The following is a 144,179-nucleotide window of genomic DNA, read 5'->3' as shown; positions in this document are numbered from 1 at the left end:
TTAAAGACAACATAAGAGAATTAAATATCGGTGAAAGATCTAAAAATTACAGAGTCAGGGACACCTGGATGACTTGGTTGGGTGTCCAGCTCTTGGTCAGCTCTGGTGGTGGTCTCAGGGTCATGGAATCTAGCCCCATGTTTGCTTAGCACCCAGCGTGGAACCTTCTTGTCCCTCTCCCTCTGCTCCTCCCCACACTCTTTCTCAAATAAATAAATAATGAAAAATAAAAATTATAGAATCATAATATTTCAGAGTTGAGGAACTTTGGTGTATATCTGGCCCTATGCTTCTCAAAATGACATGCATATTTAGAGATACACTTAAATATGAGGGCATGACAGTATATTAGATCCTAACTACAGGATAAATATGTCATGCTATCCTGGAACATACAAGTTTTCCAGAGAGTAGGGAAACAGCAAATTTAAAAATTTTATTTATGGCCCCACTCAGAAAAGACTGCACCAAATACCTTTTGTATTTTTTTTAAAGATTTTATTAATGTACCTGATGGAGAGAGGGAGAGAACAAGAGCAGGAAGACAAGCAGGGGGAGTGGGAGAGGGAAAGCAGGCTTCCCACCAAGCAGGGAGCCTGATGTGGGGCTCAATGCGCGGCCCGGTTTGGGGCCGGATGCAGGGCTCGATCCCAGCACCCTGGGATCGTGACCTGAGCCAAAGGCAGATGCTTAACGACTGAGCCACCCAAGTGCCCCTGTATTTTTTAAGCAAATAGCAGAGACATAGATTATCAGCTTTACTTTTTTAAACCTAAGCTTAACATTACATATTTAAACAATTGTTAGAACTTACTAAGTTGCCAGCGGTCATAAACAACTAGAAAAAGATCCTCAATTTACGTTAAATGAGAAATGTATTACTATTAACGCATTAATATCTCTCACTACTAAATACCGAAAGAAAAATATTTTTGTGGGAGATTCTTCCTGGCAACGTTAACTTCACAGCGTATGAAAAAATCCTGGCCACCTTGGATTACGTTTAATAAAAGAAAAAAGCAAACATTATTTGAAGTAGAATATAATATGCACATTCATTTTCCTTACATGTATGGCTTTTCCCCAGTATCCTGTCCCACCCTCATGTAAAAAGTAAGGGTTCTCAAAACATGAAAGATTTAAAAAATGATCCTCCCTTGTATGCCAGGCTCACAAATGCAGTTGCTAATAGAGCATCATGTAAATGTTAAAAATGAACATTCCAGGGAAATTTCAGCCTCAAGTGGGTTGTTTGGGATTATATCCTCAAATCGTCAGTATTTATTATTATTCTTTTTTTTTTTTTACTTTGAGATTTTATTTATTTATTTGAAAGGGGGAGAGAGAGCACACTAGCACACAGAGGAAGAGGGAAAAGCAGACACCCTGCTGAGCAGGGAGCCCGACTTGGGACTCCATCCCAGGACCCCAAGACCATGACCTGAGCCAAAGGCAGGCGCTTAACTGACTGAGCCACCCAGGTGCCCCCATTTTACTCTTACAGGGGAAATTTGAGGAACAGTGGCTCTCTAGTTCTCCATAGAAAGCATGAATCCTGGGGTGCCTGGGTGGCTCAGTGGGTTAAAGCCTCTGCCTTCAGCTCAGGTCATGGTCTCAGGGTCCTGGGATCGAGCCCCACCGGGCTCTCTGCTCAGCGGGGAGCCTGCTTCCTCCTCTCTCTGCCTGTCTCTCTGCCTATTTGTGATCTCTCTCTCTCTCAAATAAATAAATAAAATCTTTATTAAAAAAAAAAAAAAGAAAGAAAGCATGAATCCTAAAGCATCCCAAACAGTTATCTACTAACCTCTTGTATAATTGCAATAACCTGACATGCGTCATCCACTGAATGCCATGAGCTCGGGTGGCTGCTGGTGTGAATGTGAAAGCATGGTACTTGGAGTATATGGAGTACTCCTGGTCAAAACTTCAATATCCTCTGTCCAGGTCACAGAAGTTCCATGAGCAAAGGCTGGGACTTCGTGGATGTGCTTCATTTGTTTTAGCAGCAGTGAGTAGCTTTGTTTGGTTTGAGTGATGGCTCATAACAAAACAAGAATGACAGATAAAATTGAGATGTTATTCGTATTTTATGTAAGCTTTTAAAAAAATTTTATTTATTTGCAAGAGAGGGAGGCAGAGAGAGAACACTTGTTGAGTGCCTGCACACAGGAGCAGAGGGAGGACAGAGGCAGAGGCAGAGGGAGAGGCAGAGGCAGAGGCAGAGGCAGACTGCTCATTGAGCAGGAGCCCTACGTGGGGCTCGATCCTTGGATCCTGGGATCATGACCCAAGCCGATGATAGAAACTAACCAACTAAGCCACCCAGGTGCCCCTCATGAAAGCTTCTTAAGAAAAGCTTTTTTTTTTTTTTTTTTTTTTTTAAAGATTTTATTTACTTATTTGACAGAGAGAGAGAGAGAGAGAGAGAGATATCACAAGTAGACAGACAGGCAGGCAGAGAGAGGGGGAAGGAGGCTCCCCGCTGAGCAAAGAGTCCATCACAGGGCTTGATCCCAGGATTCTGAGATCATGACCCGAGCAGAAGGTAGAGACTTAATCCAATGAGCCACCCAGGCGCCCCTAAGAAAAGCTTTTGAATAAAGTTCTATACCTTGCACAATGGTTATAAATAAAAAGCTACTGAACAGGCATGATTTGCCCAGCATAAGAAAAAAATGTTCCCCCCGAAGCTTCATTCCCTGTTTCCCTTTCTTTTAAAGGAAGGAAAATTCCATCTCTTATCATTACAATAACATTCTTCATTCCTGGGCATTTGGAGTTGGTGCAATTAAAAAGACCATTTTGTGAGGGGACATTTTGCTATTTTTCAAACTTATCTTCCTTACTAATTACCTTCTCCCTTCACCAACTTCTCTTGAAAAACCACAGGACAACCTGGTTAGTTTATTTTTAACAAAAACAACATGACTTGGAAATTATGCCTCTGGTGGCTGAGTGAAGTTTTGGACATCTGGACTTCACCACTGCTGATTTTCACCACGGGAAGCCCGAGGTGAGGTTTCACTCTGGCCAGCATGTGAGGCCAAAAGGCCCCCTGGGAATCCTTGAGGGCACACATTCCTGGGTCTGTGAGCCAAGATGCTCAGATAATGACTCCCCAGACCACTATTTTTGGACACCAGGTAGATTGTTCAATATGATACTTTCTTGTTTTTGAAAAAGCCCAAAATGGGATCCGTGTGGGTGAAATGTGGTTTTGGGAGTGCTCTAACTTCTGCATTTCCTGATTTTTGTTTTTCTCAGTTGGCTGCCAGACACATTACTGAATTTCTCTGGGGTATGAACAAGCTGAGGGACAGACCTTTAAACATATACAGGAATTACTCACTCAACTTCTGTGCAGCTGCCCAGGTCTCATTGAGGTTGCGAGAACAAACAAGTATTCATCAAAAGCCCAGGGATGGCCAAAGGGCTGAAGAAAAAGTTATTCTCGATGGGAAAAGTCACAAAAGAAGCTTCACTGATCATGCACATAATGAAAAACAGTCCAGAGCAGTGGGACGAGCTAGGTTTTGAAATGAAGCACGTTGAGTTCAGTTGTCGCTGCCACTTCCTAGCAGAGTGTTTGAGTGCGTCTGTTTCAGTTTCCCCACATGAAAAGTATGAAAAAAAATTAGTATTAACAGCTAATCTTTATTATGCACTTACCCTATGCCAGCTTCTGTGCCAAGCACGTTGCATATATTAAGTACAAGAGGTGGGGACTATCACCCCCATTTTCAGACATGAACACTGAAGCTTAGATATGAAACAACTATCTTGCAGGATTCTTAAACATAATGTAAGCAAGGGACTCTAGTACTGCCTAGTGCATGGCAGATATTCTATAAAGAACTGGTTTTATAAAATATTTTATAGAACTGATCTATTTAGAAGGCCAGATATTTTAAAAATATCAATGGTAAGCGTCACGTTATGGGAGCGCATCGTTTTCTGATGAGTAATAAAATGGGAGTGAGGAGTTTTGCGGTTATCACACTACAGTCTGAGTGAGTGTCTAAAATTGCAGATTCCAGGATTTAATCCCCAAAGAGTTTATTCAGCAAGTCTGGAATGTAGCCCAGGTTCTCTGCCTTTCTGACAAGTAGCCATTCATTCCAAAGCAGGTGGTTCATTTGGAACCTAATTTGAAAAATATTGGCCTAGTGGAGCTCAAGTCTCTCCAAGCTCTAAAAGTCTGTGTTTGTATGACTTCACTCTACAATTTTGTGTTTGTATGACTTCATATAGTTTTGAAAAATTGGCAAAGTGTTTGCTTCATGGCTCTTTAGCCAGTTGAAATGCCAGGGAAAATTAGAGACGCTCCAGATAGCATGGAGATCTTTTCTCTTTTTGTGGGAAGGTGCATTCCAAAGACCAAATCCCATGTTCTTTGTTTGCTCAGTGATGTAATACAAAGAATGATGATTCCAGTCTTGACAAAACAGCTCTGAACTGGATAAGGGACAGTTCCTGAAGAAAGTATACCATATTAAAAACAGTATGTTACCTATGGAATCGCCTTTCTCTCTCTTTCTCTCTAAATGGTCCTGAACAGTTGAAATCAAATCACCCTCTGCTCAAAGGAAGTCCTGGCACCATACTGGCAAATCCTTCCTCTGTTTTTATAGAGTCTGTGCTCATTATTGCTTTTCTTCTCAATAGTTGTTCTGTCACTAATCATTAAATCAAACCCTCTTGGTTTTATTATATTCAGTATTCTTTATTTTTTTTAAATTTTATTTATTTATTTAACAGAAAGAAAGACAGTGAGAGAGGGAACACAAGCAGGGGGAGTGGGAGAGGGAGAAGCAGGCTTCCTGCTAAGCAGGGAGCCCAATGCAGTACTGGATCCCAGGACCCTGGGATCATGACCTCAGCCGAAGTGAGCCATCCAGGCACCCCTATATTCAGTATTCTTGATGAGATTTGAGAAACAGCTACTTGATACCAGCAGTTCCAAATTGTGGTTGGCCTGGTTACCTCCTCCCCCCCAAACTCTCACATCTTTCCTGCTCCTCACCCGTACATTGGCTGAAAGTACCAACAAAGATTTCTTTCCTTTACCAGAGGGAGACTGGAAGAGCCAACTATATCAGGAACAGTAGGAGAAAAACACTAACTTATCCAGTACACTCCGTGTTTTGGTTAATTTACTAATAATTTATTTTGGTTAATTTACTCTGCAGGGTCCTGTCTCCCACATATCCCGAGTACTTTAGACCCCCCTCCACAGGTTCCATAGAGCAGGTGTGGTTACAGCATATGAAGAAGTGAAGTCAAAGTTCTCCCTAATGAGATAGTTGCTGTGGATAGGCTCTATAGCTAGTTGTTTATGCTCCAAAGAAAGAACCTATTTTTTAAAAAAATATTTTATTTATTCATTTATTTATTTGTTTATTTATTTATGTATTTAAGAGAGAGATAGAGTGAGAGAGAAAGAGAGTGCCTGCATGAAAGCAGGCAGAGGAGCCAAGGGGAGGGAGAGGGACAAGCTGATGGTGCTGAGCTCAGAGCCTGACGTGGGGCTTGAACTCTTGAACTCGGGACCCTAAGATCATGACCTGAGCCAAAACCAAGAGCTGGACACTTCATCAACTGAGCTACCCAGGTGCCCCTTCATATGTATCATTGTAACAAACATGGCTATGGCAGGCACAAAAGATCAGAGTATACAATTCCATTTATATTAAATATCCAGAAGAAGTGACTCCCGAGAGGCAGAAAGCAGATTGGTGGTTTCCTAGGGGCTGGAGGGAGGAGGAATAGGGAGTAACTGCATAATGGATGTGGAATTTTCTTTTGGGGTGATAAAGTTTTGGAAGTAGGGGGGAACCTGGTTGGCTGATTCAAAAGAACTTGAGAGTCTTGACCTTGGGTTCATGAGTTGGAGTCTCGTGTAGGGTGTAGAGATGATTTAGATGAGTAAACTTAAAAAAAAAAGTTTGGGAAGTAGTAAGTACAATGTACATACCGAACATCGTTGAACTGTACTTATTAAGATAGTTTTATGTTAAGTGAATCTCAAAAATTCTTGATTAATTCAGACTTCAAGGACTGAACAGCCAGAAAAAGGAGGAGAGTGACTAGTAATGGGAATGGGAAGGAAGAACTCAAGTTATAAATGGCGGGGCACCTGGGTGGCTCAGTGGGTTAAGCCTCTGCCTTCACCTCAGGTCATGATCTCAGGGTCCTGGGATCGAGCCCAGCATAGGGGCTCTCTGTTCAGCAGGGAGCCTGCTTCCCCCTCTACCTCTGCCTGCCTCTCTGCCTACCTGTGATTTCTTTCTCTGTCAAATAAACAAATAAAATCTTTTTTTTTTCTTAAGATTTGTTTTTAAAGATTTTTTTTTTTTTTTTTTTTTTTTTTTTTTTTTTTTTTTTTTTGGACAGAGATCACAAGCAGGCATAGAGGCAGGCAGAGAGAGGAGGAAGCAGGCTCCCCACTGAGCAGAGAGCCCGATGCGGGGCTCAATCCCAGGATTCTGGGATCATGACCTGAGCCGAAGGCAGGGGCTTTAACCCACTGAGCCACCCAGGCGTCTCAACAAATAAAATCTTACAACAACATATAAATGGCAACTTCGCTTGACCAGCACTTAGGAAGTAGGTGCTCATGGGAACTGAAGGCTGTGGGTACAGCTGTACAAAATTAATGGCCTCTTTATTTCTGACCAGGAGAAGCATAATGAATTTGTAGTATAAACTAAAGCACTGTTTTATCTCTAATCAAAAATAAAACCTGGAAAGAAAACAAGAAAATGTATGCCATTATAGGAAACCCAAGGTGTTATTCCCAGCAGAAAGAAAGAAGCTGAGTAACAAAGAAGTGATTCTAATTAATCTCCTTGAGGGAAGGCACCAAGTCCTCAACTTTGTATCCCCAGCACTGTCCCAAGCATAGATAGTCAAACATTGCTGGTGGTCTGTCAGCTCCTATTCTCACCATCTAACTCGGTTAATCTTACAAAGATCCTAAGCATTTGGTATCATTGAGTTCTGTGAGGCATGGAAAGATTAGGATCATAATGGCAGAGTTAAGATTTGTACCCAGGTAGTTTAGCTCCAGAGTTTGTGCTCTGAAACACTTGCTGTATTTCCTGAAGGAATCAAAGAAACAATAATTAAAAGACTAACTAGTCAGCAAACATATGGATTTTCTTTATCCTTCTGAGGAGAGGAAAATACATGAACCTCTTTGGCCTTTCCCATGTTCTTTCTTCCAGCCAGATCATAGCTCTCAACCACTGGGTGTCTGCAAAAAATTCTCGAGTGACCTAGTTCGTGGGTAGTCTACGGTGGCATGTGAAGGCAAGCAACACCTGCTTTCAGCTTTAACTTTGAATATGGGAGTGCACACACATCCCTCACCAGGCAAAAAAGTGTTGGGCGCCCTGGGATAAACAAGGAAGCAAATAAGTAGGATTGTACCAGCTAGCTCTGGTCTCAAAGCCAACCTTCAGTCTCTCCTGTGAAATTGCTGACCTTTAGCAAAAATGATTGTGCACCTCTCTTTGGCAGTGGTGATGTCTGAAGTTAGCCTTTGAGGGTATGCTAATCATGTGGAAAAAATTCCTGTTTTTCCACCAAGAACGGACTAATAAAATTTGGTTGTCTTAAGAATCTTTTTTTTTTTAAAGTATACTGGATTTTTGGTTCCAATTTTTGGAAAACTCTAGACTCCCTCAGAAACCTTTTGCAACTCATTTCTGACTTTTTTTTTTTAAATTCTATTTATTTATTTGACAGACACAGAGAGAGAGGAAATACAAGCAGGGGGAGTAGGAGAGGGAGAAATAGGCTTCCTGCTCAGCAGGGAGACTAATGCAGGGCTCCATCCCATAATCCCGCCCCACAATCATGACCTGAGCCAAAGGCAGACACTTAAGACTGAGCCACCCATACGCCCCACTCATTTCTGACTTTAAACACCTTTGTCTTTGAATCTTCTTTCTGCGATGGAACGAACATTAACCTAACTAGTGAGTTCAGCCGTGTTTCCATCACACTAAATTTTATGAAGTCATTAGCACCTCTCCACTTCTCAAAACCTTGCTCCCTGTCAGAAAAATAGGAGCCATAATCCCTTCAACCGCCCACCTCCTGGGGTTGCTCTCAGAATGAAATATGAGGCTCATAACAAACAAACAGCCTGATTAAAAAATTTGAAAGTTGGGGCGCCTGGGTGGCTCAATGGGTTAAGCCCCTGCCTTAGGCTCAGATCATGATCTCAGGGTCCTGGGACTGAGTCCCGCATCGGTCTCTCTGCTTAGCAGGGAGCCTGCTTCCCTCTCTCTCTCTCTGCCTGCCTCTCCATCTACTTGTGATCTCTCTCTGTCAAATAAATAAATAAAACCTTTTAAAAAAAATTTTCAAAGTTAAATTTAGTCTGGGCTAGTTGGAGTAGGAGGTGGTATCATGCAAATTGCCCTCCACCGCCACAAGGACCCCCAAAGCTAGGGCATCTGCCAAAGAATGGACAGGCTGACCGGGTTTCTGGGCAGATGAACCAATGACACCTTCCACTAAGTTGTGCCAAAAAAGTTTGCATTTCCCTAACCAGCCGCCTTGGTCCTTTCCCTGGACCGTTGGAAGATGAAGCTTCCTGGCAGAGAGGACAAAATAGCTCTGGTTGTAGGGACAGTAACAGGTGACCTTGCGTGTCCCCAAGGTGCCGAACAGTATCTGCGTGCATTGCGCAGGCACGGCCACGCCCAGAGAGGCATCCCCAAGGGCAGAGGCCAAATCTTGGCCTTAGACCAGCTGGCCATGGACTCTCCCAAGCACTGTGGCGCTGGCCTGACCTGCGCTCCAGTCCTCGCAAGGGCCGAGAGGTGTACAGGCGTTTGGACAAGGTCTCACGAAAAGGGCACACCCACACCAGACCCTAAGCGGGGTGACTGCGGGGGTGGGGGGCGCTACAAAATCTAACCCCAGATTCTGCTCACTCGCGCGTGCTCTCTTTCTCTCTCTCTTTTTTTAAAAGATTTATTTATTTATTCGATGGGGGGGGGGTGGGGACACAAGCGGGGAGTCCTAAAGGGATAAGCAGACTTCCCGCAGACCAGGAAGCCTGATGCGGGGCTTGTCCCAGGCCTCTGGGATCAAGACCTGAGCCAAAGGCAGCCACTTAACGACTGAGATAACCAGGCACCTCCAGATCCTGCTCTCTTATTAAGATTTTGAATGGTGGGGGAAAAAATTAAATTTAAATGAGAAACCTTAAATTAGAGAGAAACTAGTATTGGTGATATTGTACATCCTTCGCAGGTCTGCACACCTGTCTGCTGGGTGGCTAATCAGCAAGGGTCAGCTCATTTTGGTGCAAGGGAAGGAAGAGTAAACCTACTCCAGAACAGTTAGGGAGAAACCAATCCACTAAAGTAGAAAAAAATCTTTCTGTTATATTAAATATATACTGTTGCAGGTGCTAACCCTTTTGAATCTTCCTTGTTCTCAGAACAACTGAAATAGATGTGCTCCCATAAATTTACAGGTGAGCAGCTGTTTGCTTAGGAACACAATAGTGAGTGCTAGGTTAGGATTGGCCCTGAAAGAAACACGAATTCTTTTATATTAAAATGAACAGGATATGGGGCGCCTGGATGGCTCAGTGGCTCTGCCTTTGGCTCAGGTCATGATCTCAGGGTCTTGGGATTGAGCCCCGCATTGGGCTCTCTGCTCTGTGGGGAGAGCTCTCTGCTCTCTGCTCTCCCTCTGCCTGCCTCTCTGCCTACTTGTGATCTCTCTTTCTCTGTCAAATAAATAAATAAAGCCTTTAAAAAAAAATGAACAGGATGATGTAAATATGTATTTTTTATAAAGATTTTATTTATTTATTTGTCAGAGAGAGAGCGAGAACAGGCAGAGTGGCAGGCAGAGTCAGAGGGAGAGGCAGGCTCCCTGCGGGGCAAGGAGCCCAATGTGGGACTAGATCCCAGGACGCTGGGATCATGACCTAAGCCGAAGGCAGCTGCTTAACCAACTGAGCCACCCAGGCGTCCCTAAATATGTATTTTATTATACCTAGAGCCGTGTTGATTTGAGTGTAGGTGCCCCATGCACAGATGATCTATTTGGCTGCAAGGTAAAAGAAAAAATTATTACTCCCCTATGTCACTAAAACATACTGTGATTCTTAGGAATTGTACCTACACGTACAGTTTATAATTTATGAATTATTTTATTTTACCACTTATTATACTGTGCCTGATCTTTTCATCCTAGTTTCTGTGAGATAATGGTAACATAAGAGCGTAGTTTAACATTACCAAGTTATAGATTACCTTCCAGCAAAGTGGTTTCTCTGAATAACCAGTTGAGGAGCTCTCATTCATTTTATATGAACTTTTTCGAAGTACTTTTGTTTTCAAAGCTGTTGACTTTGAGGTTAACATTGCACATTTTCATAAGCTTTTTATATTAATACTTTGTTGGGGCGCCTGGCTGGCTCAGTCAATGGAGCATGCCACTGTTATTCTCAGGGTTGTGAGTTTGAGCCCCGGGTTGGGTATAGAGATTACTTAAATAAATCAACTCTTGAAAAAAAAAAAAAAAACCAACATTGTTTCCCTTTCTCCGAAAATCTCAGACCTTTTGGAAATGGATGGATAGGTATATGAATGTAACTTTACACAAATAGAGGAAAACTTTTTCTGGGCAGTCCTTATTATCCTTCAATGTAACTCCTGGTGTTTGACCCTTGGGGACAGAACAGCATGTTAAGAAATGATGTATAATGACACAGTTAATAACCTCAGTGCCCATCAATCCCTTAAGTATCACTTGGGTTATTTTCCACTTAACTGATAGCTTCTATTTGCTCAAATTCCATCTGTTCTTCTTTTTCTGGGTTAAGGGAAGAGGAGAATCTCACAAATATAAGAGATCATCCTGAATTCAGTCCTTACGGTTTTTCGTGTAAATTTAATCATGTACTCCATAAAGCTACACATATGGTAGGTAAACCCACAGAAGAAAGGAAAAGGGAGAGGAAGGAGAAAATTAGCAGAGATAAGAGAAAGGACCTATAGGTCTTTTTCCCTGCATTAGGAAAAAACCCAGAACCTTCCTGAAAGTGATTGGACAAATTGAAAGAAAGAAAGAAAAAAAACAAACAAACACCTTTATCGGCTGTGTAAAAAATAATTGAGGGTTTGAGGTGAAGTGAAGCTCATTTTGTCAACAGGAAACTATGGGCTCTGCACCTCTATTTATATAAACAGCATTTGCTTTTTCCATCTTGGGTTCTGCCCAGAAGTGGTTGTCTGACTGCTGTTTCTGGTTCTGCTTCATTGGTTTTTAGAAAAAAAAAAAAAAATGTGGCCACATGTTCCTTTCTCTACCACAGAGAACCTCAACAAGTCACTTTCCCTGATATTTGGTTAGTGAAAATGGTAAATGATACAGGATTTCAATGTTGATTGTTGTATTTTTCAACCACATCTTTGCTTCCCTGTGGACCATCCTGCCTCCCTTCTGCTGTGATCCTGAAGTTGTTCCATTCTACCCTGCAAAGTTACAGGTCTCTCGGTACCTCTTCCCCTCACTTTCCAAATTCCCTTTCCCCATCAGAGCTAAGAATTCCCATCTTCTAGCATCCTGGTCCCCTGCCCTGATGATGCCAACCTGCTATTACTCTCCCATCTGCTAACTCCCTTTGTCCAGCACTCTTCTGTCTTCTTTTCTGTTCATTCTCAAATTTCTTTCTTGCCTGGGTTACAGCTGCCTCAGTACTGGAGGAAAGGTAACCTTAGAGGTTGCAAGTTGTTTGCACCTCTGACCGGGTGTCAGGTAGTTGGTTTGACACAAACACCCTGGGGCAGAGGAGGGAGGAGCTTGTGGCTAGCAACATCTACTTCTCGATGTCATCAAAAGCAAGGCCCAAAAGTCGGGAGACCAGCTGGGGTTTGCACCATCTGCCTGAGAGTCAAATGAATACTAAGAGAAAGTATGCATAGAACTATATTTAGAGTAGAGTGCACACTTGAATTTCCCGTTCAAGGAGAAAGGAGAATTTTCATAAGCATGCAGTGTGGAAAAAGTTAGGCTCAGAGCAGAATTAGCTCAATTTTTAGAAGAGAAAACGGGAGTAAACCTCCCGGCTAGGCAGATGAAGCTGTCATCTTTCAAGGTACCAGGTAGGGATTCAATTCCAAAAATTGCCTAAAGATACATTCTTTTTTTTTTTTTTTTTTTTTTTGAGATTTTATTTATTTATTTGAAAGAGTGAGCGAGAGAGAGCATGAGCAGGGGGAGGGGCATGGAGAATGGGAGAAACAGACTCCCTGCTTCTGAATCCTACAACAATGAGATCTGTTTCTGGGCCAGGAGCCCAGAAACAAGGGGCTCTGATCCCAGGACTCTAGGATCATGGCCAGAGCCAAAGGCGAACCGAAGGTAGATGCTTACCAACTGAGCCACTGAGGCACTCCTTCCTAAAGACACTTTGACCAAATCCTTTAATTCCAAGATTAAAAATGCACTGTTTTGATTCAAGTAATTATTTTTCATCAAAATATAAATTCCTCACTGAAGAGGGTTATCATTGGTGTTCGCCAGAAAATGGATAATATTAATACCTAAAAGAGTAAAAGGTTTTCAAATCCTTTCATGGGAGGAACAAGGAATGAAAACTAGAACATCAGAAATGGGATGAAGGTAAAAAACAGTGGGTAAGAATACAGAGGGAAAGGGGGCACCGGGGTGGCTTCGTTGGTTAAGTATCTGCCTTCTGTTCAGGTCATGATCCAGGATCCTGAGATTGAGCCTCATGTAGGGCTCCCCGCTTAGCAGGGTGTCTGCTTTTCCCTCTGACCCTCGCATGTTCACACGTACTCTCTCGTGCTCTCTCTTAAACAAATAAAACCTTTTTTTTTTTTAAGATTTTTATTTATTTATTTGATAGACAGAGAGAGATCACAAGTAGGCAGAGAGGCAGGCAGAGAGAGAGGAGGAAGCAGGCTCCCCGCCGAGCAGAGAGCCTGATGCGGGGCTCGATCCCAGGACCCTGAGATCATGACCTGAGCTGAAGGCAGAGGCTTAACCCACTGAGCCACCCAGGTGCCCCAATAAAACCTTTTTTTTAGAAGAGGGAAAGGAGGCGCCTGGGTGGCTCAGTGGGTTAAGCCTCTGCCTTCAGCTCGGATCATGATCTCAGGGTCCTGGGATTGAGCTCTGCATTGGACTCTCTGCTCAGTGGGGAGCCTGCTTCCCCCTCTCTCTCTGCCAGCCTCTCTGCCTACTTGTGATCTCTCTCTCTCTCTGTGTCAAATAAATAAATAAATAAATAAATAAATAAATATCTTTAAAACAATAAAAAGATGGAAAGAACAGGAGTGGGACTCCTGGGTGGCTCAGTCTGTTGACTGACTTACTCTTGGTTTCCGCACAGGTTGTGAGATGTATGCTGCCCCTTCACCCCAGTCTAGCCCCCTATGGGGCTGCGTGCCCACCAGGGAGTTAGCTTGGGATTCTCTCCCTCTGCCCTTCCCTCCACTGCCTCGCCACCTTCTTTCTAAAATAAATAAAGCTGAAAAACAAAAACAAAAAAAACAGGACCAAATCAATCTCTTGAAACTGATCTGGAACTGTTCGCATGGGAAAGTTGTGGTGGAAAATAAGAATTTAGAAGCATAAGGAAAGAATGGGAAGCAAATTAGAAATGTTGGTTTACATATCAAGAATAAAAAAGGTAGAGAACCTAAGAACAACGAGAAATGGGAAAACACTGGAAAATGATCAAGTAGAAGAGAAGCGAGGGTAAATCAAGAAGCTTTACCTAGCTCGACTGTTGGGTCCAAAGGGGTTAAAAAAGGAAAATCATTTTCTGATGAATTGAGGAATTTCCTGGAGGAGAGTAAATGTGGTGTGTTGGAGAACTGATGGCAAAATGGTGGAGTGAGGAAGGTTACAATAGAGAATAGTGGGATAGAGCAATGCTGGTGCTCCTTTTGCAAAGTGGGATAAAAGCGTAAATTGGTGCAGGGGGCGGGGGAGTTGGCAGAGAAGCACCTGGGTGATGCAGTTGGTTAAGACTCCTACTCTGTTTTTGGCCCCAGTCATGATCTCTGGGTTGTGAGATGGAGCCCCTAGTTGGCCTCTTCACGCAGCACAGAGTCAGCTTGCGATTCTCTCTCCCTCTGCCCCTCCCTACTCTGCGTGCTCTCTCTCTAAAGTAAATAAATTTAAAAACAAAACAAAACAAAACAAAACTTGTGATCTCTCTCTCTGTTAAATAAAGAAATAAAATCTTTTAAAAAAAATTTTTAAAAATCACAAATTCGTGGAGCGCCTGGGTGGCTCAGTTGGTTAAGCATCTGCCTTCGGCTCAGGTCATGATCCTGGAAGCCCAGGATCAAGTCCAGCATTGGGCTCCCTGCTCAGTGGGGAGTCTGCTTCTCCCTCTGACCTCTCCCCTCTCATCCTCTTTCTCTCTCTCTCTCTCTCATTCTCTCTCTTTCAAATAAATAAACATATAAATAAATAAAATCTTTGAGACTGAAGCACTACCTATTGTGCTAACAAGGCACCTAAATAAATAAAATCTTTTAAAAAAGGCACAAATTCCTGTCATTTTAAACATATAAGAAAAAGAAACAAACAAATACAAAACCACTCATCCAGAAAAGGAATAAAGAAAAACTTATTTTAAAATGTTTAATTTGCAATATACTCAATACTGGGATTGAGGTGCTTTGTGGTGGGAATGCCACCCCATTCAATATATGGTAGGAGGGTCATGTTCATGGTGAGATTCTTAAATGATTCTTGGAAATTCTGTGCCTGTTGAGATTTCTCTACAGTGGGTATAATATCCACTTAATAAGTCTATTTATATATGAGGATATTTACTTTTAGAGGCTATAGAGCAGAGATTACATGCTTTGGGTCTTTTCCTAGCATTTCTCTTTAATCAGTTGTGCAAATCCCATTAAACTAAATTGTTTCTTAACAGCAAAATCTGATGCTCATTTACATAGTTTTCTTTCAAGAGGAAAAGAAGTCAACCCTACCAAGCAGAGAGGAATTCTGAGTGTGTAACTTGCCTCAAAGTGTCTTACTTCCATTGATTTTTGTGGGCTTCTTTGGAAGGTTATTAAGTTATTCAAATAGAAGCATCTATAGTGTGTAATCAGTAACCTGTAATAGGATTTTTTTTTTCTGTTGTGTTGTGGACTACTGTCTTAACATGAAATTTCTCCTCTTATAAGCAGACATGAAGGCTATGAATTAGACTGCATCTAGGCTTCAAGAAATACGAATAATCCACTTAAATCTTGAGAATTACAGAAGGAAAAGATACCTTGGAATCAACATAAATCTAACCTTGTAGTGTTAAAGATGGGAAATTAAACCTAGTTTACTGGTTTACCAGGTTACTGTTAGAGCCAACATAAAAATGTAGGTTGTGTAAATATTGTGTTTTATTACTCTTTCTTATAAACCATTTGGCAAACTTGGCCTGCCTATTAAAATTTAAGTCTGAATGCTCTTCTTAAGCACCAAATCAAGCTATTCTGAAGTCCATTTGCATGGTAATTTCTACAGATTTTGTCTAGTGATGATGATGAAAGAAGTAGCGACAAATCAGGAAAACCCTGACCAAACTCAGAAATTATTTCACATTAAATTGTCTAATTTGAGAGGATGGGCTAACCGCCATATGACCAAAAACAAGTAAATGAGACTTTGTACCCCTGCCTGCCAGTTGGACAACTACATGAAAAAGTGAACAGGGAACCATGAGTCCCAGTTCCATACATAGCCTACTCCTCTCTCTTTTTCCTTGGCCTCTGAACGCAGCAGACCTCATCTTGGGTCTTTATGTGTTGCCAGTAGGATTGTGTAGCTCTGCGTTCTGGAGAATTCTCTAGGACTACAAAAATTACCATGACTCTTCTGAAAAAATCCAAGCAGGCAAATCCAGCAAAATAGTTAAAATAAGAGTAAAAAAGTCTATGTAAATGAATGACATGTTAATCTAGGAAGCTCTTGAAAATGTTTAAAAAAAAAAAAATGGAGTTCTAAGGCCAGCCAAAATGGACAGCAACAGCTTCTTCCTCCCTAAGATCTAGTTCAGACAGATCCGATGGTCAATATTAACCTAAAGTTTATTTTCCTTTGAAATTGTGTGTAGGGTGTTTGTATATAAGCCACATGGTTATCATTAATCTACATCTATGATATTGAGAAACAGCAAAACCATGCAATAATACAGACTGTGTTATCAGTCAGAGAATGGAGGCAAAAGCTAGGCACTGCAAAGGGATTGGTTTAAGAAATACTAATGTCTATGGGTTAGCGGACAATGGTTGGACAAGAAGGAGTTCCCTCTTGTTAGGGCATTCTCTTCCTCCCACCCACACATTATTCTTTCCTCTTTCTTGGTGATCACAGACCGCTGGGTCTCTGCAAATTCACATTTTCACAGGGTGGAAGTCGGAAGTAGTGGGAGCGACGGAGTCGTCTTGGGGGTAAACCAGCCATTTGACGGCAAAGTTCATCTAGAAGAGAAGCAGAGCATAATGGGTTGGGAATGCAAAATAGGTAACAAGGGCTTCCATGTTAAGAGATAGAGGGCCATAGGGTTCTGTAGTGAAAGACTGAAGAGAACTAGATCTGGGCTACAACCCCAGATGTGCAGCTTACTGTTATTTATTACTTACTAGAAATTTCCTTAACTTTGTTGAATCACACTATCCCTTCCAGGATAATAAGCATGAAATACCAGCCTCCACAGTGTAGTTGTGAGTATTAAAATGAAATAATATGTGCAAAGTACCTAGCCCAGGTGGCAGGTAAATTTTAGGTTCCTCTGGACGCCTAGCTCCCAGTTCTTATAATCATGGATTTATTAATAGCAAAAACCATGAGATTCAGTCATTGACTATCTGTTTACTACGTGCAAATAGCTAATTTTAGTAAATCCCCTGAGACATTTGAAAGTGCCTAGAGTCCAAAGTACTCATCCCTCAGTCTCAAGGTGCTTCCCTTGCAGGTGCTTGCACAAGGCCAGTGGGGGCAAGTAATAAGTTTCCTTCTGCGAAGTTAACTACAGCTCTTACTCAGAAGCTCAGTGCAGGATGGGCTGCTGAGTCAGAAGGGGCTGTGTCTGTGGTGCCTTCACCAACCACACTTAGCGTTCGGGGCTGGCCATAGGGAAGGTGAGAAGTATCTTTATTCCCACAATGCATGGTTTATAACCACACACTTTGGACTCTTGTAATCTTGTTTTTCTTTTTTAAAGTTGTTCTACCCTCATTTATTTCTAAATTTTCACAATAAGTAATTTCAATGGTTCTTGGAATTGGCAGACTGTTTAAAATGTTGCCAACTTCAAAATGTCCAATCTGGTTTATTTTTATTATTTACTTATAGGCTCTATACAAACATCAGTGTCTCCAAATTAGTAGATTTTTTTTTTTTTTTACAAAGTTGTTCCTTTATGAACATGGCTGCCAATTCTTAATCTACTATTTGTAATGGCTGACTTGGCTTTTTTTTTTTTAAGTTTTCTTTCTTTCTTTTTTTTTTTTTTTTTTTTGTAATCTCTATACCTAATGAGTGACTCAAACTCATGACCCCAAGAACAAGAGTTGCATGCTTTCCAGACTGAGCCAGCCAGCTGGCCCTGACTTGTGCTTTTCACCTTGAACCCCAGTGAGCTTCATAGCAGCTAGGGCTTCAGAAAGCTCTATGTGTAGGAGAAGGTGGGGGTTACAACCTAGCTGGAAAGAGACCCAAGCACCGTTTTCTTACATATTAAGCATACTTCTTTACTTAGATTGCTTATTTAGCATAACTTGGCAAACCAGGGAGTTGATGGGGGTTAAGGAGGTGGCCTAAAGCCCTCCTCAGAAGCCAGACCTTGGAACCATTAGGACCATGTTTCTACTCCTCTCTCTCATAACTGCCCCTCCCACTGACACCCAGCCATCATCTTACCTTTCATAACTTCGTGTTCTTTACAGACAAGACGAGAGCAGATCTCATTGTTGATGATGTACATACGTCGTAAACTGCCAGAGTCCCAGTAACATGATTAGGAAAGTAGATAGAAAAGAGCATTGGGAGGGAGAACTAGCCTAGGCCAAGGTTGCCTGCTCAACTTCTGTATTCCCCACTCTCCCTAACTGTTCTCCTCCACTCTGGATTTCCTTAATTTTTCTGGACTGCTTTTTCTTCCCTCCCAGAGGAATGCAGGGGATGGAATGGCATTAATTATTCTTCTTAGTGATACTTTGCACACTCCCACCTAGAGTTAAGATGAATACTCCTCCCCGCTATTGAATCTTTCGCTTCAGCCTTTTTCCGTGAGGTACTAGATTTCACTGTACCAGTACTTCTCTCATGACTATCTTTTCCCCAGCTCTCATCTCACTAGCCTTCTAGCATCTAGTCATACTGGTCAATCTGTTCTCCATATACCTCAGTTCAGATTCCGGGTTCTATCTGGCACCAGCAGGAATAGCTAAGGATCATGTTAAAAACTCCTTCTAGCTTCCAAAAAGTGAAACCCCAGAGTGGGTGTTCATTAAGCAGTTACGGACATGAAACCACTACCATGGATGATGCTTTCTACCTGTCCTGGGACCCCTTACCTTGTGAAACATAACTGATGAATGCATTGTTTAACTGGCCGATGCACAGAGTAGAGTCTCGTGCAGGCAAATTTTTCATCCCGGCAGTCTGAAGAAGTCCAGCAGAGAAAACAGGGATCCACAAAGGATTCAAGAGACGGAAGAAGGTAGACAGAATGGGGGAAAAAAATACAAAGTGATCTCTACACAGGATTATTACAAGTTGGGGGAATGCCCTCCCTATTGGCCAAAAGAGAATGGTAGAAAATTGGCTGAAATAAAATTTAGGTGCTTTCCTACCTGGAAGCAAAAGTAGATAAAATAATCTCAGGGTTCTTCTAGGAAAGTCTTTCTAGGGTTATCCAGGTGGCCATATGAAATATAAACTGAGATGCTTTTAACCCCATTCTAAAGAATCAGAATTCTTAGGGGGGCCACAGTTTCTGTTTTAGTAGTTTCCAATCCTAGATGCACATCAGAATCATCAGTACAATAGAGAGAGCAACTTTGGGCATGGCAACCAGAGTAATACTGAGTCCTTGCTGTCACTTCCTAACTCATTAACCACCACAGAAAGTCCAAAGGCAGCTTAGGAAGAGGAATCTTTCAGGACCATCCAACAATGGTCCCATCTTTTTCCCATGAGCTTGAGGATAAGACTTTATTAAAAAAAAAAAAAAAAAGTAGAAATGAAGGGCACTAAAAATACTCCTTGAGAAAGAACTGGAAGCAAGCTAGAAGGTATATCAAGTATCCTCCAAAGAGCAAGGAGGTATGAATCCCTGAGAAGAAAGCTGAAGAAAAAGATGTGCAAAAGACATTCATACCTGTTGTGGTATTTTTATCAGCAGGAGAAGCTGGAAGAGAGAAATTTTACTCAGTTATTACCAGTTCTAGAAGTCACTACTTCTGCAACTGTCATGTTACCTCACTTATAAATAAAAAACCAAAGGAGTTGATAGTGCTTTTAGCAACTTCTAACAGAAAACCCACAGTGGGCTGTACTGTTCCACAAAACTGGAAAGATTTAGAAGTTAGGATGGGAAATCTGATTTTGCCTTTCTCCTCTTCTAGAATTGAAAATGTATCTTTGTTTTGTTGACCAAAAGCACATTTAGTGGAGACACCATGCAAGGATCCCTATGCCCAGAAGAGCTTTATCCTACAGCTAAGGAGAGAAAAGATTGTTACCCTGTAGAAGCTCTTACTCATAAAAGAAAATTTCTTCTCTGTAAATCAAATACATCATCGAGGGTTCTCTCAGATAAAAGTTATTCAGCAAAGAATAGCAAAGGTCACAGCCATAGCCAAACCTAATCTAAGGTCAAGTTAAATACAAGCCTAACTTGTAGAATGAATAATAGGAGTAAGATGAGTCTTGGGAAGACACTAACCATGGGATTTATGTGTCAAAATGCCATTGGAAGAGTTGCTGGTAGATAGAATACTATGGGAAGAATGCTACATGATCTCATCTATTCCTTGGTTTCAATGGCAGACTTACATGCTGAGAAATCTCAGAATTCTACTTCCAGCCCAGATCTCTTTCAAGCTCCCAACCTATAAAGCCACCTGCCATTTTATGGAAGAGTTTGTCGATTTTTCAAAGATCCTTCAAATCTAACATGTCTTGGGACGCCTGGGTGGCTCATTGGTTGGGCAGCTGCCTTCGGCTCAGGTCATGATCCCAGCACCCTGGGATCGAGTCCCACATCGGGCTACTTGCTCAGCAGGGAGCCTGCTTCTCCCTCTGCCTCTGCCTGCCTCTCTGTCTGCTTGTGCTCACTTGCACTCTCTCCCTCTATCTCTGACAAGTAAATAAATAAAATCTTAAAAAAAAAAAAATCTAACATGTCTTAAACTGTCCTACTTACCCTTCACCAATTCAACATGCTCTTCAGTGAATGGTCCCACCATCTACCCAACAGGACACTGGACATCATCTCAACAGTCCCCTATCATAGCTCAAACTTAATTCTCCCTGCCTCCACCTCAGTGAGTTCAGGCCATCATCTTTTATTGGGACTAGTGCAATAGCATCCTGGCTGGATTTCCAATTCACAAATCTGATGGGAACCTTTCTTTGTCTAAAACTATTCTGATGGGTTTTTAGTTCCGTCCTAAGCCTTTCTTGGATCGTGTTTCCTTCACCCCAGAGCTCTTCTCCCTAATTACTCGATTCACTTTCAGTTGTCATTCTAGAAGCCACTTAATCAGTGTGTCCTCCACAGAACCCTTTCCTAAGCACCAGCACTGACTATACTCAAGGACTCTCTTAGTCTTCTATTCCTTCTGTTGCTTATCCTGATTCTGGCCTTTTGTGAAATTAAATAAAGTTACACATTTGTTTATCTTGTGTAGTAGACAAAAAAAAAATACCAAGTAAAAGAAAATCAGTTTTGTTCATCTTTATATTCCTGATACTCAGTAGTAAGTTTGTAATAACTATTTCTTCAAAATCTAGTTTCTGTCTCCTTTTCCCACATCCTACCCCTTGTTTCTTGTAGGTTTTGCCCTAATTGTTTTAAAAAAATGTTTCTTCAATGTGCCAAGCTCTATTTTGTGTTCAAATCTTGGAACATACTGTTCCTTCTTTGACTGCCTGGCTGGCTCCAGTTCTTCTTTCAAGAATCGGTTCAACCGTTACTTTGAGGAAGTTTCCCTTTAGCTTCCCAAACATTGACTGTTTATATATTTGTCTTGCCTTTACCCACCCAGGCTCGGAAACTCTGAGGAAAAGATCACATATTGGTGTTTTGTACATCAAACAGCCAGCACAATCCCTGCATGTTACGGGATCAAAAATGCCATTCATCTAAATTGAACTGTTGGAAGAATGTGCTCATTGAACTGTAGTCGCGTCTATTTCGGATCCTTCACCAGCTGTACTGCCTTCCAGAATGGGCTCTGGGGAAAGCCCAGAATGGCCCCAGTGGCCCTGGGATCCCCATCTGAACTCACCCAGGTCATCTGTGGAAGGCTCGATATCAGCCAGAACTGAAAAGGCACAAAACAGCAGGTGTGAGGAGGGCTTTGAACTGGCAAGGGGGAAGGCAGAGGAGAAAAAGGAAGAATGGAGGGGTGCCTGGGCGGCTCAGTCGGTTGAGTGTCTGACTCTTGGTTTCAGCTCAGGTCATGATCTCAGGGTCTTGAGATCAAACTGCAGCTTGGGCTCTGCACTGGGCCTGGAACCTGCTTCGGATTTTCTCTCTGCCCCTCCCCCCATAAAAAAAAAAAAGATTGAGAAAAAGGGAGAATGGAGGTATTGGGGCAAAGTCAAGGCTGTGGCTGGGTTTGTGTGTTATATCCAAGGGATTAGGATTAGGGCTAATTGAAGTAATTGTGAAATTTTTTGAAGAATATTTGGCCTACTGACATTATAGTTTATAATACATGCCTTGTTTTAGGTATTCATCCACTTTGTTTCATCTTTTTAGAGGACTGGGGGACTCCTTCCCATTATCCCACTGTCACTGAACAAAACACCCCCAATCCCTCTATTCCTTTCTTAGACAAAAATACAGGACTAATTCAAAAGCTGGAATATATTGTGGATATTAACAAGACTCAAGCCATTTTAAAAGCAGTAGTAAGACTTACCTGTTTCATCTGTAGAGGGCTCATTCACCAGATCTGCAAAGACACAGCACAGGAAATAAAAACACACAGGCAGGGCATTTGGGTGGCTCAGTGGGTTAAGCCTCTGCCTTTAGCTCAGGTCATGATCTCAGGGTTCTGGGACTGAGTCCCGCATGGGGCTCTCCGCTCATCAGTGAGCCTGCTTCCCCTCTCTCTCTGCCTGTCTCTCTGCCTACTTGTGATCTCTCTCTCTGTCAAATAAACAAATCTTTAAAAAAATATATTAAAAAACACAGGCAGAAAAAGTGGGAAAGAGAAGCAGCAAAAAGGGTTGATCTAAAAGGAGGCAAGAAAGATTGAAATGAAAGGATGTGGGCTCCTGGGCCATATCCTCACAGCATCAGGGGTATCTAAGACAGACACTTGGGTCTGCATGAGCTCAGAGTGCCCACTGACCTCTTTTCTATGCCTCATTTATCATTGTACAGATATCATCCTCAATCCTTCTGTTCCCAGGATGAAAACAAAGAAAAAGGGTAGCTTACTAGGATCTTCTGTGAATGTCTCTAGAGTCACTGGAGTCACATCATCTGAATAAAGAAAAAAAGCAGGAAACATTTATTTTTAATTAAAGTAATTTTTGAAGATTTTATTTATTTGCGGGGCGCTTGGGTGGCTCAGTGGGTTAAGCCTCTGCCTTCAGCTCAGGTCATAATCTCAGGGTCCTGGAATGAGCCCCGCATCAGGCTCTGTGTTCAGCAGGGAGGCTGCTTCCCCCCTTTTCCTGCCTGCCTCTCTGCCAACTTGTGATCTCTCTCTGTCAAATAAATAAATAAAATATTTTAAAAAATGATTTCATTTATTTGAGATAGAGAGAGAAAAAAAAAACCCATGAGCAGTGGGGAGGGGCAGAGGGAGAGGGAGAAGCAGACTTCTCACTGAGCAGGGAGCCTCTACCTAGGACTTGATCCCAGCACCCCGGGACCATGACCTGAGCTGAAGGCACATGCTTAACCAACTGAGCCACCCAGGGGCCCCCAGAAAACACTTTCTGAGCATTCCCTGTCCCCCTCCCATTCTTGCACTCGCAGTAAGTGAAATCTGTCTAGCACAGTTGCCAATGCACAGTGAGTATCCCACAATTGTTTTTCGTTGTTTGTTTCTCCACCCAAGTCCTTTCCCCACAAACCAAACAAATGTCAGTTTCCCACTTCCATGAATATACACATACAGTCCTAGCCCAGAATATCCTTTTCCCTTTGTCTCCTTTACCTACATGCCCATCAGATAATCCTCCACAGGCATCCCCTAAGTTTAGGAATAGAAGAATAACATATTTCATTGTCCTATCAGATAATAATGTAATAGCTAATTTGGGTTTACTAGGTGCCAGGCACTATTTAAAAAATCTGTTTTTACAGAGGATAAAATTTGAGCACCCAACAAGTAAATAATTTACCCAAGGTTATACAGCTTGTTGCAAGTACAACGGATTGATGATCTCTTTGCAATACTTATTTTACGTGCAAATTGTCTTTACCAAAGACACTGATTCCGATAATTACAGGTTTGAAATAATTAGATATCAGTTTGCTGATATGTTTACATACAAGTATGCTCACCCAAGGCAATGTGGATGATTTTCTTTTATTTATTTATTTATTTATTTATTTGACAGACAGAGATCACAAGTAGGCAGAGAGGCAGTCAGGGAGAGGAGGAGGCAGGCTCCCTGCTGAGCAGAGAGCCCTATTCAGGGCTTGATCCCAGAACCCTGGGATGATGACCTGAGTCGAAGGCAGAGGCTTTAACCCATTGAGCCACCCAGGCACTCTGTGGATGATTTTCCGATGCTCAGAAGAAGTGAGGTGAGAGAAGAGAGGGTGTGTTTGTAGAGAATACCTTGCAGTTAATCATTGGAAAGTAAAGGCAGTAGGAAAAATAAAAAAATAAATGGTCCAGGTCTTAAGGTGGAATCTATTAGGATATGCTAAGAAAACTGTATCTGAAACTATAAATAACAGCACTACTTAAAACAAATTCTCTCAACTTTATTATTTTTTTAAAGGTTTTATTAATTTATTTGGCAGAGAAAAAGAGCACAAGTAGGCAGAGAGGCAGGCAGTGAGCCGAGGAGGGAAGCAGGCTCCCCGCTGAACAAAGAGCCCCACGACACAGGGCTCCATCCCAGGACCCTGAGATCATGACCTAAGCCAAAGGCAGAGGCCCAACCCCCTGAGCCACCCAGGCGCCCCAAATCGTCTCAACTTTAAAAAGCAAAATAACAACGCAATGTTAACACCTAATTATTTAAATATCCCATCTATAATTACTCTTTCTTGCAGATGACTTATCGTCATAATCTCGTTTGCCCACTAGGGGTCAGCAAATAGTTTGCTTTGACTTTTTCCTTACAACTTCAGCGTCTAAATGCTACGTTTTGTCTGGAGAAAATAGCGTTTTTATAAAGCATGCCAGAGCTATTGACCACTGTGGCAGAGGCAAAACGCAAATAATGCATTCTGAAGCAATTTCCCCCGCTGCTTACATAATCCTCTTTTTTAAAAAATTCCAGGTAGAAAGTCATCAGATCTGACAAAAGAGCCCTTTTATAGTTAACACTCAGCATTAGCTTTCGTATTTCAGATGAAATTTTGGTAAAAGAAATCGAAGTCTGTTCCAATCCCTAGGACGTTTGAAAAACCCCTAGCGCGAGTCCTTCCAAAAACCCTTAAGAGCGGAGTGGAGCCTTTCCAGGGTGTAGCTAAATGCCGCCAGTTCCTTTTCTATCTGCATTCCAGTCCAGTCGCTCACAGATATGCAAGTGAACCGGTGGGTGAGCAGAGGGGTTAAGAATGAGTCCTTGCCGTCACCTCAGAATTTCTGGATGGAGTACTGGTTTTTGGTGTATTCCTCAGATTATCCATCTTTCCCGTGAGCTACCACCGCATAAATGCTTATCTAGGATTCATGTTCTCTGAAAAGAAATCCTAAGTAGGCAATTTTTTAAAAGATTTTATTTATTTATTTGACAGAGAGAGATACAGGGAGAGCAGAAACACAAGCAGGGGGAGTGGGAGAGGGAGAAGCCGGCTTCCTGCCCCGCAGAGAGCCTGATGTGGGTCTCGATCCCAAGACCCTGGGATCATGACCTGAGCTGAAGGCAGACCCTTAACGACTGAGCCACCCAGGCACCCCTTAAGTAGGCAATTTTTACAAGACCAGTGCTCTAACCCCTGAGCTACCGAGCCTTCCCCTATGTAGGCAATTTTTTAAAAAGATTTTATTTATTAGGGACAGAAAGCATGGCTCAAGCAGCCGGGGGGGGGGGGGGGGGGCATGGGAAGGGATAGCAGCAGGCAGAGGGAGGAGGAGGCTCCCCTGTGAGGTAGAGAGTCCCATGCAGGCTCTATCCCAGGACCCCCGGATCATGACCTGAGCCAAAGGCAGACACTTAACTGACTGAGTCACCCAGGAGCCCCTTAAATAAACATTTTATTTTATATTTATTTTTAAATGCTTTACTTATTTGTTGGGGAGAGAGAGAGCACAAGCAGGGGGAACAGCAGCAGAAGGAGAGGGAGAAGCAGACTCCCCACTGAACAGAGAGCTCACACGGGGCTCAACCCCAGGACCCTGGGCTCATGACCCTAGCCGAAGGCAGATGCTTAACCTATTGAGCCACTCAGGTGCCCCTTAAGTAAGCATTTTTTTTTTTTAAGATTTAATTTATTTGACAGAAATCACAAGTAGGCAGAGAGATAGGCAGAGAGAAAGGAAGAAACAGGCTCCCCGCTGAGCAGAGAGCTCCATCCCAGGACCCAGGGATTATGACCCGAGTGGAAGGCAGAGGCTTTAACCTACCAAGCCACCCAGGTGCCCCTTAAGTAAGCATTTTAATCATATCATATTTCTTCTAGAAAAGCACCCCAAACTTGTAGACAAGGACTAGACTTTAACCAGCCCAGAGAATGAATGCAAAAGTTCTTTGCTAATGCTGAACTCTGAAGGCTCAGAAAATTTGGGATTCAGAATTCTTTACCTGAAACAGATTAAAAAAAAAAAAGTTGTGTTTCTTTATTTTTATCTTCTGTACCACGATGTACAGAAAGAAATTATATTGTGCCCCAATGCACACATAGAAAACTGAAATGAGTTTAAAAAGATAATGCTTTACTCTGGAAATGTTCTTGCAATGTACCCCGCTTTTATTTTAGTCTGTACTAATTCATTAAAAATTACCCATTGTGATCTGCTAATTTGATTTTATGGTCCATTAATGGGTTACATACTGCTGTGTTCTCAGGAGTTGGGAAAAGTAAGAGATAAATTGTAATAATGTTGAATGTCTAGAGGCAGAGTGGAGATGTTTGATTGGAGTTTCCATCATCAAGCTGTAGGAAGTGGCCACTTGGAAACCAAAACTTTTGGTTTCTGCCATTAGTGCCAGAATTTCGCTGTAGTACTGAGATGACTTTTTATTCTGTCTGCATGTTAGTTTCTCTGTTGCTACATGGATAGGAAAAAGCTGTTAAGATTAGTAGGGTTTTCTCAGTGAGATAAGAGCTACATATAGGAGAGAGGAAACAAGAGATGGGTATAGAGGAGGATTTAGGCAAGGTATTTCACTTGTTAAAAAGTAAGAAGGGGGGCGCCTGGGTGGCTCAGTGGGTTAAGCCGCTGCCTTCGGCTCAGGTCATGATCTCAGGGTCCTGGGATCAAGTCCCGCATCGGGCTCTCTGATCAGCAGGGAGCCTGCTTCCTTCTCTCTCTCTCTCTCTCTCTGCCTGCCTCTCAGTGTACTTGTAATTTCTCTCTGTCAAATAAATAAATAAAATCTTTAAAAAAAATAGTATATACAATGATATTTTTAATAAATAAATAAATAAATAAATAAAAAGTAAGAAGGTTTGTGGCTCCTGGGTGGCTCAGTTGTACAGCATCTCCCTTCAGCTCGGGTCATGATCCCGAATCCTGGGATCGAGTCCCATATCAGGCTTTCTGCTGGGTGGGAAGCCTGCTTCTTCTTCTCCCACTCCCCTTCCTTGTGTTTCCACTCTTGCTGTGTCTCTTTCTGTCAAATAAATAAATAAAATCTTAAAAAAAAAATAAAGGCAAGGAACTTTGATGAACAGGATAACAGGGTTGTGGAAACTGGTGAGCTGAATCCGATTTTCCATACTTAGGCAATGTGATTCTCTGTTATATCATAGATGCTTTAACTCTGACCATTCATCTGCATTATTCTTATATCCCCAGCAGATAGGGCACATGACTGACTCAGCTGGAAGAGCATATTACTCTTGAATCACGGGGTCTTGTGTTCAAACCCACACTGGGGGTAGAGATTCCGTAAATATATACTCAAAACACAGAAGAGTACAGTTCCAAAGGTTTACCTACCTCCTCGTTGACCACGGACTCCTAGTGGTGTCCAATCTGTACCAAAGGACAGAGAAGAGAGATAAATGACTCCAGCTCTACCCCCCATCAAGCTTTTATAGGATGAATCAAAAAATGATGGGAAATGGTTGTACTTTATTTTTCTGCATTCTATTTCTGTATAGTTCAGTACAAAATCACTCAGACCATTAGTGCTGACATGGAAACCCTCAAGAAAAATACATTCCTGAGAATAAAGCCCTGCTTTGCCAAGCCCTGACATGGGATGCCCTCTTGCCCTCATTCCCTAGCAGGAGTCAGATCCTGTTCAGCAGTCGGGGCTAACAGCCTTTCTGAAGTGTCCTGTCCTAACCCCACAGCCATAGTACGAACTACACTATGAACAAGGCACAAAGTAATTTTCTGACAGTGTGGACCTGGCAGCATGAGAAAATAGAGCAGGATTTCTTCAAGGTGCCAAGATTCCCTTTCCATGGCCAATCTTTCAGCTCTGTTCTGTGACATCTGTGATAGCTTTTCTTTAGCGCATAGCTTGGCACGTTTGTGTGCATGTGAATGCATGTGTGTGTGTGCCGGAGCTAGTGTGGGTAGGTGTGAGTGTATATATTCCCACTGTGCCCCTTCACGCACTGAATTTGGTCCCGTTTCTTATTAACTGTTTCTTATTAGCTGTCTCCGTATGTTTGCAAATACATTGGCGTGTCAGCTTCTCTTTCCTCTGTTGACCGGTACATTGATGTGTGTGTGTGACCGTCTTTTGGGGTTAATAAGCATTTGTGTGGATCTTATATTCATAACCCTCCACATACTTCCCAAGTCCGAGATCATCTCTGGTCTCATCCCAGCCCCTGCTTGTCAGACACAAATCTGCCCTTTTCTTGAATATTAGTTCTAGAACTCGGGAGCCAGAACGACTGCTGCCAGTCCCCATCACCATCCCACCCCATAATCTACAGCTCCACATTCCCCCCAGGAGCTGGAGAAAAGATTGAAGGGAGGGACTCACCAGAGGGGATGAGGAGGGCAGTGAGGAACAGCAGCACCTTGGGTCCCAAGAGCAGCATATCTGAGAGTGGTGTTGGGAGAGGAGAAGCTGTGATGTTCAGGACACATCAGCATCTGAGGCCCAGGCAGGGCTGCCTGGAGGGTCCCTGTCTCTTTGTCTGCCCAGGGCTTTCCCTGGTCCCCTGTGCAACTCCAACCTTTTCTCTTTTCTTTCACCCAACATTTCTCCCTCAAATTCTCTCTTTGATCACTTACCATTACTCTCATTCTCATGCCTTTTTTCTGCCAAGTCAGAGGAAACTATATACTCTCGATGGTGCATGGTTGCCCCCAGTGTGTGGCCACTTTCACCCCCGGTGTCTAGTTTTTTGGTATCCGTGACTTTTAAATATCTTCCACTTATCTTGGTGTCTCGTCTTGAATTCCAAGGATAAATGGGGTATTCACTCAATCCAAGTCAGTGACATTCCCCACGGCCCCCCTCCGGCCTTTCAGTTTCAACACACACACACACACACACACACACACTCTCACCCCGCACACCCTCTGTCTGTCTAGGGTTTTGTACAATCAAACAACTCACTGTGTATTTTTCCTCTGCTCTGTCCACCGAGTCCTTTGGCGGCCGAATGGGCCTCTCTCCTTCTCACGCTGTTTCTACTTTGGCTGGAGAATAAGATGAACAGGGCCACTCCCTGGGAAGGACTTCAAATTTGGCCTACTCTGAAACAATGAGATGAGGGAGAGCGAGGGGGAGAGAGAGAGAGAGAGAGAGAGAGAGAGAGAGAAAGCCAGGCTGGAGGAGTGTGATGAGGCGGGAATGAGAAGGGGGCTGGGGCTTTGCAGTCACTCACACCCTCATTCCAAAGGTTATGACCACACCAGTGAGGGATGCTGCTGTTCCCTGGGAGGCCGGGCTTCTGCTGGCAAAAGCCTTTCTTCCATGAGCTTCTTTTCCCTCTTGCAACCTGGCCCCAGTCCCTAGTCCCCAGCCCCTTTCTGCCTTGGGTTCCTTTTCATCTTTGGATGGTCGGCCATCCTTCTTCTTCTGCCCTTCTCTGTCCGTCCTCCATGTTTGAATCTTCTCCATCCTCCTGTCTCGCTGTCTTCTTCAGCATTCATCTCTTCACCACCAACAAATTCCTTTATGTTCCTATATTTCTCTCTTTCTCTTTTTTCTCTTTCTTGACCCACACACATTCAAGAATGTGGTTCCCCCACCCCCGGGAATCCTATTTATTCCATATTCAAACACACACAGACACCACATGAGTTTTGTCCAAGAGGAGGGTTGGCTGTTAGGAAAAGTTGAAAAATATAGTACTGTCTGAATCCTTTTGAAGTGGGGAGGAGCTCTGTGAGAAGACATGTTAGTCTTCTTCTGTCTTTTGACTTTGTTTAGATTTATGCTCAGAATCCTGGTTTCTGGAATCTTCAGGAGAAAAGGCCATTAGAAGCCCAAAGAAAACTGGGAGCCAAGCTCACTTTTCTGGCCTTATTTTCCAACAGTACTTTCCCCCACATCATGTCATAAGTAGATGACACTTTCTGTGATCCAGGAGTTTTAAAGACTTTGTATTTGTTCTTATTCATTGAGACTGAGGGGCTACGCTGGTAAAAATGTCTCCACTTTGGAGGGAATAAATTTGAATTACAGAAATGCAAATCTGAGGGATTGTTGAGCTGCTGTGCATTTACTAGGGTGTAAGTTTCATTCCGTGTGAGCTCCTTAAGTCTACATTGTCTGTCTCCCTGAGGAGCTACATTAGAGGAGAATACAGGTAGACAGAGCAGATCATGTTCGCAGAGTATAGATTAGAAAAGGAAAAAAAGTAACAAAGAGAAGGAAGGGAGGAAAAGAGAGGAAGGATGGAAGCTAGTTAGTTGGGAGGAAGGCAGAGCAATGGACATAATCAGAAATAAGGAAATAGCACCTTTGGTTCCTCCAAAGGACAGATACGTGCCCATCTCTGAGATATGTGGGTTCTGGCCAGCCTCTAGAACAGAGCTGAGTACCAGATTGAGCTCTTCCTCATCTGCCTGGCTGAGAACTTGCTCTTCGCCCATCTGCTCTGCAGTGAGAGTGCAGATCCTGGAAAAACAGATGTGATTCTAGTCTGATGAGAGGGAGAGAAAAGGCAGGGAGGTGGGGGTGGGGAAAGAAACAAAAAAAGCCAGATGTGAAGCAGAACTAAGGCTGGACATATAATAGCGAGCTTAGAGCAACAATCATGTTTTCCATGAAGCTCAGACAGATGGACAAACTGAACTCGGGCCAGTCATTTGGCAGGGACAGCAATGACCTCAACGTGTTGGCCCAACTTGACACCATAGCATAGGAAAACCTCCCCAGGCAATAGGAGGGGGTGCTCTCCTGGGGTCATAGGAGGGAGTCTGGAGTTGGGGCAGTGAAAATGGAACAGAATGTTCATAGTATAAGGCACAGGGAGAGGGCAGGCAGCAGCGGCTTAGAAGGAAAGTAGAGGAAATCCAGTAAACACGGAGTGGGGGAAAGTAGAGACCATCATCATCTGTTCATGCTGGGCTTATGGGCATTCAAGAACACAGTTCGTTTTAAAGTAGTCTGATGAATTTTTTTTTCTTCCTTGAGGTTGTGGTGGCCCCTTTCCTCTTGCATTGTTCCCCTTCTGTTTTCAGAGCCTAGGCTTAGAACCTCGGGTTTGGAGAACCTCAGAGTTCCTTTTCTCAAGGTGATTTGGTGAGCCTCTTTTCTATTCCGATATCAGTTTATCATTGAAGTACACGGCGTCGCGATCGTCACCAATAGTCAAAAATAAGCATCGGCCATTCAGAGCCCCGAGGCTATAATTTTCTGAGGTTCTCACTGACACTGGGGAAGGACTTCTGGGGTAGCAGTCTGTGCTGCTATCTAACACAGGCTGATCTCTGGGGGTGGAGAGCAGGTTCTCCAGCAGCAGGAAGGTGCACCAAGATACTGACCAGCAGGTGCAGAAGCCACTCCATGCTGGCAAGGAAACGTTTGGGTTACCTAGGAAAAGTGTTGTTTTCCAAAAGGGTGTCCAGTTCATGGGTAAAGTGCAAGGAAACAGAAGGGAGGAAGACATGCAAGACAGCACGGCACGCTGACTCTCTTCTTCTGTTTATTGGTCTGTAAAGAATGCACCCATTAACCGAAGGCCTCTGGGCAAATGTACAGAAACGTTATTACTACAGTCTGCTCTAGCTAAATTAAATCCAGGGCCTAATGCGGGGGGGAAAAATTTTTCCATAAAAGGAAGGCAAGAAGGGAGGAGAATTATAGGAGGTGGGAAAGGAGAAAAGGCAGAGAGCTGTGTGTGTAGAGAAATGAAGCAATAAACTAGTAACAGCCAAACTTGAAAAGATGGACTCAGTGTAGGAGTCAGATGCTAGCAAACATATGTCGTCAGACAACATCCCACTTCTCAGGAGCCCAGACTAACTGTAACTCACTTCGTGCCTCTGTGCTTTGGACTTTGTGTTCCATCCTTTCTGACACAAGTCTTCCTTTCTGACACCAGTAAATAAATGCTCATAGGTACTTCAAAACCCAGGTTAGATGCTCTCTCTTCCCACAAATCTTTCCTGGTCTCCTCTGCTTCTGAAGAGTTTTTGTTTTGTTTTGTTTTTATTTTTGTTTTTTGTTTGCTTTTTAAGGATGTTACTTATTTGAGAGAAAGAGAGAGGGAGAACATGAGTGGCGGGGCGGGGGTGAGGGGTAGCTGCAGAAGGAGAAGAAGAAGCAGGCTCCCCACTGAAGAGGGATCCCAGAGTGGGACTTGATCCCAGGACCCTGGGATCACAGACTGAGCCCATGGCAGATGCTCAACCAATTGAGTCACCCGGGTGCCCCGTTTTTTGTTTTAAAGTATGCTCTGCTCCCAGCATGGGCTTGAACTCCCCTCCCTGAGATTGAGAGTCACATGCTCTACTGACTGAGCCAGCCAGGTGCCCCTGCTTCCAAAGAGCTTATCATTCTCTCTATTGAGCTACCTCTTTATTTTTATAATCATGTCATCAACTCTGTTGTATTCTTTTTTTTTTTTTTAAGATTTTATTTATTTATTTGACACAGAGAGATCACAAGTAGGCAGAGAGAGAGGGGGAAGCAGACACCCTGCCGAGCAGAGAGCCCGATGCGGGACTCGATCCCAGGACCCTGGGATCACGACCCGAGCCGAAGGCGGCGGCTTAACCCACTGAGCCACTCAGGCGCCCCAACTCTGTTGTATTCTTTCATTTGCATGTTTCTATTCCCGATTAGACCATGTTCCTTGATTGCAGAGGCTAGGTCTTACTCATCTCTGGCTGATATTATGATTAGCACTGAAAAGTCAAAATTTGGCCATTTGAATTGAGTTGAGATGATGACTTAAAATTGTAACTTGCGATTTCCACGTAGAGACTTTCAAAAACTGGGGTGCCTGAGTGGCTCTGCAGTTAGGCATCTGTCTTCGGCTCAGGTCATGATCCCAGCATCCTGGGATGGAGCCCCTCATCGGGCTCCCTGCTCCCCTGGGAGTCTGTTTCTCCCTTTCCTTCTGCCCCGACCCCTGTTCATGCTCTCCCTTTCTCTCTCTCAAATAAACCTTTAACAAAAATTTCAAAAACTGAGTCAAGTGTAAAGAAGGAGAGGATAGAATTCTAGAGAAGAAAGTAGTTTGAGTATACACAAGGAGTAGAGCAAGTAAAACAAATAGTCAATGTAGTGAAGTGATCAGAGGGGAATTAGAGCAAAAGGAAATAGCCCCAGAAATTGGGCAACAGTTAGTCTAGAAACAAAGGAATCTTGGCAGGAAGGCTGTAAAGTCAGTGCGTGTGATACATGTGATTTATATCTACAGTGATTAGTACTTGGGTCCCATCACTTTGGTTTGGGTGAGTCTGTTGGCCCTGGTGGTCTTGCATCATACCCCCGCACTCTCTTGACGACACAAATGTAAAATGAGGAAAGATGCTCAATCCAGGTTCAGGATTCTAAGTTTCCTGAAACCCACAACAACAAAATTTATAAATAACTGTGTCTATAAACAAGCAAAATAGGACAAATACTAGATGTTCACACTGAGCAGGAAATCTCCATCTCCCTGTTCTACACATCAGAAAACAAGCAAAACAGAAAGTGTGTACTTTGCAGATACGGGGAAAGAAACGGGAACGTTCAGGGTATAAAATAACAATAGCTCATAAGTTTGATAGATTTATACGATACATATTTATGTTTTTAGAGATTATATGTGCTAGGCAGCCTGCAGGATCTACCCCCCACCCAGGCCCCCGCCTCGGGATCCCCACCTCCTGTGCTTTATGCCCTTGAGTGTGGGCTGGATTTTGGGACCACTAACAAATGCGATGCCGCAAAGGCATGGCGTGTACCTTCCCACATGATATTACAAAGACTGGCTTCTAGCGTTAGTGCTCTCTTTTGATCTCTTGCTTGCTGTTGCTCTGAACAAAGCCAGCTGCCGTGCTGTGAGCTGTTCTATAGTAATGCTCATGCAAGAGAAGGCATGTGTCTTAGTCAACAACAGTCATCCACCTCAGGACCACAAAAAGCCACGTGAATGACCTTGGAAGTAGATCTTCCCTCAGTTGGACCTTGAAGACTGCAGGTCCAGCCAATATCTCGGCGATAGCCTTGTGAGACCCTGAGCCAGAGGTACATGGCTAAGCTGCACTTGCATTCCTAATCAACATAAACTTGGGGAAAATAAATTTTTGGTGCTTTAAGCTGCTAAATAGATAAGGAATATGTCCTATCCTATAATCATAACCATTTCATTTATTATATAAATAAATAACAGATTTCTAACTGTATATAGTATATAATAATGTCTTATAATATTGATACACTTATATGGAAGGCAAAATTAGCTATTATTATGTGTTAGCTATTAATATAGACTAGTTAATAGTAATGACTAATTTTTATGGAACATTGACCATATGGAAGACACCATGTTAAAAATATGATTATGCTCCTTTTGAAATTAGCACATTTATAGGAAAGCATAGAGAAAAGAGAGATGAAAGGAAACAACAGGTAATGGAGAGGGGAGAGAAGAGAAGGGAAATACACACACAGTAAGACGCAAGAAAAGGAGAAAGAAACAAGATGGGAGAGATAGAACTCATGTGGAAATCACAGAACGATCCTTTAATATCCACTATGAATTTATATAATTTAGTGGTACAATTTACTTGAAATGTAGGCCATAAAAAAAGAACCAGGTTTGCCTGGGTGGCTCAGTGGGTTAAAGGCTCTGCCTTCGGCTCAGATCACGATCCCAGGGTCCTGGGACGGAGGCCTGCACTGCATCACTGCATTGGGCTTTCTGCTCAGCAGGAAGCCTGCTTCCCTTCGTCTCTCTCTGCCTGCCTCTCTGCCTACTTGTGATCTCTGTCTGTCAAATAAATAAAATCTTAAAAAAAAAGAATCAAACAATTTGAGGCACCTGCCTGCCTCAGTCTGATGCTTGATCTCTGGGTTGTGAGTTCAAGCCCTATGCTGAGTGTGTGTGTAGATTACTTTAAAATGTTAGGGGCTCCTGAGTGGCTCAGTCATTTAAGCCTCTGCCTTTGGATCAGGTCATGATCGCCTACTCCTGGGATCTAGCCTGTGTCAGGCTCCCTGCTCAGTGGGGAGTCTCTCTCTCCCTCTCTTTCTTTCAAATAAATAAAATCTTAAGAAAATTTTTAAAAAAGAATAAAATGTTAAAAAAAAATCCAAACAATTAGAAAATCTGTTTTGCAAGAAAGAACTAAAAGAATTTAAGTAATTTGCCTGGAGGAAAAAACCTGAAAAAGGAACTTAAATTTTTAAATGTGCTATTGAAGATTTTTGTAAATTTAAATGTACCGCTTCCACAAATAAAAGGACACTGTAAAAATGAATTTATTTTGGTGTTTAGTTTATATATTGGAGTGAGTTCCTGCATAAATGACTATGAGTAATTAAAATAAACCTACTCACTTTGCTTGGGTAGTTCAGTCAGTGGATTTGTATTGCTTTATTTATTTATTTACTTTTATTTTATTTATTAATTTATTTATTTGAGAGAGAGAGAGTGCTCGAGCCTGAGCAGATGTGAGCAGGGAAGGAGCAGAGGGAGAGAAGAGAATCCCAAGCCATCTCTGCCCTGAGCTTCACATAGGGCTCCATTTCACTGCCCTGAGATCATGACCTGAGCCCAACCAAGAGTTGGTGGCTTAACAGAGCCACCCAGGTGCTCCAAGTGTGAGACTCTTGATGTTGGGGTTGCAAGCTTGAGCCCCAATTTAGGTGTAGAGATTACTGAAACAAAACAAAAACTTTCATAAATAAATAATATAGAATATTTATTCAACAAACAGGTAAAACTTCCTACACTCCCGCCATTCTTTTATAGACATTTGAAATAGAGTAGAAATAAAGTGGGCAATATTTTGCCATTATTTTGCTTACATTCCTTAAGGCAAGCTATGGTAATTCTTTCTTTGCTGATAGACTTCTTTAGTGACTTAACCTTGATCTATTTCTAGAAACAATGATGGACTGGATGGTCATTAAAGTTGGAACTCCTCATAAGTAGGCTCCACACCCAATGTGGGGCTTGAACTCAACAACCCTGAGATCCAGAGCGGCAGGCGCTATGACTGAGCCAGCCAGCTGGCCTGTAATTCTTCTGGCAGAAGAGGGAAGGGGGCTCTTAGAGCTGTCTGGAAGATGGTGATAGGCAGGAGGGCAGTACCACACATTCGAACACTGCATTCCGATTGGTTATCATGAACAGTTGGTATCTTTCCACTTGAAGATTTTCTCCCCAGTTCCCTTAGTAGTGCTCTTTAACAAAACATGTATTCTTTTCCCGGAGTGGTGTGTGCTGCTTGCTGCCCACAGGAATCCACGACGCGGTCGCGGGCCATGGTTCTCCATGCCGTGTTGACTCATTTGGGTTTCGACAGCATAGCCATGGGTTGAGATAGAGCATTCCAAGACACAAAGGACGAGGCAGAGGTCTCTCAAGGTTCAGCCTCAGAGGTTACCCAGCATCCCTCTTCCACGTTCTATTGGTCGAAACAAGTCTCGAGCGTCAGTTCCAATTTTGGGGGAGGAGCAACAGACTCCCTCTTCGTGGGAGGAGTGGCAGAAAATGCGTAGCCATCTTCATTGCAGCGAATCTTTTCAACAGCCTAGGTAAGTGCCTTGGGGGCGACATTTGTATTTTGCGCTTTCCTGGAGACCTCCTTCACTTCTCTAAACAATGCAAAGGACAACTTCGCTCTCATTTTCTTGTTTTCTGCACTGTTGACCCGTCCTCCTGGTTGAAATATCCCCTTCCCTGGGCATCTCTGACCCTTCATCCCTTTTTCTCTCTTTGCCTTGGCCAGTGTCCTTTCACATTACTTTTTCTTCTGTTCACACTTAAATGCTGGTAGTTGTCAAGGTGCTTGCCCGGGTCCTTCCTCGTCATTATACTTGATCTCTCAGTCACATTCACTCCCGTGTCTGTGTTTTCCCTCTACAGACTTAGGCTCCCAGATCCACACCTTACTCTAACCCACATCTGTCCCCTGAGCTCCACATCTGTGAGTCCAACAGCACGTCTCTATTGGCATGATGGTCCCACAGGCACACTGAGTCAGTCAGACTTCCCCTGACAGGAGAGAAAGCTAAAGAGCAGAGCAGACTCTGGCTGAGCTTTCAGGAGTGACTACCAGGAGACTCTAGTGCCCCTCACAGCATCACAAGGGTACCTTCTAGACTGAGAGCTCACCACTCCGGCTCTAGAACCACCCTGGCTCTGCCTCACTTATGTTGGTTTTGACCCCAAGTCTCCTAGTGCACATGGTTGCTGGAACTAAGTAACATCCTAGCTTCAGCTGTAGGAGAGTCTAGAGTGTGTGGTTTTTAGTTTTCTGCCGTGGAATGCAGGGAGGTACCCAAGAAGGAGGTTGAAATAAATGTTGACTAAGTTAAATCCTGATGGCTTGGTGTCTAAAGTGAAGTCATCTTCTTCCCCTTGTGGTCTCATCTCCATCCGCCTTAGGACTGTGCTGCCGATATCTGGCCAGCTACTGAATTGAAGTATGGCAAGTCAAGCTCAGGCTCCCCATTGCTCTTTCCCCTCAACCCTGAGTCCTCCTCACACACCCTTGGTCATCAAAATTCTACGGATCTTACTTCCTTCATCTTTATGATCCGTCCATTCTGTCCATTCTTGCCATCACCACTTGAGTTCAGCCCAACCATTGTTCCCAGTTCCAACATTTCTCCACTCTCGTTCCTAATAACACAAAGCACAAAGAGCCCTATTTCTAGCGCTGGTCAAATGAAGTCACTTTCTGGCTTAAAGACATCAAAGGTTCCTCATCCTTAGAGTATGGATGGAATTCTTAGTGTGTATACAGGGCTATTTATATTTTTTATCTCTCAGGGTGCCTGGGTGTCTCAGCCTGTTAAGCATCTGCCTTCGGCTCAGGTCCTGATCTCTGGGGTCCTGGGACTGAGTCCCGAGCTCAGTGAAGATACTCCCTGGGCCTCTGCCCTTCCCCGCTCCCGGCCCCTCCCCCCACTTGTGCTCTCTCTCAAATAAATAAATAAAATGTTTTTATCTCTCATCACCAGTGCTCCAGCCCACCCACTCCTTCGAGAATGTTTGCACCTTGCTTACCGCCTATACTGAATTACTTGCACTTTTTTTTTTTTTAAGATTTTGTTTATTTATTTGACAGAGAGACACAGCAAGAGAGGAAACACAAGCAGAGTGAGTAGGAGTGGGAGAAGCCGGCTTCCCTTTGAGCAGGGAGCCCAGTGGGGGGGATCATGACCTGAGCAGGCAGACACTTAACAACTGAGCCACCCAGGCGCCCCTACTTGCACTTCTGAAAAGCTGCAGGTTCTCTCTTCTAAGCCATTGTATATGCTACATTCTCTTTGCCACACCTCCACCATAGGTAATTTCCCACAATTTTTATGTTCATCTGGCTAATTGCTACTCATCCTTTTCACCTCAGCTTAGGTAATATCTCCTTAAGATTGCTTTCAAGAGTGTCTCCACTACAATGAGTGGCTCAGTGTGGACAGATTGTTTACTGTTGTATACCCAAAACTGAGCGTAGAGACTCAATCTGTGCATCAGAAGTGGAGTGGAAAGGGGAGAAGCTGTAGTTCCTAAAACTGATCACAAGAGGGCAGCAAATAACTTCTTTAGGCCCGGCAGGCAGTTTTGCTGGTTTTTCTCGCAAAGCATTTGCTATTCCAACTGTCTATTGATATTCATGTATGATGACTCTTGAGCTATGCTTAATGAGATGGAAGATTTCTAATGACTCAGAACTGTACTTCATTTATATTCTGATTGGTATCTCAATGCCAGCCACTTCACTAAGTACTGGTAATTACAAAAAGATGAATCAGGGACACCTGGTTGGCTCAGTCCGTAGAGTATGTGACTCTTGATCTCAGGTTCATCAGTTGGAGCCCCATGTTGGGTGTATAAATTACTTAAAAAAAAAAAAAAAAAAAAAAGTTTTATCAGTCACAGTTCCTGCATTCAAGGAGTCAGTTTAGTGGGAAAGAGAAGTGATCCTGAACTTTAGTCCTTGACATACGAAGAACAAGTGACTTGATCCATTTTGATGATGGAGCAGTGAGAGGGCTTCCCTGGCTCGGTCCATTAAAGCATGTGACTCTTGATCACTACGTTTGTGGGTTCAAGTCTCCTTGGGCCTAGAACTTACTTTAAAAAAAAAAAAAAAGGAAATAGCAGAATGGTTAGTTATTGGGTGCAGATAAGGCAGAATCTCTTAAATGACTGAAATGTTTGAAGAGCAAGATCACCATGAACACAGCTAATTCTACCCAAAGTTATTCTCGGATGCCTGGAGAAGTTTAATCCATATTAAACCCACTGATTTTCTTTCTTTCTGTAACAGACTTAAGCAGTATTATGTTTGCAACAAAAATTAAGTAAAAAGTACAGAAAATTCCTCTATACGCTTTGCTCCCCACGCTCACATCCTCACCCACTGTTAGAGCCAAGCATTTGTTAACCACTGATTAAGGAAGCAGAGGGCAAAGCATAAATGGACACCCTGCAAACCGCTCCCCACCCAAGTCCGGGTGGGATCTATGTGACCTTCTTACAGGAATCTCCCAACTATTTTAATGTTAATACCTTGCTAGAGGTGAAAATAGCCTTACCTTGTCCTCTTTAGCATTATCCTATGGGTCATCTTTAGTTTATGGGCGCTCTTTTGGAACCACCCTTCTTACCTCCCCCAACTCCCAAGTATCTAATCAGTCCCCGCTAAACCCTGGGGCAGCAGCTCCTGCCCACCCAAGGGTCCTGTCCCCCTGCTTTAGTAAAACCATCATTTTGCACCAAAGTTGTCTCAAGAATTCTTTCTTGGTCATCAGCTCTGGACCTCACCCCGCCAAACCTCTCCTGTATTCTAAAGCCGGATCACTGACTCTTCATCAACACATCGCTATCACCCAAAGCCCAGAGTTTACCTTAAGGTTCATTTTTTCTGTTTTAAGTTCTGTGGTCATGACAACACCATTAGAGTATCATAGTGGTTCACTGCCCTAAAAGTGCTCTGCCTAGTTTTTTTAAAAGTAAGCTTTATGCTCAACACGGGACTTGAACTCATAACCCTGAGATCATGAGAAGCCTGTGAGTTCTGTTTCTAGATTAGTGGATTTTTGTTGTTGTTTTTGCATGTGGCGGTCCAGTTGTTCAGCATGATATGTTGGACTGTCTTTGATCCATTGTATAGCCTTTGCTCCTTTGCCAAAGATCAGCTGACTCTATGTGGGTCTATTTCTGAGTCCTCTGTTCTGTTACTTTGATGTATTTGTCTATTCCTTTGCCAATGCTACACTGTCTTGATTACCGTAGCTTTATACTAAGTTTTTTCAGATTTGTATATAAGTATTGGTTTTATTTGGTGCTGGGACATCGTAAGTAATATATATTCAGTCTTAACTCCTCACATACAGTTCTTAAAACTCTTGGCATCGATTCGTGTCTTTTTCTATGCTAATGAGGTGACTGGTGGTTGCCAGCTCAGGGCTCAAGGATGGAGAACCTTGGGATGGATTGCTGGTTGCCAGGAGAACAAACCACGTGGTTAGAGGGCTGGAACTTTGAGTCCTACCTCCAGGGAAGCAGTAACTCCTCCTGGCCTTTGATGTAATGAAATCCATTTACCCCTTTGTAATGAAATCTCCATCAGCCGGATTTGAAGAGCTGCTGTTTGGGTGAACACATTCTGGGATAACATGGAAGTTCTTGAGGTGGTTTTGGAATATAGGTGAGGTTCGGTGGGGTGAGGTCTGGAGCCCACAACCAAGAAGGAATTCTTGGGATGCCTTTGGTGAGGAATGGTGATTTATTAAAGCATGGGGACAGACCCATGGGTAGAAAAAGCTGCTGCACCGGGGTCTTGAGGAGTGGAGTTGGGGGCAGTAAGGAAAGGGGAGTGTTCAAAAGAAATTTCATATGCTAAAGAGGATATACGTGCAAAATACCAGAGCCCTCGCCATTATCAAATTAAGGTGGTTTTCCCCTCTAGGAAGGTATTAACAATAAGATCAAGATCGATGGGAGATTCCTGGGAAAATGTCACACATGTCCCACCCAGCGGGGTGGGGGTTGCAGGGTATCTGCTTGTGCTGTGTTCAGCCAGCCTTCCGCTCCCTCATCACTCTGTGCACTCATTCCTCATACCTTATCTTATGCGACCTCATCATTGAGCTGCTCCTGAGTTGTACTCATTGTAATAAGTGGGCAGTAAGGAAAGCACTTCCTTGATTTCTGTGAGCCATTCTAGCAAATTATTGAACTCCAGGATGGACTCCTGATTTCTAGTTGTTAGAAGTACTGGAGGCAGGACGTCAGTTGATAGATGGGAGTCATCGGTGGGACTGAGCCTCTGACTTGTGGAATCTGACCTTAACTCCAGGTAGCTGGTGTCGAATTTAACTGTGGGATACCCACTTGGAGTTTGACAATTGATTAATGAATTAAATAACCCTACACATTTGGCAGAACTTCTGTGAATAGAGAAGAAATGGCTTTTCCTTTCAGGTTATCATTAATGTTAAATTTTTTAGATTTATTTGTTTATTTGAGAGCCCAAGAGCAGGGTAAGGGGCAGAGGGAGAGAGAAAGGATCTCAAGCAGATTCCACATTGAGTGAAGAGCCCAGCTCAGGGTCCATCTCACGACCCTGAGTTCATGACCTGAGCCCAAAACAGAAGGTAGATTCCCAACCTGCTGGGCCACCCAGGCACCCCATAAATTGTATTTTTTAAATTTCAAATTCCAGTTGTTCATTACTGGTATATGAAAAAAAAGAGTATTTTATTATTTGTATTCTGCAACCTTGCTATGATCCCTATTAGTTCCAGGAGGGTTTTTTGTTCAATTCCTCGACATTTTCTACATAGATGATTGAGTCATATGCAAATAAAGACAATTTTATTTCTTCATTCTCAATGCATACACCTCTTTGCTGTTCTTGTTTTACTGCAATAGCTAGACTTCAATAATGTTGAAAGCAGTGATGAGAGGAGATAACCTTGCCTTGTTTATGATCCTAGTGGGAAACTGTCTCGTATCTCACTATTAAGCATGATGTTAGCTAACGGTTTCTACAGCTCTGGTTTGCCGCAGGACAATGGGATCCTCAGTGGAGACTGAGTAGTTCCCCATTACCTAGGGATGCAAAGTAACTCATCCATCCTGTGCAATGTCCCATTGCAAATTTTAGGAGATAATTCCTTTCTCAGGCATGATGAGGTTTGGTGTTCTCAGGGGCATAACCCCTTGATCCATGGTGAGTTTCTTGTACCTTCCATACCTTGACAGTATTGGGTGCCTTGATGGGGTCCCCAGTCTGGCATATGAGCATATGAGGCAACAGGCCTTGGGGCCCCTGGGTGGCTCAGTGGGTTAAGCCTCTGCCTTCGGCTCAGGTCATGATCCCAGGGTCCTGGGATCGAGTCCCGCTTCGGGCTCTCTGCTCAGCGGGAAGTCGGCTTCCTCCTCTCTCTCTCTCCTCTCTCTCTCTGCCTACCTCTCTGCCTACTTGTGATCTCTCTCTGTCAAATAAATAAATAAATTCTTTAAAAAAAATTATGGGTCAACAGGACTTACAGGTTGACCATTCAAATGTATTAATGTTTAGGACAGGGGTCCTTGACTGGTTCAGTTAATAGAGCATGATTTGGGGACTGGAGATCAAGCCCCATGTTGGGTATAGAGAGATGACTGTAAATAAAATAAAAATTACATAGTTGTGAAGACCCAGTTTTTCTGAGAGAAGACTCCTTTTTTTTTAAGTGATCAAAGACCTGATAAAGACAAAACACAGAATCTTTGTTTTTTTTGGCAGATTACATTGAAGTTTTATGTATTCAGATAAATAAAAACCTTTGTTTACAATTTAAGAGCAAACCAAAAATCTAAGAAAATGTATTTAACAGAAAGGAAGCAAAATTTTAATTATGCAGTAGTGTACTTTTGATATTAAAACTGTCCTTTTCTTTTTTAACTTTAAGTACGTTCTGATCTTAGCTTGACTACACGTAAAATTCTTTAATGTTCTTTTCCCACAAACTTTCTCAATTTTCTTTATCCATTCAAGGGTGCCTGGGTGGCCCAGTCAGTCAAGTGTCTGCATTCTGCTCAGGTCATGATCCCAGGGTTCTGGGATCAAGCCCCAAGTCAGGGTCCCTGCTCAGTTGGGAGTCTACTTCTCCCTCTGCTACTGTCTCATTCTGTCTCTCTCTTAAATAAAATAAATAAAAAGTTTTGTATCGGGGCACCTGCGTGGCTAGTGGGTTAAGTCTCTGCCTTCAGCTCAGGTCATGATCTCAGGGTCCTGGGATCAATCCCCACATCGGGCTCCCTGCTGGGCAGGGAGCCTGCTTCCCTTCTTCTCTCTGCCTGCCTCTCTCCTACTTGTGATCTCTGTCAAATAAACAAATAAAATCTTAAAAAAAAAAAAAGTTTTTGTATCCATTCAGCTTTATCCTATCTTATTATTTTTTTCATCTTGGAACAATAACTTTATTTTAGGACAAAATTACTTTCTTTCCGCCTTTACCCCCCCAACAACCGCTGCCCCGCCACCATGTCCTTCACATCTTTCTTTACCCTCTCAAAAAATTCTGTCACATTCTACTTCCCTTACCTTCTTTTCATGCAGTCATTTCCTTCCACCCTTATTATTTCTAGTAGTTTTGAAAAAAACAAAAACAAAAAACCCTTGCCTGTTTTATAAGTCAATTTTGGCAATGCCCTAGAGGGTAAAGAAAGATTATATACAGAACATACATCAGTACAGATAACTTTTATTTCACTCCCATGGCTAAAGCTTTTTATTGATATTTGTGATCTTTTGGAGGCTACGGTGTAGTACTTTAGGGTCAAGGGAACTTACAAAGGACTGTATCTGAAAAATTCTCTTTTTCTCCTTTTTTATCTTCAGCCTCCTCCTGCAAAGTTTTGGATAACCCCTAGGTCTTTACATTTCAAAGACATGATAAGATTTACAGTTTCAAGGCAGCAGCAAAAGAATGTTAAATTTTTGCCCTAGGCATTTTGGGATGATTGCTACTTAAAAATTGCTTTTGTTTTGGGCATTGACAGCACTGGGCATTTTATTCCTTTCCTTGTCAATCATCACAACACCCTCTTCATTCACATCCCTTTTCCAGGGAATTCTACCATTTAGCATCCTAATCAGGCTTTGTCACAAGCAGTCAGACCTTAATCTGCACCCCCCCCCTCGCTTTTGAAAATGACACACTGAGGTTTCCAGATTATTCCGCTATTCCACTTTGTCAGCTAGGCTAGCCCCAAAGCTAGCAGAAGAGTGGAAACCTTCATGCCCTTCTCTTAGCTCTTCCTCCAGCTCTAACGCCAGCTTCAGTGTCTTGTTGGATATTGGTGGCCGGCTAGGCTGTCCACGGGAGAAGCCAGCCCATCACAGCGGTCATGTGTCCCCCTTTTCTGCAAAATACTCTACAGTTCATCAAATAAACACATCAAACCAGCCTGCATTTTCAGGGTGTCCTTATTCTCATACAGTGATCTATAAGCATCAAACATAGAAGCCACCTCTCCCGATGACTTAGAAGGCAGTACCACTGTGGGATCTCCCTTGTATACACCTCTTTCCCAAGGCCCATTTTTTCGCCAGTTACCAGTTGTTGGGTTGCCCATTGGACCTATATGGAGTGGACAAGGAGAGACGGAAAGGCAGACTTTTCCAGATGAGTAAATGGCAGGATTCAGAAGCAAAAGATCTTACAAGGTTTGTCTTAGGGGGCCTCAGGATGAGTAGATCTGTGGACCTACCTGCCAAATCTTAAAAGTTGATACCTGGGTTTAGTCACATCTGTAGTTCAGATAGCCTCAACACTGATGAAGTTCTAGAACATAGGTGAGGTTCGGTGAGATAAAGTCCATAGCCGATGACAAAGAAAGAATTCTTGAGACATCTTTGGTGCAAAATGGTAGATTATTAAAGCATGGGATAGGACCCTTGGGCAGGAAGAGCTGCTGCCCTGGGGACATGAGGAGTGGTCTATTACATACTTGTAAATTGGGGGAGGGGATTAGGGATGCTATAAGTCTCTAAGGAATTTGGGAAGCAAGGTTTCTAGGGTCTTGAGGGGCTAGCTATTGTCTGGGGGAAAAGGTTATTCATTACCAGTAATAAAAACTTCTCTTTAGATGTTTATCAGTGGGCCTTATGCTTGGGAATGATTGTCGACACTATCTTGGAGGTTTAGAGATAAAGTTTCCTAAGGAATTGTTAAAGTGACTTACAGGATCCTGGTTGGGGGTAGGGGATCAGTCAGGCTAGGATTGTCCTTTGGCCTTAGCAAAGCCTCAAGGTGAGGGTAATTGAGTCCCTAGAGGAGAGTCACTCTGCCTGTTTCAAGGGCTTGTCATTAGGTAAGCAAATTTAATAATTTTCTTCTGCCTCTGCTTCCCACATCAACACCATGCTTCTGTCTGAAGGCTGTGTCCTTGGGGAAGCTTCTGGGAATAGGGAAGGCAAACAGAATGCACATTCCAAAGATGGGGTGAGGGAGAGGGCCCTCCAATTATCCAAGTCCACCTTGCAGTCAACTGGGCGAGGTCATGTTCTCTTGATGACCTCTGCCAACACCAAGCTGGGCCCACTTCATTTCTGGCTTATTCCTGAAGCCAGTCTGGAAAAAGAAATGCTCAAATCAAGCTCATAACACAAAAGTTACAGAGCTAAGGTCAGAGAGGCATGAACCCCTAACGTCCAGACATAGGGAAAAAGCAGTGAACTTATCGGGCTCACTGGGTATTTACCTGGCTCACTGGGTTGCTCTTTGCCTTGGGGGTTATGAGGGATCTCCTTGATAACCAGAACTATTAAAAATATAAATGGAGGCATATTAAAATTTTAAAATAATTTTTAAATAATTTTAATTATTTATATTTATTATGTTATTTTAATTTTTTAAATAATTTTTTTAAAGATTTTATTTATTTGAGAGAGAGAGAAAGAATATGAGGGGAAGAGCAGAGGGAGAGGGAGAAGCCGACTCACCGCGGAACCAGGAGCCCAACATGGTACTCGATCTCAGGACCCTGAGACCATGACCACAGCAGAAGTTAACCGACTGCTTAACCGACTGAACCTCCCTGGTGCCCCTGAGAGAGACTTTTAGAGAAAAAAGGCAAAAGCAGGGAGATTAATTGCTTCATCATTTAGTTGATTTGGCCATTTGTGACTGGCTGTCCTTAGCTTTAAATTTTGTAACCTTGAGATATTTATAGGTTGATTATGGTTTCTTATGTAGAGCCTCAGTTTAATGGTCCCCTTGTTTATTAGTTAATTTAACATATTTCATGTAGATTTAGGAAGGGCTCTGTGGAAGAATTGAGAAAATCAGGAGTTATCAAACTTAAGTATATCAAAATTATCCAGTGCATGTCAAAAACTCCTGAGCTCTTTTGGCGATTTCGTATGTTTGTGTTGAGGGTAGGAATCTACACTTTGCAACCACTTCCTCTTGGTCTTGCTAAATGCCTGCTTGCTTACTTTGTTCCAGTGTTTCTCAGCCTTGACCTGAGCTTGTGTCAAGATCCCCTGAGGATATGATTGGTAGATAAGATAAGCCAAATGAATTTGAATTTCAGATAAACAGCAGATAAATATTTAATATATCTCAAATACTGCAGTATTTGCAACAAATATCTGTTTTAATTGATATTTAAATGTACCTTCTCTCCAACTATCGTTAAATACTTTCACATTGGTTGTTTGAATCTTCCTTTTGTCAGATATGTGATGGGTGTCTTTTAAGGGAATTTCAAAATATATAATCTCATCAGTAGTCTTTCTTTATCACTGGTTTTTTTTTTTTTTTTTTTTTTAATTTAAAGAGGGAGAGCGGTGGGAGGGGTAAGGAGAGAGAGGGAATCTTGAGCCAAAATCCAGAGTCAAATGCTTAACCAGCTAAGTCACCCCGGCGCCCCTCACCAATTCTCTTTTAACTTTCTAATCTCTTCTACTTCTAGGGTTACCACAGTAACTTACTGGGTAACAGAAAGTTTGAGAAGCTATTTTAACTGATCTGTCATAATTCTATCTCGGTTCTTTGTTTCTCCTTTTACTTTCACATCAGCTCCATTTTCTCTCTTCCTCAGCTCTCTCCTCTGACCTTCCTAAGTCTGGTTTTTGTTGTTGTTGTTGTTGTTTTTTGCTTTTATTCCAGTTGTCCTTCTTGAAATTTCTACCAGGACTTTCTCTTTTCCACTTCTTAACCTCTTTTCTGTTTTTTTTCCTCCCTGCTTTCTCCATGTCGAAATGAGGCTCCGCTAGAATAAGTTAGGTCACTAGGACTCAGCCTACAGTGTTGTGTTCCAGAAGAAGATTCTGTTCCGATAGACCCTTTGGTGAAGCAAGTTCTCTGTCAGGAGAAAATCGAGCTTCAAGAAACAATTCCTTTGCCCGAGGACCTGTTGGGAGGGTGATGGATGGCACTGCAGTTTCCAGAACTGCAGGAAAAGGAGGGGAGCCTCTGCCAGCGAGCAGGGGGGAGGTGGCTGGGAGAAAGAGCCAGTGAGGAAGAGCTTAGAAGAGGGGAGGAGGTGAATGTACTGGCGGCGCCTGCTGCCTGCAAAGACCTTTCTGCAGATACTTTGTCTTTGTGAGCTGACTGCAGAGGCTCTGTGCATGCAGAATGTATGTGAATGCATGTGCTGCTGATTTCAGATCATGGGTCTGTGTGAACTGCTGAATGCAGGAAACGGGAATGTATTGTTGAAAGGATTTTGCAGTCAGAGTGCTTGTTTGTGGTTGTGTGGTATGTGTGACGGACTTTTTGCCAAATGCACTGTTCTGATTCCAGTTCTGAAAGTTTAGTGAAGTCTAGCCGACTAAGCCAAGTCACAACAAAGTCCGAAGGAAATATGGGGGCAACAGGAGCTGGAAATAAAGAGATCTGTTTCAACAAGAGAAAAAAAAGATTTGAAAAAGAGGGAATGAGAAAATAGAAGATCAAACAATAGACATTCCCTCCATAGGAATTTGAGAAGAGGAGGGAGAGAAAAGTAGCATTCTTCCTAATCTTGGCATTATATTTCCCTAGTTCTTCCTGCACCTTGGTGAGATGGTTCCTAGTTTTTCTTATTTCTCTCGAGACAGGGTCTGTGTAAACATGAATATTACAGGTATATTTTGGTTACTCTGGGGGATGTTTTAAAACTTAACAGTTATCCAAACAGGAGCATTGATGGTTTTTAAAAAGAAAAAAGAGGGTTCATGTTGTTGTTGCTGTTAAATAGGAAAGCAGATGGACATTATGGAATGTCATTCAGTTTTGAACAGAGACTTAATTGGGGGGTGCCTGGGTGGTTCAGTCCTTAAGGGTCTGCCTTCAGCTCAGGTCATGATCCCAGAGTCCTGGGATCGAGTCTGAATCAGGCTCCCTGCTCAATGGGAAGCCTGCTTCTCCCTCTCCCACTCCCCCTGCTTGTATTCCCTCTCTTGCTATGTCTCTCTCTGTCAAATAATAAATAAAATCTTTTAAAAAAGAGAGAGAGCGATTTAATTGAACAGGATTAAAGAATTACCTTTGTGGTGATTAAAATAATAACGTGCATGACATTTCAAAAGCAGGGGTTGTGGGAACATGCCCTATCCCCACCCTCCAAAGTAATACTACAATTATTGACAAAATTTAACAGGAACTAATGAAATATTTAACTTCAGCAAAAGAACTTGTAGACCTAGACAGATAAACACAGAGGCAGCATCACTTTGAACTTGGATGCAGGCTGGGGAGGAGGAGTTCCAGTTGGGAGCGTCCCAGTTTTGCTTTATTGCCGAAACACTAACTACATTTTTTTAGTTTCAAATCGTAATCATTACAGTGTCTTTCTCAGTTCTTTACTCACGTCATTTTTTTAAGGTTAGAAATTATTATAATTACATTTCCAATGCTACCTTTGCCCCATTAATTAATAAGGCTTTTGTTTCATTCAGCCATCTTTTCCTCCTTCCCTTCCTACTGTTTTTTTTTTTTTTTTTTAAATCTGCCTCTCTCCTTTGTTATTTCCTCCTCTCCATCATGGTTCCCTGGATTTGATTAAAACTCTCTTTCACTTCTTTCCTCACCTGTCTCTCCTTTATCAAACTAATTATTTTTCAGGCTTGTCTTTCTCCTTGTTCCTTTCTCTGCCGTCTTTGTCTCCAGCAGAGGGGGTGTGATGGTGATGGAGGCAGGGATGAGGCCTGGGCGAAGGCAGGCTGGGAGGGGGAGGAGGAAATGGTGTGTCTGCTGTTTTCTGCCATCGGCCTACGAAAGGCTGAAAGGCTGATTTAAGCTCTGCTCTGCAAAATTCCTCACCAGCCCGCTTAACAGCTCTCCCCCTCAAAGAGTCTCGCTACTTTTCCACCTTAAATTTTACCTCCCCTTCTCCCACCACATTTCTCAGATGACATCAGCTGTGACTCCCAGGGACACTGACCTACTTTTAACCTCTGTTAGGCACCAAACCCTGGTTTCTCTGCTAACCTCCGAGTTTCTGGTTTAACTACTTTTTGCCCTAGTGTGTCATTGGGTCCCTTTTTAAACCTCAGCACATTTCCTGGTCCCTCGTAAGGCAGTAATCCTTGACCATTGAGGAAAAGCTAATGATAAAGCTTTCATGACTTCAGCAAATTCATTTATAACTGAAATGGATTAGTACTTTTTTTTTTTTTTTTTTTTTTTAAGATTTGTTTGACAGAAAAAAACACAGCTAGAGAGGGAACACAAGCAGGGGCAGTGGGAGAGGGAGAAGCACGCTTCCGTCTGAGCAGGGAGCCTGATATGGGGCTTGATCCCAGGAATCAGGACCTGAGCCAGAGGCAGACACTTAAGGACTAAACCACCCAGGCAATAACAGGTATTAGTAATTTTTGTTCAGTCTTTATAGGTATGCTTGGCTAATGGACTCTTAGATCCTTTGTGACAAATTCTGATACATGTATTTGCAAACATTCTCTATATGATACTGAAGACATAAGCCCAAACCGCAGGCATTGATACCTGAATAAAACTTTATATACACTTATCCCCTACTTAGCCACCGGAGATATGTTCTAAGACCCCCAGTGGGGCCCCGAAACCACACATAGTATCGAGACTTATGTTTTTTTCTATACATACACACCTGTGATAAAGTTTAATTTATAAATTGTGTATAGTATGAGATTAGTGATAAAATAATTAAAGAGAACAATTAAAATAATTTACTGTAAAAAAGTTACATGAATGTGATTTCAAATATCTTGTGCCGAACTCCCCCTTCTTGTGATGCTGTGAGATGACACAATGCCTGTGTGATGAGATGAAGTGAGATGAATGACATTGTGACATTGAGTTAAGCTGCTGTTGAGGAGGATCATCTGCTTCCTGACCTTGGTTGACTGTGGGTAACGGAAACCACAGAATGCAAAACCACGGGTAAGGGGGGCTGCTGTACTAAGAAGGGGGGGACCGCAGAGAAAACCAGTTTTATAGCCTTTGGAGGGATTAGAAGAAATGGTTAAGAGTATGTAGTTTGATGCTTGGACTCTAGCTATGGTTATGTCACTTAAAGCTGTGTGAGTTTGTAAAAGTTATTTGGACTCTCTGTTCCTCAGTTTGCTCACTTGCAAAAGAAAACACTGAAATCCAGTAGGGTTATTACAAAGTTTAAAAGCTCTAAAAGCTTCCCTAAAAGCTCTGAGCATGTTCCATAATCTTTAGACATTTTAGGTTTATGAGTCTGGGTACAGATAATTATAAACTATACATGTTTCAAGTATTATTCTGGTAATTTTCTCATTCCTATGTTTTCATTCGTTTCTTTACTAAGCAAGTCACTATTATAGATCCTCTGTTTTAGTCTAGGTTGTCTATTCTGGCTGTCCAGAAAAGTTCTTGGAAACAAGCAAGAAGGATTAGAACCTGTGTATTAGAGATTTGTCTGGTAATTCCATTGTGCCACCCAACATGGATTTCTTTCTCTCTTTTTTGTCTCTTCTGACTTATATTGTGCTGTTAGGATAAAAATTCCAAAGCACTGAGAGAGAGAAGAGAAAAATCAAAGGGTTTGGGAATTCAGGTAGAGTTGATGGAAGTGAGGCTAACTAAAAAAGCAAGGAAGAGTTAGAACTAACTCAGGGGCACTTGGGTGGCTCATTTGGTTAAGAGGCCACCTTCAGCTCTGGTCTTGATCTCAGGGTTCTAGGATCAAGTCCCACATCAGGCCCCCTGCTCAGTGGGGAGCCTGCTTCTCCCTCTTCTACTCCCCATTCTTGTTCGCCTTCTGTCAAATAAATGAATCTTAAAATAATAATATGAAAATAACTCAAAAAATAAAAAGAATAAAAGTTTAAAAAAAATTAACTCAACAATCAATCTGGGGTTTGAAAGCCAAGAAAACAGAAGTGATCTAAGAACAAAATAAAAGGGGCACCTGGGTGATTTAGTTGGTTAGGCATCTGTTCAGCTCAGGTTCTGATCTGAGGGTCATCGGATTGAACCCTACCTGCATAGGAGCTCCGTGCCCAGCAGGGGGCAGTGTGAGTGTCAGCTTGGGATTCTCTCTTTCCCTCTCCTCTGCCCTTCTTCCCTCTCTGAATAAATCTGATTATAAAATAAAATGAATCTGGACAGAATAGATACTGCTGTTTCTTTTTATTTAAATTCAGTTAACATAAAGTAGTATTGGTTTCTGAGGTAGAGGGCAGGGATTCATCTGTCTTATATAATACCCATTGCTCATTACATCACCTGTCCTCCTTAATGTCTACCCAGTTACTTCATCCCCCCCGCCCAAATTGCTCTGTTTCTTTGCACTGAGGAGAACAAATGAATTTATACTCAGGAACAGGGCTTCACAGTTTAACTTTTTTAATGTGCAGAAGACAGCAAAGCTGACCGGAACAGTCATGGTGGTGCTAGATCATTAGAATGCTTCTAGAATTCTTTTTTTTTCCCCCCCTGGGGAGTCGTGAGGATGTTTTTGTTTGGTTTTGGTTGGGATGTTTTTAAAGAGCGTCATATAGATACTTATATATATAAATTATTAGTGTGGGGGAGGGGCAAGGGGCATACATCGCAGAAGGGGCGCGCACAGGGACTGAGGACGGGCAGGGGCAGCACACGATGCAATGCAAAATAGCCACATCAAGCAGATGAAATCATCACACCAACGGGGTGGGGGAGGGGCGGTGGCCACCGAGGGCTGGGCACGGGGGAGGAAGAAAGCACGGGGACAGCAAAAAGGGACCTGGTCCAAGATACTGTGCGCTGCTTCTAGAATTCTTATTTAATATGTAAATATTAATAATTTGTGGCACTGATAGTGAGATAAATTGTGAAAGGTCCGCATAGCCCTTGTGTGGTTTAAATATCAGTTTTTCAGGAGGCGCCTGGGTGGCTCGGTGGGTTAAAGCCTCTGCCTTTAGCTCGGGTCTCATGACCCATGACCCAGGAGGGTCCTGGGATTGAACCCTGCATCAGGCTCTCTGCTCAGCGGGGAGCCTGCTTCCTCCTCTCTCTGCCTGCTTCTCTGCCTACTTGTGATCTCTGCCTGTCAAATAAATAAATAAATAAAATCTTAAAAACAAACAAACAAAAAAATAGTCTTTCAGGATGCCTGGGTGGCTCAGTCAGTTAAGCTGCTGCCCGCTCAGGTCATGATCCCAGAGTCCTGGAATTGAGTCCCCTGTTGGGCTCCATGCTCAGCGGGGAGCCTGCTTCTCTCTCTGCCTCTGCCTGCCACTCTGCCTACTTGTGCTCTCTCTCTCTCTGTGTCAAATAAATAAAATCTTTTAAAATATACATTTTAAAATATAAAATACTGTTTTATATATAAAACCCAGGGGTCCCTGGGTAGCTCAGTTGGTTAGGCCTCCAACACTTGATTTCAGCTCAGGTCCTGATCTGAGGGTTGTGAGATGGAGACCCACATCAGACCCTGTGCTCAACACTAAAGTTGGCTTGAGATACTCTCTCTCCCTTTGCCCTCCCCCTGCTCCTGCTCACATTCTCTAAAATTAATAAATCTTTTTTGTTTTTTAATGCTATTAAGGAGCGCCTGGGTGGCTCAGTGGGTTAAGCCTCTGTCTTCGGTTCAGGTCATGATCTCAGGGTCCTGGGATGTAGCCCCACATGGGCATCTGCTCAGCAGGGAGCCTGCTTCTACCTCTCTCTCCGCCTGCCTCTCTGCTACTTGTGATCTCTCTATAAATAAATAAATAAAATGTTTTTTAAAAAATTCTATTTATTTGGGGCTCCTGGGTGGCTCAGTGTTTAAGGGTCTGCCTTTGGCTTGGGTCGTGATCCCAGGGTCCTGGGACTGAGCCCCACATCGGGTACTCTGCTTGGTGGGAAGCCTGCTTTCCCCTGTCCCACTCTTCCAGCTTTTGTTCCCTCTCTGTGTCTGTCTCTCTCTCTCTCTCTCTCTGTGAAATAAATAAATAAATAAATAATCTTGTTTTAAAAAAGAAGTTACTTATTTGAGAGAGAGAGAGCGAGAACAAGCAGGGGAGGTGCAGAGGAAGAAGCAAGTGTCCCCGCCGAGCAGCGAGCCCCACCTGGGACTTGATCCCAGGGCTCCAGAATGATGAACTGAGCTGAAGGCAGACATTCCACCTAATGAGCCACCTAGGTGCCCCAAATAAAACCTTTAAAAAAAAAAATCATCAGCATTTCTGTGGTTGAAGTGTCTACTAATTCATTTAAGGTTTCTGTTACTCTTCCAGATTGATAAACTTTTAAAAAAATTTTTTTAGATTAAAAAATTATTGGGGTGCCTGGGTGGCTCAGTGGGTTAAAGCCTCTGCCTTCAGCTCAGGTCATGATCTCAGGGTCCTGGGATCGAGCCCTACATCGGGCTTTTTGCTCAGCAGGGAACTTGCTTCCCGCTCTCTCTCTGCCTGCCTTGCTCTCTCTGCCTGCCTCTCTGCCTACTTGTGATCTTTCTCTGTTAAATAAATAAATACATAAATCTTTAAAAATTATTTAAATTCAATGTAGTTAACATATACTGTATTAGTTTCAAAGGTAGAATTTAGTGATTCATCAGTTGCATATAACACCCAGTACTCATTACATCATGTTCCTTCCTTAATGCCTACGACCCAGTTACCACCCACCCCCCCCACGCATGGACTACCCTGAACATGGGGCTTAAACTCAATCCCAAGATCAAGAGTCACATGTTCTACCAAATGAGACAGCCAGGCGCTCCCGGACTGATAAACTTTTAAGATACTCCAGTAAAGAGGGAACAAGAGACTAGGAAATTACCACCAATGATTTAATCTCCTTGCCTCACTTTTCTCTGTCAGACGGGACTCACAATCTAAGCTTAACCTTACCAAGTTGTCTGAAGCTAAAATGAGTTAATAAATGTTGATGGCTTTAAATAACATTTTACAAATGGTTATTTTTCTCTTTAAGACATTAATCTCAAACTTTCCTGTGTCTAAGAATTACTTAGGATGCGAATTAAAAATACAGTCATGGCTGATTCTGTAAGTTTTGAGTTTGTCTCAAAATGCAGATACACAGGGCACCTGGGTAGCTCAGTTGGTTAAGCGAACTGCTTAAGTGACTACCTTGGGCTCCGGTGGCGATCCTGGAGTCACGGGATCAAGTCCCGAATCTGGCTTCCCGCTCCTCGGGGAGTCTGCTTCTCCCTCTGTTTCTCCTCTCTTTCTGTCTCACCTCTCTTTCTCTCAAGTAAACAAAATCTTTAAAAAACAATGTGGAGGGGCGCCTGGGTGGCTCAGTGGGTTAAGCCGCTGCCTTCGGCTCAGGTCATGATCTCAGGGTCCTGGGATCGAGTCCCACATCGGGCTCTCTGCTCAGCAAGGAGCCTGCTTCCCTCTCTCTCTCTCTCTCTGTGCCAGCCTCTCTACCTACCTGTGATCTCTCTCTGACAAATAAATAAATAAAATCTTTAAAAAAAAAAAAAAAAAAAAAAAAAAAAAACAATGTGGATACACAGGCTGAGTCAGAAGGTCAGAGGTGAGGGCCAAGGAATCTGCATTTTAAACAAGCATTCCAGGTTATTCCTGTGTAATAGAGAAAAAGAAATATTCCTAACAACCAGATACAATTAAAAAAGGAGAGGGAAACCTACATTACTCTTTTTAAGTCTTGTCTTTCTTTACACCCTTTTCTTCTGATTCAGCAAACGTACGGTGTTCACTGCCTCCCCCGCCCCCATCCTCCTTTGTGTCTGGCACTGGCATTTTCTTAGCATAGTTAGACGCTCAGTTTAATGTGTAGAAATGGAGTGGCGGAAAAGGAGGAGGGATGTGGGTGGGGAAAGGCTAGATCAGTATTTAGCTAGGCTAACTGTGAAGACTGTCGTTGTCGAGCTGGTTCTAGCCGGCTGGTTCTGGGAGAGGAAGCAGTGGGGAGAGCTAGATCAATGCAGCTGCTGCCACCATTCCTTATTTGCGAGTGTAGGTTCTGATGTGACACCCACTTTTCTCCACCAATAAGAATTTTACAGTAATCACTTAGCTAACAGCCTAAAGAACACTATTTGAGGTACTGAATACAATCCTGGATTCATTCCTGTTTACAATTCTCCTTTTTACTACTTTGAGGACTTTAATTTTGGTCAAATCCCAGCTTGTTTTCTTGTCTAAAGCCGGGAGGGAAAGATTTGCACCAGATGGTGTCTATGGGGGTACTTAAAGAGTTTTTTTGTTTGATGTGCATTTTAGGTAATAATATATGAGTTCTGTTTTTCTGCCTGATGTAGAGATAACACCAGTGCAACACAATCTGATCAGAGAGAGGGAATTGGTTGGACCTGGACAACTTTGTTAGGGGAGATTTTTTAGTTTTCATGAACTCGTTGAATTTTCTTTTTGTTTTTTAAAAAGATTTATTTATTTATTTGACATGGAGAGAGGGAACACAAGGAAGGGGGAGTGGAAGAGGGAGAAGCAGGCTTCCTGCTGAGCAGGGAGCCCTATGCGGGGCTTGGTCCCAGAACTCTGAGATCATGACCTGAGCAGAAAGATGCTTTTCCCTGAGTCACCCGGGCGCCCACTCGTTGAATTTTATGTGCCTTCCACCCAGGAACTTTTAGAAGTGTTTCTTGGGGCACCAGGGTGGCTTAGTCAGTTCAGCATCTACCTTCTGCTGAGGTCATGATCTCAGGGTCCGGGAATCGAGCCCCAAGGTGGGCTTCCTGATCAGTGGGAGCCTGCTTCTTCTTTGGCTCCCCACTTGTGCTCTTTCTCTTGCACTCTCTCTAAATAGTCTTTATCTGCTTATTTTTTTTTTAAGATTTTATTTATTTATTTGACAGACAGAGATCACAAGCAGGCAGAGAGGCATGTGGGGAGAGAGAGGAAGCAGGCTCTCCGCTGAGCGGAGAGCCCCATACGGGGCTCGATCCCGGGACCCTGGGACCATGACCCGAGCCGAAGTCAGAGGCTTAACCCACTGAGCTACCCAGGCACCCCTATCTGCTTATTTGTAAAGATTTTATTTTTTTTGAGACAGAGTGGGCACGTGGAATAAGAGGGAAAATCAGACTCCCTGACAAGCAGGGAGCCCAGTATGAACGCCATCCCAGGACTGAAATCATGACCTGAGCTGAAAGCAGCCACTTAGCTGGCTGAGCCACCCAAGTTCCCCAAAGATTTTATTTTTAATCTCTACACCCAATGTGGGGCTCAAACTCAAAACCCCAAGATCAAGAATCATATGTTTTACCACTGAGCCAGCCAGCCATTCCAATAGCTAATATTTTGGAGCACTTACTATGTACTGCGTTATGTTTGAGTTACTTCATCTTTATTTTGTTGATGAGATAGCTGAGGCTTATAGATTTGAAACAGCAATCACATGCCACTAATAAAGCTGGGATTTCAAGTCAAATTTATCTGACTCTAGAGATGCTAGGCTAATTATGTCTTCTCAAGGGATTGAACTGGCTGAAGAATATTAATTTAATGGTTAAAAATGAGTGGTTAAGGGGCACCTGGGTGGCTCAGTGGGTTAAAGCCTCTGCCTTCAGGTCATGATCTCAGGGTCCTGGGGTCAGACTCTCTGCTCCACAGGGAGCCTGCTTCCTCCTCTCTCTCTCTGCCTGCCTCTCTGTCTACTGGTGATCTCTGTCTGTCAAATAAATGGGTAAAATCTTTAAAAAAAAATGAGTGGTTAAAAACCAAGATAAGCTACTTAAAATACTTTTTAAAGGAAGCTCTACCCCATCATGGCGCTCAGACTCAGAACCCCAAGATAAAGAGTTACATGCTCTACCCACTGAGCCAGCCAGGTGCCCCAGAAGTACTTTCGAGCATACATTGCTACTCAAAGGAGATGTGAGTCTAAACATATCAACCATAAAAGTACAAAGATTACAACTGAGTCTAGGAAATCAAGCTTTTCTGGGCCTTCCTTTTCATTATGGAAATACCAAAAATAATTGCTTTTCCCTCATTACTTCATACAAAAATATAAAGTATGAATTTGATTATCATTAATGTAAATATATAATAACAGTTGGCTTAAAATGAGCCATATCCTAGGCTTTTTTTCAGGGCATCTGGGTGGCTCAGTAGGTTAGGTGTCAGACTCTTGATTTTGTCTGGGGTCATGATCTCAGGGTCATGAGATTGAGCTCACATTGCTCTCCGTGGGGGAGTGGGCTTGAGGATTCTCTCTCTCCCAGCACCCCCACCGCCCCGCCCAGTGCCTGTGCACATACACTCTAAAATAGACAAAATCTTAAAAAAATAGAAAAACCCATTCTGTTTTTTGTTACTTTCTACTTTTAGTGGAGAGCAATGTTACATACATTATTAATTTCTTTGGATGTATTTGGCATCTAATGACAGTATGTTTATAGATAGCATTTTTTAAAAGGCAGATGGCGGGTGAATTAATAGTCTAATACTTCCTACCCACAGTTTCACCCTTCCTTTTCTGGGTGATGCATGGTTACCCCAAATTGGGTTTCTTAACGCTAAGAGTAATGGACAGGCTAGGTATTATTGATAATCTCCTGGGCCAGTCACGCAACCTTTTCCCTGTGTCAATTTCTTCCTTTATCTTTTGCCAGATTCTCATTGTGTTAATATCTCTGTGATCGAGGTTTCCTTGATCACAAAATGCTTCTCTTTTGTCTTCAGATTGAATATACTTTGTTTCAGGAGATGAATATCAGGGTGGAAATAAATAGAAACATTTTAGCTCTGTAAACTTTTCTTCCTTTCTTCTGAAGGTAGTGTGTCCTGTAGCACATTTGTTCCTCTAAATGTGTCCTTTGTGAAAACTGTTCATTATCCTAGGTTCACTATCAGTGGCAAAACATAACAGCAGTAATCACTTACAGTAGCACTGTAATTTGTAATTTGTTCCAGGCCTTAAGTCTTATACACTTATTAGCTCCTTTACTCCTTATACTAACTCAATGAAGTAACTACTTTTATAGTTTCTATAAATATTTTTTAAAGATTTTATTTATTTATTTGAGAGAGAGAGAGAGGGAGAGAGCATGAGAGGAGAGATGGTCAGAGGGAGGAGCAGACTCCCCATGGAGTTGGGAGCGGGAGGTGGGACTCGATCCTGGGACTCCCAGATCGTGACCTGAGCTGAAGACAGTTGCTTAACCAACTGAGCCACCCAGGCGCCCTCTATGAAATATTTTTATAGATAACTCGTGTAATCAGGTAGAGTAAGATACAGAGAAGTCAGGGTACTTTAGAAGATCACTTAAATCTAATCCAGTCCAGAAATTACCACTCTGGGTTATGTTGTATCTCTTAAAGGACTAAGTACTGAGTGAAATCAGCAAAAAACAGCAGACCATAAAGATTGGGAACCGAGTGGGGGGAAAGAATTTGTTGGCTGAGGCTATTCAGAATGGAATGTGACTTGGAAGAATGCAAACTGGTTAGGACATTATGGTATTTCATATCTGGGATCTTGGTGGTAATAAATGACTAAGGTTATTTAGAAATGCATTTGCCATATAGAGTCGCACAGTCATCTGTTGCCTTTGTTTTCATTCTTCATGATCTAGAAAAAATAACAGTAGTATCATAGCTGAACATACATTCCTAGCTTCCTTTGGACTATAATTTTTATAGACATCTTGAGGATTTTCAAAATGCTCCTAAATATACTTCATTCTCACAGGAACCTTGAAATATACTCCTAGCTTTTCATAACAAAGGCTCGGAGGAAGTTAAGGGAACTGATTAGCAGGGGGTGTGGGGAGGTTATATTGGTTTCCAAGTAGCAAAGCTGGTTGTACCACACTACCCCGTCTAGATATTTAAACCTGCTTAAAGTCCTGAGAATATATGGTGTATTGTAGTTTAAAATTTTGCCTCATAATGTACAGAGGCAATGTCTTTATTCCGTACACGGATAAGGACCTTATAGGTATTGATCTTTGTTCCCAGTCTTTGCCTCTGGGGGGGGGGGGGGAGACCACCGCTTGAGGGGACTCTAGGCGGGGGCACCGGAAAGGCTGCGCGGGTGGTGGGCTGGGCTGAGCTGGGCGTGGACACGCAGACAGCACACTGTCCCCAAGAGGCTTGGTGGGCTGGCGTCAGGGTTCGCAGTGTGGATGAATGGGGCCCTAGGAGGGACTGTGAGGGTGGGGAGGGTGTACAACGGAAGGAATCAATCTTGCGATTTGGAGTTGGGAACAAACCTCGCCCCCCCACCCGTTTTCCTTCCTTAGTGAGGACGGTTTGGGGGCGGGTGGGGAAAGCGCGTCCTCGAAGCGCTCTCGCGCCCCCATTTCCCTCTCAGCGCGCGCCCTCCATCGCCCCTTCACCACCCGAGAGGCCGGCGATGGCTGCGAGTGGGGACCCGGAGCCGGGAGGGCGGGTCCCGACGCAGGTGTTGGATCCGCTAAGCTCGGCTCGGCGCGCTGGCCCGGCCCCTTGCCCCGCCGGCCACCGCCCCCCCGCCCCCTGCCCTCCGCGCCGCCGCGCCTGGAGGGCGGGGCCGGGGCGCGCGAGGGTCCTCTGCTCGCGGGCGAGCGGCGCGCGGCGCCTCGGTCTGGGGGAGCGCGGGGCGGTCTCCGCTGGCGTCGCGCGCGCTGTGTGTGAGCGGGGTCGCGCGCGCGCGCACTACAGGCGAGTGAGGGAGTGAGGGAGCGAGGGGCGGCCGGGTGTGAGTGTGTGTGAGGGTGGGGGCGAGTGTGTGTGGGAGTGGGGGGTGAGGGAGAGCCACACCGACCGCGAGGCTGTGAGAAAGTGGGCGAGTGTGCGAGGGCGCCCGGCCTGGCTGCGGGAGCCGCGGTGGTGGAGGAGAAAGGAGGCGGCTCCCGGCATCCCGACCCCCTCCCCCCTCCTCTCGTTCTCGGACCTCCAGCCCGCCCGGCAGCCCGCGATTCCGTCGGAAGCCACCGCCCGGCTCCGCTGGCCGAGAGCGAGGGAGGAGCCGCCCGAGCCAGGTGAGCGGTGCGATCGCTTCTCTCCTCCGGTGTAGTGGCGTGAGGCGGAGGCGCGCCCGCCCCCGCCTCCCGCGCCCCTCCCCCCAGTGGGCGACTGCAGTCGGAGGGACTCGACGACGAGCCGGGGCTCGGCCGGGGCGGGGAGCGGGCCCGGGGCGCGCCGGGCGCGGGAGATAGTGAAGGCCGGGGGTCGCTCGCAGCAGGAGGCGGAGGGAGCCCGGGCCGGTGGTGGTGCTGGGCGGGGGCTGAGGGGAGCCGTGTGCGTGTGACGGGAGAACTGTTGTTGGAGAGAGGCAGCGGCCTCGGTCGTGAAGTGTGCTTCCTCGCTTGTTGAGGGGGTGTGGTAACCCTGGGAATGCTTGGTGGAGTAAAACACGTTGTGCCAACCTGTCCTCGAGAGTGTGGTAATCTCTCCTGTCGCTGCTTCCATCAGACATTCCTGTGGTGTGACCGAGGGAGGAGGATGTGTTCGTCCTGCACTTGAGCATGGTGGATTCCCTGTTCTTCTCCTGAGGCATCAGATTTTAGAAAGTGTGAGAGTCATTCTTTCTCTTTTGACAGTCCTCTGAATAAGAGTGGGGTGACAAATAATTGGACCTGATTTTTTTTTTTCCCTTAAGCATTTGACCATGGTGCAAAGCTTGCCTCCCCAGCCCCTCCCTGTAAAAACCTCGGAATGGTTGGAGATAATAACTTCAGATTTGCCTTACTAATGTATCCTTATCTCTGGTTGCAGATTTGTAATCCCGGTATTTTATCCCAATTGTGGGTATGAATAGAGATGGGGCGTTAATTGTATTCAATGAGTGGGTTATTATGCTAACCGTGTTGAATTTAACTTTGATGTAAATTCTTTCAGCGTGCTGTTATTTTCCCATTAATTACATAAATTGTTCTCACATCTTTGGGGAGTTGGGTTAAATTCGAAATCTGTATGGAAAATACGTGGGGCAGCCTAATATGGAAAATACTCCTTTTTTGTGGGCGCGATGTTTATTATATTTAACGAAGTTTGTAATTATTAACTGTAACCATTAGAATTTAAATGCTATGTAGATCTCATTTCTTTCACAGCATTGGGTAGTTTAAAAATTTATTTTTTGTTTCTTAAAAAATTCATTGTCAAAATACTTTAAGATATGCATTTGGAATAAAACACACAAATTCCAGTCATGGAGGTTGAGCATTTATTTTCTAACTTTTAGAGTGACAGCCTCTAATTTTAAAAATTAACAATCATAAATTTCCTTTCTAATACTTACTGTGTGATATTTGGTTAGTGTGTCAAAGGGGAGAAGGCCTATTTTGTTTAGAGGCCTTCTTTACCTACCTTTAGAGGTAATCTTTTATTACTTTCTATCTTGGTTAGTGCAGTTAATTTCCTTCTTTCCTATAATATATTCAGTTGTCAGTTTGGCAAGGTGGCTGTTGATGTTTCTATCTTTCTCTCCTTTTTTTCCTCTCTTGTTTTCTCTTACCCCACTAGGTGCCGGAGCACTATCTGTCAGGGAGGGGGCACTCTATGATTTTGAGAACAGAGTGTCCAGGAGGGGAAAGCAAATCCAGTCACATAGAATCCTCCACTCAGTGAAGATCCTTTCTTTCTATTTCCACCTATGCCCCTGCAGGGGGTAAAGAATTGTATGTATCTAACCTTTAGACTTGGGGCTACCAGCCAAATGCCACTTACCTTAGTTTCTGGTGGATATCTTCATTTTTTTTTTTTTTTTCTCCATTTTCTTAGATTCCATATTGAATACAAAAGAGTCTGAAGGTGAGGGGAGAGTGACAGCAAATTTCCCTTTTTTTCTTTTCCTTCTCATTCGGTCCCCTTTTCCTCTCCAAAGGGAAATTGCTAGAAGTGTTTTATAAATTGTCTACCCCTTCTTAGCCATGTTACGAAGAAACACTAAAGAGAACATTTTTTTTTTTTTTTTTTTTTACCTGAGACCAATGAATGCCAACCAAGCTTCAGGCATTAGTGTGTTGGGGTACAGCATAGAACATGGCTTTTAAAAAAACCTCTCCCAATTCTTGCTTTCCTCAGTATGTATCCATCTGGGATTTGCTAATGGAGTAAGTCTCTAGACTGATTTCTCAACTTCTCCCTTCCCTATGAGCTGAAAGAAGAAGATGAACACTGGAATGGGTTGAGGGGGAGGGGAGAGAACAGAGCCAGTTCCACAGATGGAGAAGTAGCTTTTGTCATCTTCCTCTGGGAAGCAGGCATAGAGTCCTAAACTAAGTGAAAGAGGGTGGGGGAAGAACTTCTGTACCCAGGAACAACATGTGAAGAGTGAGAGAAAACTAAACATAAAGCAAAGGAAGGAGTTTGTTGCTTACTACTGTCAACTGGTCTGGGGGTGTATTTTAGTGATGTGCATTTGTAGAGAGGGTTTATGACAGGTTAGTTTACAAAGAGTATTACAAAGAGCAAGTGGGGTTAAGTCATAAGCTTATGGGAAAAGAGCCTTGGGAAATTATAATCTAATTTTTTAAAAAATCTGGGAGGAGATTGTGATAAGGATATTTAGTTAACTGTACTGTGGGATGTGCAGTTGTTTCGAGAGAGGTTGAATAGGAGAGATTAGGTACAGATGATGAGGAAATTGTCTTTCATTACTTGGGAATTTTCCTGCTTGTCATATTAAGGATAATATTAGTATATTAAATAATATAGTATATTAAATAGTATATTAGTATATTAAATAATAATATACTACATCAAAATACCTGTACATAATGTATTTTAGATTCATGTACCATATGTATCTTTGTACATACTAGGTTTGCAGAAAAGAACAGAGTTTCTGGCTTCATGATAACTCATGCTGTGGTATTTTTTTTTAATGTTTTCTTTTCCAATTTTTTTTTTCCTTTCAAAATTGGCTTAGAGGACAAAAGCCACAGAGCTAGCCAGCACTACTCCCTTAGAGTCTCGTCTGCATGGAACCCATCTGCTTATATCTTTTTTACTCCTTTTACTAAAATTACAGGTTTTTTTTTTCCTCCTCTGACTTTAATTGTTAACAAAGCTAATTATTTAAGGATGAATTGTATAATGGCAGTGGAAAGTAGGTTTAGGTTTGCGTTGTTTGTTTTTTATGAGAAACTGAAAAGATAAATTAGGAATTTTTAATTTTTTAAAAAATATTTTATTTATTTGACAGAGATCACAAGTAGGCAGAGAGGCAGGCGGGGGGCGGGGAGGAAGCCCAATGAAGGGCTAGATCCCAGGACCCTGAGATCATGACCTGAGCTGAAGGCAGAGGTTTAACCTACTGAGCCACCCAGGCACCCCATAAATTATGAATTTTTTAAAAAGATTTCTTATTTATTTGTGAGAAAGAAAGGAAGTGAGCAGAGGGAGAGACTCTTTAGGCAGGCTCCCTGCTGAGGGCAGAGCCCAACATGGAGCTTGATCCCAAGGCCCATGAGATCATGACCTGAGCTGAAACCAAGAGTCACCAACTGAGCCATCCAGGCTTCTTGATAAACTGTGAATTTTTGACAGCTGTGTTTAGATCTAATGGGTATATTTACTTGGTATTAAATATTGAAATAGCTTTTTTTGACGGGGGAGGTACTGCCTTACAATTCAATAAACAAACTCCTTTAAAATAATTCCTAACCCCTAAGCCTTAACATTTGTCTGTCATACTTAAGGTTCTGTTACCTGCTGGGGATAATACAGAATAAAACGGAATCTGTCTTCATGGAGCTCACAATGTAATTTCATTGATCCTTGTTCTTTTCATCTGGCAGTCTGTTCTCCCAGCAGTGTTTGGAGGCGTTTACTAGATTCTTGTAAAATGTGTACCAATTTGTCAATTTTTTGTCAATGATTTTTATTACCTTTCTTTCAAAAGTGGCAGTACATCTCCAAGTTGTGAAAAATTCTACAATTGTTGAATCACTGTATTGTACACCTGAAACTAATATAATATTTATGTGAACTAACAGGAATTAAAATAAAACCTTTAAAAAAAAATTCCAAATCTACCCCTTAATGTTTTTACTCTATTCAGCTCCTTACCACCACCCTCCACTTGTTTTAACCCTTTCTCATACTAGCTCTTGGCTTCATGTTCTTAGGCATATAAAAATATGGTCTCCAAAAATAGAACATGGATTTGCTATATTAGATCACACCAGTTCTTTCTTACTGCTCCACTGTCCCACATTTGGCAGCATTTCAGACTTTGATAGTTTGTCGGAAAACTACATCTTGGAAATTCATGCAGATTTGTCTAAATAGCAGGCTTCAAATATTTCCTGAGTTTATCCCTTTGACATATAGTTAGCCATATCTATAAAGACTTTTTTCAGTTTCACTATATTAATAGTTTCCTGACTCATTTTTTCAGTATATTGTCCAGCAAGAAAATTAGGAAGACCCAACATTTTTAACATGTTAAGCATGATGAGACTTTTTTTTTTAAGATTTTGGGGTTTTTAAGTAGTCTCTATTCCCAATTTGGGGCTCTTAATTCACAACCCTGAGATCAGGAGTTGCATGCTCCACTGACTGAGCCAGCCAGGCGCCCCTAAACATGATGGACTCTGAGGGAGCCACACTGTGCACTGCACCTTGGGAAGATTTTGTAGATTTTGTACGATGTTCCAGAGAGAGATAGGTTGATTTAACATTCTTATATTAAGGGAAATCTTGAGAAAAATTTTTTTAAGTTTATTTATTTATTTGACAGACAGATTACAAGTAGGCAGAGAGGCAGGCAGCGGGGGTTGGGGGGAGCAGGCTCCCCACTGAGCAGAGAGCCCAACATGGGGCTGGATCCCAGGACCCTGGGATCATGACCTGAGCTGAAAAGGCAGAGGCTTTAACCCACTGAGCCACCCAGGTGCCTTGAAATCATTAGAAATTTTATTTAAATTCCATTCAGAGAAAGCTTCCCTCCCCCCCCCCCCAGAGGACACTTTTTTAAAGGAAGATTTTAAGTAATCTTTACACTCAACATGGGGCGAGACCCCACAATCCAGAGATGAAGAGAGGCATGCTCCACCAACTGAGCTGGCCAGGTACCCCATGCAGAGGAAACTATTTTAAAAAGTGTAATTAGTTTTGTATATCACAGACTGCTTTGAGAAATTTAGTAATAAAGCTACAGGTAAATTAAGTAAAGGTTACATTTTTCTGAACCCTTAGGTAAATATGTGTAAAAATTTGCATGTTAATTTGCTTATGACATTTTTTTCTTCTCTAGTTTTCTTTTTATTGTGGTTAAATACATAGCACGAAATCTACCATCTTAGTCATGTTTTAAGAACGCACATTAGTGGTATTAACTATATTCACATTCTTGTGCAATTGTCCACCATATTCATTTCTAGAACTCTTCATACAAATAGTCTTGATTCCCCCAACATCCCAGCCCCTGGCAACCATCATTTTACTTTCTGTGAATTTGGCAGTTATATACTAGTGCATAATATCCTCCAGGTTCATCCATGTGTAGCATCCATTGGAATTTAATTCTTTTTTAAGGCATTGTATATATATATATATTCTGTATTACTCATTCATCTTTCGATGAACACTTTGGTTGCTTCCACCTTTTAGTTATTGTAACGCTGTTGTGAACATGTGTGTACAGATACCTCTTTGAAAACTCTGCTTTCATTTCTCTTGGTTATATACCAAAAGTAGAATTACTGGATCATATGGTAGTTATATTTTTAATTTTTTGAGGAACTGCCATACTGTTTTTCATGGCTGTCGTACCATTTTACATTCCGACTGACAGTGTGCAAGGCTTCCAGTTTCTCCACATGCTCCCCAACATTTGTTTCCTGTTTTTGATAGTAGCCATCTAGTGTGTGTGATTTTACTTAACATGGTTTTGATTTGCATTTTCCTAATGATTATTGATGTTGAGCATCTTTTTTGTGGACATTTTAATATCAGGTAGTTTTTAACTCTGTGAGGACTAGGATTATGTCTGTTTCGTTTACCAGAATTTTTTTTTTAAAGACTTTATTTATTTGACAGACAGAAATCACAAGTAGGCAGAGAGGCAGGCAGAGAGAGAGGAGGAAGCAGGCTCCCTGCTGAGCAGAGAGCCTGATGCAGGGCTTGATCCCAGGACCCTGAGATCATGACCCAAGCTGAAGGCAGAGGCTTTAACCCACTGAGCCACGTAGGCGCCCCTACCAGAATATTTTTAGAGTACATAGTAGTCAATCAAATATTAATTGAATATATTATTTAATCAAATACTTTGTTTATTTAGTACTTAGAGTCTTAGGTGATCTGAGATTACAACTGATTTTTGACCTTGAACAATTTGCTTCTTTGGAGGGAGGGATACTTTTCCAGGGATGTTGTGAAAATAAATGTAAAAGTGAAATGGATCAAATGTAAGATGATCTTGTTAGTGTAACACAATCCCTCTTACAAACAGTACTGCTACATGCTGACATGCAGACTTTGATGTTAAAGGAATAATTTCCTAAAACTTTTGAGCAAGGTATGACAGACAATACTTAAAATAAAAAGTTCTGTGGCCTGTAATAATTCCCAAATATCACTGACATAAGCAAAAGAGGTAGTAGGTAGTCCAAGGTCATGGCACCACACAGCTGTCCGGGGTTCAAGTTCTAACAGGTAGCTGTGCTTTTCCTAGGGTTCACTCCTGTCCATAAGAGTCCAGGTGGTTGTTAGAGCTAATAGTGGGAGAGGAGAGAAAGAAAGGGAGAAAGAGAGAGAGAAAGAGAAAGAAAGAAATAGAAGTTAAGTTTAAGGAATTGGTTAGTATGATTGTGGCAAGTCTGAAATTCATGGGGCAAGCCAGTAGGTTGGAAATTCAGGAAGGGACTTCTGTTATAGTCTTAATGCATAGTTACTTCTTTGTGGAACTTGTTTTTGCTCTTTAGACCTTCATCTGGTTGGATGAGACCCACCTACAACATAGAGGGAATCTTCACTCAGTGTCAACTTATTACAGACTTTAATCATATTTACAAAATATCTTCATAGCAACATATAGACTAGCGCAAACAGTTGGGCATCATTGTCTAGCCACGCTGACACAGTTGAACTAACAAAATGAAAAATCCAGGTGTTGAAGCAGGTATGTGAATAAAAATCAACTTTTTACTTGCTCAGCTGAGGGAATAGTCGGTGGCATTTAGTTAGGAATGTACACTAGGCAGATTGAAATAGGATCTCTCAAATTTAGTTGGAAACTGGGTGGAAAAAGATTTAGTAGGTCAATGAAATATTCAAATTTCAATAATAATAGTTGAAACCTGGTGAGGATGACAGTTACAGAGAAAGGAGAGAAGGGTTCAGGAAGGAAGTCCTAGGGATTATGTATAGAAAAAGAACTGTCAGGAGAGAAGGGTCACGTACAAGAAGACTGAAGGAATGCCTAAACTCAATATATGCAAATTTGTTATTTTTCTCTGGAAGCCTGACATAACTCTTATATTCCCCATCCAAGACAGAAATGAAGTCATCAGAAGCACATCTGTAGTAATTGCCAAATGGAGTAAATTCTTAATTGTACATTAGTATGTATATTTTCCTTATCTAACCTTTTTTTCATTCTCAGTCTTTTGATTCTGAGTTTATATGCTATGTCTTATCTGGAATAAATAATGTTCCTAGGAGTAAGAGGTGCCTCAATAGCTTTATGGTAGATTATAATTGTGCTTTTTTCCTAGCAGAATAAGTACCATTGGGAAGGGGGTCTCATGAGAAAAATGAAAGAAGCACTTTATTTATGATTCCCATTTAATTAGCCCTGCCTAGACTATTGACAGATCACAGAGACTTTTATTGACATGTGTATCCAGAAGTTGCATGGGAGAACTATGTCTAATATAAATGTAAATTTTCTTTGTCACATGTCTCTTTGTTAAAAAAAGAAAAACTGATTTAGCAGTTTATCAGTAGCATTTATTTGGTATCTGATATTTGTGCATTGTTTTCCTTAATATTGTGTGTGTGTGGGAGGAACCATTTTACTTTTACAAGGGACTCTACTGTCTTTTAAAATAGTGAATATAATCTGAGGTTTTTTATTTTTGAGACTCAGGACTATCATTTTATTTGTGTACTTTTGGTTTCCTGGACTGTAGATATACCATTATGCTTTTGACTTCTTAGCAGTTTTTTTTTCTCCTGGATGTTTATTAATGGGATAAACAGAAAAGTAGATATGTTGGAGGAGATGCTGGCCTCCACCTGGCCCGCAGGAAGGTGGCCTCCCAGACCAGGAGGGCCATGGGAGTGGGTTGGAGGGGGGAATACAGAGCCTCTGCCTTTGTGGTTGGAGAGTCTTTACCTCTTGTTTCCTGGCTATTCTTAGATGTGAATCCCAATAGGGCAGCCTGATAAGGATAAGGCCACCCTGGGTACCTTTCCAAATAGGAGTGGACCATTGGTTGGAGGAGAGAGTTGTGCTCTTTATTTCCCTGGCAATAAACTGGTCTTGGAGTTCACTGTAAAATTAAAATGGATAAAAAATTGGGGGTGCAAAAAAAATTGGGGGTGTGTGGGTGGCTCATTCAGTTAAGCTACTGCCTTCGGCTCAGGTCATGATCCCAGGGTCCTGGGTTCCAGCCCCGCTTTGGGCTCCCTGCTTAGCAGGAAGCCTGCTTCTCCCTCTCCCATTCCCCCTGTTTGTGTTCCTTCTGTTGCTGTTTCTCTCTGTCAAATAAATAAATAAAAATCTTGGAAAAAAAAACCCAAAGCCATTTCCTTTAAAAAAAAAAAAAATTGGACAGGTATCATTTGAAGATACTAGTACAAATGAAACCGTAAATAATAAGCTGGAGATTGTTAAGCTAACTTGCCTTTTTCAGGCTGGGGACATCATCTCCTTGGTGGACATTGGAATACAGTATGGCATACCTCTGATTCTTCACATGAAAAGTAAGACATAACATAAGAATCTTTTGAAGCTGATAAAGAAAATGTATTCCATATGAAGAAGGCTAATCTCAGTGCAGGGCAAGGTCATGATCCCCAGATGCTGCCGTATTGACGGCCACTAGGTGGATTTGAGGAACCGTAGTCATTGGTATTGATGTTGGACCTCTTCAAGACAGTGTCTACATATTTCATAAAGTCTTCTGCAGAGCATTTCTCCAGTTCCAGATCTGGGGGTGCAGGTATCCCCTATGAAAGCCTTGCAGAGATCAGGCTGCTCCATTGGGAGAAATGAAAGGAGGGGCACCTGGGTGGTTCAGTCAGTCAAACATCTGTGTTTTGCTAAGTTCGTGATTCTTGAGTCCTGGGATTGAGTCCTATATCAGGCTCTCTGCTCAGTGGGGAGTCGTCTTCTCCATCTCCCTCTGCCCCTCCCTGCTGCTCATGCTCTATGCTCTCTCACTTTCTCTAATAAATGTTTTTTTAAAAAATGAAAACAAATAGGGAGGCTAACCCAAACTTGCAGTTAGTTGATGGTGGCATACCAGTGTGGAAACACCCAAAGATTATGCATGGGTTTAAGAGCTGCAGGATGAAGTCAGACATAATGCTTATGTGCATCATCTGTTGGGAGTTGCTGCACAACGACATGAGATTGCAGCCCAGGAGTGTTTTTTTGTCCAATTATAGAATCAGTGAACATAACATGTTGTGTTAATGTTGTGGCCTGCGCATTTTCCATGAGTTGATATACCAGTATTGGCCAACATTTCTACTTCCCAGTTGCCAGTGGCTTTAATATCCTATCCCGAGTTCTGTTGGGGGCCACAACTGCTTTACTCATTCAATACAGTTTCATGCAGTGAAATTCAGTCATATCAGTGAACAGATGATGTTCAAGACCTAAGTGTCAGGGAAGGCACCAAGATGGCTTTGGAGTATTAAATGTCCTTGACAGGGTGGTCCAAAAACTACTTGGTCTAAATATCTTAAGGTCATTTTATAATGCCTCTCTCAAGGGAAACTGGGGAGGCATTAGGTACTCTGATGCGACTTTTCTTATGTGGAGCTTTTCCTTTGAGACTTTTCAGTGACCACATCTTTAGTTCATATTTAGACTAAGGCTCAAGAGGGCATGTTCTTTTTTTAAGAGGTCATGTTTTTGTCCACAGCTGTGGAACAATAACACAAGGGGTCAGAAGCCTCTAGGCACTAGTCATCCCCTTTGCTGATTTCTTGGGTCTTGGCCTGATGCATTGCCACATTTGAGAGCTCTCCCCTTGCTTTTCCACAGGTACAGGTAAGTCATACTCTTAAGTGTATCTCCCATGTTATTTTATTCCTTCCCTGCTTTCTTGTGATTGATGCCTTGAGACCCTGGGTTATGGGGCAGGTGTGAGTGTGGCAGGCATGGCAGGCTAAGGTTTGGGGTTGGGGCTGTGTGTATGTGTGTGGTGGTGCATCTGGCTCGTGATGTTCTGGTCTTATGGTGTACATCTATGGAACAGGCCCTTCTGACCGAGACCCTGGAGAGTGTGTGAATGGTGCATGAGGAATCACTTTCAGTCGTGGTGCTGGAAGCCATCTGTATGGTCATTCCTTTCTCTAGTTCTTACCCTCATTCTTTTTTCTGTGTTAGGTTTGCCATGTCATCTGGGGTGATACTAGGAATTTTTTTAAAGTAGGCTCTATGCCCCAGTGAGGCTAGAACTCAGGATCCTGATATCAAGAGTTACATGCTGTACTTCTGAGCCAGCCAGGGGCCTCAGGAATTTTATTTTTGAAAAGTTTTGTTTGTTTGTTTGTTTGAAACCACCTGTTAACATTTGTTAGTAAAACTTGAAACTTTTTGCTTCTTAGGGAAATTTTGAACTGTTGTCTTACTCGTGATACAAGCTTTTGCTCATGATGCAGATTCTGAGAAGCAGCACTCTGTGGAAGAAAGTCCTTTTTTGTATTCTAGTAAACAGTCTGTTGAAAAAAGTTCTATTTAAAGGAAGCATGAAAACCTTGAGTAAGAGTATGCTATCCCCTGACTAAAATAAATTTTAGTGAATGGACCCCAGCATTTAATGTTTTTTTAAGTTGCTTCATTCTTGAACTATTTATTTATTTATTTTTAAGATTTTATTTATTTATTTGACAGAGAGACACAGCGAGAGAGGGAACATAGCAGGGAGAGTCGGAGAAAGAGAACAGGCTTTCTGCAGAGCAGGAAGCCTGACGCAGGGCTGGGTCCCAGGACCCTGGGATCATGACCCCAGCAGAAGGCAGACCCTTAACGACTGAGCCACCCAGGCACCCCTTGAACTATTTATTTTGATTAAAGTTGCTATATAAATGATTTCAGTGTTGATACTTCTCTAGTAACACAAGTGTTACTATCTCATTATTTAGAACATTCCTATAAATATGTTTGTAATAAAATAAATATGACAAAATAAGGGAGGAAAATTGCATAAAAAAACTACAGATATATGAATATATAGAGAGTTAATTGTCTTGGGAAGGATCAGGATATACTGATGATTAATCTCATCTATTTTATATCAAGGTATTTAATATATAATTAAATATAATATAGGGAATGACATTGAACATGATGTAGAAAATGGGACTTGTACTAAGTGATCTGCTGTAATTATAAAATGGCAGTGGTAGCTTCCCCAGTGGACGATGGAGAAATTTTGTTTCATGGGAAGTTGTGAGTTTCTATATTTCTAGTGGTATAAAAATTTTTTATTTGAATGAAAGGGAAAAGGCATCATATTACATTATTCATTTTTTATTTGTATAGTTAATATATAATCACAGCATTTATTTGTGTGAAAGCCAAGAATCAGATTTCTTTTTTATCTTACATATAAATATTTTATTTGTAATATAAATAATAAATATAATATAAATAATATAAATTTATTTTATATATTAATAATATATTATATATAACATATATTTTATACATATTAAATATATATGTTATAATATGATATAAATAATAATCAAATAATGTTTTATTATATACAAATATATTTTTTATATTTTATTTTATATATATATATAAATAAAACATTATTTGATTACAATCGCCGAGAGATTACACAAGCAGGGGCAGAGAGAGAGGGAGAAGCAGGGAAGTAGGCTTCCCACTAAGCAGGGAGCCCAATGTAGGACTCCATCCCAGGACCCTGGATTGTGACCTGGGCCGAAGGCAGATGCTTAACCGACTGAGCCACCCAGACACCCTGTTAATAAATATTTTTAAGTAATCTCTATGCCTAATGTGGGGCTCTAACTCAGACCACCAGAATCAAGAGTTGTACACTCTACCAACTGAGCCCAGCAGCCAGGTACCCCAAATAGATTTTTTTTAATATGAGGAAGTGAAACTTATTTTCATATATACAGGGGAGCCCCACAAACATGAAATTCCTTAAGTAAGAATTCTTTATTTACTCTGTGAATTTTGTCTTTCTGTATAGAAAGAATCGGCATTCAGGAGGAAATAATTCAAGAGAAGGAAGACCAAGCAGATCAAGATGTGTAGCTCTGTGGCAGCCAAGTTGTGGTTTTTGACAGATCGTCGAATCAGAGAAGACTATCCCCAAAAAGAGATTTTACGAGCATTAAAGGCCAAATGTTGTGAGGAGGAATTGGACTTTAGGGCTGTGGTGATGGATGAGGTGGTACTGACAATCGAGCAAGGAAACCTGGGTAAGTCTATACTAAGTAGTTTAATGGAATTTTTCCTTAAAATGTTTTGAATCCACATTTTTTAGGAATAGTTTGGAGGAAGGAATTCTTACTAGCCTTATCATTATGAAGTATCATCTAATCTTAAAATCTAGCATTTTTTTTTTTTAAGAGAGAGAGCACAAGCCTCTTAACCAACTGAGACACCCAATATTATGGCACCCCCAAATCTACTATATGTTATGGAAGAAATGGAAACAGTAGTACTTAATGAACCTCTTGCTTTATTATGTGGGAAATAGTTGTGAGAGAAATTAAAGATGATCTACTAATTTTTTTCCCATTATTGCTGCCTTCTAATTTTTAAAGACCTTGTTTATAAAGTGCTCATACGAGAATTTACCTCATGGAGGTCTTTTTAGTAAATTCATCAAATTCCACATGTGAGGGGCGCCTGGGTGGCTCAGTGGGTTAAAGCCTCTGCCTTCAGCTCAGGTCATCATCCCAGGGTCCTGGGATCAAGCCCCGCATCGGGCTCTCTGCTCAGCAGGAAGCATGCTTCCTCTCTGTCTCTCAAATAAATAAGTAAAATCTTAAAAAAGAAAAAAAATACTGTAAAAAAAAATTTCACATGTGATTCTTACTTTCTTTTTTCTTCATAAAATATTTTTTACATATAGTATAAAATACTAATAGAATTTTATTCTTTTTGCTGGTTAGAAATGTCCTAATGATTTGACTCAGTTGGTGAGAAGTCTGGTATTTTCAGTATTTCATGTTTGGTTTTGGGTTATAAGGGGAAGATATCTTAGAAATACAGAAATTCTTTAGAACTGACTTAGGAGTCTTTACATCTTTAGAAATTAAGACTTTCTTTTTTTAAGATTTTATTTATTTATTTGACAGAGAGATCACAAGTAGGCAGAAAGGCCGGCAGAGAGAGAGGAAGAAGCAGGCTGTCTGCTGAGCAGAGAGCCCAGTGCAGGGCTCGATATCAGGACCCTGAAACCATGACCTGAGCTGAAGGCAGAGGCTTAACCCACTGAGCCATCCAGGCGCCCAAAAGTTAAGACTTGTTATAGCTAAGTTGGTCATTTCTGTTAAGGAGCATTATATGGTGGCATATACATGGCATTTTTAATTAACTTTCAGAAAATACTTCATAGTTTACTGATAGTATTAGGGTATAAGACAAACACTTAAAATAGATTCTACATTACTCGCTTTGTGTCTAGAATCATAATGAGACCATGTGTTTTAATTTTCTCATCAGTAAAGTGGAGAGAGATGGTTATTGTAAGAATATTATTCAATATGTAAATCTGCTATGAGGGTAGTTTCATTCACACCTTAGTTAATGGATCTAGAATCTTACATGATAACATGGTACTATGGTTTAAGTAGGTAGAATCTCTTAGCAGTTACTCTTTACTCTGCCCTCTTGACATTTAATTCATTCTCAGTACCTTTCAGTAGTTACTGTTTTGTCAGCTGATCTTTAATATGTAAATTAATTTATATCAAAGACTTAATAGAAAAACAGAATGTTCCCCATTTTAGTATAAATGATCCTCATGCTAATTTAAGATCAAAAGTTATTGTTGCTGTAGAAATAACTTCTTTAGAACTGAACTTTTTCTAGATTATTTCACTTTAGTGTATAAGTAGTTACTACCTTTACAGGAAAGATGCGCAGTATTTTATTTCAGTCAGGCTTTCTTTTTTTAATGTATACACCTAGGTCTAGCACTTAGTTATTCAGATTCTAGAGATCTGGGATAGAGCCTGTTTCTTTCATTCTTTCATAAATATAATGAAAGTATTTATTATGTGCTAGTTAATTGGTATGGTGTGCAAAATGAAATAGGCTGAGATTAACATTAATCAAGTGATCATGCAAATAAGTGTAAAATTGTTATAACTTTGGTAAATTATAAATAGAGTAGAGTGGATTTGCCCCTGTGCCCTGTACTGTACCTATGACAGATACTCCTGATCAAATAAATTAAAATCCTGAATCTAAGGCTCCTGGGTGGCTCAGTTGGTTAAGCATCTGCATCTTAATTTCAGCTCAGGTCATGATCTCAGGTCCTGGGCTCCAGCCTCTTTGGATTCTGTGCCTAATGGGGAGTCTGCTTAAGATTCTCTCCCTCTGCCCCTCCCCCTGTTCATGAACATGTACCTTCTTTCTCTCTCATATAAATACACATTTTATCTCTAGAATAAAAAAATAAAATTCAAAATCTGTCACATGCTTTTAGAGTTCACAGCTTTTCAACATAAGTGCATGTACAGTTGTTGAGATTGGAGTCAGAAATTTGGATACTGTATTGTGTTAGGAGCCATGCTCTTGAAGTATGTGTGAGAAGAGGCTTAAAGGGCGGTGTGGTACATAGCTCACTAAACACCACTTCCACAGGGTTAGGGTATATGTTTCTGTGTTTTATTTATTTATTTTTTAAAAGACTTTATTTATTCATTTGACAACACAAGCAAGGGGAGCAACAGGCAGAGGGAGAGGTGTTATTATGTTTTAAAGGTTGGAAAACCAAAGGCTGCATAACATGTATTGGCAAGAATATAGAGAAATTGGAGCCCTCCTACATTGCTAAGGGGAATATAAAATAATGTAGGCTCTTTGGGCAAAATTTTGGCAGTTCCTCCAAAGGTTAAACGTAGAATTACCATAGAATCCATCCCACTCCTGCATATATATCTAAGAAGAATGACACATATGTTTGGGAGTGATTAAGATGGCTTGGTGTTACTTCTTCTTTAAATGTTTGGTAGAATTCACCAGTGAAAACATTTGGTGCTATGTTTTTCCTTGTTTGGCGATTTTGGATTATTGGTTCAATATGTCTATCCTGATTTTTTAAATTTTTTAGTGATTCAGTCTTACTAGGTTGTATATTGGCAGGAATTTATCCATTTTTTCTTGGTTATCCAATTTGTTGGCATAATTTTTCATAGTTGTTTCTTATAAATCTCATTTATTTTGGTGACGTCCATTGTTAATATCTCCTTTCATTTCTAATTTTTGTTACTAAAGGCCTCTCTTTTTTCTTAGTCTAGCTAAAGGTTTGTCAATTTGTTGGTCTTTCCAAAAGTTAGTGTTGACTTTTTTCTGTTTTTTCTATTTCAGTGATGTGTGTTCTAATCTGTATTTTTCTTTTTCTCTTCATGGTGGGTTTAGTTCTTTTCTGCTTGTTTATGGTGTAAGGTTAGGTTGTTGGTTGGAGATTTTTCTTAATGTACATTTTTTTTAAGATTATTTATTTATTTATTTGACAGAGAGAGAGAGAGAAATCACAAGTAGGCAGAAGTAGGTAGAGAGGCAGGCAGAGAGAGAGGGAGAAGCGGGCTCCCTGCTGAGCAGAGAGCCTGATGACAGGCTCGATCCCAGGACCCTGGGATCATTACCTGAGCTGAAGGCAGAGGCTTAACCCACTGAGCTACCCAGGCACCCTAATGTGCATTTTTTTTTTTTAATGTGCATCTTTATAACAGTACACTTGGCTCTTAACACTGCTTTCACCACATACCATAAGTTTTGGTGTGCTGTGTTTTGCTTTTGTTTTAAGATACTTTCTCATTTCCCTTGTGACTTCTTTTGTCTCATTTGTTTTAAGTGAGTGTTATTTTTAGGGGCTCCTGGGTAGCTTAGTTTGTTAAGTATCCAACTCTTGGTTTCAGCTGAGGTCCTGATCCTTAGGGTTATGAGATCAAGCACTGCATCGGGCTCAGCGCGTGGCATGGAGCCTGCTTAAGATTCTCTTCCTCTCCATTCCCCTCAAAATAATTGTTACTTAATTTCCAGATATTTGTAAATAGTTTCCTTTTGTTAATTCATTTCTAGTTTCATTCCATTGAACTTTAACAAGAAAAGATACTTGGTATTATATCAGTATTCTTAAATTTGTTGAGATTTATTTTGTGGCTTAAGATGTGATGTATCCTGGAGAAAATTCCATTTGCCCTTGAAGAATGAGAATTGTGTTGTTCGGAGTATTTTTTATATGTTAGGTCCATTTGATATGTAATGTTTCTTCCAGTTACTTTGTTTCCTTATTAAATTTTCTGTTTGTTTGCTCGATCCATTATTAAAAGTGTAGAGTATTTGGATTTTTCACTTATTGTTAGTGTCCATTTCTCTCTCTGGTTTCTCACGGTTTGTTTCATACATGGGGGTGCTGTATTGGGTGCCTGCATATTTATAATTGTTATAAGTTCCTGGTGAATTGACTCATCATAATAATGATGATTATCTCTTGACAGTTTTTCTCTTATAGCCTATTTTGTCTCATAAGTAGGACCACTTCTCTCTTCTGGTAACCATTAGCATGGAATATCTTTTCTTAGCCTTTCACTTTCAGCCTTTGAGTGTCCTTACATCTCAAGTGAGTCTCTTGTTGATAGCATATATATGGGCATTGTTTTTTTCTTCTTTAAGATTTTATTTATTTATTTGACAGAGAGGTAGAGAGTACAAATAGGCAGAGAAGCAGGCAGAGGGAGAAGGGAGAGGGAGAAGGAGACTTCCTGACAAGCGGGGAGCTGGATGTGGGACTCAATCCCAGGGTCCACAGGAAGATACTTAACCGATTGAGCCATCCAGGCCCCGCCCAGGCATTGTTTAAGGTCCATTTTGTCCCTCTATCTTTTGTTTGTTTTTGTTTTAAAGACAGATGTGGGGAGGGGCAGAGGGAGAGACTCTCTAGCCGACTGACTCCTCACTGAGTGTAGAGAGGGACACAGGGCTCCATCTCACAACCTGTGAGACTACAACCTAAGCTGAAACTAAGAGATGAGTGCTTAACTGACTGAGCCACCCAGGCACCTCTCTGATACTTACTTTTAATGTGATTACTGAAAAAGCAAGACATTTTATCATTTTCTGTATGTCTTATACCTATTTTGTCTCTTTTCCTCTCTTGTTACCTTCCTTTGTGTTTTGTTAATTTGTTGTCGTGGCATGCTTTAGTTCCTTATTTATCTGTATGTATCTTCTGTAGGTGTTTTATTCATCATTATTGTGAAGATTATATAATAAAACATAGTATGGTTTTAATTTTATTTTAGGTGATAAATTTGTTCATATATAAACTCTACCCCTATGAATTTCCCCTAATTAATAATGTCACAAATTATATCTTATATTTTGTATTCATTGACAGTTTTATAGGCATAGTTATTTTGTATGCTTTTAACTTTTTAAATTTTTAAAAATAAGCTCTAGGCCAATATGGGGCTTGAACTCAGGACCCCAAGATCAAGAGTTCCATGCTGTTTCTACTGAGCCAGCCAGGTGACCCTGTATGCTTTTAATTTCAAATGCTATACCAGTAATAACACTGATTTATGCACTACCATTAGAGTATTTTAGGATTCTTTATGTATTTATATATTTACCTTTACCCAAGAGCTTTATTTTTATACTTTTGTGTTGCCTTCTAGCATTCTTTATTTTTAAAGATTTTTTATTTATTATTATTATTTTTAAAGATTTTATTTTAGTTTTAAAAATATTTTGTTTATTTATTTGACAGAGAAAGAGAGAGAGACCACAAGCAGGCAGAGCAGCAGACGGGGTCAGGGGGAGTAGGCTCCCTGCTGAGCAGAGAGCCCAATGCAGGGCTCTATCCCAGGACTCTGGGATCATGACCTGAGCCGAAGGCAAAGGCTTAACCCACTGAGCCATCCAGGCGCCTCAAGTTAATTTTTTTTTTAACTTTTATTCTTTTTCATTTCTGTTATTGGACTTTCCATTTCAGTCTGCGATTACTCCTTGGTGTCTCTGTTGGGATTTTTGTTTGTTTTGTTTTGTATTTTGGATCTGTTGATTTTTGCATTTTTTTTCAACCATGGTTTTCTTGATTTCCTTCTCATGTTTTAGTTCTTTTAGTATCTTTGAGACAGTTGTTTTACTTCATTTGAAAGTTATACTTACCTGTTGCTTTGAAAGGCTATACTTTCCTGTTTCTTTGTATGCCTTCTTAGTTTTTGTTGAATATTGTACATTTGAATCTAATAATGTAGTAACTCTGGAAATCAGACTCTCCTCCTTCCCCAGGGTTTGTGTTTTTGTTTACTGTTCTTTGTTTTCTTATTGTTATAGATGGTCTGTGTCCTGCAGATTAGCCTGGGCTGTAAATGGAACGTCTTCTCAGGACTAAACCTTTCCTTGTTATGTATGGTCACTTTGTAATTTTTCCCATATATGCAGGGTTTTTTTTTTTAATTTTTTTAAAAAATATTTTATTTATTTATTTGACAGACAGAGATCACAAGTAGGCAGAGAGAGAGAGGAAGGGAAACAGGCTCCCTGCCCAGCAGAGAGCCCAGTGCAGGGCTGGATCCGAGGACTCTGAGATCATGACCTGAGCCGAAGGCAGAGGCTTTAACCCACTGAGCCACCCAGGGGCCCCTGCAGTTTTTTTAATAATGTCCTAGTCTTTCATGTCTGGCTCCTGAAAGGGGAAAATGACAAGACATAAGGGAGCAGAGAGGTTATTTGAAGAAATAAATCCCCTGGAAGTCATTTTACCTGGAAGGGGAGGGGCTTATAACCATGGGTGGAGATAGTACAACAGTGACAGCTACTGCCCTTTTGGTTTGCAATTCTGTGATCAAAAGTTGTAACCAGTAATCAGAGGAGAGGTCTTCAATATCTGAAGGACAGGGTCCTTTTAGTGAACGCTGGCTTCTGCAAGTTGTCAGTTGCCCCAGGAACAGGTGCATAGTGTGCTTTAGGTTGACTTGGGGACTCTAACACAGTTATATATGACAGATTTTTCAAGTGCAGTAAAAGTCTAGGGGTGGCTGACCGATTCCTGGTGTACCCTACTCCACCCTTCCCAGAATTGTCTCTTATTTTTTTTTTAAAGAATTTATTTGAGAGAACAAAAGAGAGAGCATGTGTGTGCATGAGTTGGTGGGGGGATGACGGGGTGAGAGAGAAGCAGACTCCCTGCTGAGCAGTGAGCCCAATGTAGGGCTCCATGTGGCGCTCAATTTTAGGACCCTTGAATTATGAGGCAAAGAGGCTCTTAAGTCTCTAAGCTACCCAGGCACTACTGTGTTGTCATTTTTTATTGCTTCTCTGTCTTTTTCTTTTTTGCTTTGTATTTTATTTTGGGAGTAAATTTCTTTTTATGTATTTATTTATTTATTTTAATTTTATTTATTTGACAGAGATCACAAGTAGGCAGAGAAGCGGGGGGGGGGGGGAAAGCAGGCTCCCCCCTGAGCAGAGAGCCCTATGTGGGGTTTGATTCCAGAACCCTAAGACCACAACATGAGCCAAAGGCAGAGGCTCAGCCCACTGAGCCACCCAGGTGCCCCTTGGGAGTAAATCTCTTGCTGGATATATATATATTGTGAATCACTCCGTGGCTTGCCTTTTCAGTCTGTTAATGGAATCTTTTGGTGGGTGGAAGTTGTTAATTTTAATTAGGTACAGTTGATATTTCTTTTTTTATTTTTAAACATTTTATTTATTTGAGTTAGAGAGAAAAAGCATGAGTGGGGGAGGGGCTGAGAGAGAAGCAGACTCCCTGTGGAGCAGAAAGCCCTGGGACCTGGGATGTGATACAGGATCCTGGGATCATGACCTGAGCTGAAAGCAGATGTTTAACCAGCTGAGCCACCCAGGTGCCCTATATTTTTTTGGTTAATGCTCTTTGTGTCCTGGTTATGAACCCAAGAATTCCTTTGAGACACATACTGAAATATCTACTTGATAAAATATGACAATGTTAAGTGAAATTATGAAGTTGGAGAAAAAGACATACCGTATGGTACCATTTTCTAAAGGAGACCTATATGTAATTATAACCTTTGCTGGGACCCTGTGATTTTATACTTTACCCATGACGACCTTTGTTGTCTTCTTTAGGAAGAGATGGCAACAACTTGATTTATATTCTCCAGAACTCATTTCATACCTGAAATAGTCTGTAATCTCTTTTTCACATGTTGTCTCTGGAAAGATGTTCAGTCTGGAAATTTGAGTCTAGTTTTCTCTCTCTCTCTCTCTCTTTTTTTTTTTTTTTAAGATTTTATTTATTTTTTTGACAGATCACAAGTAGGCAAAGAGAGGGGGGAGGAAGCAGGCTCCCTGCTGAGCAGAGAGCCTCACGTGGGGCTTAATTCCAGGACCCTGAGATCATGACCTGAGCCAAAGGCAGAGGCTTAACCCACTGAGCCACCCAGGTGCCCTAGTTTTTTCTCATTTTAAAAAATGGTTTTGTAAGAAGAAATCCGTTTGCTTTTATATCTATTGCTTTACTTTGGTGTTTGGTTTTAATTTCTAGATTTATAAATTACCTCATTTTAATTAGACATATACTTTGTTGCCACCGCCCATGTTCCACCCACCCCACTCTTGATGTTATAGTGCTGTCATAAAATTGATTTGGTTGTTTGAAGCAGTTACTGCCAGTGACACCTCAGCAGGCCCTAATTTATTGGTCTAATTCCCACTTTTGGGCAGTTTTCCCCCATTGTTGCATTAGTTGACAAACCTATCCCCAAATAACAGTTATTTCATATAATTAAAATATTTTAATTTATTCTGAAGATTTTCCTTAAACATTCCCAGGAAGTTTCCTCTTAGCTGATTGCTAAGGAAAGAGAAAGGAATAGTTTGAGAGTAGTACTAGGCACATATATCTCATTTTTTCTCTTTTTAAAAATACTAACAGCTTTCTATTTTTATTTATTTATTTATTTTAAAATTGTTTTTATTTATTTATTTATTTGACAGACCGAGATCACAAGTAGGCAGAGAGGCAGGCAAAGAGAGGAGGAAGCAGGCTCCCTGCTGAGCAGAGAGCCCGATGGGGGGCTCGATCCCAGGACCCTGGGATCATGACCCGAGCCAAAGGCAGAGGCTTTAACCCACTGAGCCACCCAGGCGCCCCTAGCTTTATATTTTTATTAATTATTAAGTGACATAAACAGTACTGCAATATAAAGCAAATATCATTGGATAGTTTTACCATCCATAAATCAGTGCTAAATACATACACAGAAATGAATTGTAACAATACTGTTCGCTAAATTATTTTTTGCTTATCAGTGTTGTTAGCTGTGTGCCAAGATAAGTATTGGACATACAGAGTTTAGCAAAATAGCCCTGTTCTAACTGCTTCATGCCCTCTTTAAGGTAAGTGGGAGACATGGACATTATAGAAAAGATGAAATAATTATTCACTTAAGTGGTATAAAAGAAAAGTAAAGTGTGATATGGGAATAAAATGTGATCTATGGAATCAGTAATCAGATGGAACCAGGGAATTGACTTTATTTTTAAGATTTAAAAAAATTTTTTAAGTAATCTTTATACCCATATCGGGGCATGAACCCACAACCCTGAGATCAAGAGTGGAATGCTCTACCAACTAAGCCAGGTTTCCCCAATGGAATCTAATTTAAATTTAAAAATTAGAAAAGGCCTCTCAAGGAAGTGAAACTAAAACGTAAAGATGGGTGTGCCTGGGTGTCTCAGTGGGTTAAGCCTCTGCCTTCGGCTCAGCTCATCATCTCAGGGTCCTGGAATTGAGCCCCGCATCAGACTCCCTGATCCTTGGAGCCTTCTTCTCCCTCTCCCACTCCCCCTGCTTGTGTTTTCTCTCTCTCTGTGTCTCTCTCTGTCATATAAATAAATAAAATCTTAAAAAAAAAAGTCTTTAAAAATAATAAAACCTGAAAGATGAGTAGGCATTATCCAGAGTTACAGTGAGAGGGTGACTATATGTGTTGGTTTTAGGTAGTTCTGGAAGAGGAATTGCTGTTGTCAGACTGTCCTCCAGAAAGTTTGTATTACTCTGTCCTTTTTCAGTATCCTTTTCATTGTGATTGTTTGCATTTTAATGTTAGACAACAATGGCCCTGGTTGAATCACTTTTCTGCTTAATCTTTTAGGAACTTGGACTGTGATTCCAAACCCAGCTGGACAGTGAGATTTACAGTTGAGTATTTCCTTAAGTCAGAAAATAAGTTGAGTATCAAAGGAAAAACCTTTAATGTCTTCAGTCGTCAGGAAGAAATATCTTTTCTTTTTTGAGCTCAGGTCCTCTACTCCCATTATCAAAATGGTTGGGAGCTTTGATTATGTTTAGTCTCCATGCTCAATTGGTCTGAATGTTTATTAATTCTCCAGTGGATACTTGAATCAAATTTTGTCTTCTCTAACAGCACCAAATGTCCCTATACCAGTCAGAAATCAGAGCAATTGCCTATCCCATATCCCTTTCCAAAGTAGTTCAGGAAAGTGAAGCAGTTGGATTAGTTGTACCTTTAATGCTTTAAACTTTCTGATTTAGGGATCAATTTTCTTAGGCAAATGTCTTTTTTACATATGATATTGAATATTATAGATTAAGGTATGAATAGATAATGTATGTTCATATGAATAAAAGTTACAGTGATAATTTACAGAGAAGAAGTGAGATAAATTAAGAGATGTGATATTCTGGCAAGTAAAAAAGCAGGTTCTTAATTATAGATGCCATGTCAAAATAATTCCCTTGGTTATGATATAGGATGAGATAGTGATGAAGATGTTGAGTATCCCTGGTCAGTGCCCCCAAACTATGTTCATTAAAGATAATCAAAACTGTCTTACCAAATACTATTAAGTTGTATGGACTATATAAAATGTAGATAAAGTTGCTGGTTCAGTTCTTGGCCTGTGGTACATTCTTACTTGTTGGCCTTCAGTATCTATCCCCCCACCCCCACCCTGCTTTTGTAGAAACACCATACGGATTTTCTTTTGAGAAATTCCCTCTTCTATGTTGTACAGTCTTTTTTTTTTTTTTAAGATTTTATTTATTTTACAGAGATCACAAGTAGGCAGAGAGGCACGCAGAGGGAGAGGGGGAAGCAGGCTCCCTGCTGAGCAGAGAGCCCAATGTGGGCTCCATCCCAGGACCCTGAGACCCTGACCTGAGCTGAAGGCAGAGGCTTAACCCACTGAACCACCCATGCACCACTATGTTGTACAGTCTTGGTGGGACTGTAAGTCAATGGTGCCTTGCCCCTTGATAGTCAAGCTAGGTAGTAGTTTGGAAGTCTTTGTCCCTCTCCACCCTCCTCCCCTGCCTTTTTTTTTTTTTTTTTTTAAGATTTTATTTATTTCTCTCAGAGAGAGTACAGATAGTGTTGGGAGGGAGAAATAGGCTCCCCGCTGAGCAAGAAGCTCCATGGGAGACTCCATCCCAGGACCCTGGGATCATGACCTGAGCCAAAGGCAGATGCTTAAAGGACTGAGCCACCCAGATATCCCACCTTGTTTTTTTTTTTTTTTTTTTTTTTTTTTTTTTTTTTTTTTTAAATTTTTTTTTTTTTTTTTTTTTTAAAGATTTTTATTTATTTATTTGACAGAGAGAAATCACAAGTACACTGAGAGGCAGGCAGAGAGAGAGAGAGGGAAGCAGGCTCCCCGCTGAGCAGAGAGCCCGATGCGGGACTCGATCCCAGGACCCCGAGATCATGACCCGAGCCGAAGGCAGCGGCTTAACCCACTGAGCCACCCAGGCGCCCCGATCCCACCTTGTTTTAAGATTTTTTTTTTTAATTTTTTTTATTTTTTTAATTTTAGAGAAAGAGAGTGGAGCAATGGGGGAGAGTAAGAGACTCTCAAGCAGACTCTGCAGTGATCTCGGAGCCCCATGTGGGGCTTGATCTCCCAACCCAGAGATCATGACCTCAGCCAAAATAAGAGTTGGGTGCTCAACCTACTGAGCCACCCAGGGACCCTCTTTTCCCTTGGAATTTGAGCAGTTTAACTAAAGGATAGAAGGAGAATGTTTGAAATTTAATAATGTTGGTATGCACCTAGAGATTCTAGGTTCGTTCTTGGTCTTAGATTCCCAGAATGGCCCTTGTCTTTTTTCTGTGCTTGTTCCATCATCATTCTTTTTAATTCTAAACACAATCCTGTGTCCAACTATTAATTGTTTTTTCTTGCTCAACTTAACTAGAGATAATTTATTCCTTACAAATCAGATAACCTTAAACAATGCAGAAATTAATTCCAGAGAATGTACTGCAGATTGTAGACCTTCAGAGAATTGATTACTTGGCATAGATAGGATAGAAATCAAATTAGGATAATTCTGGAATGGTGATCTAATAACCTATGATACACAGTGTTAAAAATGGTGATTAAGTAGTTACCTTTATTTACTTAGAACCATGGTTGTGTTGGTGTTGCCGCAGAAAACATTTTTAAGGAAGTATGAGGAATTTGGGGGCACCTGGGTGGCTCAGTCAGTTAAGTGTCTGCCTTTGGCTCAGGTCATGATCCTAGGATCCTGGGATTAAGCCCTGCATTGGGCTTCTGCTCAGTGCCAAGCCTGCTTCTCCCTCTCCCACTCCTCCTGCTTGTGTTTCCTCTCTTGCTATCTCTCTTTCTCTGTCAAATAAATAAATAAACTAAAAAAAAAAAAAAAAAAAGGAATTTGGAAGTGGGAGACTAGAATGGCCTTTTGAAGGAATTGGAGGAACTTAAAGGAATAAATTAGTTCAAATATCTCAATTCTTTTTTTAAGGCAAATAATAAAATTCAGGGGCTTTTTAGTATCTGGGACTATAGGTCTAACTTAACCATTAGAGTATATTCCTGCTGAAAAGAGACTGCCACCTATCATGCTGCTTAGTGAATTAGCACAGCTAGAGTTGGGAATTACGTGACATAAAGAGGTTGTGCTTTAGAACTAGCTAGATTTAATTGTCCTGGCTGATCTAGTTATTAAACCTTTGTCAGTTGGTCAGATTGGTTGTATGGTTTCATTTATTTGCTGGAAAATTAAATCTGTTGGTAGGTTCTCTTTATAATAAGTGGAATAAAAATTTAAAGGCCTACTCTATAATGTTGCACTCGGGATTACTTTAGCTGTATATAAGATTCCCTGGCATGGTATCTCACACGTAGTAAGTATACAGTAAATGATACTGTTATTAATTGGCAACAGGAAAACATGATAATCTTCTGTTTATGCAGAGTACTTTTTAAACATTATTTTTGTATTTATTTTTTAAGTATGCTCTATATCCCTTGTGGGACTTGAATTCACAACCTTCAGATCAAGAATGTGCATGTTGTACTGACTGAGCCAGTCAGGTGCCCTCTACACACAGTATTTTCGATACTTGTGAAATTGGATGATCTGATTTTTGATGACTGTTCTGTGATAGGTACCCTAGTGACAAGTCACCGGAGAACTTAGAGTAGTAGTGAGTGTAATTACTAAACTCAGGTAAAGAATAATAGTCTGAGGTCTTAGAATTCAAATTATAAAATTAAATTTCTTTTACAAACACTCACATAGCAGTATACGAAGCCTGTTACAAATATCAACTCATTTGATCCTGGCCATAATCCCATGAGGTTAGTGGTGTTATTTGTTTCTGTTTTACAAATGAGAAAATGGAATCCTAGATTGGTTAAATATTTTTTACCCTAGATCATAAAGCTGTAAGTGCTGGAGTCAAGATTTAGAATCAGGCAGTCTGTCTTTTGATCTTGGAATATATTCATATTTCTTCTCTTTTCCCACATATAAAGTGGTATATTATAAATACTCCTTCCTGTTTTTTTCCTCATTTTGGTTCTGTAGGATTTTTTTTTTTTTTAAGATTTTTGTGTATTTATTTGACAGAGAGGGAGAAGAAGCAAGGGGAGCAGCAGACTCTGCTGAGCAGAGAGCCCAGCGTGGAGCTCAATCTCTGGTCCCTGGGATCATGACGTGAGCCATAGGCAGATGATTAACCAATTGAGCCACCTGGGTGCCCCAGGGTCTCTAGAATATGTTATGCAAATAATGCCTGCAAATGATGACAGTTTTCTTCTGCCTGATCTTAAAAGGGAGTACTCTAAGTTTATTCCAGTAAATAAACCTGGCACTTACTATAAAATTTTTTTGGCAAATAACCTTTACCAAGAAAGTTCCCTTTTCTTCCTGGTGACCAAAGAAGTGGTTAAAACTTTTTTTATTTTTTAAATTATTAACGATTTTATTTATTTGAGATAGAGAGATTGTGAACAGGCTAGAGGGAGAAGCAGTTTCCCCACTTAGCAGTGAGCTCAGTACTGGGATCATTACTTGAGCCTAAGGTAGGCAGTTAAGTGACTGAGTCATCCAACTGCCTGAAGTGTTTCTCTTTAAACCACATACTCATCAGAACTTGTTAATGGTCAGCTGTCGGTTCTAGCTATTTTAGTGGGTATGAAATAGTGTCTTTATGGGGCGCCTGGGTGGCTCAGTGGGTTAAGCCGCTGCCTTCGGCTCAGGTCATGATCTCAGGGTCCTGGGATCGAGTCCCACATCGGGCTCTCTGCTCAGCGGGGAGCCTGCTTCCTTCTCTCTCTCTCTGCCTGCCTCTCTGCCTACTTGTGATCTCTGTCTGTCAAATAAATAAATAAAAAAAAAAAATCTTAAAAAAAAAAAAAAAAAAAAAAAAAGAAATAGTGTCTTTGTGGTTTTATATCCCAGCTTACTAATAAGGTTGAATATCTGGGGTGCCTCAGTTGTTAAGTGTCTGTCTTCAGCTCAGGTTATGATCCCAGGGTCCTGGGTTCGAGACCCACATTAGGCTCTCTGCTCAGTGGGAAGCTTGCTTCTCTCCCACTCCCTCTGCTTGTGTTTCTTCTCTTGCTGTGTCTCTCTGTCAAATAAATAAATGAAATCTTAAAAAAAAAAAAAGGTTGAATATCTCTTTTTTTTTTTTTAAGATTTCATTTATTTATTTGAGCAGGGGAAGGAGTGAGCAGAGGGAGAGAGAATCTTAAGGACACTCTGTACTGAGTCTGAGCCAGGTGTAGGGCTCTATCTTATGATCCTGAGATCATGACCTGAGCTGAAACTAAGACAACCTTTAACGGAGTGTGCTACCCAGGCACTCCAAGGTTATCTTCTTATATATTCATTTGGGTATCCTCTGTTGTGGAGTGCTTGTTCAATCTCTTGTCTATTTTGCTGTTGGGTTGGTTGTCTGATTATTTTACTTTTCTAAATGCATCATTTGTAGCTTGCTTTTTACCTTCTTAATGATGTTTTGATAAAAAAAAGAATTTAATGTATTTTAACTAATCTTGTTTATGGTTGATTCTTTCCATAACCTACATAAAATATTTTTTTCCTGTGTTGAGGTCATGAAGATAACCTCTATGTTAGCTTTTAGACAGGTAACTAAGGGTTTTGTCATTTACATGTAGATTTATAATCCACCTAGAATTGATGTTTGTGTATGGTGATAGGTAATGATAAAGTTTCATTTTCTTTACATTTCAATGTTTGGTTGTCACAGCACTCTGTAGTAAGGGAGACTGACCTTTCCCCCCGCCCCGCTCTCCAGTGTTACTTTATAATAAATCAAGTATCTATACATGGGTGGATTTATTCTGCTCTTTTGCCTAATTTTGATTCTTTTCACCAGCTTTGACAGAGGCTTAATCACAACAGTGTTAAGAATCCAGTAAAGCGAGTCTTCTATTTTTTTCAAGATTATCTAGTTATTCATGTTCTTTTGCATTTTATATATATAAATTTTATTTTATATATAAATTTTATTCTTAAGATTTATTTATTTATTTTAGAGAGAGAAAGAGAGAGAGGGGATGAGCGGGGGGTGGGGCAAAGGGAGAAAGACTCTCAAGGAGATAACATACTAAATGTAGAACCCAGTGTGGGGCTTGATCTCAGGACTCTGAGATCATGATCTGAGCAGAAACTGGGAGGCGGGCATTTAACCAACTGTACCATCCAGGCACCCCGATTCATAAATTTTATAATCAGCTTGTCAAGTTTCACATAAATTCCATTTGAAATTTTGATTAGTTTTTTATTGAATTTGTAGATCAATTTGGGAAGAAATGACACATTCATACTATTGAACCTTCATTATGCAGATGTTTACATGTGCTCTTGGGTTCATTCTCTCTCATTCTCTTTAATGTTTCTAATGATATTTTGTAATTTTATTCCCACATGTCTTGCACATCTTTTATTAGATGTAACTTTGTTTCTGTGAATTTGTTGTTATTATAAATGGTAACAATAAAAATTTTTTGTTTCGGGGCACCTGGGTCGCTCAGTGGGTTAAAGCCTCTGCCTTCGGCTCAGGTCATGATCCCAGGGTCCTGGGATCAAGCCCTGCATTGGGTTCTCTGCTCAGCGGGGAGCCTGCTTCTTCCTCTCTCTCTGCCTGCTTCTCTGCCTACTGGTGATCTCCCTCTGTCCAATAAATAAATAAAATCTTAAAAAAAAGTTTTTTTGTTTCTACTTCATTGCTGGTTAAGTTTAATAATATACTGATAGGTAATTCATTTATGTCAGTAATTTATGATTATTTTGAATTACTTGCTTTTAAAATTATATCATTTACAAGTAATAACAGTTTTCTATTTCATTTCCAATCCTTATATCTCACTTTCTTAACAGCATAGAGCAGGACCTTTGGGACATTGTTGGATTAAATAGTTATAGTGAATATCTTAGTCTTACGATCTCAGGGGAAAGCTTTCAACATTAAACCATTAAAAATGTTGTTGGCGGGGCACCTGGGTGGCTCAGTGGGTTAAAGCCTCTGCCTTCGGCTCAGGTCATGATCCCAGGGACCTGGGATTGAGCCCTGCATCGGGCTCTCTGCTCAGCATGGAGCCTGCATCTTCCTCTCTCTGCCTGCCTGTCTGCCTACTTGTGATCTCTGTCTGTCAAATAAATAAATAAAATCTTAAAAAAAAAATGTTGTTGGCTATAGGATTTTTAAGATATCCTTTATCAGATTAAGGAAGTTTTCTGTATGTATGCTAAAAGAATAAAAAAAAAATACTGAATGCTTATTGAATTTTATCAATGTCCATACATCTATTAAATGGTTATACATATTTTTATAGTACTGTAAATTATTTGGTTGGTTTTTTTAAGTTAAACCAAACTAAAAATTTTAGAATAAGCCCAACTTCTGTATGATGATGATTATTATTGTGGTGGGTTTAATTTGTTAATAGTTGTTGAAGAATTTTGCATTTATGTTCATAAATGAGATTGCCTTGTAACTTTACTTTTGCGAACTAGTCATTTTCAGTTTCTGCTAAGTTGTGTTTGGCCTCACAAAAAGGGCTGGGGAGTGTTTTTTGTTCCAGAAGATAATATGGTAACACCTTTATTTTTTCCTTAAATGATGGAATTCACTTAAGAAAAAAAAAAATTTATTTATTTATTTATTTATTTATTTGACAGACAGAGGTCACAAGTAGGCAGAGAGGCAGGCAAAGACTGAGAGTGAAGCAGGCTCCCTGCTGAGCATAGAGCCCGATGCAGGGCTCCATTCCAGGACCCTGGGATCATGACCTGAGCTGAAGGCAGAGGCTTTAACCCAGTGAGCCACCCAGGTGCCACTGGAATTCACTTTTGAAAGCTTTTGTGTCTAGAGATTTTTTTGGGAAAAGTTTTAGTTAATGGGTAATTTGTTTTAGTGGTTTATTTCTTCTTGCAGTTTAGGTAAATTGTATTTTTTTCTGGAAATTTTTGTACATTTTATCTAAGTTCTCAGATGTGTTATTTATAGAATCATTTCATTATCCTTTTAATGTCTACAGGATATACTGTGAAGCTCCCTTTTCATTCTCAACTTTGTGCCTTTTTTTTTTTTTAACTCTATATCAGTCTTACCAGGGATTTAAACAAATGTATTTGTTTTGGGGGGCAAACTTTTCGTTTGGTTGTCTTTTCTAGTGATGTTGGCTTTCCATTCCATTAATTTCTGCTCTTAAATTTTGTTTCCTTGTTCTTTGGGTTTTTTAGATGTTAATGTGATTTGACTTCTCTTTAGTGTATTGAGTTTGCTAGTTTTTCTTTTTAAAATTTTATTTTATTTGTCAGAGAAAGAGTACAAGCAGGGAGAGTGACCGGCAGAGCGTAGAGGGAGAAGCAGGCACCCTGCCTCCCCCCCTGAGCAGGAAGCCCAAAGTGGAACTGGATTCCAGAACCCTGGGATCATGACCTGAGCCAAAGGCAGACACTAAACTGACCGAGCCACCCAGGTGTCCCAAGTTCCCTAGTTTTTCTAAAGCAGTTTATAGAGACAATTTTGTTTTATGACAGTATAGCTTCAGGCTCAGACATGGGTTTCAGTCCCTTTTCTCCTTCTTGAAAACTGTGAGATAAGTTCAGATTTCAATAAATAATAATTGACCTTTTCTTATATGCCATATAGTGCTGAGAGACATAGCTGTTAAGAAGATAGTCAAGATTTCTACTCTTATGGAATTTACTTGTTACTTTCTCTAGCTCTGATTTTCCCCGGCTGCAAGAGGGAGCAGTCGATGACAGTGATGATTAAGTTTAGTGCCTGTTATGTGCCAGGTACTTTTTCACTAATGTTAACCATCTTAGTCCTCACAGCAACTCTGTAAAGGAACTATTTTTACTTTTCCCGTTTTACAGATGAGGAACTTGAGACACAGATAAGTAAAGTAACTTTAGCCTGAGGTTGCACAGTGGATAAATGGTGGAACTAGGTTCGAATCAGATGTGGGGTTTTTGTTATAGGCATGCCAGAGAGGACTTGGCAATAGATCTTTCTTTTTTTTGCCTTTGCTGTCCCCTCACCATTATTCCTTGCTGGTTTTGGGTCTAAACGAAACATTTGAGAGGAAAAACCCTAATCGCCTACATTCTCTGTAGTTTTCTTTGGAACATTCAGTATTCAGAGAGTTTGATATAGTTCCTTTTTTATTAATTATTCCATAATCTTTCATTTATATTTATTTAAAATTACATAAATAGGGGCGCCTGGGTGGCTCACTGGGTTAAAGCCTCTGCCTTCGGCTCAGGTCATGATCCCAGGATCCTGGGATCAAGCCCGGCATCAGGCTCTCTGCTTAGCAGGGAGCCTGCCCCCCCCCCCCCCGCCCCGCCGCCCCTGCCTACCTTTCTGCCTACTTGTGATACATGTCAAATAAATAAAATCTTAAAAAAATAAATAAAATTATATAAATATACTTGTATATTTGTATTTATTATAGTTGCTTTCAGAAAGTTTTAAGTTATCATTAGATGTATAAGCTGGTATTGATTGCCAGAAGTTGGTAGAACAGATTGATATTTTTGTGTTCAACCCTGAACCACTATTACAAAGAAGTTTGCCCTTTCTAAAGTGGATGGAAGGGGCTTTGTCTACATCACAAGGAAGCTCTGCTGCCCACACACCCCCCTTTCTTCTATAGCAGTCTATTGCTGGAAGACTACAGTAAATTTTCTTTTCTTTTTTTTTTAAGATTTTATTTATTTATTTGACAGAGACACAGCGAGAGAAGGAATACAAGCAGGAACAGTGGGAAAGGGAGGAAACCTGATGTGGGACTCGATCCCAGGACCCTGGGACCGTGACCTGAACCGAAGGCAGATGCTTAATGACTGAGCCACCCAGGCGCCCCAAAGTTTTATGGCTTTTACAAGTCATTTACAGTGACTTGAATTATACATTTACTTACCTTCTATATAGCCTTTCTTTACCATTTCAGGAAAGATACTATTTTATGAGGGAACAAAATATATTAATTAGATTAGATATAGTATTTCAACTTTTAATTTTTTTTTAAAGATTTTATTTATTTATTTGACAGAGATCACATGTAGGCAGAGAGGCAGGCAAAAAGAGAGGAAGGCAAGAAGGCTCCCTGCTGAGCAGAAAGCCCAATGCCGGGTTTGATCCCAGGACCCTTGGATCATGACCTGAGCCGAAGGCAGAGGCTTTAACCCACTGAGCCAGTCAGGCACCTCTAATTTTTTTTTTTTTTTTTTTAAGATTTTATTTATTTACTTGACAGAGACACAGGAGGAGAGGGAACACAAGCGGGGGAGTGGGAGAGGGGGAAGCAGGCAGGGAGCTGGGAGCAGGGAGCCCAATGTGGGACTTGATCCCAGGACCCTGGGATCATGACTTGAGCTGAAGACAGACACTTAATGACTGAGCCACCCAGGCACCCAGCTTTTAATTTTTAAATCATATTAGGATAGTAGAGGTAAACTTCATAAAGCTTTCATGCTAAGTTAGCAAAATAGAAGTATATCTTGTTTCTAATAGTGAGTTCTTGTGTGTCAAATATTTTAAAAATCAGTTTGATTGGGATTAGGGACAAAAGGGAACAAAGAAACAAGTTCCCAGGTTTTATTGCTATTAACAGTCACCATTTGTGCTATCCACCTACCCTCCCCAGCAATGTAAACTCGGAATAATTTATAGCCATAACAATTATTAAGCACTTACTATATGCCAATCATTTATTAAGTACTTTACATACATGCATCATTCCCCCCACCCCCCAACTGTTGTCCTCTTTAAAAACTCTCAAGTAGGGCTAGGATTTTATCCCGAGACTCAGATTATATTAAAGTGGGTTTTCAGCAAATGTTTCTGAACAGATGAAAGAAGGACTATATAAATGGAAGAGTCCCTTAAAGCTATTTTGTCTTTTTGTTTATCAATTTCAGGAAGTATTTCTCCTAAGATAATTATCTTAAAACTATATGTGGAAATGCTGAAGAGAATGTACTCAAACCTGCAGAGTTTGAATGTCCGCATCTATAAAATTTAAGGAGATGAATAATTTTATTTTTTTTAAGAGATGGATTATTTTAGTTAGTACCATCACATTTCTGTTAATTGGTGTCTTAGCTCTTTCTGCCAGTTTTTGGTATAGAGTTGGTTATATTGACCTCAGATTCTTTATTTGTTAAAGATACTTGGAAAAGAAACTACCAGTCACAACCTTCAATAAAGGTGCTTTTATAAAATGGACAGTGATAATTTGATTGCTTGTTTACCTGCTTTTGGTTTCCCTCTTCTTTTCTCTTCTTTAAAACTTTTCTTCATTTTATTTAAGTCAGAAAAAACCCTACCAAATAGTTCACCCACTTTCTGTCTTTTTTTAAAGATTTCATTTATTTGATACACAGCAAGAGGGAATACAAGCAGGGGGAGTGGGAAAGGGAGAAGCAGGCTTCCTGCTGAGCAAGGTGTTGCTGGGCTGGATTCCAGGACTCTGGATCGTGACCGGAGCCGAAGGCAGACGCTTAACGACTGAGCCACCCAGGTGCCCACTCTCTCTTAAAACATATGACTGTTAGCTGCAGTGCAGCAGTGCTCAGGGATGATGAGGTAGACTATTAACAGTAGTTAATTGTTTCTTTCTCTGCCACTGGTGAGGGATCTGAAAAGGAATTTTCATCATTCCCAAAAGGACTTACCTTTGAGAAAAATAATTTTGTCTCTACCTGAGATTATTAGCTAAGACTGAGAAACAAATTGTAGGGCAAAAGGATTGCTGAGAAGGGTTAAAGAAGGATATTTTGATAGGAAACACAAAATATATCCTGTTAGGAAGCAAGTAAGCAAATAGGAAAGACATCATATATATTCTTTGTCGAATGGATTCTTAGTATTCCAGTTTTTGGTGTTTGATAATTAGTAGCTATTTGAATTCTTACCCAATTTTAATAAAGACTTTCCAGTGTTTTATATAATTCTTCAGAATTATCTGTCCTTTTGTACTATAAATTCCCATTATCCAATTGTGCTCTTTGAAATTTAGGTAATTTTCTTACTTCATTTTGACAGTTTGGAACCTGGTCAGAGAAACAAACCAGTAATTAAAAAAAAAAAAATTTAAGAGGACATTTCTCATTTGTTAGATATATGTGAAGACAGATATGCAATTTGTATTTAATGGTAGGCATTAATCCTGTGTGACCAATTGGAAAATGGGTTTTAATGTCTTGAGTATCATAAAATGTTCTTAATTATTATTATTATTGTTTTTTGGTGATATGACTCTTTGAGATTTTAAAATGAGGGAAATACCACTTTTTGGTGGTAAATTTTCAGTAGTTTTGTCAGTTAAGTATTGGAACAGTTTCCTGGAGTGTTGACCCAAACAATTATATTTTTTTATGTGAATTTAGCTGGGAGTATGGAGCTCAAACTTGTTAATCTCTTATACTGTAAATTTACTTTTTCTAACTAGAACTCACAGACTGAGAAACATTTCACGTCCTAGATTTGGTTGTGATTACCTTTAGCAAGCTATTCTAGCTATTAGTTACTTTTCCGTTCTCACTTCTTCCAAGATGAGCTAATAAGTAATTTTACTGCACTAATAACATTTTGAACATAAATGGCAAGGAAAGTAGGATAGCAGTGGAACAGTAAATGAACTTTCAGTATTGGTGAAAGGATGAAAAACTATTAACAAATAAGAGAGGAAAGCTGTGCAACAAACACTGGAGATTTTTTTTTTAATTTGATTTATTTATTGGACAGAGAGATCGATCCATCACAAGTAGGCAGAGAGGCAGGCAGGGAGGGGGAAACAGGCTCCCTGCTGAGCAGAGAGCCTGATGTGGGGCTCAATCCCAGGACCTTGAGACCATGACCTGAACCAAAGGCAGAGGTTGAATCCATTGAGCCACCCAGGTACCATGACCCAGGAGATTTTTAAATAGGAATGACCAGTATCAGTTTTCTCTAGATGAATTTGATATGATGTCTTGGTTTTGGCCCCCACTCAACCCCCACCTTGTATTTAAAGTTTATTTTTTTTTTTTTAAAGATTTTATTTATTTTATTTGACAGGCAGAGATCACAAGCAGGCAGAGAGGTAGAGGCAGGTAGAGAGAGAAGGAAGCAGGCTCCCTGCCGAGCAGAGAGCCCGATGTGGGGCTCAATCCCAGGACCCTGGGATGATGACCTGAGCCGAAGGCAGAGGCTTTAACCCACTGAGCCACCCAGGCGCCCCTGTATTTAAAGTTGTAAGTGAATAGAGAAGTTGAAAGAAAAGAATTACGGGCAGCTATATTCTCGATGCCTAGATGGAGTGTTCAGTAGTAACCTTTTGTTCTTTATGTCTCTTTATCCTAATATGTATAAATATTATATACATTAAACACAGCTTTTTGAGAGAGTTATTAGCCTTTTACAATAAGTAGCTATTTTCAAGTTCCCCCTAAATGTTTCAGTATCTGTAGCTAAAAAAGTAAGGACACTGTCCTGTATACTTTAATACCATTAGCGCACCTTAAGAAATGAGTAACTCTTTAATGGCATCTGATACTTTATTTATTTATTTCATTAAAAAAATATTTTATTTATTTGACAGACAGTGATCACAAGTAGGCAGAGAGGCAGGCAGAGAGAGAGAAGGAAGCAGGCTCCCCACCGAGCAGAGAGCCTGATGCGGGGCTTGATCTCAGGAACCCGGGATCATGACCTGAGCTGAAGGCAGTGGCCCTAACCCACTGAGCCACCCAGGCACCCCTGGCATCTGATAATTTAGAGTTGGATATTTATAGCTGAATCTAAATATCTTTCAGTTATTCTTTTTAGATCAGGCTCTGTAAGGGTCTATGCAAAGGTATTTGGATGTAATGTCTTGGTCTTTCTAGAGTTAGAAAGACCAAGAGATGGTTTTTCGATTTTTTTCTTCAGTGACATCAAATTTTTCAAGTGATCGGAACAGTTATCTTTAATGTCTCATACTCTGGGTTTGTCTGATAGTTTCCTTGTGATGTCTGCCTTCTGAAGTTTCCTGTGAATTGGCGTGATTACATACATGTTATGCATTTTGAGCAAAAAATGACTGACAGGGTGATGGTAGGTACTTCATAGTGCATTTAACCAGGAGGCACAAAATGGCTGTTTGTCACTGATAGTGATGCTGAGTTTGGTTCCTGGGTAAGTAATCTGTGTGGTCTATTACAAAAATCTATTTTTACTTTTTGCCTAGCAAATCTCTGATATTTTAGCACTATACAAATATTCATCGATCTTTTCTTAATGCTTTTAACATCTTTGATCTTTGCCTGATTCACTTGCTGCATGAGGGTTTCAAATTTTGTTACTCTATGTTAATGGCATTCATCTCCAAAAAAGAGCTTTTCTTAGTAAACTGTAGTTCCTGCAGAAATGGTGGGATAAATGTAATTTTTCCTTAACTACTTGTTTTTAGAATAAGGAATTATGTAGTAGTCCCTTAAGTGATAGCAAATGAGGCCCTTTTTTTGGTCCTTCTCTATAAATATTATGAATTCATGAACTTTTTTTTTTTTTTTTTAATTTAAAATGTTATCAGCTGGGGTGTCTGGGTGGCTCAGTGGGTTAAAGCTTCTGCCTTCGGCTCGGGTCATGATCCGAGGGTCCTGGGATCGAGCTCCACATCGGGCTCTCTGCTCAGCATGGAGCCTGCTTCCTCCTCTCTCTCTGCCTGCATCTCTGCCTACTTATTATCTGTCTGTCAAATAAATAAAATCTTTAAAAAAATGTTATTAGTTAATTGACCTTTTTGATGGTCATATCATCTGAAATTTGGCTAATTTTGAACCCCTCCAAACTGTCACTTGTGTTTTAGGGACACATCTCCCTTAGTCTTTGAGTGCTTCATGATCTCTGACATAAGAGATTGTGTGGGTTTTTAATTGTGCACATACAGTGTTTTCACTTAAAACTTCCAGTTAAAATTCTGACAGTTTTTTTTTCTTTTTGAAGATAAAATATTCAGAGCCACAATAAATAAATAAAATTCTTAAAATTCTGTAAGCTCTAAGTATCTCAGAAATCCTTAAGAATCCTCTGGAACATTAGAAGATGGAAAAAAGGGGTGCCTGGGTGGCTCAGTGGGTTAAATAAAGCCTTTGCCTTCGGCTGAGGTCATGGTCCCAGGGTCCTGGGATTGAGCCCCACATTGGGCTCTCTGCTCAGTGGGGAGCCTGCCTTCCCCGCCCCCCGCCTGCCTTTCTGCCTACTTGTGAGCTCTGTCAAATAAATAAATAAAATCTTAAAAAAAAAAAAAAAGAAGATGGAAAAAAAAATATCAGTCAGAAAAGAACCAATTTCTTGTTTCCTGAGGACAAAAACACTAGTGCCCCTCTCCCCACCAAAAAAACTGCTAGTACTTACTCTTATTGGTATAGCCAAATTCTACTCTCAGAAAGGACAGGTTTACATTAGAGCTACATAAGAGATTCTCCACTTAATTTTTAGCAAGGAGATTGTTAATATCCCAAAAGAATCATTCAGCTTGGAAAATAATCAGCCCATAACACCTTTTCACAAAAACAGTAGGCTTTTAATATGTAACAGACTTTGAAAAAAAATTTTTTTTTCATCATAAGTATACTTTTTACTATCACCTTTTTCCCTGTCCCTTACCTGCCCACCCTTCTGGTAACCATCAATTTGTTATCCATAGTTGAGAGTCTCTTTGTCTCTTTTTTTCCTTTGCTCATTTGTTTTGTTTCTTAAATTCCACATATGAGTGAGATCATATATTTCTTTCTCTGACTGACTCAACTTCATTTAGCATAATACTCTCTGGTTCCATCCATGTCATTGTGAATGGCAAGATTTCATTCTTTTTTATGGCTGAATAATAACTCATTTTATATATATGCCACATCTTCTGTAGCCATTCATCTATCAGTGGACACTGGGGCTGCTTTCATAGTTCAGCTATTGTAAATAGTGCTCCAATAAACAGAGGGGTGCATGTATCCCTTTGAATTACTGTTGTTGAATTTTTTGGTAAATACCCTGTCTATACAATTCTGGATCATAGGGTACTTCCATTTTTACCTTTTGAGGAACCTCCATATTGTTTCCCACAGCAGTTGCACTAATTTGCACTCCCACCAACAGTGCAAGAGTGTTCTTTTTTCTTTTTTTTTTTTTTTTTTTTTTTTTAAATGCAGAGGGTTTTATTTATTTATTTATTTATTTGACAGAGAGAAATCGGAGAGGCAGGCAGAGAGAGAGAGAGAGGGAAGCAGGCTCCCTGCTGAGCAGAGAGCCCGATGCGGGACTCGATCCCAGGACCCTGAGATCACGACCTGAGCCAAAGGCAGCGGCTTAACCCACTGAGCCACCCAGGCGCCCCAAGAGTGTTCTTTTTTCTCAAAATCTATGCCAACACTTTTTTCTACTTTTTTTTTTTTTTTTAAGTAGGCCCCATACCCAGCATAGAGCCCACTGTAGGGCTTGACCTCATGACCCTGAGATCAAGACCTAAGCTGAGATCAGGAGTTGGGTACTTAACTGACTGAGCCACCCTGGTGCCCTTACATAATAAATTTTTTATGTCAAAAATAGAGGAATTTTGCTTTTCTAAGATTCACTTATTATGGGCTGTTAATGCTTGATCATGCACTTAATCTAAAATATAAACTCTGAAATACTTGTACTGAAATGTTCATCCCAGTCCAAAATAAAATTAGATGAACAGTTTCACAAGGTGAGGTTTAAGTTAAGTAAAAAAGGTAATATATTTCTGAGAAAGTGGAGTCAAATTGAGTGGTAGCACATTCATCTGCACTACCTGTTATATAATGAGTGTAGTAGAACTGTGGGGAAAATTCTACACATTTACATGCATGTATGTACTGAATAACAGGGATCTTATATTTCAGTTTTATAAGCTCTACATCAAAGATAATGGTAGCTTTTGCTAATAGTGCCCAAGAGATGAGTAACATTTAAGGCAGAGCTGTGAGAGAAGTTGCTTTGCCTTTTTGGGCTCATTGATTTGTACCTGCCCTTCTTTCTAGCCTTGGTTCACCTTCCACTTGTCTAAAATAATGAAGTGTTTGTTTCTGATAATAAGAGATGATGAATTTCTGTTCATCAGTAATACCCCATAGTGTAGTATGCAGATCTGCACTTTGGGTAAAGTACTCCCATACTCCCAAGTTTTGGTGGCAACAGGTTTCTATTGGTGGTGTGGACTAAGCGAGGGAGTATCTCCATTGCTTTCTTTAACTTTTATGTGTATTTTGAGAGAGAGAGAATGCACAAGGGAAGGGGAGAGAGTCCTAAGCAAATTTTGTGCTAAGCCTGACTTGGGGCTCGATCTCATGACCCAGAGATCACAACCTGAACTGAAACCAAGTTGACTGCTTAAGCAATTGTGCCAGCCAGGTGCCCTGAATTTACCACATTTCTTAAAAGTGCAGTTTAGGGAAATGCGATGAAAATGTAATGATGGTTGAATTTTTCTTTTGGCAATTGACAATATCTTTTTCTGATCACTCAAACTTCTTAGCATTCAGCCTTCCTATTTCTTCTGTTTTATTTAATGAATTTGATCATTCTCTCCTGATTATACTGACCTTTCTCGTTTTTCACAGTATTACTTAAAAGTAGATTTTCCTAGGGGCACCTGGGTGGCTTAGTGGTGAAGCATCTGCCTTCAGCTCAGGTCGTGATCCCCGGGTCCTTGCTGTGTGGGAATCCTGCTTCTCCCTCTCCCAGTCCAACTGCTTGTGTTCTCTCTGGCTGTCTCTCTCCCTTTCAAATAAAATCTTTTTTTTTTTTTTTTTAAGATTTTCCTAGTTTTTTGGCTGATTTTTCCCCCTTAGGTTTTCAGTTACTTTTCCTGACTTATTGAATCTACCAAATCTTGGTCTTAGGTTTCTTCACACCCCCCCCACCCTTTTCAGCCTATATATCCATTTCTTTAGCTATTATGTTGTGGGAAAATTCCAGTAAACAGACAAATAAGTAACTATGCTCACATGTATACATACTCCACATTACCAATATGAATTATGTACACATACATATGTATAGTTTTAACACACACTTCTGCCTACAGAATAGTTCTACTTTGATGTCCTCATGTTATCACCAAAATCTTTTATATCTGAATTCAGCATCTTTTGCCCTAAAATGGCTTTTCTTTTTTAAATTTCCCATTCTTCATGTCCTAGTTTAAAAACTTGTAACTCCCAGTCTGGTCATTAAGTTTCTTCTGACTTAAAAAAAAATGCTTTTTACATTTGCCTTTTGATGCAAGTCACTGAGAAAACCTAAGAAATGGAGAAGTGCAGGGGTGCCTGGGTGGCTCAGTCAGTTAAGCCTCTCTCTCTCTCTCTCTCTTTTTGTTAAGCCTCTGACTCTTGATTTCTGCTCAGGTTGTGATTTTGGGATCATGACACTATGTCTCAAATAAATAAAAAACTTTTTTTTTTTTTTAATGAGAAAGTGTGGGATTGCAGAAAACTGTGGTGCCAATCTCAAGATACTTGTAGCAGTACTATGAACAGTTACAAGAATCCCTGAATACACTGACAAAACCTCACATCTCCTGATGACCACCTACCTATGGTGCAGCTGACCCTGGAGGATAATGACTTCTACTTCTCTTTGACCTTTAAATTTTTGTGTAATTCTCTATTGGTGGTAGATTTTCAGAATTGAACCCTGCTGGTAAGGGAGTATGGGAAATGCTTCTAGATCCTGCCATATTGAGAAGGATTAAGCATCTGCCTTTGGCTCAGGTCATGAGATCCCAGGGTCCTGGGTTGGAGCCCCAAATCGGGCTCTCTGCTCAGCGGGAAGTCTACTTCTCCCTCTCCCACTCCACCAGCTTGTGTTCCTTCTCTTACTGTGTCTCTGTCTGTTAAATGGGTAAATAGAATTTTTGTAAAAGTGGGGGGCGGATAGTGTGAAGTATCAGCAGGTAGTATGCAGCGCATACCCTCAGTTCCTTTAGAACAAATATAAATTCTTTAGCTTAGAATTTTGTATCTAGCAATTCCAGATCTGAGTAGTTACCTGAGTGAAACAAAATCACTGTCTTGAAGATTTATCTGCATGCCCCGTGTTCAGTGCATTATTATTTATGATAGGTAAAACAGGAATAACCTAAGTGTCCATTGACAGATGAATGAATAAAGAAAATGTGATATATATGTACATATATTTGAATATTATTCAACCATTAAAAAGAATGAAATTCTGCCACTTGTGACAATATAGAGGACCTTGCAGGTATTATACTAAGAGAAATAAGTCACACAGGGAAAGGCAGATGCTGTACAATCTTAAATGTGGAATCAAAAAACAGCTGAACTCATATGTACAGATCATAGATACAGAAAACAGTTTGGTTGTTGTCAGTGGTGGGTAGTGGGATGGGGGAAATGGGAAATGATGATCAAATGGTACAGACTTCCAAGTTATAAGTAAATCTTAGGGATGTAGTGTTCAACTTGGTGACTGTGACTAACGATACAGTAATGTATATTTCTTTTTTAAAGAGAGCATGGGTGGGGAGGTGCAGAAGGGAACGGAGGGGTGCCTGGGTGGCTCAGTGGGTTAAAGCCTCTGCCTTTGGCTCAGGTCATGATCCCAAGGTCCTGGGATCAAGCACATCAGGCTCTCTGCTCAGTATGGAGCCTGCTTCCTCCTCTCTCTGCCTGCGTCTCTGCCTACTTGTGATCTCTGTCTGTCAGATAAATAAATAAAATCTTAAACAAAAAAAAAAAGGAAGGGAAGGGAGAGAGATAGAGAATCTTAAGCCGACTCCACACCCACTGTAGACCCTGATACAGGACTCAGTCTCACAACCCTGGGGTTAAGACCTGAGCTGAAATTAAGAGTTGGTCGCTCAACAGACTAAGTCATGCAGAGACTCCTATATTGTATATTTTAATGTTGCTAAGAGAGTAGATCTGATCACAGAAAATTTGTAATTGTGAGGTGATAGATGCAGTTATCCTTTCCCAATGTATTTCATGTAGTAAATCATTCTTTTGTACACCTAAAACTAATACAGTATTATGTGGCAGTGATACCTTAATAAAAACCTTGGGCTTTTCATGTTTGACACCTTAAATGACCAGCCTTATTTTTTACATTCTGTCAGTAAAAATTGTAGTTGTTTGTTGTTTTTTAAAAAGATTTATTTATTTGACAGTCAGAGATCACAAGTAGGCAGAGAAGCAGGCAGAGAGAGGGGGAGAAGCAGGCTTCCTGCCGAGCCCAATGGAGGACTCGATCCCAGGACCTTGAGATCATGACCTGAGCCAAAGACAGGGGCTTTAACCCACTGAGCCACCCAGGTGCTCCTGTAAAAATTGTAGTTGAACCACGTATTTTTTTTTTCTTTAAAAGGTTTTATTTATTTATTTGACAGAGATCACAAGCAGGCAGAGAGGCAGGCAGAGAGAGAGGAGGAAGCAGGCTCCCCGCTGAGCAGAGAGCCCGATGCAGGGCTCGATCCCAGAACCCTGAGATCATGACCTGAGCTGAAGGCAGAGGCTTAACCCACTGAGCCACCCAGGCGCCCCGAACCACATATTTTTCTTACTGATCTTTTACTCTGTGACTTCCAGCTCACGTAATGTGAAGTTTTCTTCCTCTTTTCTTTAAACACACACATACCTAACTCAGGTGTTAATCTACTTTTCTCTCCTATATCAGAACTTCCACATTTAAAAGTGTCTCTCCCACTAGAATGGATTCTTCTAACAATAAGGACCTGCCTTATTTGCCAATCTATTTCTAATCTTTACAAAATAATCTGACACACAGTAATTGCTTAATAGTAAGTGAATGAGTAAGATATTGGTTATATGGTTTATCTCTGAAAGGATAGAATTCCAGTTAATTCACTAAAAAGAGAAGGAAATAAAACTTTAAATGTACTGACAGAGGAAGAGGTCTCTGATATAATTTTGAGTGATGAGAGAGAGTAAAATATCTTAAATATTTTTCTATACTTAGCAGTGGGAAAAATATATACCACTGTTAACACTGAGTACCGGGGCACCGGGGTGGCTCAGTGGGTTAAAGCTGCTGCCTTCGGTTCAGGCCATGATCCCAGGACCCCAGGATCCTGGGATCAAGCCTTGCATTGGGCTCTCTGCTCAGCGGGGAGGCTGTTTCCTCCTCTCTGTCTCTGCCAGCCTCTTTGCCTACTTGTGATCTCTGTCTATCAAATAAATAAAATCTTTAAAAAACAAAACAAAACACTGAGTACCTAGGATGTTGATTGGGAGCTAAATACATTATATATTTTTTGTATTTGAATGTTTTAAAACAAGCATACTATTTTTTAATGCAAACAGGTTTTTTTTTAAGACTTGATAATTTTTTTTTTAAGATTTTATTTTTTTATTTGACAGACAGAGATCACAGGTAGGCAGAGAGGCAGGCAGAGAGAGAGAGAGGAGGAAGCAGGCTCCCTGCGGAGCAGAGAGTCCGATGTGGGGCTTGATCCTAGGAACCCGGGATCATGACCTGAGCCGAAGGCAGAGGGTTTAACCCACTGAGCCACCCAGGCACCACAAGACTTTATAATTTTTAAGTAATCTTATACCCAACTTAGGGCTCAGACTTACAACCTGGAGAACAAGGGTTACATGCAGTCCCAAGGAGACTCCTGGGCTCCCAGGTTTTGGATTTTTTTTTTTTTAAGATTTTATTTATTTATTTGACAGAGAGAGATCACAAGTAGGCAGAGAGGCAGGCAGAGAGAGAGGAAGGGAAGCAGGCTCCCTGCTGAGCAGAGAGCCCGACACAGGACTCGATCCCAGGACCCTGAGATCATGACCTGAGCCGAAGGCAGCGGCTTAACCCACTGAGCCACCCAGGTGCCCTTGGGTTTTTTTTTTTAAAGAATACATTTTAACAGGTGTTGAATAAAATGCAACACCTAGGTATAAATTCATAACAAAAACCATAAAAGAAGGCAACTTCCTTTTTTTGCTTTATCTAAAATGAACACATAAAATTAATAGAGTTAATTTAATGTTAGCATACAGTGTCGTATTAATTTCAGATGTACAGTGTAGTGCTTCAATTCCATACATCGATTTGCCTTTTTTAAATATATTTTCTTAAGATTTTATTTATTTATTTGACAGAGATCACAAGTAGGCAGAGAGGCAGGCAGATGTTGGGCTCTGTCCCAGGACCCTGAGATCATGACCCAAGCCAAAGGCAGAGGCTTAACCCACTTAGCCACCCAGGCACCCCCTTTTTAAGTATTTATAAGTAATTTCTAGTCGCAGCATTGGGGCTGGAACCTACAACCCTGAGATCGAGTCACAGGCTGTACCAACTGAGCCAGCCAGGTGTCCCAAGATTTGCTTTTTAAACATTCAAGTGCCAGTTTTCACTACTACTACTACTACTACTACTACTACTACTACTACTACTTCTTCTTCTTCTTCTTCTTCTTCTTCTTCTTCTTCTTCTTCTTCTTCTCCTTCTCCTTCTCCTTCTCCTTCTCCTTCCTTCCTTCTTCTTCTTTCTTCTTCTTCTTCTTCTTTCTTCTTCTTTTCATCATCATCAAGATTTTATTTATTTATTTGACAGGGAGAGATCACAGGTAGGCAGAGAGGCAGGCAGAGGGTGGGGAGAAGCAGGCTCCCCACTGTGCAGGGAGCCCGATATGGCACTTGATCCCAGGATCCTGAGATCATGACCTGAGCTGAAGGCAGAGGCTTAACCTGCTGAGCCACCCAGGCGCCCCCCCAACTTTTTTTAAAATTCAGCATATATATCTGGACTTTTTTTTTTTTGTCTCTGAACATAGAGATTATGACGGTCTTTTTAGTTTTATTAAGTAAGCTCTACACTTGATGTGGGGCCTTGAATGTATGATTCTGAGATCAAGAGTCCTAGGCTCTACCACCTGAGCCAGCCAGGTGCCCCATGACTTTTTTTTAAAGGCTTTTTGGGGTTTCATTTTATTGACACATACTAATTTAATCACTGCAGGAATTTTTCTCAAGTTTTCTTTTTTCTTGTAAAGAATATAAGGAATAGACGTCTTGTTCCAGTGAAATCTTAACAAAATTGTACTTTTAGTTTTGTGATCCAAACTCTTAAATATTTTGGTATATTCCCTTTTAATAATCTTGGCTTCATTCCTATGTATTTCAGGTCTTCGGATCAATGGAGAACTAATAACTGCCTATCCCCAAGTGGTGGTAGTGAGAGTACCAACCCCTTGGGTGCAAAGTGATAGTGACATAACTGTTTTGCGCCATTTAGAGAAGATGGGATGTCGGTTGATGAACCGACCTCAAGCCATCCTGAACTGTGTTAATAAATTTTGGACTTTTCAAGAGTTGGCTGGCCATGGTGTTCCTCTGCCAGATACTTTCTCTTATGGTAAGTGCACTAATAAGAATTTATAGCCCAAGTTTTACACCACTTATAGTTCCGAAAGCTGTACTAAATTAATAGGGTTATGTGATATAAGGAAATTGTGAACATGAAGGAATTTCTTACAGAAATAGCTTTCAGTCTTAACAAACTGGGCCCAAGAATTATATATTCTGCGTTAAGATTTAATTCAATGATATTGTAGAGTGGATTTAGTAAACTGTTTGTAAAGGGCCAAATAGTAAATATTTTGCACTTTCTGGGCTGTAAGTTCTTTCTTGTGGCCCTCAGTAATGCTGTTGTAGTGTGAAAGCTGTGCTCCAATAAAACTTCATTAAAAAAAAAAAAAAGACACTGGACCAAATCTGTCTTAAAGGCCTTAGTTTGCCAATGCCATGGTAAAAGATAATACAATTTGGTGACATCTCTGTTTAATGTCTGATTATATTTATCAGCATTTTCATGATAATTCTTCAAAAATTGTTTTCTTTTAAGAAAATGACAGTATTCTAGATATACTTGAAAACCAGTGCTCCAAAACTGCCTATGGTAAAGGTAAAGGGTCTTTTTTTTTTTTTTAAAGACCAACATGCTGTGTTTCAGTACTTCTTTTTTTTTTTTTTTTTTTTTTTATAAAGATTTTGTTTATTTATTTGACAGAGAGAGACACAGTGAGAGAGGGAACACAAGCAGGGGGAATGGGAGTGGAAGAAGGAGAAGCAGGCTTCCCGCTGAGCAGGGAGCCCGATGCGGGGCTTGATCCCAGGACCCTGGTATCATGATCTGAGCCGAAGGCAGCTGCTTAACAACTGAGCCATCAAGGTGCCCCTTTGGTTCAGTACTCTTATGAAATATGATAAAAATGTCTGAGCAATGCAAGATGGCTATACAAGCTTCCAGTGCTACTCTTTTCATATTTATCTGGTCACATATCAGTAGTGGAGAAGTTACAAGCAGGCACAGGTTACCGGACACTTTTGAGTAGCACTGCCATAAATAATACTATGTTAGTATATTTCCTATCTGTCCATTTCTTTTGTTTGGAAAGGATCAGACTTGCTATAAATTATCACAATTTTCCATAAAGACAATTCTTCAAATAAATGTTCAGTAGTGTTCTTGGAGAGTTAATGAGGCCTCTTTAAAAAAAAAAAAAGATTTATTTATGAGTGAGAGAACACGCACACGCACGCACGTGTGGGGAGGAGCTGTTGGAAAGGGATGTGCAAATTCTGCACTGAGTTTGGAGCCCGACACAGGGCTCAGTCTCATGACCCTGAGATTGTGACCTGAGCCAAAATTTAGAGTTAGACATTTAACTGAGTGAGTCACTCAGGGGCCCCAACTTAAATATTTTATAGAAAGGAGCTCCCCAAGTCTGTATGGCATGTGTGGATATAGTTGATGATTTTAGCAATTGCACAAGAAGAGACAATATGAATAGTTTGAGAATTCTGTCAGATGCTTTTGGGATCTAGCTTATATTAGGGGTCTATACTTTGGATTTCAGGAAAGTGGAAAGGAGAAAAGGGTTAAACAAATTAACAAATGTTACTTATACTCTAATGTTGAAGGTTTAAAATTAGGAGACAGAATCATCTTAATGTCTCTAAGCTGCAAATGTATGATATTGCAGTTGATTAATGAACTTTTTCTGGGTTAAATTCTTTTATATCACCATGCTGAGTTTTTATAGCTGTAGTTCATTTTTGCTCTAATCTTGTTACTGTATCATTTGTTTTTAGGCAATAAAAACAGTAAAGGATAAAACTTAACTAATGGGTACTGGGTGGCTCAGTGTAGAAAGAACTCTGATTAATGGAGATAAGAAAAATTAATTTGTAAGTTTCATGAGAGGGAGAGAACACAGGTAGCATCAACCTTGGATAAGTCTTGTAAACAGACTTAGTCTTCTGTTTCTTAATCTAAACTGGGCAATGAGTACACTGAAGAAGAACTTGGTGCTTCTGTTATCTTGTGTAGCGGAAGAATAAGGGATAAAAATATAAAATACTGTATAGAATTAGGTAATTGAGTGGAAAGATAATTAATTTTTTAAGTTTGATATTAGAATATTTATAGTTTAAGATAGCTTTCATCTTTTTTTTTTTTTTTTAATAAGTGTGTGTTGTTTTTTTTTTTTTTTAAGGATTTTATTTATTTATTTGACAGAGAGATCACAAGTAGGCAGAGAGGGAAGCAGGCTCTCCACTGAGCAGAGAGCCTGATGCAGGGCTCGATCCCAGGACCCTGAGATCATGACCTGAACCGAAGGCAGAGGTTTAACCCACTGAGCCACCCAGGCGCCCCCTTTCATCCATTTTAAAAGGGGTTATTTTAAACTAGTATTTAACTGTTCTTACAGCTTTTTTTTTTCTTTTTTAATACCTATTTATTTATTGATTTGACAGGGAGAGAGAGAGGGATCACAAATAGGCAGAGGCAGGCAGAGAGAGAGGGGGAAGCAGGCTCCCCGCCAAGCAGAGAGCTGGATGCGGGGCTCGATCCCAGGACCCTGAGATCACAACCCGAGGCAAAGGCAGAGGCTTTAACCCACTGAGCCACCCAGGCACCCCTCCTTACAGCTTTTTAAAGTAGGCTCCATGATGTGCATGGGGCTTGAATTCAGAACTGTGAGATCATGAGGTCAAGACCTGACCTGAGATCGAGAGTTGGATGTTTAACTGCCTGAGCCACCCAGGCAGTTTTAACTTTTCTTTTTTTAAAAAAAAAAAATATTTTGTTCATTTATTAGCGTGTGAGAGAGAACGAGAGTGAGTAGTTGGGAGAGGGAGGAGCAGACTCCCAACTGAGCAGGGAGCCTGATGCAGGGCTCAATCCCAGGATCCCAGGATCATGTCCTGAACCGAAGGCAGATGCTCAACTGACTGAGCCACCCAGGTGCCCTAGGCACCTGTCAACTTTTAATAACTTTCTTTAAGAAAAACAAAATTTAGCCATCAGGTTCTTAATCTTCTACCTTCTCTGTGTTGCTTACTTTAGTATAGATAAAACTTATCACAAAACACCTGTGTTACTGTTCTTAATTTCTTTTTTGTTCAAACCAGGCGGTCATGAAAATTTTGCTAAAATGATTGATGAAGCAGAAGTACTGGAGTTTCCAATGGTAGTGAAGAATACACGAGGTCATAGAGGTGTGTATGAATTGTTCCTATGGTACATCATTTTGAAATTACTCTTGAGAATTAATAATGAGGTTGGTTATACAAAACAAAACAAATTTTTCTTAATCTGATCAATGCTATTATTATTTTCTTTGTATTTTCTCATGGTTATTGACTAGACAGTCTTACCAGTTGAAATATATAGCTTTTGAAGGACTTCGGGAGAATAAAAGGAAATTGTTGGTGCATGGTACTTCAGGCTTCTAGAAGTCTGTTTTGGCTAGAAGCGATTTCTATTCATTTAGTGGTTGTCCTGTAGATTTTAAGGTGCATATTTAATTTAGACCAACTTTCAAATTATATCTTTATCTTCCTCTTTAATAATGCAAGGACCTTAGATCACTAATTCCAGTGATCCCTGTCCCAATTTATATAGCTTGAAAACTTAAGTATATAAAGTAAAGCTATGAAGCTACAGAAGAAAGTATATAAAGATATCTTAATGACTTCAAGTAAGGATTTACTTTTTTTTAAAATTTATTTGACAGAGAGAGATCAAGTAAGCAGAGAGGCAGGCAGAGAGAGAGAGAGAGGGAAGCAGGCTCCCCGCTGAGCAGAGAGCCCGATGCAGGACTCATTCACAGAGCCCTGAGACAAAGACAGAGAGCACAAGTAGGCAGAGAGAGAGGAGGAAGAAGGCTTCCCGCTGAGCAGAGAACCTGATGTGAGGCTTGATCCCGTGACCCTGAGATCATGACCTGAGCTGAAGGCAGAGGTTTTAACCCACTGAGCCACCCAGGCGCCCCCAGAGTAAGGATTTCTTAAGGCATAACATTTTCATGAATCCAAGTACTTCATAAAGCTTAATGCCTTGACAGTATGGCAGCCAAGAAGTCTTAGGGCTCCACAGAGAGGCTCCAATGAACACAGAAGCTGCATGATCTCTTATGAATTAGCCTCAGAAGTCATACAGAAAAGGTTCTGCTGTGTTCCGTTGGTCGAAGCAATCACAGGCCCTCCTTGATTCAAAGGGACAAAGATTCCCCCCTCTTCTTCGTGGGAAGAATGTCAAAGGATTCATACCCTTTTTTTTTTTTTTTTTAAGGATGTTATTTATTTATTTATTTATTTATTTATTTATTTGATAGAGAGAGAGAAAGAGAGAGAGAGCACACGATCTTAAGCGGGCACTGGGACAGAGGAAGAGAGGGAGCGTAATGCAGGGCTGATCCTAGGATTCTAGCATCATGATCTGTGTTGAAGGTAGATACTTAACTGACTTAGCCACACAAGTGCCCCATACCGGTGTTTGAAAAACAGCCACTTCTGGGCACCTGGGTGGCTCAATGGGTTAAGCCTCTGTCTTCGGCTCAGGTCATGATCTCAGGGTCCTGGGATTGAGTCCCTGCTGAGCAGAGAGCCTACTTCTCCTCTCTGCCTCTCTGCCTACTTGTGATCTCTCTCTCTGTCAAATAAATAAATGAAATCTTTAAAAAGAAAAAAAAGCCAGCCACTTGCTTTGGCACCAGAATTGACAAATACAGTAATGGAATTGACTAGTGAATTCAGAAATAAAACTAGGTATGTAGTAACATACTGCTATTTTTTTCTATGCAAATGTTATATATATTTATAATAATATATGACTCATTTTTACTCAGAGGGCAATGTTATGCTAATAAATTAGGCTGGCATTATTGGCTGACCTGGAGGAATATAAATGTTAGACCCTTGCTTTATGACATATACCAAAATAAACTCTAGATTACTGTAGGAATTAAGGTAGTGGTAGGAGAGAATTAACTTTATACACATTTTTGCATTGTTTCACTCATTACCATAACTGTTACTTAGGTTAAAAGATAATAGATTCTGAAAGAGCAGGTTGAGACTCAAGAAAATGCAGGTGGTGCACATCAACTGTGAGCAGTTTCACTTACATATATTTTTTATTCTTTTTCAACCACAGGCAAAGCGGTTTTCTTGGCTCGAGATAAGCACCATTTGGCTGATCTAAGCCATCTTATTCGCCATGAAGCTCCATACCTGTTCCAGAAGTATGTTAAGGAGTCTCATGGACGGGATGTGCGTGTCATTGTTGTGGGAGGCCGTGTGGTTGGCACCATGTTACGTTGTTCAACAGATGGAAGGATGCAAAGCAATTGCTCACTAGGTAAAAACAGTACAGGTGTCTTTCTTGTATATATAATACTATAGCTTCTCCAATGAGTATTCATATGTAACTACATGTAACTTAAGGTAAACTTAAGATAAACTTAAGTTTAAAAACATTAACTTTCACTTGTAACTATGATCAGTAGTTATAATATAATTATATTATTATATGAATATAATAAATGTACTTTTGAGTTGTTTTCTAATAATAAAATTGGTTTTCTCTGAAACATAAATTTGCTTTTTACCCATGCTCAATTTGTAACCCAGTTCACACTTGTATGAAATGTCTGACCAGAGTTAAAGATTCCATCTGGTGATAATATTTAATTTGCATGTAATTGTAGTTCACTCAGGCTGGGTCCTAACCTGTTCTACCCATTGGTCAAAAGAAGATTACTGCTTTTGATTTACTTTACTGTGTATTTTCTTGATGTCTTATTGTTAAAGTACCTTAGAACTTAGTCTGGGTGTTTTTCCTGTGTATTTCATTTCCTTAGTCATCTGACTTGGATTGTGACCTTAAATACTATCTGTGTTGTTATTTTCAAATTTATATCTCCATGTTGGGCTTTCTTTCTGAACTCCAAGTACATAAAAATAGCTGCCTGTTCAGTTTTCTACCAGTAGTTGTATAACACAATCCTGTCCAAAAGTGTACTCCCCATATAAACTCCCCCTCACAGTGTATTTCATTCCCAGTTTTCTCCTTATCATTTAACAACAACTCTGTCTCTCCAATTTAGACCAAAATCCTTAGTCTTCAAGTCTTATACCACAAATCAAAACTGTCAGATTTCAATTTCTTTATTTCTACTCTCAAAGTGTATCCAAATCTGACAATTTCTCATTATTTCTGCCGTTAATATTGTTTTACCATACTTGGATTACTTGTAGTAGCCCCTAATTGGTTGTTTTGCTTCCAACCTTATTCTCTTACAGTCTAACACCGCAGTAATGTGATAGATCTTTTTAAAATACATCTCAAGCCAGGCTTTGTTTAAAATCCTCCAGTGGTTCCTTGTTTCATTCAAAGTACAGTAGTCTGTAGTGGTCTTACAGTAGATTAACAATCCCTGCATGATTTGACCCCTGGTTATTACTGAGATCTACAGCTACAGCAGTAAATCTCAGAAACATAATGTTGAGTCAAGAAATGAAAGTCTTAGAAGAGAATACCTATAGTTTTCCATTTATATAAAATTTAAATATATGTAAAATCAGTCAAAGTTTGCTGGGAATAGAAATTTACATAGTCAGGTGTAAAGAAAAACAATACTGACAAGTGTGAAATTCAGCATAGTGCCATGGAATAGGAGCACAGGGAATTTGAAAGGTAATCATGATATAAAGCCTCTTTTGTACTCTTGAAAAAATAATTTCTGCCTCCTGGCATTAGTTCTTCATATCCCATTTTCCATCCCATCATATTATGCTTATTAGCAGCTACAGAGCTGAATGACATCTTTTCATTTCTGGGACATCTTTACCTTCTTAGTATTCTACCGTGAAATTTAATTAACAATTTTTATCCTTTAAGCAAAGAAATAACAAAGGTAAGTTAATTATATATTAAGTAATACTTTTAAAATTTTGAAGTAACTGAGAATTACAGAAAAGTATGAAGGATAATATAAAGGATTTATTTGTACCCATTAACCAGCTTGCAAAATAAGTTGTTGATTTAGTTCTCTGTTGACTCCCTTTCCTGCTCATTTCTTCCTCTCCCCAAGTTCTGAATTTCCTGTTTCTCTTTCCCTTAAAAGTACTTTCAGTTCTTCTGTTTTCCTAAACAAGATATTATTTCATATGTTATAAAACCTTATATAAATGATTTATAATGATATATATATATATTTCAAAGATGGTATTTATTTATATGATAGAGCATGAAAGGGGAGAAGGCAAAGAGAGAAGCAGACTCCCCAATGAGCACAGAGTCCAATGCGGGAACCTGATCCTGGGACTCTGACCCTGGGACTCCAGAATAATGACTGAGCTGAAGGCAGTTGAACCAACTGAACCACCCAGGCGCCCTCCCCCCTTACCATTATTTTTGAGATTCGTGTATTCAACATTTAGCAGTAGTTGACTGATTTTGCCTGCGGCGTAATTTTACCTTTTAACTGCTTCCAATTTGGACCTTTTATAAACAGTATTGCTATGGAAATTTTTTGTATCTTTAGATATAGGCCCAAGAGTGTTTCTAGGTTAACCCATTCACTCAAAAGTGAGATTTCTATATCCTAGTGAGTTATACAACTTCACCTTTACTAGATATTACCAAATGAGTGTCCAAAGTCATTATATGTTTCTTATAGTGCCACCTTTTTGCCAACTTGGGATATTGATAGACTTTAAACATTTTGTCAGCCTGGTGTGATGGTATGTTATGTTATTTTAATTTGTACTCCTGACCCTATCCAGCTATCTTTTCTGAATTGCCTGTTGAAGTCTTTTACCTCCTTTATTATTGGAATTTTTTTGTTGTTGTTCTTTTAATAAGACTTGGAAAAGAGTCCTTTATGTACTTCAGATCCTTCATCGTTTACATGAATTGTAAACGCAGTTTTTCATCCCAGCTTATGATATCTCATCTTTTTTATTTCTTCCAAAGATTTTATTTATTTTAGAGAGAAAGGGGAGTCCAGAGAGAGAAACAGATTCCCCACCCAGCAGGGAGCCCAACCATCCTAGGACTCGAGGTCTCGACCTGAGCTGAAAGCAGCTGCTTAATCGATTAGGCCCCCCCTTAGGCACTCCTCATCTTTTTTGGCTTATATATTTTAGTGAACAGAAATTTACAGTTTTCTTATCAAGCATATTCATGGTTTTCTTTACATTATTTTCTATTAAAGAAATTCTTTTTCACCACATGGTTGTAATCTATTCTTTTTTTTTTTTTTTTTTTTTTTTAATTTTTTTATTTTTTATAAACATATATTTTTATCCCCAGGGGTACAGGTCTGTGAATCACCAGGTTTACACACTTCACAGCACTCACCAAATCACATGCCCTCCCCAATGTCCATAATCCCAACCCCTTCTCCCAAACCCCCTCCCCCCGGCAACCCTCAGTTTGTTTTGTGAGATTAAGAGTCACTTATGGTTTGTCTCCCTCCCAATCCCATCTTGTTTCATTGATTCTTCTTCTACCCACTTAAGCCTCCATGTTGCATCACCACTTCCTCATATCAGGGAGATCATATGATAGTTGTCTTTCTCTGCTTGACTTATTTCGCTAAGCATGATACGCTCTAGTTCCGTCCATGTTGTTGCAAATGGCAAGATTTCATTTCTTTTGATGGCTGCATAGTATTCCATTGTGTATATATACCACATCTTCTTGATCCATTCATCTGTTGATGGACATCTAGGTTCTTTCCATAGTTTGGCTATTGTGGACATTGCTGCTATAAACATTCGGGTGCATGTGCCCCTTTGGATCACTACATTTGTATCTTTAGGGTAAATACCCAATAGTGCAATTGCTGGGTCATAGGGCAGTTCTATTTTCAACATTTTGAGGAACCTCCATGCTGTTTTCCAGAGTGGCTGCACCAGCTTGCATTCCCACCAACAGTGTAGGAGGGTTCCCCTTTCTCCGCATCCTCGCCAGCATCTGTCATTTCCTGACTTGTTGATTTTAGCCATTCTGACTGGTGTGAGGTGATATCGCATTGTGGTTTTGATTTGTATTTCCCTGATGCCGAGTGATATGGAGCACTTTTTCATGTGTCTGTTCGCCATCTGGATGTCTTCTTTGCAGAAATGTCTGTTCATGTCCTCTGCCCATTTCTTGATTGGATTATTTGTTCTTTGGGTGTTGAGTTTGCTAAGTTCTTTATAGATTCTGGACACTAGTCCTTTATCTGATATGTCGTTTGCAAATATCTTCTCCCATTCTGTCAGTTGTCTTTTGATTTTGTGAACTGTTTCCTTTGCTGTGCAAAAGCTTTTGATCTTGATGAAATCCCAGTAGTTCATTTTTTCCCTTGCTTCCCTTGCCTTTTGCGTTGTTCCTAGGAAGATGTTGCTGCGGCAGAGGTCGAAGAGGTTGCTGCCCGTGTTCTCCTCAAGGATTTTGATGGATTCCTTTCGTACATTGAGGTCCTTCATCCATTTTGAGTCTATTTTTGTGTGTGGTGTAAGGGAATGGTCCAATTTCATTTTTCTTTACATTATTTTCTATTAAAGAAATTCTTTTTCACCACATGGTTGTAATCTATTCTTATTATAGTTCTCTAAAATTTTTTGAAGTTTAGCTTCCATGTTTATGTTTGTTAAGCAACCAGAAATTGATTTTGTTCTTCAGTGTAAGGTAGAGATTCCCATTTTCTTTTTTCCAAATGAGTAACACCTGGTTTTCCCAACACTATTTATTGAATGGCTTGTTCATTACTGATTTATAATGCCATCTTTCTTCTGTTTCAGGATCCTGTGGTCTGTTATATACTCTTCATTCCCTGTATGATTAGCAATGTGAATTCCTCTACCATTATGCCTACTATCTGGTAGAGCAAAAGTACCTCTGCCTTATTCTCCAAAATTGAATGCCCTCATTATTCTGTCCTCAGGGAGGCCTTTTTTTTTTTTTTTAATCCTGATATTTATTTTTCCATCTTTATTGAGATATAATTGACATATAACATTGTATAGTTTGAAATGTACAACATAGTGATTTTATATATGTATGTATTGCAAAATGATTACCACAATAAGATTAGTTAACACATCCATTACTTCATTTATTACTGGTGTGTGTGTGTGTGTGTGAACTTTAAAAAAAAAAAACTACTCTCAGGACGTGTGGCTGGCTCATTCGGTTAAGTGTCTGATTCTTGATTTTTGGCTCAGGTCAGTATCTCAGGGTTGTGAGATTAAGCTCCGTGTTGTGGGGCTCTGTGCTTGGCAGGAGGTCTCCCTTCTCTCACTCTCTTTGAAATAAATAAGATAAATCTTTTTAAAAAATCTACTTTTAGCAATTTTCAAATATATAATATAGTATTGTTAACAGTAGCTATCAATTCTATACATTATATCCCCAGAAGTTATTTATTTTATAACTGGAAGCTTGTACCCATTGACCACCTTCACCCATTTCCCCTGCCTTCCCCCTAGCCCCATTCTGGTAACCACCAATCTGTTATGTGTTTCTGTGAGCTTGTTTGTTTGTTTAATTCCACATATAATCATACAGTATTTGTCTTTCTCTGTTTGACTTTTTCACTTAGTATAATTTATCCATGCTACAAATGGTAGGATTTCTTTTTTTTTTAATGGCTAAAAAAATATTCTTCTGTGTGTGTGTGTGTGTTTGTATCTCATATATTTTTTAAAAGATTTTATTTATTTGACAGAGAGATCACAGGTAGGCAGAGAGGCTGGTAGGGAGAGAAGGGGAAGCAGGTTCCCTGCTGTGCAGAGAGCCTGATGAGGGGCTCTATCCCAGGTTCCTGAGATCATGACCTGAGCTGAAGACAGAGGCTTAACCCACTGAGCCAGCCCGGTGTCCCCATATCTCACATTTTTAAAATATTTATCATTGCAGTGTAGTGGACATACTAGTTTCAGGTGTACAACACAGTGATTTGATAATTCTGTAAATTACTTGGTGTTCACCACAATAAGCATAGTAATCACCATATAACATTATTACACTGTTACTGACTATATTCTTCATCTATACCTTTATCTCCATGACCCGTTTATTCATTTATTTATTTTTTATAAAGATATACACATGTTTGCATGGGAGGGTGGGTGAAGAAGAGGAAGGGAGCAAAGAAGAGATCCTGGGGGCAGGGCTCAATCTCATGAACCCGAAATCTCCTGAGCTGAAACCAGTTAGGTGCTTAAGGACTGTGCCACCCAGGCGCCTCCATGACCTCTTTGTTTTATAATTGGAAGTATGTACCTCTTAATCCTCTTCACCTATATTACCCAGCCCCCACCCTCTCCCCTTTGACAGCAGGTTGTTCAGAGGCCTTTTTTTATATGAATATTCTCTTACATTCAATATTTACAGTAAAAGTATACCTCTCAAGTTCTGGTACTGTAGTAAGTTCTTAATGACTATTAACTTCTTTAGGTATTGTTAGTATTCCCATTTTATTTCAGAGATGAGGAAGGCCCAGAACAGTTAAATAACTTGCTTGAGATAACAGATCTAATAATGGTGCAGCCAGAATGCAAATGTACTATTTGGCTCCAGAGTTGTGCTCTTAACAACTCTTTGAATATGTTGATTTCCAAAATTGAAAAAATTACATGGATTACAGATACCATTTAGATTTCCAAGTAAATGACATGAATTTAGCTTTTTTTTTTTAAACTGTTAAGCTGTGTGCCTCTGTACTCTTAATGTTTATTAACTATAATATGATCTCAGTTATGTGAAATTATGTAGACACATCTGATGGATAGTTAACTAAATGTTAGATAATTATGGTTAGTACTGGAAATGAGCTTTCAAGCTATTTTGCAAAGACTTTTGGTTTTTTCCATAATGAATAGGTTTTGGTTGACTTTAAAACATTTTAGTTTTATACACAGAAATAATTTATAAAATTATTTAAATATCATCCTTTCATCCTCCCCCCTAATTTTCCTTACCTCTTCTACTCCTTTCACCTACTGTATACATCTGTCCCCTTATTGATTTGCACTTATTTTCAGTTTTTTGCCACTGTGAGCATTTACTTTAAATACATATCTTTGTGAATAATGCTTTTACATACTGGTACTTTTGTGTTGAGGAGTCTTCAAGATTAGTATTGCTGGATCAAAATATTTTAATTGTTTGAGATGTAGTCAGATTAATTTACCAGAAGGCGAGAAGTTTATTTCTATATCTAACATATTAAAATACCCTTTTTTCTTCTCCCCCTCATAAGAACTCTTACTTTTTTTATCCTAAGTTTTTGCCCATTTAATGGAAGTTAAATGCTATCTCACTATTATTTTAATTTTTTTAAGATTTATTTTTTATTTTTTATTCATTTATTTGACAGAGAGACAGAGATCACAAGCAGGCAGAGAGGCGGACAGAGAGAGGAGGAAGCAGGCTCCCCACTGAGCAGAGAGCAGAGAGCTCGATGTGGGGCTTGATCCCAGGACCCTGAGATCATGACCTGAGCTGAAGGCAGAGGCTTAACCCACCCAGGCATAGGTTAATTTAATTTTATTTCCCTGTTAATGATGGGCATATTTTTCATAGCTTCTTGGTAATTTATATGTACTTCTATATGAATTGCTTTTTATCATATTTGTCATCTCTTTTTGTTTAACATTTCCAGTAACCACTAAATGCCTGCTATAGAGCCCTCCTCCTCTAATCTCAGTTGACCAATCCAAAATGCCACATTTCAGTTTTTAAATTCTCCCCCTTTTGAGAACCACTGCTTGAGTACCTCTAGAACAGTGTTAAGTAATGATTTTAAGTATCTAAGTTTCTGATTTTCATTGAGATTGTTTAATGTTTTGCTATTCAGAATATTTAAGTAGCTTCATTCTCCTGGAGTTTTTAAGTAGGAATGACTGTCTAATTTTATCCTATGCCTTTTGGAATCCTTGTATTGATTAGTGTGTTTTCCACCTTTAATTTCTTGATGTGTAATGGATTATGTTGATAAATTTTAAATTTAAAACAGTTTTTGAACTATTCTTGCATTTCTAGAATAAACCTTTAAATAGGTATTAGCATGTTTTAAAATTGGGATTCCTTTAGTATTTTTTTTTTTTTTAAGATTTATTTGTTTGACAGACAGAAATCACAAGGAAGCAGAGAGGCAGGCAGAGAGAGAGGAGGAAGCAGACTCCCTGCTGAGCAGAGAGCCCGATGCTGGGCTCGATCCCAGGACCCTGGGATCATGACCCAAGCCGAAGGCAGAGGCTTTAACCCACTGAGCCACCCAGGCGCCCCTCCTTTAGTATTTTACGAAAATATTTACATCTGTTTTAATTGAAGATTGGTCTCTAATGTTACTTTTTAAAATGTCTTGATCACTTTTGATATCAAGGTTATATAACATTGGTTTTAATCAGTGTATTGGAATTTTCAGTCTTTTCCTAGGGCATTCTACAGGTAAAGTTGACATCGGATTAAAGGATAGCTAAAGACAACTCCACTTTGAACCCATCAGGTCCTGATTCTTTTTGTAGAAGTAGCTCTTCTATCACCTTTCTGGTCTCTTCTGTAATAGTGGTTGGCCTGTTTAATAAAGTTTGCTTCTTCTTGGATCAGTATTGGTGATTTCTCATTTGCTTAGAAATCAGCCATTTTTTAAGGTTTCAGTCTCAATTTCTTTATGAGATGATTGCTTATGTTTACTTGAATCTCTCTTTTGTCTGCAATTCCGTCTTTGATATCATTCATAATTTTGTCAGAGTAGCATTTGGTTTTTTTTCTCCTTTCTATTTTTTCTATTCTAGTTATTCAATCTTTTATTAAAACTCTCTTTTTAGTTTCTTTTTCTAAGAGTACTTAATTTCTTCTTTCTAATTTCAAAATAAAAATTTTGGTATGAAGTGTTTTTACAGATGGTATTTGTTTTCCTTTAATTTAGGGGATCAGTGTTCCAATTTCTAAGTCCTTAACCTTTTGGTTACTTAAGTCATTAATTTCTAATTTCTAATCTTGCGTTATTGTCAGAGAATGTTGCCTGTAAAAAGTGTTTTATAATGTGTTGGGGCATCTCAGTTCCATCGGCTGAGCATCGGATTCTTGATTATGCTCGGTTCCTTATCTCATGGTTGTGAGATCCCTCGGTTCCTAATGTCAGGGTTGTGAGATCCCTCGCTGAGCTGAGCACGGGGCCTCCACAGGATTCTTTCTCTCCCTTTCCATCTGTCCCAACCCCCCACTCACAAGCTCTTTCTCTTTAAAAAAAAAAAAAAAAGAGTTAAGGTTTTGTTTGTTTTGGGCAAAAACATGATTGATTGTTGTCAATATTTGATAAAGGAAAAATGGGTATATGGATATATACTGTAAGGCTCTTAAGTGAAGCTTGTTTTTGCCTTTGTCCGTTATCTCTTTCCCCATCCCTTTATTTTCAAAAATTTTTTCATTTTGGTATAGGATATAGATAAACTTTGACTTTTTTTTTTTTTTTTGAAGATTTTATTTATTTATTTGATAGAGAACAAGTAGAGAGGCAGGCAGTGAGGAAGAAGCAGGCTCCCGACTGAGCAGAGAGCCCGATGCGGGGCTCAGTCCCCGGACCCTGAGACCATGACCTGAGCCGAAGGCAGAGGCTTTAACCCACTGAACCACCCAGGCGCCCTGATAAACTTTGTCTTTTATACTGTGGGAAATTTCAGTTTGTTTTAGTGTAATTGCCAATATAATTCATTTTATTCCTTCAGTTCTATTAAGTTCTCTGGTTTGTAACCTACCATTAATTCCATTTCCAACTCTGATTCCACCCCAGATTGGTCAATCTGGATGCTCATCCGTGGTTTTACATTCCATTAATGATTGACTTCTCTTTCCCTATGCTTAAATCAGACACGTATTTCTTCCTGTTATTTGAGAATAGTTTTTCCCTGATACTCTCCGTTTTCTCCTCTCCTCTGTCTTCATAAAAATATAAAGTCTTTAAAATACCTTTGCCTCAATTTGTATTGTTTCAAATAAAATAGGTTTCTGTGAAAGTTTAATGCCATCTTCAGAATAGCATATTGAAAAAGTAGGGCGCCTGGGTGGCTCAGTGGGTTAAAGCCTCTGCCTTCAGCTCAGGTCATGATCTAAGGGTCCTGGAATCGAGGCCCACATCAGGCTCTCTGCTCAGTGGGGAGCCTGCTTCCTCCTCTATCTCTGCCTGCCTCTCTGCCTACTTGAGATCTCTGTCTGTCAAATAAGTAAATAAATAAAAATCTTTAAAAAAAATAAAAAAAATAATAAGAAAAAGTACTAAATTATTTCTTTGATTGAATTGGACAGGGATTCTCTAATGAAGGAAACTTAGGCTTAGGAAGTCACAGTGGTACAGTAAAATGTCATTTGTTATCACTACTGATTCAAAAGACAATTAACATTACAGGCAAGCTTTAGTTTTACTCCAGAAATTTATCATTTTGGTAACTTACCTTGTTTCTTTTTTGCCAGGTGGTGTGGGGATGATGTGCTCCTTGAGTGAACAGGGGAAGCAGCTAGCTATCCAGGTGTCTAATATCCTGGGGATGGATGTGTGTGGCATTGACCTATTGATGAAAGATGACGGCTCCTTCTGTGTCTGCGAGGCCAATGCAAATGTAGGTTTCATCGCCTTTGATAAGGCTTGTAATCTAGATGTAGCTGGTATCATAGCGGACTATGCCGCCTCCCTCCTGCCCTCTGGCCGGCTCACCCGGCGTATGTCCCTGCTCTCCGTGGTGTCCACGGCCAGTGAGACTAGTGAGCCGGAGCTGGGTCCCCCAGCCAGCACTGCTGTCGACAACATGAGCGCAAGTTCCAGCTCTGTTGACAGCGACCCTGAAAGCACCGAGCGAGAGCTGCTCACCAAGCTCCCAGGGGGCCTGTTCAACATGAACCAGCTGATAGCCAATGAGATCAAACTCCTGGTGGAGTGACTCCACCGGTAAATAATTACCAACAACTCCCTTGTAAAACTCATGTTCTTTTTCTTCTTTTTTCTTTCTTTCTTTCTTTTTTTTTTTTTTTTAACCAACTTGCAATGCTGTTCATGGAAGGTACTCAGGAAGATGAGAGAAAATTAGTAGAAGTTAGTCAGGAGAGAAGCAAGGGGAGCTAGATTAGACCTCTGCTATTAAGATGTTATTGACTTTCATTTACAGATACCACAGGTAGAATGGCGGAAGAGGTGAGACACAGAGAAGTGTCAGGCTTTTATACTTACCCTTTAAAATTACTCAGTGTGTGTGCTCTCACATGAAGGCCATGAAGAACAGTTTTTTTCACGGCCCCTCGCTTTTGCTTTTGTACAATTGCACAGATTTTGGCATAGCGTAACTTCACATTACGTTGCAAAGGTTTGTAATGAGAGAGGAAAAGATCTACCTAAATTATAGGAATTTTTACAAATCTGAAAGTTCTGCCTCTACCATATTAACTAGCAAGTTTATGTTCATAGTTTATGAAGTCTTGAGGCGCTCTTTTACTGGAATTTTATTATTTCTGTTTTTTGGTTTTCCTTTAATTTGGGGGGGAGGGCAACATTGATATAATCCAATAAAGGTTTCTTAATGACAGAATTGGCATTTTCGTATGATGAAAGGGAAATGAACAGTATTGCAATGTGTGGTACACAAAATGACATTTATTCCAATGTAGATAAAATTACACTAGTTTAAAATATGTGCGTTGACTTGTATTTGTTAGTGTTTTAACCTTTTTTGAAAGATATGCTCTGTTAATGTTGCAATTTTTTTTTAATACATGCTAGTCTAACATTCCCTGATCTATGCCTGCATCTTTAACAATGGCCAAAGTGAAGAAAGTGCTACCTTTTTTGTTAACAAGACACTGACTTGAAACATGTGCATTTAAAGCCTTCCTTTTTTTCTTTTGGTGGTTGGGCATTTAAAGTATAAGGACAAGGAAAAATATTTTTGGGGGGCAGATTAAGGGCCTATAAGTTCTTAAGTATAAAGCTGAAGTGATTTTATAATACCAGCATTATATATTTGCATTTTTCACATTTTAGGAGGGAGTATATATATATATATATATGTGTGTGTGTGTGTGTGTGTGTGTGTGTGCACGCATGCATGTGTATGTATTTTGCTTTTTGTTTACACCAACCAGTCAAAAAAGAATAGATTCTAGAAAATGGAGCATGATGGGGAAACACAGTTTTTACTTTAAATATCAGATAACTTGTTTTAATAGCTACACTGGGTTAGAGGTACTCACTAAAGACATAAAGAGACTAGATGCTTCTTAGGCCTTTTTATGTATATGTATGTTGTTTGGTTTTTTCTTTGGTTCTAGACTGTTCAGTGTATGATTTCTTTAAGGCTACATGCTTTTCTATGCTTCTGGCTGTGCATTTTCTCCTATTATACATAGGTTTTAGGGTGGGGTGGATTGGACGTTTTTGTTTGGGGACTTATTTTGCAGTATTAAGTCTCTTATAGCCCAACTCTGAAGCCTTCAGTACTGTCCACTTTTTATATTCCTTTAATTTCTGAATTTATAAAAGCCCCAAATGGCATATAACACGAGCCTTTAAAACATGGGTAAATCTATTTGAATAATGGGTTTGGAAGCTGTGTTAAGAAATGGAGATGCTCCAGAGCTCAACGTAATTTTTTTTAAACAGCAAGTTCCATCTTACTGCAATCCTCTGAAGCTTTTACCCGAGTCCTTTCTTGCCTTTCCAGTGCTTTTTTCCTTCAGATGGACCTTAAACATAATTTCTCGGACACTACTAGAGAGACTTCGAGGCAATAATAAAGATCAGTATTAACCAGCTCTAACAGAGGTTTGATCATGCTTGTACAGTTTTGCCCCCATTTTAAAAAGGAATGTAATAAAATTTGTTTTTTTTCCATAGAATTAAATAATATTAAAGTTGAGTGAAAGGTTGATTGTTGGCAAATAGAATAGTACCTCTAATCTGTGCAGTGTCTCATTTCACCTCAAAAAGATGATAATAAGATTTTCTAATTTATTTTAATATATTCTAATCGCATATAAAAGAGTTTGACTTGCATAGGGTTATTTTGGGCCTTACGTATGTTTTTAAGTACCTCTGACTCATTAACAGAAAGAAATACTTGGTACTTCTTTCACTGAATGACCATAGGAGGATGCATATTTGGGATAGAGAAATAAATGAGGGAGAAAGAAGTGCTTAATTAATTCATTTATATGATCGTGTAGAGAGCATCTGGTTGTCACATAAATTATGATACATTAAATACCTACATATATCACATGTATATAGATTTGCAAATTTAAAAACATTAATAGAACACCCTCTCTACTTGATAAAAAGTTCAGGGGTTTGTGTTGGGTGGGATAAGGTATCAGGAAAAATGTAGATAGCCTTTAAAACTATTTTACCACACTAACCATATAGGATTATCAGATTATTTCACCTTTAGTTTTATTCACTACTGATCAATGTTTTGTGCATTCACACTATATTAAAACATAGCTTTACCAACCTATTTCTGGATTTGTACACACACGTTAGAATAAAGACGTTAGGAATGATCATCTTAGAGTTTAAAAACGTGAATATCTTCTTGAACTCCCTCAAATTAAGGTAAAGAATATGAACAAATCATTCTGGAAGAACCCAGATGAAACACCTCAGATATTTAAGTGAAAGTTAAATATATTTTCATATTGTTTAATAATTTGTATAATCTTCATTGCTATTATGAGAGGTAAAAATGTATTTATCAATTATGTGTAATTCTTATGCCCAAATCTGAATTATTGTGAAATTGTGTATTGTTAAAATTGTAATTCTTAATTGTATTTTAAAAGTAATTCTGATACTGTTTTTATGTTACCTATGATGAAAATTGGACTACATACACGCGCGCACACACAGACTCGCACACATACACGCACGACCTATTCACTTAAGATTTTTAATAGTTTTTTTCTTTTTTTGGTGCCTAATAATTGATTGGTCATTTCTGCTGGCTTTTGCTTCACTGAACTTTGAAATCTTTGTGTATATGCTATCAATAAGAAAATATGCTGGAACGTTAGAAAAAAATCACCAAGAGACTTGTTTTCATCAAGCACTTTATCAGACTTTTAAGAAGGTATCGAAGGCATTGAAAGAATTGACTTTTCAAAATCATCTCTTCTTTTTCTCAAGAAGAAAACAGTGGAAAAACAAATTCTCTTCATTCAGTGAATCCCCAGTTTGGGGTCTGGGGAGCGTAGAGACATTGTGAAATCAAATCTTGTGTTACATTTTTCTCCTGGCTCACTCTTTTTGAGAAGGTTTATGGGCTATATGGCTGGTGAGACACGATCCCCTCCTAAGAAAATGTAGGTGCTCAGACAGGTAACCTCTGCTGCTACTGTTTTTATTTGTTTGTTTGTTTAATTTCTTTTAAAATTTGTTTTGTTGTACTAGGATATTTTTAAATGTAATATATTGCAGGATTTATAACCAGGTTCACTGCTTTCTTTCTTTCTTTCTTTTTTTTTTTTTTCTCTTTAAAAAAAAAAAAACCACCAAAGTTTCATTTAAGATACATTTAGGCGCCTTTGAAGCTTGGATATTGGAATGTTTCAGTAGTGGCCAGAAATCTGCTGTTGGAATCTTCTAGTCTTCCAGGTTTAATTTGAAATGTTTTTAGTTTTGTTTTGGATTTTTGTGTGGTATTTTATTTCCTTTATATCAGTGCCCTTTTGCCATGCTGTTTTGGGGTGGCTGCCTAACTCTAGTGAAAATTCTTTCTATATTAACGGAAATTTGGTGTTTTAAATTCCTTAATGTTTTGCATTTTTTAAAATTGTTTTTAAAGAAATATTCTAACTGCTTGCACTGTTACTGTTCTTTGCCAGCCTTTTCAGGAGCCAAAAAAACAAAAACAAACAAACAAAAAAATACCCAGAGAAAAAACTTTCCTTCTTCCCCCTTCCTGATGATGAGTGAGAAGTATTGAGAACTTTCGGGGTCAGTGCCCTTCTAAACTCCCCTTCCCCCAATAATGCAGCTGTATAATGAATGGTAAATGCAGCGGTTTGGATTCAGGCACAGCCCCAGCCTGCTTGCAGGTAATTTGATTCTCCTTTCTTTCCATCGCAAGGCTAACTTTACTTTCTTTTTAAAGTTTTTTCTTTCTTTATGTACTTTAAAAGGCAACCATGGATTTGTAAAAACTCTCGTATAGAAAATAATGCCTAAGTATATCTAACAAATAATTTGATTAAGGAAGAACTTTTGGGGGTAAAGTTTGAATTGGTTGGGATGAACTCAGGACTGTGGGGGTTTATTTTAGCCATTTAGATAACTCCATTCCTTGCTTATATGTCTATAATTATTTCAGAGTGTGACTTTTGGCTTTGTTTTTGTTTTGGGTTTGTTTGTTTCTTCCATTGTGCTACTCTGGCTTAAGCTTTTTCAGGGGTTGGTGTTCGGAATACACAGTGAGCTCACAGTATAAAGACATCAATTAGGAGTTGACAGGTATGGAAAACTAGAGTTTTGAAAAGGTAAAATTAGGCTCTAGGTTATATATATGGTAAAAACTCACCATAGTGTTGAGTTGATCTTAGTGCTTCTCTTTCTGTGACATCATTATGAAAGTGAAAAGGAATGATGAGACAAAGATAATAGAAAGCATTTCAGTTATTTTAGGAACAGTGTGATCTCAGGAACTAATCATTTTAGTATTTCTAAGATACTTCTTCTAACAAAGAGGTAGATATGAACAGTTTCAGGTTATCATAGTGGTTCAAATTTTTTAAATTACAGGTTCAAACAGATTGGAGGGCATTTCTGAAGCACAAATCATTAAGTGCATTAACCAAGGCTATAAAATATAAAACAAAGTTAGTGGCAGGAATAGCAATACAACTTGTCCATTTTAATATAGCCTTTCTGTTACTTAATGTAGTATACCTTTCTCTGTCTACACCAGTCCCTTACCCTTTCCTCTTTTCTCCTCCTGTGTTAACCAAAGTTTTAGTTCTAATATGAGTTGTTGCCGTTGGGAAGATAATCTTTTTTTTTTTTCTTTCCTGTTAGGTAGAACTTTAGTGACAGTGATCAGGACCTTTTCAGGATAGACTTCTGCACAATTTTATTCTGTGACTTTAGATATCCTATCTGAAGAGGTTTTAAGTTCACTAGTTAGCTAATAGGATATCATGGCTTGTTATGCATTTTACAGCTGAAGGCATAAAATGAATCATTAACCTGTTTTGTGCTTCAATTCACTCATATAAGATAGGGCCATCTCTCCCCTAAATATCCTAAGACAAAAATATGTATGTGTTGAAGTAAAATTTACTAACAGAGGAATCCCAACTGCCTCCTGAAGGAATTTGTGATATATACTAAAAAAGGGCTTGTACCAGAGAACCTTGTTCTCTTACTAAGAATGGCAAGCATTAGAATGTGTGGACTATGTGATTGTGTGGGACTTGGAGAATTTCACAGTCTCCATTCAGCTTCCCCATGAAAGTCACGGACTTGTTAAGAACGGTCTTGCTTTCAGATTTCATCATATTCAAACTTATTAGCTGGGCCTTATATAGTGTATATACCTGGCTGCTACTGTGGGGTTTGGGAACATGAGGGGTGGGGTGAATTGTTGTTGTTTTAGGTTTCAGTCAGACAGACATCACTGTGCCCCAGTTCCCAGAAGCACAGCAGGCCTCTAGGAGCATCCGTGGGAACGGCGCAGTCCTGACATCACCAACTCTCCTGCTCAGGCTCATCCCATATACAGAGGTCAAAGGGTGGGGTTTGAGATCGGGGGAAGGAATGAGAAAGTAGAAACAATGTAACTGCAATGCCACTGTTGACTAGCCTTTGGTGCTTATGTCAGTGTTTGTTTTATTTCTTATGTTGGCAGAACTATTTTGGGGTAAAGGTAGTAGGGGGGGTGGAACAAAAATAAGCCATTATTATTATTCATTAGTGGATACTGTTCTTTAATAGCTAATAAAGAATAACCTTGAAACCTAAACCTTCAGTGACAAAGGGAATTGGGAATAGAAATTAATCTCAGGACTTTAACAAACAGAAAACATTTTATGTTGTGTTAGTTTCCAGTTCTACAATAGCTATTACATTTGTCCCTCTGTCTCCCTTTTTCACCCTGATTTTTTTTGTGTGTATATATATATATATATAGTTTGAGAAAATGTGCATTTGTGATCAGTCCTTTTAAAAGGACTCAGTGACTTAATCTTGCAAAAGATATACCCAGTGTTTATATGGGCATACAAATGCTACCCTATTTTAAATATAGGTGGCGTATGTGTTCGTGTTTTAATGTATTCAGAGCCATTGAGCAATAAGCAGTCCAGAACATTGAAAACTCATGCAGGTAAAGCACCTAATGCCTTTAGTTTCTAGAATTACTATTAAAAATTCCTTTATTGCTGCATCTTCCACAATTCTTTAATAGTCTCTGAACTTAAAATTTACAGGAGTTGTGGACTCTCTCATTAAAATTTTAAGTTGCTCACTTATACATAAGATTGTAGGGATAGGTGAAAAAGGAAAGTATAACAAAATAAATGGTTCCTTGAGATGGCAACTGCTGAGTATCTACATCTTTCCTCTTAAAAAATTCCCAGCTTAGCATGAATATTGATCATACATTGTTTAATTTTTTGTGATTGGGATTTTTGTTGTTTTGACTTGGGTGGGGAGATCTTGGGGAATCAGTGAGGAAGCTCATACACATGTGAAAATATGAAATGTTAAAGGAATTTTTCCATTTATTCTGAATAGTAAGCAAGAACTTTTTCTATATACCCTTCTGCTGCAGCAGAGAGATAAACTGGTAGGTGGCAGCAGAAGAAGGAATTCTTCAGATTGACGGCTACTGAAAGAATCTACATAGAAGAGATAGAGCATAACATACCAAGTAAAGGAAAGGGGGCAAAAAATGGAAACAGGACTAAAATGTTTGGATTTTGACTCTAAATGGTAAGTTATTTTCTACTAAGAATGTGTTAATCAGTCTACTGGTATATAAGGCATTGTGGTATGAAATCATAAATGGCTTTATAGGTCCTTACCTTAGGATGAATTTGGCCTAACGAAGGTACTATCATTTTTTTTATTTTGGGGGGGAGAAAAAACAAAACAAAAAACTAGCAGTATGTAAAATTAGGGACCTTTCCCCAATATATTGATATATATGAACGTTTCCAGCTTTATTGAGGTATAATTGACAAGTGTGAGATATATAAAGTATACAACATAATGATTTGATAGATGTATACATTGTAAGAGTATCCCCCCCCCCAATCAAGTTATTCTTTCACATCTAACATGTGAATCTCAATGATGGCAAAAATTATGCCTCTCACAGTAAGTCAGGTTTTTAAAAATCTGCCAGATAAATGACATATATATTGTTTAACCATTTTGTAGAAAATAAACTGTCTCCTTTTTATTAGCAACACTGGGGAGATAGCAACAAAAGTAGGTAATTTGGAAAACTTATGGGGTGAAAATAATTTTTTTTTAACTAGTTGTCTTATCTATCTAGTCCCATTTCCTTGTCATTGTGTCTGCTTATCTGTTCTACTCTGTTCACCTTTCTTCATTGCTTTTCTGTCTCTGTGCTTACTTTCTTCCATTTTCTTTTTTTCTTGTTTAAGATTTTATTGATTTATTTGACAGATCACAAGTAGGCAGAGAGGCAGGCAGAGAGAGTGGGGGAAGCAGGCTCCCCACTGAGCAGAGAGCCCGATGTGGGGCTTGAGCCCAGAACCCTGGGATCATGACCTGAGCCTAAAACAGAGGCTTAACCCACTGAGCCACCCAGGCGCCCCTCTCTTGCATTTTCTTGATTTGTGTTTTTTCTTCCCTATCTGTGTATTCTTCCTGCTCTTGGTCGCCCTGTATGCTTCTTTCATTCATTTCCTCAAGTTAACTTCCCCAGTGTTGACATTTTTCATCTCTGCCTCACTTTTTTTTCTGTATGTGTGTGTCCTCCCCTTCTCATTTGCATTCTCTGTGTTTATATCTTTCAGGGTAAATAGCTTTATTTTTCTTTGCATCAACAACTACCTTAAGACACTTTAATCAGAGTATCCACATTGTAATTACCTATTTTAGAATTTGGAGAGGCTACATAGAAGAAATGGGGATTTTTTTTTTTGAATATTTTATTTATTTATTTAACAGACAAAGATTACAAGTAGGCAGAGAGGCAGGCAGAAAGAGAGGAGGAAGCAGGCTCCCTGCTGAGCAGAGAGCCCAGTGCGGGGCTCCATCCCAGGACCCTGGAATCATGACCTGAGCCGAAGGCAGAGGCTTTAACCCACTGAGCCACCCAGGTGCCCTGAAATGGGGATTTTTAAAGTCCCTGGAAAGATTAAATTTCAGAATTGAAATTTATAGTAAGATGCAGATCCATTTACTCATTCAGCCGCGAGTTTATTTTAACTATAGTATCTATTGTTGCTGGAAACAAGCTGTTTTAAGATCAATTGGACAGAAAGAAAAGTCCTGTGGTTCTTAATTTCATCTAGACTTAAGTTCAGATTGATTCTGATTTTTTTCAAGTTTCTAATGAAATCAGGAAAGCAGTTACTAATTTATAGATGTTTACTAGAGAATAAATCTTTTTAGTGAGATATAATCGACATAAAAGTTTTAGATGTACAACACAATGATTTAATATTTATATACATTGGGACATGGTCACCATAGTAAGTCTAGGTAACATGCATCACTATATGTAATTACAGAATTCTTTTTTTCTTGTGATGAGGACTTTAAAAATCTACTCTCAGCAACTTTGAAATATGCAGTATGGCATTATGACTTAGGTATTTTATAACTGGAGAGAAAATAAACGTTTAGTCGTTCATATAAAAGTAATTGAAACAATAAGTCTTTTTTTCTAGGATATACATGTAAACATTTAGAAGTGTTAATTCGCCTCATTAAAGTAGTACATAAATAATTGTTTTCAAGTTTTATAGATGGTAAAAACAGGGTATCCAGAAGAGAAATTATTATTTAAAGAAAAGGAGTCCTGTTTCCTGTTAACATATGTAATAACAGATTGAACTACCGCATACAAGTGCCTGTGATTGAGTTTAGAGGTTTGTTTTGGTTTGTTTTGTTTTTTAAAGATTTTATTTATTTATTTGACAGGCAGAGATTACAAGTAGGCTGAGAGGCAGGCAGAGAGAAAGGAGGAAGCAGGCTCCCTGCTGAGCAGAGAGCACGATTCGGGGCTCGATCCCAGGACCCTGGGATCATGACCTGAGCCGAAGGCAGAGGCTTTAACCCACTGAGCCACCCAGGCGCCCCGAAGTTTAGAGTTTTTAAGCTGGAAAGCTTAGAGGCTATATATTACAATCTTGAATATGCTGGTAAGGAAACTAAGGTTCACAGAAGTTAGTAACTTTCCCAAGGTTATAGAACCACAACAAGGGCCCAAGTCTCCTACCTGCTAATAAAGTGCTCATTGCATTATATATCATGCATTTTTCTAAATCTGTTGTAGTATCTGAAGAAATGAAATGCTCTGTGATGAGAGCTGTGATATACCAATAAAAAGTTACCACTGTTTGTGCTTGTGGTTATCTCCTATGGTGGGGAATCTGTTCAAATAAAGGTTATTAAGGCAAGCTATGGGTGACCATTTTAGGTGGCTTATATGTAAAATTAATGAGCATATCATTTGTAAGGTTTGGTAATGAAAAGGCATCCCTTGTTAAGGTAAGACACAAAGAACCTTCAGGTTCTTTGCAGTTTCAGGTTAAGGAGAAGAGGAATGGATTCCTTAGATCACTATACCATGGATGAATAGTAACATGAAGCTAGAATAACTGATACCATTGTCTAAATATGTAGTATTCTTTCCTTTAAAAAAAAAAAAAAGGTATAAAAGGAACTTATCTTCTATTAAGAAATACTTATGGAACACAAAACTATACACCCTAAGTTAATACGGTTGGAATTTCTAAATCTTTTTGGACAGTTTTCTTTCTATTACAAATTTTCATATATAGTTCATATAGAGATGTCAGTGCTTTAGAATTGAAAGAAGATGACCAGCTTGAATTTTAATCTGAAACAAAATTTAATTGTTTATTGTATAACTTACTGAAAATGTAAAGTAGGGAGGCCTAACTGGCTCAGTCCATAGAGCATGTGAATCTTGATGTCAGAGTTGTGAGTTCAAGCTGCACATTGGGCATGGAGCCTACTTAAAATTAAAAAAAAAAAAATTACCTAGGGTAATAGGGTAAGAGCATAACATTTAAATTTCATTTTATTTGTTGAGGTGTTCTACTATAATTTTGTGTTTTATTTTGTGTGAAGTTTTGCAAGAATTATTTTTGCCTCAAGGTTTTCCTCTTGGTACAGTTTTTCTGACTAAAATCACAGTTGTCTATATTAATAGGATTGTTAAGGGATAATATTGCTAATACATCTTTATATGTCAGAAAAACAGACCATGCCTTAGTATACTTAGTATATCTTTTTCAGATGAGATCACAAAGGCAAATGTGGTAATCACACACACACAAAAAAAAACAGTTGTAAATTTTTTTGGTAGTCTAGACAGTTTGTAATATTTTATTGTCACATTAGTTAATTTTCAGTTTTTATTTCTTTTTTCTCATCTTAATTATAAAGACTGTTTAAATCTGATTTAAGTGAGCTGTATGTGTTTTTCCCCTCTAGGTTCTTTTGAAGTAACCAGTGATCCTTTTTGCTTATTACTTCATTCACAGAATGGACGAAGATAGATTTGACTGTATGTTTTTTGAAATGGAGTATAGAAATACCCAGAACAAGGAAGCAGTAGCACTAACCTGTTTGATCGATGTGTTCTCTAAAATAAAAACATCAGAACTGGGAATGAAATAGTATGGAGTGTGATTTGTTCTTTTGGCAGTTATTCCTGCCCACTCCATCTTCTATGAATTCACTTCAGTCCATATGGCTAGACTTGAAGTCTAGCTCCACATGTGTCGTTCTCTTTATCCTTTTGTTTTATTTACTTTGCAAACTCCTTTGGTTCTTGACATACTGATTTTTCTGTGATATATTTGGAAATGATTACTTTCTCCTTTTAGTACATAGGCACTAAAATATGTATCATTTTACATGTAAATATGTGCTACATGGATTTACTCCTACCTCTTTCCATTCCCACTTTATATGTCCATGCCAAACAATTGTTTCTGTGTTTTTTTTAATTTCTGAAAAAGTGCAACTTTTTTCTTTTTCACTCTGACAGCTCCCTGACATACACTCATCACAGTATCACTCACTATGTTTTAATCTTCTTTAACTAGAGTCTTTAGAAGATCTGATAACATATGTGTGTATACAGAGGCAGCCCTAATACTTAAGACAAAAAATACTGATATTCTTTGTAGTCAGATATTGATACAAATTCTAATTCCATTATTTACTGGTTACATGGACTTTGGACAAATCACCCTCTTCAAGCTGTAAGGGAGTATTTGTAAAATTGGAATAATTGTACCCACTTTACTAGATTAAAGTGTAAGTATAGCTTTGCTATAATACATGTATAGTGCTTAGCACATAGTTGAATAATAAATACTGATCTTTAATTCTGTAAATTTTGGTTATTGATATCTTATTCAAGAGCTGCTGAATCTTTTCATCTCAGAATTAAAGTCCATAAGATTTTCTTTCTTGATTACTCCTTGGTTTTCCTATGTAAGCTCCTTTCATAAGATTTTGTGGTTGGAACACTGTGTGTATGCATGTATGTGTGTGTACACATTTGTGGCATTTCTCCTAGACTGATTATTCCTTATCTCTACACTTCATTGACTGACTAAGGAATTTTATATAAGAAAACTTTTATTTCATATTGTCTCCAGTTATTCCCTGCCAGCTCATAACAATAACTTTTTCTTAATCAGGAGAATTAAACAAGTGAGGAATACGCATACCACGCACCATAAGGAGTAATTTTAGGATAGTCTGACTTGTTTCCCTAAAAATGATTTAATGTGACTTACCAAAGTTGTACCAAATCAAATGGTGGAGAAGCCATAATAAAGGGCAAAAAACGGTAAAAGAAGGGTTAGAATCATACATAGGATTAGGTCTTATACATTTGCTTAGAGGTGTAACAAAATTGGCAAAGAGTGGAATAAGAAAATTACAGGGACACCTGTATGACTTGGTTGGGCAGCCAACTCTTAATTTTTGGCTCAGGTTGTGCTCTCAGGATCGTGAGATTGAGCCCTGCTTGCATGCTCGCTCTCTCTTGTGCTCACAATAAATCTTAATTGCACAAGAGAAGCAGTATGTTCTTTTTTTTTTTAAGATTTTACTTTCTTACTTGACAGTGATTACAAGTAGGCAGAGCAGCAGGCAGAGAGAGGGGGAAGCAGACTCCCTGCCGAGTAGAGAGCCTGATGTAGGGCTCGATCCCAGGACCCTGAGACCATGACTTGAGCCGAAGGCAGAAGCTTTAACCCACTGAGCCACCTAGGCAACTGAGGCAGTATGTTCTGATTTTGAGCTATCCCACGATGTAGATCAGTACTATGACACTAAAATGCAATCCATTAAAGCCAGCTCAGAAAGAAATCCTCTCGATGGTCTAAGCTGATTCAATCATAAAATTTAAATTTTCTTGGGGGCACCGGGGTGGCTCAGTGTGTTAAAGCCTCTGCCTTCAGCTCAGGTCATGATCTCAGGGTCCTGGGATCAAACCCCACATCGAGGTCTTTGCTCGGCGAGCGGTAAGCCTGCTTCCTCCTCTCTTTTTCTCTGCTTGCCTCTGCCTACTTGTGATCTCTGACTGTCAAATAAATAAATAAAATCTTTAAAAACAAATTTTCTCAGTGATCTACAACCGCCTATAAAATAACCCTTCAAAAATATTTTTTAAAAATCTTTTTTTTTTAAAGATTTTATTTATTTATTTGACAGAGATCACAAGTAGGCAGAGAGGGAGGCAGAGAGAGAAGAGGAAGCAGGCTCCCTGCTGAGCAGAGAGCCCAATGTGGGGCTTGATCCCAGGATCCTGGGATGATGACCTGAGCTGAAGGCAGAGGCTTTAACCTGCTGAGCCACCCAGGCACCCCAATATTTTTTTAAAAATCTTAGCTCAGGAACACCTGGGTAGCTCAATCAGTTAAGTGTCGAATTTGGCTCAGATCATGACCTCAGGGTTGTGGAGTCAAGCCCTCTGTTGGGCTCTGTGCTGGAGTCTGTTTGAGATTTCCCTCTTCTTTTGTCCCTTTCCCCTCTCTGATGTGGTTTCCCACTGTCTCTCTAGAATAAATAACAATATATTTTTATTATTTTAAAGATCTTATTTGTCAGAGAGCACACAAGCAGGGAGAGCTGCAGGCAGAGGGAGAAACAGGCCTTCTGTTGAGCAAGGAAACTGATGAACTTGATTCGAGGACCTGGGGAACATAATCTGAGCCAAAGGCAGACACTTAGTCAACTGAGCAATGCAAACATCCCAAATAAATACAGTCTTTAAAAAATAAAAGTTTATTGTTTAAAGCATACATGCTAGTGTCACTTTGGATCTTCCAAATATGCTAGAGGTGTTCTGAAGAAGATGGCAGTGAAAGGTATAAGGGAGAAGGAACAGTAGCCAGGAGAAAGCATTTGATACCTATGACAGAAGAAAATTGAAGGGAATGAGCATCAGACCTAAACTGTTCTGAGAAAGTCTCTGCCAGCCTGACAGAGGAATGTTAGAGCAGATTACCCATTATGGCCGTTCAGCATTGGGCAGAAATGGCCTGGCTAGTATGCTAGGAGCAGCCTGAGGAGAAATCAGCCTCCATACAAATGGTGTGACAGATCAGGAGCTGAAACTGGAGGCTGCTTACATCAAGTCACACCCCCCCCCAGCTTTATTGAGATATAATTGAAATATAACATTGTATCAATTTAAGGTATTTAACAATGATTTGCTATGTGTATATATTGCAGAATTATTACTATAATAAGTTTAGTTAACACCCATCACCACAGTTAAAAATATTTTTTCTTATGAGATTTTTAAAGATCTTTCTCAGAAACTTTAAAATTCACAATACAGCATTATGTACATGACATCCCAGAACTCATTTATCTTACCACTGGAGGTTTGTACCTTTTGTCCACCTTCACCTATCCTCCCTCTCCCCTCTGCAAATCCACCTAAACAACCACAAATCTGGTGGGGGTTTTTTTCCTATGAGTTTTTGTTTTTTAATTCCAAATAGGTGATTAGAGTATTTATCTTTGTCAGATTTTTATTTCACTTAGCATAATGCCCCAAATTCCATCCAATTTGTCACAGATGGCAAGATTTCCTTTTCTATAGCTGAATAATATTCCATTGCATCTAGTTGCATTGAGATACCTCATTTTTTTAATTTTTAAAAAATATATTATTTATTTGACAGATCACAAGTAGGCAGAGAGGCAGGTGGGGTGGGGCGGGGGGGAAGCAGGCTGCCTGCCAAGCAGAGAGCCCTATGCGGGGCTCGATCCCAGGACTCTGAGATGACCCGAGCCAAAGGCAGAGGCTCAACCCACTGAGCCATCCAGGTACCCCGAGATACCACCTTTATTTTTATCCATTCATTCACTGATGGACACTTTGTTGTTCCCATAGCTGTTACAAAGCTGTAGTGAACATGTAGTTGCAGATAGAGGATCATACAGTAGTTATATTTTTAATTTTCGGAGGGGCCTCCATAATGTTTTTCATGGTGGCTGTACCAATTTGCATTCCCACCCACAGTGTATGAGCTTTCCCTTTTCTCCACATCCTTGGCGTATTTCTCATCTTTTTTTTTTTTTTTTAAGTTTTTATTTATTTATTTGACAGAGGTCACAAGTAGGCAGAGAGGGAGAGGTGGAAGCAGGCTCCCTGCCAAGCAGAGAGCCCGATGAGGGACTCGATCCCAAGACCCTGAGATAATGACCTAAGCCGAAGGCAGAGGCTTAACCCACTGAGCCACCCAGGCGTCCTCTCATCTTTTTGATAATAGACATTCTACTAGGTGTGAAGTGATAGCTCATTGTGGTTTTGATTTGCATTTTACTGATGATTAGCAATGTTGCAATTTCTCATGTGCCTTTTGGCCTTTTGTAGCTTGTGTTTGGAAAAATTTCTGTTCAGGTCCTCTCCATTTTTATTAACCACTTATCAGATACATAATTTGTACATATTTTCTGCCATTCCATAGGTTGTCTTTTTGTGGGTTCCTTCAGTCTGTAGAAGCTTTTTAGTTTGATGTAGTCCCTTTGGTTTTGTTTGCCTTTGTTTTTGGTGTCAAGTCCAAAATAAATTATTGCTAAGAGCACTGTCAAGGAGCTTACCCTCTGTTTTCTTCTAGGAGCTTCATGGTTTCAATTCTCACGTTTTCTTCCTTCCTTTCTTTTTTTTTTTTTTTTTTTTTTTTTTTTTTTTTTTTTTGAGTTAATTCTTGTATGGACTTTACAGTAAGGGTTCAGTTTCATTTTCTTTGCATGTGGCTGTCCAGTTTTCCAGCACCATTTATTATAGTATGCTTTCCCCATTGTATATTGTTAGCTGCATTTTAAATTAATTGAGCATATATGTTTGGATTTATTTCTATGCTCTGTAATATTTTTTTAAGATTTTGTTTATTTATTAGACAGAGACACAAGCAGAGGGAGTGGGAGAGGGAGAAGTAGGCTTCCCACCAAGTAGAGAGCCTTGTGGGGCTCTATCCCAGGACTCTGGGATCATGACCTGAGCTGAAGGCAGATGCTTGACACTGAGCCACCCAGGCGCCCCTAGGCTCTGTATTCTTTTCCATTGATTTATTTGTCTGTTTTTATGCTGATGTCATCATTTTGATTACTATAGCTTTATAATGCAATTTGAAGTCAGGGAGTATGATGTCTCTAGGTATGTACTTTGCATCCGGTTTTCTTGAAGAGATCTGAGTGGACACCTCTGTGGCAACCACATTCCACCCCTTATGCTGCACAGATCGTCTCCACATACTTTTGATGGAATAGCTCCTTTACAGTTCCAGGAGTCTCTTACCTGAAAGCTGTATTGTATTTTTTCCCACCACTGACACATATAGTACCATAGATCTGGCAGATCATGTGGCCCAGTTTACAGGGGTACTTGGATCACATCCTGAATCTTCTACAGATCCCTTTCCTGATCCAGGCCCTACTCACACTTACGTCTTTTATATCCTCCAATATGTTGGTTGGAATATTTCTAGGTGGAATGTGTTATCTCCAGAATCCAGAGAGAGCCATCAGCTATTGTGCTTGCTTCCTTGTAGCAGGTGATGCAAATGTAGCAAGCTTTTACTTTGTAGGGGATGTTCCAGCATGCCCTTTACCCCCTGGGTCTTCTAAAAACTTCATAAGAATGGCAGACCCTCAAATCTTTATTATAGTGTTTATCTCCTACCCTCTGAAATGTGTATCTCCACCAGGTGTTCAGTGTGGCAAGCTAACTTTTGCTTATCTTGTCCAATCAGCATGATGTTATTGATGTGATGTTCTGTGGAATGTCCATATGACAGATAATTTAAATTATATCATCAAAGATGCAATGGTTAACATATCTCTGGAGCAAAACTAAGTGAATATTTTCCATTCCATGTAAATGCAACTATTTCTGGTCCTCTTCTGTTCAAGATAAGAAGAAATTTTTTTTATTCACGGATCAATGACTGTATATTAGGTACCCGAGATCTAATACCCCTGCTATGTGCAGTCATTGGCAAGAAGTAAGCCAGGAAGACAGTGACCTTAAATGTTAGGTGGATCCAAAAGAGGAGCAGCTGGAAACTGGCCAGCCAATTATATTTTTCTCAGCAAGTTTTAGGAGATGTCTAACTGGCAAACCTTAGTATCAGCGACTGTCACAGCACTCATGGTAAACAAAAGGTCTCAAGAAGAAAATAAACCAGAAAGATTCACCAGTATACTTCCCCCACCTCCTGACCTTACTCCCTGGAGGGAATCACTGTTTTAATACTTTCTTGCATATCCTTCCAGAATTTCTAAATCCTTAAAAGCATGTCTTTTTTTTCTTAAACCCTGTGGGTTCATGATACAGACAGTGTCCCATAACTTCACAACATTTCTTTGAATATCTTGCCATACAAATGTTCTTAGGATAACGATTGAGCTAAAGAGGTCAAAACAAAAACTGGCTTAATTCCATAATCCAGAAGGCTTATAATGATCTGAGTGGCACTATGTCTAATGGAGGATAGCTGGACCATAATAGGGATATGGTAGAATTTAAGAATTGCCAAGTCTAATTAACATTTAGGGACTATACACTGCCAGCAGGAATAGTAAAGTCATTTCTACCAATTCAATAAAATCAATTTGAGTATTTAAACACACACAGGGAATATATTCAAAATCCATATTTGGCCTAATTAAGGTAGGGGATCATAATGAATGCAAGAAGAAAAAGGCTGCCAACCAATTCAATGTTTCCAAAACATTTTTTATAGTCCTCAATTTTATTTCTGTATACATTCCCATCTCTAAATCTACAGGAAAATCCATTTGAGCAAAAACATGCCATTAGACAGGAACATTTAATATATATTTCTTAGTGCAAGTCATAAACATTTTATAAATTCATCTTATAAGCAGAGGAATTAGCATAGTTCCAGACCACTTTATGTAAGGCATCTATGCCAAAGAGCCTGAAGTATTATATAGTGGGCCTAGTCTGGGTTGAACAGACCTGACTTTTGATTACATAAATACATTATCCCTAAGGGTATATGGCTTTTCTAGTACATGGAGTTTTTAAAAAAATATTCTATAAGAGAGAGCTCAAGCAGGGTGAAGTGCAGAAGGAGAAGCAGACTCTTGACTGAGCAGGGAGCTGATGTGGGGCTCAATCCCAGGACTCTGGGATCATGACCCAAGCCAAAGGCAGAGCACCCAGGTGCCCCCAGTTCATGGAGTTTGCAATGAAGTAAGATTGATCAAGTCTATTTGCCCAATAGTGTCTAATAACCCTAAGCTAATCATTTGACAAGTTACCACCGCGCATAGTGAGCAAATAAGTTAAAACAGACTCTAAATCTCAGTGGCTCCACTTACTAGATCTAAGATTGTGGGTAAATTAAACTCTCTACACCATTTATTTTAATCTGCAAAAGATCAGTGGTAAGTTTTTTCTTTATTTGGGAGTAATCCTAGTAGCATTTGATACATAATTGCTATTAAATGGCTTGCCCAGGATTTCTCCCCTTTGCACTGAACAATCATAACAAATATGAGATAATCTGTCTTCCACTAGCCAAAATTCTGCTGGGGTATGGAGAAAAGAAAAGAGTACTTATGAACAATTGAAAACATTTGCATAATATCAATAGTAAAAAAGCAACCCACAAAATGTAAGAATGTTTGCAAATCACCTATCTGATAGAATAATAACCAGAATATATAGAGAACTCCTAAAAATCAACAATAGAGAAAACCAAATTTAAAAATGGACAAAGGATTTGAATAGACTTTCCTCCAAAGAAGCTGTACAAATGGCCAATAAGCACATGAAAAAGATGCTCAACTTCCCTGATCAGCAAAGTCCAAATCAAAGCACAATGTGTTACCAACTTACTAGGTAGGATAACTAATAACAAGTGTTGACAAGCTAGGTCAGCCCCTCAGAGTTTCCCACAACAATAAAAGGGAAGGGGCAGTTTTCTTTACCAGAAACACAGAAGAGATGAAGGAAATGAAAATGGATGAGGAATATTAATGTAAAGACTCCTGGGTGGCTCAGTCGATTGAGCATCTGACTTCTTGATTTCAGCTCAGGGCATAATCTGCCTTGTGACATTGAGCTCCACGTGGGGCTCCACACTCAGTGGAGTCTGCTTAAGATTCTCTCCCTCTGCCCCTTCTGCCTCTCCTCATGCACTCTCTCTAAATAAATAAATCTTAAAAAAAAAAAAAAAAAAGACAACAGTGTCTTAATGGAGACAATATTTGAAAGGTTAAGGTACAGATTTGGAGAAATTGAGTAACCTTCTAATGATCACATAGTAACCCAAGTTACAGAAAACACTAACCTTTTGTTAACTTTTAGTCACTGCTGTCAGAGTAGAGATTTCAAGCATTTTTGGTCTATTTTATGATGATCTGATAAAGGGAAATTAGTTGGAATAGCTCTGGAGACTCAGGAAGAAAGAAGAATGAAATATCTTCCACCAAGTATTGCAGTAGTCGGAATTCTAAAACAGCCTCCAAGATTCCAGTCTGTCAGTGTACATGCCCTATATATTTCCCTCTCCTTGAATGGAATCTTTGAGTATGTTGGGATATTATTCCTGTGATTAGGCTATGTTTTGCTGTTATAATTTAGGCCTCTAATCAATTAACTTTTAAGTTATTAATCAAAATGATGGTCTTTAGTGGGCCCTACATAATCAGGTGAGCCTATTAAAAGAAGATTTGGAATACAGGGACAGGAGAAGTCAGATTTGGAGCAGTGGAGACTCTTGTTGGCCTTGAAGAGACAAGCTGCCATATGGAAAGGTCCAGATGGCAAGGAGCAGTGAGTGACCCCTGAGAGTCAAGCCTAAACACCAACAACCAGTAAACTTGGAAAAGGAACCTGAGCCTCAGATGAAATGGCAGCTTAGGTAAGATCTGAGTAGACTTGTGTCCAGATTCCTGACCCATGAAAACTAAGATAAATATGTGCTGTTTCAAACCATAAAAATTTATATCATAGTTTGTTACACAGCAAGGGAAACCTAACACAAGTATCTTTATAGTAAAAATATTTATACAAAATAATAAGTGTATTAAACATTTTTATATATGTGTATTATACATTGTATAAATATACTTTATACTATAAAATATAGTCTATAGACTCTGGCAGATTCATGCTGCCTTTTCTGATGGTGGGGTAATATAGTTTATAGGTTCACAGGCATAGGAGTCTAGTATATTGAATGATCTAGGGCAATAGCATTATGTAATGGAAAGAATATTGAATTGAGAGACAGGAAACAATATTTTGTTATGGCAGTCACTGAGTAGCCCTACATAAATCACTTAATTTGGGGAGGGGGGTTTCAGTTCCCTCATCTGGAAAAGGAAGAAATTAGACTTGTTGGTGATGATAGTTGTACAACAATGTGAATGTACTTAATGCCACTGAACTTAAAAATAGTTAAAAGGGTAAATTTTATGTATATTTTGCCATAATTTTAAAAAACTAAATCTTTGGAAGACAATTCTGTCATTAGTTTATAAGATGCTCATTTTACCACATCTCTATCAACATTAAAAATCCTGACTTTTTTTTTCTTCTGACGATGTTTTTTAAAAAGGATGGTGATAGGGGTGCCTGGGTGGCTCAGTGGGTTAAAGCCTCTGCTTTTGGCTCGGGTCATGATCCCAGGGTCCTGGGATCAAGTCCCGAGTTGGGCTCTCTGCTCAGCAGGGAGCCTGCTTCCCTTCCTCTCCCTCTGCCTACCTCTCTGTCTACCTGTGATCTCTGTCTGTCAAATAAATAAATAAAATATATTTTTTAAAAAAAGGATGGTGATATTACATAGTCTTCAGTGTAATTCTAATAGGAATGTTAGACATTTTTGCTTTTTGAAATTATGTTTTTGAGGCATTTCAAGCTAAACTTAATGATTCTCTTTCCACAGTTTCCCATCTCAGCTCAATATCTAGATTAAATTCTGGTCTTTGGTAAAACACATTAAATATCTCTTGTTCAGCAATAACACTTGGCATCAAATAACCTTTGTTATTGACAAGACTCATTCTGATACTCTATTACATTTTTGGTAATTGTATTTGTTTTGTTCCTATGGCTGACTGCCTATTTTTGTAACTTTCCTAATATCCTAAGTGCTCCGACTTTCATTCAACAAATAGTTTAAATGTCTACTATGTACTGTGCACAATTTTAGCTGCTTAGGTTAAAACAGGGGGAAAAAGTTGCCTTTACTTTTTAGTACAGCAGAGGAAACAGTCATAAATGTGATTAAGCTGAAAGTGTTCCTGGAATGTTTGAGGAACAGCAGTATGGATGGACAGAGAGAGTAGGTAATGAAGGACCCAGTTAAACTGGGATTAAGATAACTGAGAGGTATTGTTTAAATTTGAGGGAAATTGAAAGACATTGCACACATTCATTTTTTTAGATTTTTTTAAAAAGACTTTATTCACTTATTTGAGAGAGAAGAGAGCATGAAATGGGGGAGGGTCAGAGGGAGAAACAGACTCCTGCTGAGCAGGGAGCCCAATGCAGGGCTTCGTTCTGGGACTCCAGGATCATGACCTGAGCCAAAGGCAGACACTTACCCACCTGAGCCACCCAGGTGCTCCTGTACTGCACATTTTTTTTTTTAAATATAACGTATTACTTATTTCAGAGGTATGGGTCTGTGAATCATCAGTCTTACACAATTCACAGAGCTCACCAAGCACATACTCTCCCCAGTGTCCATCATCCAGCCACCCCATCCCTCCTACCCCCCTCCACTTCAGCAACCCTCAGTTTGTTTCCTGATATGAAGAATCTCTTATGGTTTGTCTCCTTCTCTGGTTTCATCTTGTTTCATTTTTTCCTTTCTTCCCCCATGATCCTCTGCCTTATTTCTCAGATTCCACATAGTGAAATCATATGATAATTATCTTTCTCTGACTTACTTACTTGGCTTAGCATTATACCCTCTAGTTCCATCCACATCATTACAAATGGCAAAATTTCATTTTTTAATGGCTGCATAATATTCCAGTGTGTGTGCATATGTGTGTGCGCACGTGCACACATGCGTGTGTGTGTGTATATCTCACAATTTTTTATCCATTCACCTGTTGATGGACATCCAGGCTTTTTCCATAGTTTGGCTATTGTGGACATTGTTGCTATAAACATTGGGGTGCATGTGCCCCTTCAGATCACTACATTTGTATCTTTGGGGTAAATACCGAGTATGCACTGCCCACTTTTTAACAGAAAAGTAATATGATCTAGTTTATATTGTTAAAGACTTAAAAAAAATAAAGACCTACTTTAGCTACATTGTTGATAATAGACTCTGAACAGTCATAGGTAGAAAGATAGGCAAGAGGACTTCTAATTCTTGCTAAGATGGGGCTAACAGAGACTGAATTTACCCTGTCAT

At 40.0% G+C, this 144,179-nt stretch overlaps 2 protein-coding genes across 12 annotated transcripts; one reads left to right on the top strand and one right to left on the bottom strand.

Annotated features, from left to right (window-relative positions):
• Positions 1-14,633: 14,633 nt before the first annotated feature.
• Positions 14,634-29,527, bottom strand: MFAP5 (microfibril associated protein 5). 5 transcript variants are annotated; one of them, XM_059186220.1, is made up of 10 exons: positions 29,152-29,527; positions 28,570-28,656; positions 27,564-27,599; positions 22,706-22,750; positions 22,182-22,214; positions 21,543-21,578; positions 19,409-19,438; positions 18,603-18,690; positions 17,947-18,020; positions 14,634-16,505 (listed from the first exon to the last, which is right to left on the bottom strand). In XM_059186220.1, exons 2-10 carry the CDS (start codon positions 28,625-28,627, stop codon positions 16,393-16,395), a joined length of 513 nt encoding a protein of 170 aa, XP_059042203.1. In that variant the 5' UTR covers positions 28,628-28,656; positions 29,152-29,527; the 3' UTR covers positions 14,634-16,392. The 5 variants fall into 5 exon arrangements, with proteins under 5 accessions (XP_059042203.1, XP_059042202.1, XP_059042205.1 ...); XM_059186219.1 differs by having other exon boundaries at positions 28,570-28,629; positions 29,152-29,511; XM_059186222.1 differs by lacking the exon at positions 22,706-22,750 and having other exon boundaries at positions 28,570-28,629; positions 29,152-29,526.
• A 20,983-nt stretch (positions 29,528-50,510) lies between these two features.
• RIMKLB (ribosomal modification protein rimK like family member B) lies at positions 50,511-132,909 on the top strand. Of its 7 annotated transcripts, none has more exons than XM_059186214.1 (10): positions 60,237-60,541; positions 60,975-61,074; positions 72,920-73,151; positions 105,867-106,097; positions 109,160-109,246; positions 111,186-111,389; positions 121,500-126,107; positions 128,312-128,389; positions 128,837-128,997; positions 132,727-132,909. In XM_059186214.1, exons 3-7 carry the CDS (start codon positions 72,977-72,979, stop codon positions 121,961-121,963), a joined length of 1,161 nt encoding a protein of 386 aa, XP_059042197.1. In that variant the 5' UTR covers positions 60,237-60,541; positions 60,975-61,074; positions 72,920-72,976; the 3' UTR covers positions 121,964-126,107; positions 128,312-128,389; positions 128,837-128,997; positions 132,727-132,909. The 7 variants fall into 7 exon arrangements, with proteins under 7 accessions (XP_059042201.1, XP_059042199.1, XP_059042197.1 ...); XM_059186215.1 differs by lacking the exon at positions 60,975-61,074 and having other exon boundaries at positions 60,238-60,541; positions 121,500-125,372; positions 125,895-126,107; XM_059186218.1 differs by lacking the exons at positions 60,237-60,541; positions 60,975-61,074 and adding an exon at positions 50,511-50,565.
• Positions 132,910-144,179: the final 11,270 nt, after the last annotated feature.

The sequence above is a fragment of the Mustela lutreola genome, chromosome 8 (assembly GCF_030435805.1).
Source record: "Mustela lutreola isolate mMusLut2 chromosome 8, mMusLut2.pri, whole genome shotgun sequence".
NCBI lineage: Eukaryota > Metazoa > Chordata > Mammalia > Carnivora > Mustelidae > Mustela > Mustela lutreola.
Note: the sequence above shows the minus strand (reverse complement) of the source record. Positions and strands in the feature narration are given on the sequence as shown.

Coding starts and splice junctions, on each gene's coding strand:
- MFAP5 (XM_059186220.1), bottom strand. CDS start 28,627: ATGCTGCTCTTGGGACCCAAGGTGCTGCTGTTCCTCACTGCCCTCCTC. Junction 27,600..28,569: donor TGCCCTCCTCATCCCCTCTG/GTGAGTCCCTCC, acceptor CCTTTGGTACAG/ATTGGACACCACTAGGAGTC. Junction 19,439..21,542: donor GCCTTCCACAGATGACCTGG/GTGAGTTCAGAT, acceptor TCTCTCTTCCAG/CTTCTCCTGCTGATAAAAAT.
- RIMKLB (XM_059186218.1), top strand. CDS start 72,977: ATGTGTAGCTCTGTGGCAGCCAAGTTGTGGTTTTTGACAGATCGTCGA. Junction 106,098..109,159: donor GCCAGATACTTTCTCTTATG/GTAAGTGCACTA, acceptor TGTTCAAACCAG/GCGGTCATGAAAATTTTGCT. Junction 111,390..121,499: donor GCAAAGCAATTGCTCACTAG/GTAAAAACAGTA, acceptor CTTTTTTGCCAG/GTGGTGTGGGGATGATGTGC.